This window comes from Calonectris borealis, chromosome 15, assembly GCF_964195595.1.
Source record: "Calonectris borealis chromosome 15, bCalBor7.hap1.2, whole genome shotgun sequence".
Taxonomy (NCBI): domain Eukaryota; kingdom Metazoa; phylum Chordata; class Aves; order Procellariiformes; family Procellariidae; genus Calonectris; species Calonectris borealis.
In genome coordinates, this window is record NC_134326.1 from 10,109,322 (window position 1) to 10,253,500 (window position 144,179).

Genomic DNA, 144,179 nt, shown 5'->3' on the forward strand with positions numbered 1-144,179 from the left:
TAATGTTTATTGCTTCTTTTTATGGTAGAGGAACTGAAATGGGTTATCAACATCTAACTTTAAAAAATCTTGTAATTATCAATATCCATTCTTTTCATAACAGTTGTGGAAGTCGTCTTGAAAACAACAGTGCACCACTACCATAATATGGTGCAATAGTGGAGGCTTTGTGTTTGTTCTTTTGCTTGCTAAGATTTTTCTTGTGAGGTTATCCAGCCAGGGCAGTAACCTGGAAGTCCATATTTCCTTTTTCAGAATACTGTATTTTTACTGAAATTTGTCTGCAGTATTTAAGCAGCATAAAAAATGTAGCTTTATTTTCCATCCCTGCCATTAGCAGAGAGAAAAAAAAGGCAAAACCAGATTTTCTTGTTAAAGTTAAGTAGTCCTGGAATTTAGCAGGGAATTTATAACAGCTAGTCAGAGGGACTAACTGCCTCCTATAGGCCATGGAAGGAGAGAGAGGTTCATCCTGCTTCTGAACGGTGTCCACTCTCGTGCCTAGCTAACCTTGTCTAAGTTAGGTGCTTGCCCTGGATCTTTTTCACAACTATACTGTAAATCCTTATGAATTTAGCTCCTTAGCCTCTAGTGTTTAAAGTGATTAATTTTCAAATGTTACAAGCTGCAGTTCAACTGTTACATTCAAAGAATATTTTTGCCTTTCCACTTGGGTCTGTTCCAAGCGGATCCCAGGAGGTCCGTTGCTCTCCTATCTGCGTATTGCAAAAAGTGAGAGAAAAGCTCTTTTAACTGGCTTTCTTCTGAAGTGCCTAAGCAGATCCTTAGAGGCCGAGGGAGAAGCAGGAAGGCTTGCAGCGCATTGAGGCGGACAGGTGAGGATGCTGAAGGTGGGGCCAGAGCCCAGACTCCAAAGGTCCTGAGGGGAACTCCTGGGATGTCAGCCTGATTCATCCCAGCGCTGTTTTCGCCCAATTCAGACAATGCACGCTGGATCTCTCAGTATGGCCCAGAGTGCTTTACTTGTCTTACCCAAAACAAATTTATAGAAGAAAGATGATAATATTTTTTTGTCTGAACTCGGCACTGCTTCATCTTCCGGTAAATACACTGGTTGGTTAACCACTACTGAGAAACGCCGTCCAGTGTGTATTATACGTAACAGAAAAGACTTATCAACTGTTCTGTGCTCAAAGACTCTCTCTCTCTTCAGCAGGATGCCATCTCTCCCAAGAAGATCCGATTCCCACTCTTCCGCATTCTTTGCCATTTTTAAAACGTTCTTTTAGATCTCCACCAACTCCAGAGAGTGCTTGTAATGGCAGCAGCGTGTTCTCCCGCTTCTCCTTTGAAGTCTTCATTTAGTTACAGTGTTTAAAGACGTCGTGTGCTTTCACTGCTCTGGAAGGCTCCTTCCTTTTTTCAGACCTGGCCGAGGGAGGGATGGGGCGTGCTGTGTGTCGGCGTCTCCGGTGGCTGAGCCGCGTCCCGGGGCGGCAGAGCTGCCCAAGTGGTTTCTGACTTGCTGCCGAGGGCGTTAGAAGCTGTGTTAAACATTCTGTGTTAAACATTCGGTCCTATTCTCCTTCACCTCCGGCTCCAGGCCTGCTCGCAGGAGGCTCAGCAGGGCCGTTGGCAGGAGCTGAGCTGTTTTAAACTCGGCCTGGTCAGCTGAGGGCCTGGCTTGGGGTTCCTGCGTGGAAGGGCAAGCGGCAGGGGAAAGCAAAGAGGGCAGCTTGCCGAGAGCAGCAAAACACCTTTTCAGCTACGTTGCCAGCTTTTGAAGGCCTAGGAAACCGCGCTGGCCGCTGCTGCTGGGGTGGGGGCAGGAGGTGAAGTGGCCTGTACTTCGGGGCAGGCAACCTCCCAGCTGCAGCTGGACTCTGCTCTCCCTCTCACCAGGACCGCTGCCTGCACGGCAGCACCAAGGTGGGAGGGACGTACCTTCATACTGCCTTCCTAAAAGACAGACTATGGAACCTACTCCATCTTAAATGTCTCAGGGTCCAGAACAGCAAATATGTCTTCTAACTGGAAACAGCTACATTTTTTCCCTCATACAGTTACCTGTGCGCCACACCTTTGCATCCACTGACTGTCCCATTTTACATTCGAAGATGACGACTCCTCAAAATGCAGTTCAGATGGGGCTGTCTGGATCATTTAACTAGTTGTTTAAGCTCTGAAGACATTTAATCCCAGCTCCCTTCCCCATTGCAATACCAAAAATTTTCTGAGCTTTTGCTGAAGATTTACAGCGGTGTGTTTGCAGAAACGAAGCTCAAAAAGAGCCCCTTCCATCACAGCTCTTCCTGCCTCCCTGCCCTCCCTGCCTAGTGCATGCTCCGAGCTGCCTTGCTCTTTGTAAAAAGCCTCAGGCGAGTGAAATCCCAGGAGATCGGGCTGCCCAGGTTGAGGTAATACTGACTGCCTAGTTTGCCAAATTAGTCTATAATAATTACATTCTTAAACTGGTCCGTTTTCATGGTTAATTTGGCTGGCAGAAAAAGAAGCAGCTATTTTTGCAGCATATATGCACCATATGAATATAATTACTTGGAAGCACTGCAGATTCCAGGATTGAATGCTTTTTAAAAAAACTTTCTAATGAGCACAGGCAGGCCGTGCTGTTTGCGGTTGCCTGGGTAACAGAGCAGACCTTTACCTGGCTCATTCTGTTACAAGTGGCGGAATATACACTAATTCTGATATTTGGGCTCTACCCTAAAGTATTTTATGGAGATAGAAAAGGTCAAAAAACATCTTTAAGCCTGCCCCTACTGTATGCATCAGAGAAAATGATCAAGCAATTGATCCCTTACGCAGGAGAGCTGTGTATGACTGGAATAGAAAGGAGCTAGTTCCCTTTGCTTCTGCATCTAATTGCAAACTCTGTCCTATGACGACAGGCATGAGTGTCCATGCTGACTGGACTGTCAGAAGCAGTTCTGAACCCCAAGCAAGGAGACTGCCAAGTTTTTCCATCCGCACAGTCAAGAGGTCTGCAGGACCCCGCTGCGGGAACCCAGGCTTTCGTGGCCCCCAACCCGCATTGCTGAACAGGGCTGACTCTGCAGAGCTCTCAGAAATTTCAGTTAATGCAGACAATGTCTATCTGCTTTCACAGTGTTGCTTCCTGCAGGGAACATATCATCTCTGTGCAATTCAATGAGCTGCTTGAAATTTCTAAATTACTTGTGTCCCAGTAACCTTGAAGACTACATTCCTCCTACTGTTACAACAAAATTGTTGGAACCAAAGTTTAGTGGCCTTTGGAGTATGCTGCAAGGCTGATTTATCTGGATATTTGAAACAGGGAGGAGAGCTGAAGGTGAAAATGTCATGGTACATAGGTACCTCCTAGGCGTGGTAAATAGGAAAGGCAATCCAATCCCTAATGTTGAGATGCATACGGCTTGTACAAATACAGAAGACAGGTACTGAGGAGGGACTATTGAAAAATCCCACTTTTACCAAAAAGATGGATAACCACTTTAAGAAATATTACGTTAAATTTTACTTTAGCTTGTCCTAACTTGGCAGTTTTGACTGAAATAAAGGCTAGAATATTATTAACTATAAACATGCTGTTTTTTCCTGTGGAATAGTCAAAGAAAATCATTATGCAATAATTATGCCAGGTTATGCTGCTGGAGCTCTAATGGCAAACGTGTTGACAAGTTCACTGACTTCCAAATAGACGCAGAGACCTTGAAGTTATTGTTGTCTCTTTCTGCTGCAGGATGTCTCACAGAGGGCTTTCATAGATGAGGACTGAGACTATGAAGTGGATTTTAAAATACTTAATTTTTTAAATGGTGGGAGGGGTGAACAGAGAGCCTGGGATTTTTCTTCTAATTCGATCCAAAGATTTCAATCAAACTTAAGAATAAAATCCCTTTTCTCTAAACAAATCAAGAGAACTGTAAATTTGACACATCTTATTTGCAGCCTCTCCAAACTGCTTGATCTGTCATTTAACCTGGCGTTTTTGTTAAGTGCCATTTTCCAGCTCTATCTGTAAAACTGTGATTGTGTTTTTCAAGCTATTTCAGTCAGAGAGCTTGAGGACAGTCATACTGGACATGAAAAAGAGATTTTTTTTTTTTTTTTCCCAGGAGGATGAACAGAGTGTCCATATATGACATGAATCCACTGAGACACAAATCTTCATGTCAGAAAACCAAACGGGTGTCACTGCTCTCATCTTCCTTTTCACCCAGGCATGTGCAATGGAGTTTTTGCTTGAAAGGGCCATTATTGAGCCTTGTGTTAACACATTTCAAAGCAAAAATAGTTCTGTGCAGCAGAGTAGCACAGATGAATACACTGACAGAGGCCCAGGAAAATGAAGTGGCAGCAGCTCAGAAGGTTAGCCTGCATGCACGTTCACTTTCTTTGCTCAGAAGCACTTTCTTCCTCTGGTCCTCTGCATCTGGAGAGCTTGAGAACTAAAAGGACTATTAGGGAGCACAGATTTCATAGAGAAAACAGGAAAAGCTCAGGAAAGCTGTTGCCATTCTGTATCTTAGTTTCTCATATCTATTCAGTTTTCTGCACTCTGGAGAAAACAGAAAGGAGTGTATCCTGAATAATCCCTAACAGGTCATCAGTTTTCTGCAACGTGTTTCCTAGAAACATTGCTGAAAACGCAACCTCTTTCCTTTAACTTTCTTCTAACCGTATTTGGAAGGCTGTCAGGTGAATGATGGTGAGTGATTAAGGTATGACAGATTTCTTCAGAAAATCTTTCTTCCTTGGGAAGGTAGCAGATTGTCAGGAACTTAAGCTTGAGACTCCATTCTGAGCTCTGTTGCAAATCTGCCTAGCAAGAGCCACACAAGAATGCTTGAAAATATGGCTTCAGTTACAGCTTCCTGATCTCCTGAAATGCCTGTTGGTAAGCTCTACTGAAACCTGGTTCACCACAACCTGTACAGCAGCTAGAGACAACCCTACAGATGCTCTGTGAGCTTCCCATGCAGCTCTGAGACTGACCTGCAACATCTGGAGCTCATCCCCAGCACAGATTGCCAACCATGCCAAATGCTGCTGCCGTTTTATGACAAACTCCTATTCTCTGGGTACTTAAACAAGAGCTCCTGTCCAGTCATGTTCCCTGGGTGACCTAAGCAGGATTTGACCTCTAGGGCTCTAGATGGCAAGTGCTAATGTAGTGCTTTGTCCAGGAGTTTTCTCTTGCAGTGCCACTAGCAATCTTTTGTTCAAATGTGTTGCTTGGCTACAAGTCCTTCTCTCCATCTGAAAGCCCACATAAAAATCTAAACTGTTTAAACTGACTTCTCTGGCAGTGTTGGCTGCTGAAAGAATATTTTGCTTTGCAATCAGGAGCCTGAAAATGAAAATATCCTATAATGCGTTGCTTCCTTGCCACTTAGCCTGTTCAAACATTTGTGCCATCTTTTAAATAAAATCTAATAATAAACCGCAGCTGGAATAATTGATGTAGAAAATCACACAGCATAGCATTCTGTATTTATTGTTTGTCTTTTAGTGGCACGGACACTATTAGTTTTAGTGGACTTGACAGCAGTTCTTCCAAGTAAACGATATAACTGCATGACAACTTCTTGCTCTCCTTAACCTAACTCTGCTATAACAGACTTTAAATGTGTGCTCTCTTAAAAAATTGGTTCATTTCCATCAGTGATATGGTGGGCAGTGAGGAGGCAAAGTATAGAATACACTGAGATTGTCGCGTCTGGTTTCTGCTTGACTAGCTAGGGTTGTTCAAGGAGCAGGGGAAAAGATTTCTGCCAGGAAATGACGAGAGTTGTACTGCTGTAGTTTGAATAATTTATCCAACATGCCTGAGTGTAGCTGTGGTTCTTGTTTGCTGACAATCAAATAACAGCTTAAAAACCTTCAAACTATTTATTTGGCACTTATTGGGGTGTGTGGGGTTAGCTTCACTTTTAATCCTTACCCTTACTACCAATCATGTAGGAACAGCTCATCCTCCATAATGAAGCTTAGAAACCTTATGCTCTAAGCTCCCTTTGGAGCTTTGGCATGTCTATTGCCACACGTGCCCTGCTCTTTGCCAAAGGTGGACAGATTTGATCTGGCTGCACCTCTCGCAATCTTCTCTCATCAGGCCTAGGGTCACCAATCCTTACTACAGCACCACAGAAATGTGTTAAAACAGAAGACGATTCAACCTCAAAGTTTTCATGCAGAGCTTTCACATATCTGCTATGGTTTTAATGAAAAATTCAGTCTTGATTTTGCTGACCATTTTTTGTCAGACCTGAAGTCTACTCCAAGATGATTCAGATCATATCCTGATCTCAGTATACAGTTTCAGATTGGTTGTGTCCATTAACTGAGCTTTCAATTAAACTCATAATTAAAAATTTAGCAGTCTGCTTCAAAAAGGCTGGTTTTAGTTAAACATAATGAAAATGTTGTCAAAGGAGTTGCATTAAAGACATTGTTGCAGCTAATTTCTGAATGAAAACAAGTATCATACTTTCCTGAATGTTAAATTTTGATTAAGTAAATCCTTGAATCCAACAAAACTGCGCTGAATCATTCTACTATAGCTTAACTACTTTGTGTTGGAAATAATGTAGGTGTCTGACTTCTGATGTGGTAGCTAATTAAAGACATTCCATCAAGGTTAACAGCCCTAAAACATGTATTGCACTGATAATTAAAAATAAGGGCACTCTACCCATAATAAACTAGAGTCATATTGCAATCTGCCTGCAGAAAAGTTTGCCCTTTAATCTGTACTTCTTTGGAGCATGAATGAATTCTACGATGCAGAGAGGAGAGTACCAGATTTCTTCTCCTATCCTTTTTCTACTGCCTTGCCCAATTTCAAGTGGCTCTAGTAAAAGAGTTACTTAAGTTACTTGAGTAAAAGACTGTAGCTTTCAGGTCATGCCCACTTCTTCCAAATCACCTGTATCTGGCAGTTTATATTGTGTGTGACTGGCTTGGTTGTTTGAAGCAAGGAGAGCAATACAAAATATGTTCATCCGTGTCATCTCTGGACAACCATAGTGCTACAGTAATAGTGGATGGTGCTGTTTTTCCTAGGTCTTCCTGATATTTAGGAAATTGTTATTTTTCGTTTGCTGGATATTTACACCTCCTAAATGTAGACACTTAATTTAAAGCATTGACCTGTTAGGCTTATTTCCCTAGATGGTTTATATAATTAGAAGAGACAAGCTCCTTGTATTATCTCAGATAGATCCCCTCAAATCAGCCTTTGCAGGATCTGACCTTTCCTTTTAGCTAAAGGCAGATTAGAATCTGAGTATAGGTATTTTGGCTATGAGTGTTTCCCTAGAGCTATTACAATCACAGACAAGAATTGCTATCCTTGTCAGACCTCTGGTCTGCACGTCTCTGAATTTCTTAAAAAAGTATCTGTGGTGCTTCTGTCTTTGGAGATATGCAGAACTTGAATGGACGAGGCCCTGACCAACCTGACCTAACTCTGAAGTTGGCCCTGCTCTTGTGTGTGGGGTTGGATCTTTAGGGCTCCTGTCTAATCTAAATTATTCTGTGATTCTAAACTCAACAGCTCAGGGCATAACCTCGCAAGAGTTTCCTTTTAATCTCTCAATTCAGAACAGGTTCATCCCCTGAAGCAGGAAAATGGAGAATCCAGAAATCTTATGTTTGTAAATGATACAACTATTATTCTAATCTTGATAGCAAGAAATGTGCTCCCAGTGTATCGTACATTTTCCCTTACGAATCTCTGGTTTTTACTACTACTCTTCGAGCTCTAACCATTCCTTGAAAGATAAGGTGCTGAGAAACCAGCAGAAATCATTTACGCTCTGCCTAGTAAGTCAGGAGGGAAAAGCATTCAGGAGCTGGGGAGGGTTTTACTTGCTCTACTGTCTACTGTGTTGCTCTCTTCAAAACGGTGCTTGAACAGACTGGATGAAAAGAGCATCATAGACTACAGCACTAACTAGGTGAAGTGATCTGGATGGACTCTGAGGGCTTCTTTCCAACCCGTGTTGCTAACACGGGTAATATGCTTGTCTCCTCAAATGAATAGCACAGTGTGGAGAAGGAAAACAGAATGAGAGCGTGTGCCCAGAGGATTGTAGATGGCCTGTTAAGTGCAGAGAACACAGCTTCGAGTGTGTCTTGTTGAAAAGGCCCGATTCAGTTGGCACTTGTTTCCAGCTTCAGCAGCATGTCTGGAAACAGAAAGCTACCGTGAGCCAAAGCACAGATACAGGCAGATAGGAACAGAGAGGGGAAAGTACCCGTCTGCTGGAGCTGTCAGAAATGTGTGAGGTTCCCCAGGGGCTATATAAATAAAGGAGCTGTCTGGGCGGGAGGTTTGAAAGAAAGCCAGATGGCTGCAGTTGCTTGCAAGAAGGTTGATGTACCAAATAACTTTTTGCATCTCTAACGTGTGAAAAAGGTTTTGCCCTTGACTTCAAAGTAACAGAGAGTTTGTCATGCTGCCTGTTCTGGCTCTTTTTCTGGCTTTTTTCTTCTTAGACAGCAGGGTTTGCTATAACCATCCTGTAAACAGCTCATGAGGTACCTAGTGCTTAGTCTGTGATCTGCCTGACAATCCTGCCGCTGCAAATTGTGGGGATGCGGTGTTACTTAGATTGGCAGCAAATGCAGAGTTTAGAGTTGTGTGTATCTGGCTGAATTCCAAATGGATAATTACATTCTGCCTACCTAAAATTCCCCTTATGGGTTTCCAAAATCCCTTGCTCAAAGCTGTTATTATAATGTCGCTATCTGCTCTTAATTGGTAACTACCTTCCACTCTACAGGCGACTACATTTCAGTGACAAGTGAGGTGACCTGGTATGTGTTGTGGTGTCCCCATCATAAATTGCAAATCCATGTAAAAAAATGTCGTGTTTCATGCACCCCTCATCCCAGCTGCTCTCTCCCCAATGATATATTTCTGCAAAGAGTACTTGTAAAGTACTTGCCTCTGGTTTGCCTAGAAATTTTTCGAACTTCTTCACTATATGCACTATATCACTGGCCTGTGTCCCCTGTGGTTAAAGTGACCTGAGACTCACTGATGAGAAGAGATAATTCCAGAGCTGGAGGCCCCCTGCAGAAGCTTCCTCGCTTCCAGAATCTGGCCGTAGTGTTGAGTCATAACATCAAATCAGACGTAATGAAATTGTACAGAAGGAGGTAGATCAGTATCAGCACCTTCAGTATTGGGGAGGATTTTGTCAACCCAGTGGTTGGGCAATCCACATTATGTGTGAATCCCATTTCTGGGGCCATTTGAAGGCTGATGCTCAGAGTGCTTATCACACAAAGCTCTGAAGTGGGTAGTGCCAGGTGCGGGTATTGAAGGCTGAAATTATACATGTTCTCCTATATTTAACTGTAATTAAGCAGACACTTGAGTATCCATTCTTCTGTTTTGTGCTTTTTTAGGCTTGCCACCATTCAGTAAACAAACCATTTTAGCTTTATTCCTCACATAAGGTATATGCATGGAAGCGATTAAAAATGTTAAGCTGTGCAAGGTAGACTTCATGTTGTTCTTGCAGAAAATGTGTTTTGATGCCGTTTCCATCCTGTCTCCCGCAGCCTCCTCTAAAAAAGAAAGAAAAAAAAAAAAAGTGTCTCAGTTTAGGAGGATATGTTGCTAACTGGCAAAGAAAAAAAAGTGGAACAAAGCCTGTGGAGCACATTGGAGAGTTGCAAACTTGTTCTCAGCTTTTGAAAACAACACCATAATGAGCCTCCCACTTAAAGATCTGTAGTAAAAAATGAATCTGTAATGTTCCTGCTAATAACACCACATTTCAGTAACCTGGATAATACCCTCATAGTGTTTATGCTCTGCAGACTTTGTAAAAACAAACAAGGAGTTACTTGTGCAGTGCAACTTCCAAAGCCTGGTTTGGGGGAGCAGTAAGTCTCCTGGCTGTATCAGCCACTGCAGAATATCACGACTGCACTTGCACCGCAGCCCTTCGTTCGGGGGAGGCTCCCTCGGGTGTCTCCGTAGTCTGGCTGCTTGTTTTCACTACAGTTGTGGGGTGTTAATGTCTTCGAATTTGAACTTAGTTGATTCAAAATTTCTTGCTGGGGAAGGAAAAGGGGAAAGATGGGCGGTCTGATATCATAACTGCACGTGCTTCCTTTTGCATTCAGGCTAAAAAGAAACATGTTGCCTACAGCATAATCTTGCAAAGCTGAGCAGTAATGCTGGTTTTGTTCACTCCTATACTTGTTATGAGGAGTCCCTCTGCCCCTGGCCCCTTTACAACACAGCCTGGTTCAAAGGCAATTAGTGGAAGTCCAGGAAGACGCACTGTCAGAAGAGATGTGAAATCACCACTGCACCTACACTTATTTTTGAAAAGCCACTCTGTTATATTTAATATAACCTGAAATATTTTATGGGCGCTTAAGTCATGCACTTGGCTCATGAATTGGTTCAGCTTCGGTTTGCATGTAGTATATTCTTCTTTTTTCTTTAGACAAACTGCAAAAGACAGTGGCAGTGCCCTCCCTGGCTCCTGACACAGCAGTTTGTGCCAGTCATTTCATATCTGCATAACACACATACTAATAACCCCACACAGTCTCCCATAGGCCTGAGGTCTAGTTCTTTCAGCTCTGCAGTTAGGGCTGTGGTACAGCTGCTAAGGGATTTATTAATTTTTAAATGTGGAGGGTTCAGCTAATTTCCCCTTGTGATGAAACAGCTGCACTGAAGCCAGTTCAGCTACAAGCGAATAACCACCAGTTTGATCTTCCTGTGGTTCTTGTAATACTTAGAGCATCTGGTTGTTTTTATGTTGCTAGCCTCAAAGCAGATTTACGGGATGGTAAATATTGTCACCATGCTACAAATAGGGAAAATTATCCATCAAAAAGGGAACAGTATACGTTACACTACCCATTAAGTCAGTATGTATTATTGAGACCTGCATTCTGGTCCAGTGCTATAACATTGCTGTCATTATTGTCACTCTGGTTTAGGTTTCATTCAGGTTTCAGGTTATGTTCAGATTTCTTTTTTTTTCCCCACTTGTTTATCCTACTGCTCTCCTCAGGGCCATTGGAGTTGTACTTGAGCATGGAGAGAAGTGTTGGTGCTCAACCTCCCACGTTACTTATTTGTTCTCCGAGAGCGTATTTCTGCCAGCAGACAGTCCTGTGAACCAGATTACATGATTTAATATTTCGCAGGACCTGTAATAACAAGGCTAGTAGAATTGGCCAGAATGGTGTATCTTCCATTTTGACCAGTAGGTGAAGCTAAGAAGATTTATGGGATAGAAATACTGCCTTCCTGCCATTAATAAAACTAAAGGCGCATGGTTATTTCTCCATGTGAATTTATGAGGGCATTCAGGGAGAGTCGTTTTTCTTCACCTGGTTCCCTTTTCCTCGGAGTGAATGATGGTTGTGCTGTTGCTGACTGCAAGGCGAGCAGAGAGCAAACAGTTCATAAACGTAACTGCCTCCAGGAGAGCTCTTCATGTGTACAGCAAAGTGCTATAATAGAGGAAGCAGGCAGGCAGGGTGGGCAGGTTGTAAAATAAATACATTGCTACTTAAAGAGTCGTCTTCACCCTGTTTATACCTCACTGGCTGCCTGATACAGACTGAGTGGAGATACTTTCAGTAGAAGTATCTGTGAGCTTTTTCTTAGGCAGTTCTTCTGCTCATCTTCAGTGTGCAGTGCCGGTCATCTACTGCCTTTGCGCCTGTTCTTCTGTTAACCTCTGCAGAGCTGCGTGATGAAAAAAAATTAAATCTAGGCTATGAGCAACTAGTAAACTTATAAAAGACATGTATCTAATTCTACTTCTACTCTTACACACTGTATGAAAGGAGAGATTCTTACTATTTTTTGTTTGTTTCTTGACACAATATAGCTCAGAGAGGAAATTTGTTTTGTTTCTATAGTTCAGGAAGGGCCCCTTCTAGGTCCATTAAGAAAAAAGGAAAGATTTTAATAAATTTACATTCAAAACCTAAGTCAGTAGGGAAGTGTCTTTTTTCTATTAAAATCTGTAGGATTTTTCCCTAGAGGCAACAAGACAAATGGAAATATCTGTTTCCACTAAAACATTCGTTTCTAACAAATGGCACCAACCTACTTTAATGCTGTTACGTGCATAATTGGGGCAAAATAATCTGTTAATCTTTCTTCAAAAATGGGAGTGCAAAGCTAAAACATGTAAACATAGAAAAAAATATATATGAAAGGTAGCCCTGAATCCACATTCTCTGCCTGCTATTTGCCTTTAAAGTATTGTGCCTGTTAAAAACAGCCATGAATTTGCCAGGCTCTGTGACTTGTAAGTTAACCAGCTGATGTGGGTTAACCCAACATACTCAGCACATTTCTACATTTGTACAGGCAATTGCTTTATCCCTCTCTATATAGTGAAATCTGTTGGGATGGCGTGTAAGACTGAGATACTTGTTCCTGAATTTTTGTCCTTGCTGTGACACTAAGCCATTTTCCTATTTGCAAAATGGGTGGTTCATTTACATCAGCGAAACTTTACAATGGCTACCTAGTTAATGATTGCAAAACAGACAGAGGGCTTTAAAATAAGTGGTAAACTATTTCTATCCTGTTATGTTGATCAGAGCCAGAATCCATTGGATAGGACATCATTTAATATTGGAACACTCTGCCTGTTTATTGGAGCTGTCACTAGTTACCAGTGCAATTGTGGACCTTTAGCTCTAATCCAGTGACGGGGTCTCAGGGGTTTCATTTGGACAGAGATAGCCAAAAGCGCTTCCCAGCTACGAGGTTTGAGGGCAAAGCAGACTTCACGGTATATTGTGGTTTCTGTTAGAAGGAAATCTAGTCGAGGGAGCATGGATGGCACCAAGATGTATTTAGCTATGTCCAGGGTCTGGGCAACCAAGGAACCATGTCTGCAAAACCCTCTCCCAGGTGTGACAAGGGTAGGTCCTTGGTGATTAGCTAGGGTTGTGCAAACCCCTTGTCATGCCTTTCCACTGAAAAATCACTAAAACACATTTCTTTTTGTAATCTTAGCATCTGTGCTGCTATTCTTTGGTAACCATCTATATATAGCATAGCATGTGACAGATCTCTTGAGGAGAACTACCATCACCACCAGCTGGCAATGCTCTTCATTTGTTGTCAGCAAAAGGTGGAACTTCCTATACAATAGTCTTGAAATTGTTTTTGTTCCTTTCAAATTACTGTAGGAAATCATCCTGAATGTGTCTATATATGCTATATACCTATATTTTATGAAATTAAGGAAAATATGTTTTAGGGGAGACCTCTACTTTATTTCTTGGTGTTATCGAATCAAGAATTACAGCAAGCACAGACTTATACTCAATACAGGAACACCTTGATGAAAGTATTGGCCAGTGTTGATAGGAAATCAGGCTATGCAATCTCATGCCCCAGACAGCTACAGAACTAGGAACCCTGAGACTTCAGTTTTAAAAACAGCTCACTTTTCTCTTACCAATGGAAATACAGTTCCTTGGTAAAGACTGTGCCATTAGCTCTTGTGAACAAGGTTCCTAGGGTGTATCTATTGTCTTTCATACTAGTGTTCCCTGAAAAAGGTGCTCAGATATTACAGATTTGTTAGACTATTGTGCAGTGGCAAGATTGACCAACGTGACCTATGGTTTTTGTCCAAGGGGAACTTACTCCTGAAAATAATTTCTTTTATGGAATTAACATGATACCGTAACAAACCATGTCTTGAGGCGCTGCAGTGCACTGATGAATGAAAAGATGGTATAGTAGCTACAGAAATAGATGGTTTTGCTAAAAGAGTTTGTCTTGTAACTGCTAAGGAAAACAGTAAAATTGCTGTGCGGTAGCTTCTGGTTTAGACCAGTGTAATAGTAACTACAGATTGCAGTGGTTATGTTATAGTCTTCACCCACTCAAGCAATGGTGTCAGTTAAAGTTATTACAAGCAGCCTATGAATGTCACATCTTTATTCCAGGGAATGTAACTCCCAGCACCCTATGAGATTTATAACTTCACTATATGCTGATGTAATGAGAAGGGACAGCAGGATCAACACCCAGGACACTCAAGCTACAGAAAATATTTAAGAAATAGAAAAGGAGAAGGAACACAATTTAAGGGTTTGAATTTGTCTCTCTGAGGTTAGAGGAAAAGAAATTCCATTGTTTTCATCAGGTCAGCTGGGCTTACATGAGATAACTAATAAATGAGCAAAATTCCAGGAAGTTAGACTGACTGCTTCATAGGCTCATAGTATTGCTTGTTCAAAACAAAGCTGTTAAACAATTACAGTTTCCATCATCCACTTCAGGGTTATAGCTAAACCTAGCTCAGTTGATAACTGGAGAAGATGACTGAGTCAAGTACCACATGTAACAGCGGGTTGCAATCAACTTCAGTGTGAAGATATAAATGACAATCAGGTGCTTTTAAAAGCAAAAAAGTCAGCTTGAAATCACTGTAGTAACACACAAGTAGACTGCTCTGACAAAAACACAATCTTTGAATGCAGTGGTAGGGAAGCTCTTTCACACACTCTGTGGGACCAATTGTAACACTTCAGATTTTTTTAGGAGGAGTTGGCTGCAAGTCTCTGTTGTGCCAACAGTACGAGCAAGAAGAGGATGATAGGAACTTTTTGTCCTTTGACTCAGAAACAGATTCATGATCTAATGCAATTTCAGTGGAAACTATTGTATGTAAAAGGCAGCCTAGAAATGAAGTCATTTATACATCAGACTCAAACAACATTTATGCTTACTAACACTTTCTGTTGTGTTTGACTTTGAATGTCATCTGCTTTGGGTTATAATGAAATGAATGGAGTACTTTGAATAACCAGTCTTTCAATTTGCATCAGAATCAGCCACCATCATATTTCAAAGGCAAGGAAAAAAAATATTTGCCGTTTTTGTTGAAACAAGCCTTGGCTACAAATCATCAGAGTGACTGTATACTTCATGTTCTGCTTTTTAATTACATAGTTTAATCAACCTGATTTTATGCCAGTGCTTATGATAGTATAAAGTTCTCATGTACCACAACCAAACAAATAGCCCTCAGGATGGGTGAACAAAACAGCTTTTCATGTGTTAGAATTTAGGTTCTAAAACAGTTTCTTGGATATTTTAGAAATTAAAACAACAATAGTAGAAAAATTTTTTTTTGCCATTTAAGGCATTTCTTCAGAATGTTTTCACGGTCTGATACTTATCATTCTGCTTTAAAGGTATGTTTCAGACTTAAGCAATCTTCAGCAGAATTAAAATTTCCTCATTTCTATTCATTAGGTGGTAATTAACCACACAGGTTATGATAATATGGTCTCAGATGTTGCAACCAGTAGCAAGTGAAGCTCAGGTTTGGAATTAGATTTCTTAAACTCCTTTTGGTTTCACTTGCTGTTCTGATATCACTTGTATCCCATTCTGCCTCTCATTTTTTGGAATCAGTCAGCTGATTGCTCATTATCATGATGGTTTTGCATTTATGTAAATGACTGCACAAGATGCAAAGCAACAAAAAAGCAAGCCCAGGGAATCTCCAGGATGATGATGCGTTTGCTTTTTACCTTAAGGTTTCATATGAGGTTTCAGACCAGAAATAACAATTTGCCAAAGCTTACTGTTCATTCCCTTCTAACAGATTTTGTGTTAAACCTTGCTAGAAATGTAGAGCTTGAACATAGATTGGGAAAGGAAGTTTGAACTCTGTGTCTGTGCTCCTGAGAGATTCTGGCAAGGAAGTACCTGTACCCCAGCATGAGGAGATGCTTAGTTAGGGTAGCTGTCTCTGTTAGGCCCAAAATAGTCACGGCATGGAACATTACAGCTTTATGCTTCCCATCAGCCCATTTTTCTTGGCAGGTCTTTGCCTTGCCTAATTTTATAAAAGAACTGCACTGCTGAATAACAAAGAGGTGCTTCATCAGGTCTGTCCCACTTCTGCTGAATAGTGCTGATATCTAAATATAATCACTATTTTCTCTACATGCAGCCTGAGTAAATAGAGTAAAATTCATTTTTCTGAAATTTTTCTAGAGCTCACTTTTTTAATGTACTTTTGAGTCTCTGCTTGTGCTACTTCACTGCAGTACATCTGATATTCTGTAAATACATAGTTTCTGAAGTAACTGGGTTCATTTCTCTTGCTTTGGGTATGTATTCTTCTGCAGGAGTAAGATGTGAAGTTTCCCAAGATTTCTTAATAATCACTGTTCCCTTGCAAAAGGTCTGGCTTGAGCCACCTTGCAGTACAAATATAATCTCCCTTTCTCTCTGTGGATCATTGCCTGTAGGGCACTGCTCCTTGATTTCTTGCTTTAGAAAGAGCCAGAATAGTTTAACTAGTTTTAGGCACCTGCGATAATTTGCAGTGTGAGTGCAGCAGCATTTGCCCCTGCCCCTGTCCTCTCCCACCTTCCCCCGTCACTGCTGCCCCAGCTGCCTGCCTGTCAAGTGACTCATTTTCTTTGGGACAAGGTGGCATTTCCTGAGGTTAATGTTTTATCACTGTGACCTGACAGGAGGAGGAAAGAGAAAGATCGCAGAGGAAATGAGATATAGATAGAATAAGGTGATTAGATACCTTTCTAGGAAAACTAGCCTTGACTTGGCATATTGTAAATTTTGGTCCTTTAGATTTTATTAACACAAGGTTGGGGAGAAATACCTTGTCAATAAGTGAACTTTTGTACTACACTTTTTTCTGGTCTTATAAAATGGTTTCTGTGGTGTTATCCTGTTTTATCTATCTAGTTTAATTAAATGCAAAAATGTGCATCCCAGTTACCTTGCCTGGGGGAGGATGAAAAAGTATAAGAGGAAAAAAGAGATAGGATTGAAGGGAATCTTACTACTGTTTTTAAAAAAGAATTAATGCTTCCAAGGAGCATTTCAGAAGTATGGTGTTACTATGCATTTTGTGCTCAGATTCTTATATGGAAATTTGTGGTCATCTTCGAGGCCAAACCTGTGGCTGAGCGGGAAGGGGAGATCAGTTTCTTGCATCTGAACTTAGCTCCATCCTCCACTAGCTGACATGGTCCTCTCAATTCTCCTGATGCTCTCAATGTGGAGCACTACTGCCAGGAGTACCTTTCTGGACTGAAGGCATTTTCATGTCATTCTTTCAAAATGGCCTGAAAAGCATTGCTCCTGACCAAACCAGAACAACTTTATCCTGTGTACACGCCTGGTTCACCAGTCCAGGTGCTACTGGACATTCCTTCAACAATACTGTGTGATTAGACCCCGATTAAGCTTTCCCTTGATCTTTGATTTACATGGAGCTGTGCCCTACTGAATTGGCAGTTGTTTTAGCCTCTCTGTTTTTTCTTTCCGTTTCATATAAATAAGTAACTATTCTCTTTGAGGCACTTTAGTTTAATATTCAGATTTGGAGAACTGAAATTAGAGTCAGCACATTCTGACAAAAACATAGTTGCATAAAAGGTTTTTACATATAAAGGATCTTCTGGTCAGTTTCCAATTTATTTTCAATTTTTCTGCTTCCTTTTGGACTTTTTCAGCATTGCTGAGTTCCCACATGAACATCTGCAACACAATTTTGATCATAAGTGCTTTATAATCATACACGCTATAAATATTAGATTGTCTTTTAAAGGCCACTTCACTTTGATTTTGAATATTAAGTGGAACAAACAAAAAAAATTATTATTCAGACAATTGCTCTAATTTTGGTGTCCTCATTTCTGGGCTAAAATGCAACTAAATTCTGCCATTGCTGGAGTTTGAAATACATAGTCTTCTAATTAAGTAGTGTGCAGGACCACTCAAAGAGCTAGAGATAGAGGCATACATTGGATTGAAAGAGATATTAGTCTCGTTTGCAAGAGCAAACTCAAAAGATTTCTCAACTGCCAGATGAGAGCACGAGGGAAAATTTCCCCAACCTGCGGCAATGAGAATCCTTCTCATGTGATATATTCAGAAAAACAAGAGACAGCTGTGCAAAAAGTCCCCCCCAGACTAGGAAACTGGGCTGGATGTGTATATTTGCAGTTTACAAGTAAACCTTTTCTGATCAAATGAGCTTCCAGTACAGTGGGTCTACAATTGGCCTCGCTTTGCCTTACCCTAACCTTGACTTGCCTCCCTGACTTGGCATACTTCTCTCTCTGTGCTTTCTTTTTCTCCAGGATCTGGGTGGAGATGGCTTAGCAAATGGCTATGCTGATTGCCACCTGGGTTGTGTGTGCCGTGGAAGTTACTTGGCTCAAGCAGAGTTTCTGTAGTCATGCTTATTTTATGTTTTGGAGGGCTTATTGCAGTCCGTTACTCCACTACTGTTTTTAACGGTTTGGGCCCAACAAGAAAATGAATAACTAGGCCCAAAATTCTTCAATACTTTTTAAATCCTTAAAGATGGACTTTTCCCCGCCATGGAAAGATGTCAGAATTGTAGAACCCTGGTGATACAGGTTGCTGCTGCTCTTTCTGATTACTGGTGTCTTAAGTGTTTTTATAGATAAACAAGACGGAGTCCTCAGATGCAGAACTTGCTGTCTACTAAGAAGTAGAGGTGAGCTGGAGATGTATGGCATGTCAAATGAATGAGTGAGAGGCAGTATAGCATATGCATCTTTTCATTTCCTTATCTGGGTTTTCTTTTCTGATAACCAGCTTATGGATAGAATGGAGATGTAGTTTTCTAGAGCTCAGGAAGGAGGTAGCTCTGGAACATTTTTAATTTTACTTGTTTTTCATGAACTTTATGAATTACCCTTTCTTCTATAAACAAAGAAAGAATTTAATGTTTGCCTGTATGTAAGAACTTGCATGGAGGTTGTTTCCAAAGACCAGTGGTATAGGCACATGCTTTGTTTGTATTGTATATAGTTTTGTTTAGGCCAATGTATGTTCATGTGGCATAGAAATTTTTTTTAATGTTATTTAAAGTGAAGTGTAAGTGTGAATAAGAGTTCCTATATTATGGCTCTTATATTTTCCTGGATAAGAGGAATGAAGGCCTGATTTCAGAAAACATCTGTATTTAGGACAGTACCTTCATGTACATCCTCAAAACTACATACAAGCCAAGATTTGTAGTTCTAACTATTTCTTATAATGACCACTCTCACTTCTATACTGGCCTGAAACCTGCAGTCTAGTGTCTGGAACGATGTTTACTTGTTCGAAAAGATATATGCACATAAAACATTTTTAGGATATATAGTGGAATTCACTGCCCATGTCTGGACACTAACTTGTAAGAGAAATGTCAAGAACATCTCACTCAAAGTCATGAAAACCACAGACCTGGCTGTGCTTTCAATCTGATGTCTCCAAGTAACACCTTGCCATTTTGGACTTTGTAAAAGCTCTGTGCAAGTGTATCTTCCCAATGTCTCCTCAGCTGAAGGTGTGAGCGGAGCAAATGTAATTACTGTGTTGGAAGGTGGTAAAGATGCAGAAGCTACCTCTGCCTACACTCGTGAAAAGTGCAGTGGGCCCAAATGTAGTAAGAATAGATCACTGTAGTATTTGGGCACGCTGGCAGCAGTGATACTCATTGCAGCTAGCCAGATAATTTTAGTCTAACTCTTCATCTAAATGAGCATGTAATATGGGAGACCAGAGCAAACTCCTTGTTCACAAAATGAAGCTAAACACAGCATCCAGCACTACCGTTTGCAAGTTGGCAACTTCCTTCGTGAATAATATCTGATAATCATCCTTGTCTGTATGACCTGTATGTCAGCATATGCTGAGAGCACATCTATTTTGAAACCAGCCTTAATAACACAGCTGCAGCTCTGCAGAAGATTGTGCTGCCTGAACATGCCTCCGCACTGCTCAAGCTGAAGGAAAGTTCTGCATCAGGCACTGAAATCTAGTCTGTCCTCGAGAAAGAGTCTTATAATTAACCTATTATTGCAAGAGTTTTGGATTTATTCCCCAAGGAAAGAGAATCTAGTCGAGACATGAAAAACGTGTCAATCTAATATAATAATAGAATAGTGAAGCCCTGTGGTTTAATGACGCATTAGATTTATGGAAAGCTCTTTTCTGTTTACCCCACACAAACACAAACTTGCACTCAAAAAGATTATGTAATTGTTAACCCATAATACATTTCTCTTGTCAGTGGAATGACAACAGTCTGCAATGACCAGCCTTTTCTCAATGAAGCAGTTCTTTGGATCTCTTTTTTCATTTTTAGCAACTTTCTTTCATACTGCAAGTATTCTTTCTCTAATATAAAATATTACAGCATAATTTTAGGCTGTGGTCTGTGTCCTGCTAATCAATGTAATTGCCTTCCTCCTTCTTCCCAACCTCTTTTCCCTTTTCCATTAATCTTAACCACAAAATGTTTTCTCTGAGCTGATGTGACTGAGGAGGAATTTCTATACAGTATCACCAAAAAATGAAAGAGTTTCCTAGCAGATAATTGCAAAGCAGATAAAGAAGTTTGTGGTTGAAATTTTTATAATACTCAGCTCACTTGGTAATGTTTATTTCTCCAACCTTCTCCGGAATGGCTCTTTTGAATGGATACCACATCATCCATACAGGCCATCAAGAAGAAAAATTGCTACTTCTTTTAATTAGGAAATACAAGCTTTGGAATTATGGAATTAAGTATTAGAGGGGACTTGTGTTATTTAATGCCTTCTTGCCTTAGAGGCAATGTAGAAATGAAAATATCAGGTGAAAACTTGAAAGGATGTTATCTCAGTTGTAGTTCTTGATAATGCACACATCTGCATTTAAGTGCTACCGCTGCATTTTCTCACAGTACTGATTTTCAAAAATAAGCTCCACCCTGTCTGAAATTTTGCCCTGAAGTCAGATTTTCAGAAATAACCAACCAACTTTTGAAAACGAGTTATAGACCTTGTCTGTCTTTGATAGCTCTGAAAGTTGTTGCTTTGTATTGCAAGCTTCTGAAGTTGCTTTTACATATGCCTATGAGAAGGATTATTTTTCTTTTAATGTGGATATATCATCTCCTTTAATAAACAGCACATGAGGCATGATTGTTTAAAAGTTTTTGTGCATATGCAGGAGAGGCAGGATTCCTCTCTCCAGCCTCTGAAGTCCGGGACGCAGAGATCTGCAGCTGAGCCTGTCATTTGGCAGGAATGAGGCAACCTCAAAAGAGAAAAAGTTGTTTTCTTATTGCTGACTTTCTGATGAGCTTTCTCTTACGGTCAACAATACCTTTTTGAAAACAAGAGTCTTCAAAAAAGAGATACTTAAAAATACTTGTAAAGTATGTGTCACTTCCTAGTTAAGAGCATTGGAACGGCTCTCTAATGCAGTCTGTTCCTACCATGTAAAGGGAAAGTTTTCTTTAGTGTTGGATGAGATTAAGCAATCACAGGGAGGGTGCTAGTCATATGGGCTATCTATGAAAAATCAAGAAGGGCTCTTCCCATTGTCAACACAAGGTTGCAAGAGGAAAACACCAGTGGGCTGTTGTAGCATCCCTTTTCCAATAAAGGGAAATATTTCCCAAATACTTTTGCTGGTTTACAATTGCAGTACTCACAAATAGAAGATTGGCTCGAAACATTTGGGGATAAAAATGCCAAATTTTACCAACTGCGTGCTGGATTTTATAATGCTATCTTCCCTCTGGTTTGTTTCTTGGTTAAGATATGTCTCTTAACAAGAAAGTTTACTTCTTGTATAAGAATGCCTACATATTCCTACTATAGAATGATGTATATAAAATAATAAAAAAATAAGCATAGGCCTGCCTGAGAGGGCTTGATACAGATAAGTATACAGTAGTTCACCTCTGATATGCTGAACCATCTGAACAGGTTGAAATCTGCACTTGGAAAGGACTCGGCATCATTCTTTCTGTCTCTGCCAACCCAATATGCCTTTCAGCTCTTCTCCCAACAAAAGGAATAAATAATTACCCTTTTTCTCTCTAGTTTCAAAATGTGTTCACGTCCCCTGGATACCTTATGTTATGGATACAGGCAAGGGCTATGTGTGAAAGCTTACCAAAATGTAGGCTAAATCATGAGCACACTTTGACTTCGCAGAAGATGTTTAGGGCAGAAATGTAGCACTAATTTTAACAATGGTGACAGTTTCATTCACTGATGAAATGCAGCAATAAGAAAATAAATGAGGCTTTCAAAACATGAATGGTGGCCTTAGGTTTTATGAGATATAATTAATGGCTGCATATTGCAATAAATACATTCCTGTTGTATTTATCGCATATGCAAAATCCTCTTTCTGAGACAGCGTAGTCAAAGCTTTTCACAGACAGTATCTTTTTCAGAGTACCATTATAAAACTGTTAGGCAAAATGTGTATCTTTTCCAAGAATAGCATGATGCACTCTTTTTAGTTAATAGAAGTTGGATATTTTAATTCATATGCAAATGGAAAAGAAAAATTGTTTAATGACATTGTCCCTCTGAACCCTCTGAATTGCCTGATGATACAAGTTATCAAATTGCACCCCAGACTTTACAGAAAGAGTATGTCTGTCGTTCTTTCATTGCAAAGGAATTCTGATTTTTCAAGAGCTTCCTGATGACAGCGTGTATGATACCATTTTAATTTACAGCATATTGTTCACTTCGCTCTTTCATCAAACATCAGAAATCTTGAAGACTTTCTTGGACATACCTTCTTCCATCATTTTATGGGAGAGGTGCAAAGGTTTTCATGCTTTGTTTATTGCTTCACATTTCAGAAATTTTGACACAGGCTTGTGAAATAATGTGACTACCTCATCTAACCTCCTGTGCTAACACCAGCTTACACATTTCTCATCTCACATCTTAGTGTAACTGGGTGTCATTCTGTATGGCTAAGTTACCTGTGCTATAAATAGATAATAGTTTAATCACTTATATGTTGTTTGCCGTGTTTTTTCCCAAATGCAGAAGTTCAGGAACTGAGATACCTAGGCATGTTTTAGCTTTTTGTCTTCTTTGAAACCATAGTAACTCCACTGGAGGGTCAGAAAAGAGTGACGAAAGTTTGGACTGTGTGAAGGAGTGCCTTTCCTAAAAGGAAGAATAAGATAGGTAATGATTCATTATAATTTCATATAATGAATATATGTCTGTGGTTGTGGGAACCTTGAGGGGCATCTACACAAGGAGGACCTGTCCTAGGCTAGATTGCCCGATGTTTTCTCCCTGGAAAACCGTGTGGGAGTTACAGATGGGGAAGATGTGTCTGCCCTGTTGAGAGCTGCCCACAGTACATCCATCAATAATGGAACAGAAAGAAAGAGGGAAAATAGTTTCTTGAAACTGACTGTTTTACTTTAGACTGTTGAGTAGGAATTCATGGGAATGATGGTAATAACATTAATTGACTGCAATTTCACAAAAGACTGGACGATGAGACACTAAAAGTTTATGCTGCCATGATTATATAACAATAGAGGGAAATTGTCATGGATATTCCTCTGTATGACTTACCTGACTAATTTCTCCAGGCTCCCTCCCACTTATTAGGTTTTGAGGTTTTAAGGACATAGAGGGGTTCTTTTTGCCCCCTAGTTTCCACGTCTGACAAGTGCTGAGCTGAAGCACAGCCACATGTTTTCCTTGTATTTCTCATCATGTTGCACCTCGAGCAGTTACAGGGTAACTGGGCATAATGCAACTTTCTGCAGCCATGGCTGGTGCTTCTCTGGCATTTCTGACCTCGTCCTGTGGAAAGTCTCAAAATCCCAGTCAGAAGTAAAGCAGACCACTGGAACACGCTGATTCCTTTTAAAGGCAAGCATTTCTGAAGTGGCTGACAAAGGGGAGCTGAGGCAAAACAGCAATAGTTCTAATGTGCTAGCACTGGAATTAGCACTCGTCATAACCTCTGTGCTGAAGTGGAATAGATGGCAAATCCCAAACATAATGGTGTTGGAAGTGTCTGCATCACCTTGATCTTTCCCTTTCAGGATATGTATTGATGTACTGAAGCCTCACTAGCTAGATGGAAGAAAACCAGTCACTTCAGTAAATGTATGTTGAAAAAATCCACACTTCAGAAATTCCTTCAATGATATCTCTGTAAAAACATAAATCAAATGGGTGCGCACACGTAAAATATTCTAGAATTGCAGAAAAGGGATTTTATGAAGCTATTCTAGAAAGAGTTGGGACACGTTAGATACATTGCCAGAGGAATGCAATATTTTTCATGGATTTCCTACCATATAGAAAGTAACTGGCATAACACATCAAAGTGCCAGTAATTTGGAAGATTCTTGTAAGCAGTTGGCTGAATTACAGAAAATTGTCATTTTACAGAAGGACACATCTTAGAGTTCTTTATTCTTTCCTACTAGGTCATCTCCTAACATTGATGGCAAGTTTAGGCTCCTTTTTATTCTTACTGATTCTTACTGAAATAATAAATATTATGTTTGCTTCTGGTATCTTTTCATTGCCAGTACTGAAATTCATATGTCAAGAAAGCCATTAGATTGCTGCTTTGATTATGCATCCAGCTACATAATTTACCCCCCATATAACAGTTGCTTAGTTTTGCATGGTTTGTGTTATGAAGTCTCTACATTTCCTGTGACACATTTAATTACATGGTGGCACCAACTGGCCTCTCTCTTCATGGATATGGCATTGTTTATGACCACTGCCTTTCAAAGAAAGCCATGAGGAGAGGGTTGATTTCCAAACTGAATAAAACTAAGTCATTCTTTCATTGATTTATACACTAAGTAAATAGTTAAAGATGGGGTGGGGAGAGACCCTATCTTGAATGTCAAGCAGACTTGCCTAATTGTGATTTGTGAAGCTGTAGAAAAAGTTTCCCGGGGGAAGTTGTGGAAGACATGCTGCTATTTATGTGTAAAGCTGCCTTAATTAATCTTGTCTGCTTTTATTTTTAGTAATATGCCTGAAACTATTGCTTTTTTTCATTTGTAATTTCTAAGGAATTTCAACCTACCTTGATGTATCTCAGATACAAAAAGAATGTGGTGCTGTGGTAGGTTGTGTGTAACTCATATATGTTGCTCTGTTACATGCAACATACATATATATATATAAAATGTGGTTAAAGACATATGTAGTAAAGTGTGTATCTGAGCCACTAAAGACTGCCACTCTTCCATCCACTGTTCAGATCTTAATTTATGATGTAGCTGAAATCAACTGGAGAGCTTACTGCTCAGAACAAGGTGGCAAAAGTGTCCAGCCTTTAACTAGCAAACAAGAGCTGCATCATTTCAATATAGCATTTTCACTGAGTGATCACTGTGCCTTTTTTGGTAACTACCAACAATTGAATTGTTGCCTTTTCATTATAAAATCTTTCAGCATCACAGATTAAAAATTATAATTTAAGGAAGTGCTGGCTTTAAGATAGTTTATGTTGAATATCATTTTTATTTCAGTCAAAGTATTCGTTCATTTGGGCATTGGCAGAGTAGTTAACATGAATTACAGGAGGTCCTGTCTATGGATTAAGCTACAAGTTTATTCAGTTCTACATGAAGCCATTCAGAGCTTTAGGTTGTGTGTGTTAATGTAACACCTTCAAATGATTGATTTTCCTCAGTAAACAAGCACCAAGTGTGCTAAAATCCAGACACAAGAAAGCCTGTCATGTCTGCTGTGGTTCCAGTCCTCTCTCATGTTAGAGTTTAAATCTGGTACCTTATGGACAAAAGGTTCTTGAGATCCAAGTCTTCTGAAAACGTTGGCTGTTATAGCTTGGAAGCTATAGAAGGCTTTCCTTCAGTTCTCCAAGCCAGTACTCCATACTTCTTATTGTGTCTAGGTGTTTTTTTTCCCTAGCTCTTCACACACAGTAAAATAGAATAAACTAAATGCCGCTACATCGTGCTGAGACAGCTGCTTGTGGGTGTCTTGTCCCAAGGTTCTCACTAGTCCTAAATGAAGCCTTAATTTTCCTCTCCTGCTTATTGACACAATGCTCCCACGGGTGCTCAAGGACCACCCAGGAACACAGCACAAAAGCAGAGTGAAGGAGAGTCTGATGCTCAGGTTTAAGTTCAGCACACCTTCATCAAATCACTGTCCCTCTCCCATGCACACAGTCTCTGACTTGCTACATGTTGCCTACAGTTCATCTGTGGCATGGGATCCCGCAGACATGCTGCTTTTATCGACACTCAGCAAACTCCGGAGATCAGTCTGGTTAGTCACCTTGCTGCTGACTGTCCTTGTGGTCCTACATGAACGTGACCTTCAGGGATCAAACATACTTGACTATTTTTTTAAGCACATATGAACCCATTATCACAATGGCAGCTGTTTTACCTTGCAGTGGATCATCTTTCAACAAGTGAATAATGTTATTGCAAACACAGTGAAGGCATCTAGAATCAAGGGATAAATCCTGGAATTCCAGTCTGTGGAGCACAGCACAAGTAATGGCAAGTTCTGTTAAAAACTTCTTTCACTTGCTTGTTGTGATATTTGCCTTCCCTTGCATCTTCCCCGCAATTCATAGTTTCAACATTCCCTATCAGGGTAACATGACATCAAGTCTAGATGCATTAGGTATTGGGACTTAAGTTTGTATCAACTGTGCCAGTATTTCCAAGTTTCTGATAGGCATAAATTAGCCATTCTCAACATTGTAGAGGATCCCCAGGCACTGCTGAGCAACCTGAACTCTGAATTAAAATTTTTTGAGCAGCTAGTGAGTAATAGTGCATAAACAATACTTGTTTGCTGATGAAACAATATGCTTCAAATATGTCAGTATATTTTTCCCCTTCCAAGATGCAAACATGTACATATTTTTAAATATGATTAAGTTTTTTTCCAAAGGAAGTCACATATTGCAAACAGTAAAAGGTAGGCTTTTTGGAGGAGGAAGCTGAAAAGCAGAGAGAAACAAAGGACTCACTGGTAATTAAGGCATAAATAATTTCAAAGGTTTAATATATTTGAAATGTGTTTATTTAGACTTGTACAAACATGTACAGATATTCTCAATCTACTTCAAAAGCAGCTGCTATTAAATAAAGTTTAAACCAATTCTTCAGTGAATTAATCTAAATGACCATTGTCCAAGTTTAAATAATTTTTTTTCTCTGTATTTCCCACAGTCTAGGTGAGGTGGGCTCAGTTCACATGTTTTGTTTAGGGCAACCTTGAAGTTGCACAAGACCAGTGCCTTTTTTTTGTTTGCTTTTTCACATTTAGTGCCTCATTGATGTAAGGCAGCTTTCAGTCCTCAAACTCCTGCTGTTGGATTGAGATTTTACTGTGTTTAGATTGAGCATAATAGTATATACACCTGCACTGCTGGAGCCTGAGCATCCTGCACGCTGGATCGCAATTGCAGTTGCGGATGTGTGAACAACATGACAAGTGTTCAATGATAATAGAATTGGTATTGTGAGATTTAACTCCTTTATCTCTCCAACCAATAAAACATCCATTGTTTTAGTGCTGGCTGGCATTTTCCATTCTAATCAGATTTCTATGGAGACTCTGGAAAACTGTTACATGAGTGTAAATGAGAGTAAGTTGATGGTGCAGTTCTTTATTATCTGAGCTATTAAGATTCAACACCTGAACCAGTCCCTTTGTAAGTAAGTGTGAATAGAAAAAGTATTGTAAGAAAGTCAGACATTTGAAGAAAAATGCCTGAATAGATTTGGTGGCAGTTTATGACTGAGGAAAATGATACAGAATTTGTGACGGAAAAGCCATTATTCACCTCTGTTAAATTGACTTTATCTGTGTTAGTTTGCTGTTATAAGACACAGAAAATAGATTTGGGATTTTTTTTTTCCCCAGAGGTAGAAATAGATTTTTCCATATTGAAGATTTTGTTGTATCTTTTATTCTGGACATTCTCTGCAGAAAGTGCCGAGCTCGAAGACTGAACATGTAATGCACTGAACAGGAGTATTGTTTACTGCTTTAAACCTCTGCTAGCAAGACATGAAGTGAATTTTCTACCAGAATGGAATTGATTTTCAGTCCTTGTCATGCATTTGTCTTTCAGCCTGACATCCCTGCTGTGAATGGCTTTGTCTGTGGACTCTGCTTTGTACCGTTGGCAGCGACTAGGAGCTGAAAGTCCCTCCCAGTCTCTATCAGAATCGACACCACTGCTGTTTTCTGTCAGAGACAAACCAAAATTCAACTTAAATAAATGGAGGATTGTGTTTCCCAACAATGGGAGACAGTGGAAAGACTGGAAACAAGCTTCTACGTTTTATTCTGGAAACAGGATACAGACCACAAAATACACGTGGTTCACTTTTTTGCCCCAAAATCTTTTTGAGCAGTTTCACAGGTAAAAAAATTCATTCAATGATACATGAGATTTAAGAACTCTCTCTGAAACAGTGATATTTAAGGGTGATGGAGGAGGGCTGCTTTTGTAGTTGCCACATAACTAAAATTTAGGTGATGATTATTTGTAACCAATTATCACTCAATTCACACCGAAATGGAGGTTTAAAGCAAGTGAACGCTAGGTGTGCTTAACCAATGCTGCGGCCAGCTTTCTTATTTGAATGCTGGAACGGTTTTCTATGTAGAAAAATTTTTTATTTAAAAATCCCTCTGTTTCTGTCTTGAATAAACCTCTAATTTTCAAGAACATGAAAAGACATTCATTGGATGTGTTGAGACACCTATGAAATTCTGTAGATTTCTGTAGAGGCTCATAGATTAATTTTGGTACGTTTTTAATGTCATGCAAGTGACTTTGTCTACCGAGTTATAAACAGTATACGTATATATGCAACTGCTAGGTCAGGTTTCTTTCCAGGTCAGGTTTCTTTCCAAGTGCTGGTTTGAAATTATGTACCCCCCCAGCATAATGAATCATGTCAATAAGATGCCCAGGGAAATATCATTATGATAAAGATAAATGAAAGTTGTATATCCATCTCTAGCTTTGAAATTTTCATTCTGTATATTAGATTTACACATTCATAATTTGACCTTCACCTGTGGAATCCTTCATGGATTCCTGATGGGGACATTTCCATAATTCTGAGCATGTGTTTTTTTACACTCATTCTGTTATATTGGTTTGGTTTTTTAAGGTTTTTTGGGATTTTGTTTGATTTTGTGCTTATTTTCAAGACTGAGGCAGTGGGGGATCATTAAAGAAGTTTAAGCTCCTAGAGATAAAAAGTGTTTGTAATATGTGAAAAATTGAGATAGCTATAATATTATGAAAATATATCTCACAGGCTTTTCTAAAGAAAAAATTAGCATCTCGGTTAAGCAACTGATTAATTCATTCTGGGAAAGGAAGAGGAGGGTAGAGGAGTGAAATGATTAATGTTCCTTTGACACAAAAAGGGAGATGTTCATTAAGAAAAGGACACATTCTAATTTCTGACTACTTTTAATTTATTTTGTACCTTTTCAGGCTGGGTAATCTTTATTTCTTCTTTCTGGTGGTTCTGAACTGGTTCCCACAAGTGGAAGTCTTCCACAGGGAGATTACTATGCTCCCTCTGATTGTGGTGCTGCTTGCCAGTATGATTAAGGACGCTATTGAAGACTATAGAAAATACCGATTTGATAAGATGATAAACTCCTCTAAAACCAGGGTATATGACAAGTAAGTAAACTAAACCAATTATTTTTCCTTGCGTTTGATGCGGTGGAAACTGCTCATCTGATTTTGCAGTAATTCCCTCACTGACCCTTTGGAGTACAGTCAGTTTGGAAAAGCTGTTATAAAAGAGTTTTGTTCTGCCTTTAAAAATGCCTCATTTATCTCACTTAAGTCATCCTGATGTCATTGGAGTTTTGTTTCATATCACAGTAGTGAGTGCTGATATACAAGTTTTCATTCCAAGTCTCCAAACAGCTTGCCGACACACACAACATCCTCTCCGGGTAGCAGAAGGATCTGGAGGAAAAATAATGCGTATCCAAGTCTGGAAAGGATTACTGGGGCTGTTTAACAAATTGGAATTATGCCTTTCAGACGTTTCACTGTAAAACCATTAATACAAAAATTAATAATCAATTACTATCAAGGTGAAGCATAACCAGGAACTGAAAAAAATTTATAGGACTTCCAGTAAACACAGGTGATCAATACAGCACGGTTTCGCTTTGGAGATGGTACAACACCTGTAGTAAGCTGCGATGTTTGCTCAGTACTGACTCAGAAGGAAGAAGTATTTTCATGTGCAATTCTTATTGCAACATTTTGATTTCATCAGAGTTTCTTGTCCAAGTACTAACTTGACTTGAGACTACTTAGCTTGTCACTACATAATGCAATAGATAGAAGTTTCTGTTTAAAAGAAGTATAAATGTTTGGGTCTCTTCCTTTTTTTACCTCTCCTTGAGGCCAGGCCATAAAGAAGAAATTACTATGGTTTGAACACATCTCATTAGCTCTCTTGGAAACTAACCCTCATCTATGCTACATACTTATGTGTCAGAGGCACAAGGAGCAATGGGGAAGAAGAAATGAGAGGCTGGAAGGGGTTACTGCGTGAGAGAGGGATGTTGTGGGTGTCCAGAAGCAGGGGGTCTATCAGTGGAGAAGGATCAGGCTGAGGGGCAATCTGGGTAAACTGCCCTTCAGTTGCTTATGTCTATGTACAATTCTCGCAACTACCAAATCATAGGTTTGCTTGGTTTGGGGAGTTTAATAATCCATGTTATGGGCATGAAAACAAATAGTAGATAGAAGGAAAAAAAAGAGAGAAAGACTGTCTACTGGGGCTTGTAGCAATCTTCTGTGGATTTCTGGGATGCAGAGCTCTGCCCATTACCTTTGAACTTCCTGGCAACTCCCAGGCTTATAAAGTGATTCAGAAACTCAGGGGTGAGCCGTGAAAATTCTGCCTATGTTCTTAGCTTTGTCGCTGCTCTGTGTTAAAAGAGAGACACTTCATGTGAGCAGAGAGTCGATGCCAGGGAAATGCTCTGAACAGGGCCTCCAGGCGTATGCTAACAGGAATAACAAAACATTCAGGATGCTTTTGTCATATGTGAGGTGCAGCCTCCCCGGCAGGCTCTAGGACTCGGTGCAGCTGAGTCAGGATGATACCTGTCCCTAGGCAGGTGGAGGTTGGAGTCAAAGGAGAGGCAGCCCTGGGTTCGGACATCTTGACTCTTCTCTCCACCGCTTGGGAGTTTATTTGGATTATTGAACTCTTCTAACTTTGTTGGTTTTCAACTTGAGGCTACTTTTTGAGAGGAAAACAAGATGTCAGGCAAAAGTGTTCCAGGCTGCTTCTCTAGAATGATATGGAAAAAACATTTCTTCAAGGAAACCTGCTGCCGGTGTGGTGCTCCAGAGACTGAAATCCAAAATGAAGACCTGGAGAAGAGAGGAAAAGTAAAGAAAAGAAAGAAGAAAAATGAAAATAAACGAGTGATCATCTCCAATTTGCCCTTTGGAAGTAAGAAGTGGAAGGAAAATCCAAACAGATACTATGACTCCAATAAAATTAAAACCACAAAATATACCATCGTGACTTTCCTCCCTAAAAATATCTATGAGCAGTTTCACCGCTTTGCCAATATTTATTTTGTGGTCATTGCACTGCTGAATTTTGTGCCAGTGGTGAATGCTTTCCAACCAGAAGTTTCTGTGATCCCAATTTGTGTTATAATGGCCATTACAGCCATTAAAGATGCTTGGGAGGACTTTCGGCGGTATAAATTAGACAAAGAAATCAATCATATGGGATGCTACATTTACAGCAGGTGAGTTTTGTACAGCTGTTGTTACAAAAAAGTTGGCTTGAGATCTTTTATCAATGGTGAGGCTTTTTGTTTAAAAAAATTAGTAAATAACTGCTGGAAAATCACAGTGATTAAGTAAAACAGAAAAGTCATAGTGACTTCATAACACCTGGTATTTCTTCTGATACAGGGAAAGAAATTTCTTTGTTTGTTTAAACCTCATTTTTAGGCTGGGAAGGTAACTTTGAGTTTCATGGTATTGAGGTGGCTATCGGCCTCTTAAACGTGGAGTGCAGTCAAAACAGGTGCTTAAATAGCTACTGAGCACCTGGATTTCTAAGGAATTTTCAAGAGGGCTTAATTCTATCAATATAAGGTAGCACAGAACAAGATCTGTCATGGGACCTACGTACCTATTCTTAGATGCCAAGAAAACCTCTTAAAAATGTAGTCCTTTGAACTACATTTAATTTTATACTCTATGCTGTCGACTAGCTTTCAGTTGTATTTCTTTTACTACCTTGTATGTAAAATAAAACTGTAAAAATGCAGTTTAAAAATGGGAGATAGTAATATATGCCTCTGTTCAGTCATCTCTAAATGAATTAACTACATGTGTCTGTGCTCACTTCTTTAAAATGTTTCATGACCTTTTGCTTTTAGGACTTTCGGAAATTTGAAAATTATGTTTTATTGTATGAAAACTGTTCTCTCAGCAAAGTACAAAATGACTTCTCCCTGTTAAAATATCACATCTGGAGTCAGAAAAGCAAAACTTTCCATCTCCGTGAATGTTGCTTGTCATCCCTCAAATTAATCAACAGCGCATATATAATGTACGCTTTCACACGCAAGATCTTGCAGAACTCCAGCTTTTATCACATAGTGCTGTCATTTCTGTTTGTTTCTCTTGCATGTGTTTGTCAGATTTTTATTTTTATATCCTGCTGGTTAAACAGAAAAACAATGGATTTGCTTGTTTGGGGGCTAAACTTATTCCCACATATAGATAATGACTTGTCAGAAACAAAATCGCACTGCTCTCCTTGCCAACTTGTCCAAAAAAAGCAGACATTTTACAAGTTTCTAAATATTGTTCATTTAAGATTTCTTCTCTTTTCCACCATGAAGAATGCCAATAATTGTAGCTCTTTTGGTAGGGTGGCAAAATTGCCTCTTCTACCTACGTTTGAGATTGCAATCTAGTTGGATTTTTTAATGTTGCATTAATCCATGAGGCAATGGATTATTTGTTAGCACTTGTTAAAACCAGTGTGAAAGAGAAAAGGTGGTGCAGTAGGTACCAATGAATGGATCCACATAGGAATCTTATTTATTTCCTCTTTACATAAAGCAACCATGTTAATTTATATCTGAAAGCCTTTTACCATGGGAACATGAGAAGTGGGGAATACAATAAAACTTGTTTTGTATAAGAGAAAGATGTTCATCATGGAATTACAATGTACGTACAGATCCAGATTCAAGTTATAGCCATGAGTACTTTCTTATGCAGAAACTTGACACAGGCCTGTCTTAAAATTGGTTATCCCATCCCATAAAAAAGACTTTGATCTATGAATAAATCTTGTCTAGAATCTTGTCTTTCACCAAAGTTTTATGGCCCAAAAAGGTGATGTAAGGGAAAGGAAAATGAGGAGGGCTTCAGACTATAGCATTCATCCTGTCTGGAAAAATCGTGGGTAATTACAATTGCCATCAGATCAGTAGCTACAGCTTATTATGTCATGAATAATTTTAATCAGGCTTCTATAGTGCTTTGGGAAGCTGATATTTCTTGTTCTTCTTGCTAGCTGCAAAGTCATGGAAGAGCATGATGTCTTCTAATTTTCTTCCTTATGAATCATCTCCTGTAGGTAATTTTTTAACATAGGTGAAAGTCTTTTTCAAGACACTGCAGATTTTGTTAATCTTGCAGCAGCAAAGAATTCTTTTTAATAGAGCAACTGATCTTCCATCCTAAGATGAAAAATTACTTAGATTTTAAGAGTTAACCTTGGATAGTATATTGTCTTTATTTCAGATTTCAATAACAAGAACTCTAGTTCCTGTTCCAAAAGAAATACAAAGGCAGAACAATCTTTTCTAAATGCTGAATGTTCTTCAAAACTTTTTTGAAGAGTGGAAGAAATGCAGTAACTTGCCTCGTTTCAGCACAGAGCAAGGGAAATTGAATTTAAATAGGCTGCCCTGTAAACACATTCCTTCTAATTTTCTTTTCACAGAGATCAGCTGGAATGGGTAATCTAGTCTGCTAGTCAAATGAAGCAAAAGACACTTCAAGTAGCATATTTAAAGAATGTTTAATTGAGAAAATGGGAGACAATTAATAGGCGTTAAAGTGTCTTGGGGAGATGCAATAACTTAGATATGGTGTTTGATTGTGGAGATTTTAATTTCTGAACCAAAACTTTTAGAATCATAATAACTGTATACAAACTGCTGTGCTGTCAGAGTAAATCACACAACACCAAAAGAAAAGAACAAAAAATTCAATTGTAGATGGTACAGACCTATGTTTAGTTGCCTCCTTTCTCCTAGTATTTTTTAAAATATACTTTGTCTGCTTTTAAATTTTCCAAGAAATGGGCCTTCTTTTACTACTAAATGTGATTGTCAAAGCATTTTCTATGATATTATGCTTTATTATTCCTCTTTAATTGCATTCAAATTCCTCAAGTCACCTGGTTTCATGCAGCCTAATTAGTTATTCTTCATCCATAACATTTAATTATAATCTTCAAATATGTGGGATTTTTATCATGTTCATTTTGCTATGCCCAGACATCTTTTAGTCAAGATCTGTAAACAGATCACCCTTTTCATCTTTCTTGTCAGTCAGTCCCTCCAAACCTACTTTGGTTAATTTTCTCTGAACTCTTTCCAGTTTGTCATTAACTTACTAATAAGAGGGGCCGGCAGTGAATGTCGCGTACAAATCTGTAAGTGAACGTCAACCCAAAAGCTGCTAAAAGCTATTATTTAATTTACTTGAAGTTCTATAATGTTTAAGGAACTACTTGATATGTAACTAATGTATGGCCTGGATCTGATATACCCCTAAGCTATAACGGTCTGTAAATACTCCATAGCGTCCAGCCAGGTTTTTACATCAATTTCACACTTCTGGAAGATTTAACCTAATTTTTCTCAGTGTCTCAATAGACACTCAGATACAAATGCAAGGACTGTGCACAGTTCAAGCTGGCACAGCAACACACTTGACTCGATGCACATACATCAGGTAGCAGCAGCCATAAAAACATTATTTGAGCTATTCACATTGCTTAATTTAAGCACCTAAACTTGGATATCTGAGACATTGACTCAGAGAAGCCTAGTTTATATGCTTTGAATCATCCTGTGGAGCTGTTGGATAACTAGGGAAGTCAACAGGCATCCTAAATGAGATAGCCTGGTTACTCTTTCAATAGAAAGTTCCTCTGTGATGCTTTCAGGCCCTGTGGTTTTCAGGTAGTTTCTACAAGCATCAATCTCCTCTTCTTCTGTTGGTCCACCGATGTCTGTGATACAAAAAAGTCAGGCTGGCCTTTGTTGTGACTCTTTATCTCTTAAGTGTAAAGTTTTAGAACATTTAAAGATTTCTGCATTGGCACTAACTCTGGGTTAGTCCTAGAGCAGTGATGTGGAAATAAGGAAAAAACAAAGAACTCATCTCTGTGTTGCACCAAGTCAGAACTGCCAACAGTTGAAAAGCTGGAAATGGCTTAAGTTAGACTCACTGGTTTGAAAGAGAAATAAAGTATTTCAGTTGATTGAATTTTTGTAATTCAGTGTTGTAATTTGTGAGGCAAATGTTGGATTCATTGTTTAGGAAATCTCTATGACAGGAATGGAGATCTGCTTGTCTACAGGTTACCTTATATAGTATACTTCAATACTTTATATTTTCTTAAAATTGGGGTAGCCGGATAGTGAAGATGAAGGCTGCCTTTCTGTTTCAACCTTCTTCATATGCTGTGATCAGCTGAACTTTCTGAAGGGAGGAGAGATTACACCTCCCCTGGATGCTCCCCATGTCTGGGAGAACAACTGGGGTTGACCAGGGACTCACCGACCAACAGAGGTCTGTGGCAACTGGAAGATAGCAGAGAAGGGTAGGGAGCATGCTTGAAAACAGGAATTGAGCTACTGTCAAATCTCAGAGGTGAAAGAAAAAAGACAACTTTTCTCTGGATCCAGGAAACATCATATGTAGCTCATTCAACCCAGGGTGAACCTGAAAGTTTGTAGAGTAGAAAGCAGAACAAGAGGAAAATACCATCCTGCCAAGGACACAGTAAGCAAAAAGAGATTTGTTGCCAATGCTTTCATTTAAAGTCTTGTTCAGCAGCACTTTTTTACTTGTTAAAGAGCCTTTTCTTTCTGCTTTATTAGTTTTGTTTTCTAACAAAGCATAACTTTTAAGACTAGGAGCCTGCTGGAGGCTTTAGTGGGTTCATTTTATACACCAAAAAAAAGAGAGAGTCTAAAGCCTATGGTCTGCTTGAAGGCCAACCATATTCCCTCAGAAAACATTGCAATCAATTCTCTTGGGTGTAGCAATATCAAGGCTTCTACACCTCAGTGGTGCCTTCTCTGAATGGTGCATGAACTTCATCAGCTGGAGGCTGAAGATCTCCTGAAGATCTCTAGCTCTTGCATGGCTGAAGGTGCATTCCTATGACAGCCACAAAGCATGGATTTTGATCAATTGAAACATGAATTATTTCTTATAAAGGTAGCAATATGAATAAGTTACTGCAGGATTATTACGTGTTATGGTATTATTGCTATGGTATTACTGCAACTCACTATCAATCAGGAAAGGTCCAATGCCTCTCCCTTGCTTAATTAATAGTCAAACATGACTATATGGTTCCCTGTGTGGGAGTATCCCTGGCAGTGGGCATCCTCCGCTCTGTCTGCTCTGTCGCCCGTGTAACTTTTTTATGTAGTTCAGGTACTATGGAATTTTTGTACCTAGTTTAACTATGGATGCCTGAATTAACAGTGGGTTACTGAAGGCACAAACAGTTCCTTCTATTTGTGCAAGCTGAGGCATTCTTCAAGCTTCCAGTGAGCTGAGAAAATGGCCTAAACCAACAGTACACTCAGGTTTGTTATGTCACCATGCAACCGCTTGAAACCAGTGGTACCAAAATTGTGAAGAAATAATTAAAACGTGAACTGATCTTATGGTGAGCATGCTGATTGTGTGGTGAAGAAATATGTGACATGTTGAACTGCCTAAATGCAAAAGAAAAATGTCAAGTTCTCAACACTCAGCTGGTCCAGGCAGCAGCACTTGAAAGTCAAAGAGCAGCAGTTCTCGTCAGTCAGTGTGTATTGCTACAGTGAGGATCCTTGGTCTCTGTGGAAGAAAATCCATAAATACATTACTAATGCTACCACCAGTTTGTGTGTTGCTTTATCAGAGCTTTCTGCAAGATCTATTCCCTGCCATGGCATTTAAAGCTGCTTTACAGAAAAGGTGCAATGGTTTAGCAGACAGCAGCAGAAGCTAACGACTAAAGACAAAGGGCAAATAAATAAGAACCTATGGTTTTGGCTCAGAGACATGCAGAATCATGACCTCATGGCATTAGGTTCCATCCTAACTGTCTGAATTTTTAAAACACCATTAAAACCTGGAGAGACGCAGGTTTCTACCATTTGACCTCAAGAGCTGCATGGTCATGGATGGAGATGACTGAGGCAAAAAAGCTGATGTAGGCTGTGGATTCCAGAAACTTGGTAAGTTAATGGGAGTCCTTAGAAACTAATGCCAATGATTAGCAGTCATTAAGTTACTGATCTTGGAGTTACCTGTTTGTTCTAGCTGGTGCCAGGCAGAATCATAGCAATAACATTTTGTTCAAAGTAGTATTAAAAAAAAAATTAGATTTTCCTAAATACAATAATCCATAACTTACAAAGTGAACCCAGTAAAGTCTAAGCAAATGTGTTCTCAAAATACTTTTTACTTATATTTCATTCTATTTCTTCATTTGGTACAGGTCATTATAAAATCGAGACAGAGATTAAAAAAGGGAGTTAAAAGAAATCTGAAACCTTGTGTATGGACATATAATACATTTATGAAGTTCTGATACTTACTTAAAGTCTACATAAACTTGAAATGATTACAGAAGCTGAATATAGGTGTCTTTTATCATTGAGAGAATAACTTCCTTGTTAGGATGCTATAGGCAGTTTTAGCACATAAAAAGATAGGATCTGTTGCTAGCATTAAGGAATTTGGAATGCCAAAATGGTATAATCAAAAATGTATTTTATTAGACTTTAGAAAAATTTAACTCCCGTTATCTTTAAAAGATGCTCATTGCAATCTTAAAGTAGTATTCAAATGCTGAGAGAGAGTTTGGGGCTATGGGGAAAGGCTACGGCTGCTTGCTAATGAGGGCTTGTTACAGGACCGACCGCTGCTAAATGACATCATTCATTGAAGCTGCTAGGCTGATGTCCACGTCACAAAAACAACCTTCCCAGCTACTGTAATAGTGACGTGGCAGAAGCCAGTGATGAATTGGCACGGACAATCACAGTTCCTTCTCATGCTCAGATAACATCTCTAGCTCAGGAATACTATCATCAGGCAAGTTGTGCTGTGCTCTGACCTACGGACAGGTTTCAGAATCAGTTCCTTTCCAGTCTAGTGCCTTCCTCAAGTCCTAAATCTGCTCCTTTGTTGTCAGTTTTTCAAGGTTTTATGGCAGTATCTCCTAACTGTTAGGTCATGGTCAGAAAGTGGTCTTTGAAAACATTTTGTGAAGCTTTTCCATATAAAAGCAGGTGTAATCTTTGATAGCATAAAAATGTGCAGGATTTCTATTTGCAAAAATAGACTGTAAAGGGTAAGTAGCTGTGTGATTCTACCTGCTGTCTGTGTAGAACTGTGAATCTCAGAACATGAGCATTTTTTATAAAATAGGTGATGCTTGAGAGGGGCCACTTTCAAATATAACATTCTAGCGAATTTGCATACAATAAAGTACAAACATTTGGGTTTGGCTATTCGTGACACTGATATTATGTTTTTTCTAAGTGTTACAACCTAGTGGCAATTTAGGGGATAAAGGTAGAGCAAACAATGTCTTTACTTCAAACTGCAAAGGATTCTGAGATAGAGCTTGCAGTAATTCAAGGAAATAAGACTCGCTGAACTAATTTGTTGATAAGATACTTCTGGGTGATACAGATTTCTAAGACAATCTGGAACTCATAGACATGCTGTGGACTGCACATGAAAAATGACTTTTATTTAATGACCTCTAGGGAGTAGAACAATAATTTTTATTTGCTTCCATTCACCATCCATTTTGACCCAGTTTTTGCTTGAAATTTATCTTTATTGAACCCAAGAACGTGAAATGAAATTGTCAATGCAAAGTCAATAATTTTTTCATGTTCCCCCACAGTCTCTAGCCATAGCAGGATTTTTTTATGATCCTTTCTTCCCAGAAATGACTTCATAAAGTCTATTTAGTTCAGGTCTTCTGGTCAGATATGATGAGCCCAATAACAAATTCTGGCAGACTTCACTTCGACTGCTCAAGGCTGACAGCCTCTTTTTGTCTGCTCTGTCCTCTGATGGGCCTGACCACGCTGCCCATTATCCCAGGACAGCAAGGGAACACTTTTTAAGTGTCCTGTTGATAAATTGACTGGTAAAGGAGAGAAGGTACTGAGACACTTTTATCTTAGGTCATGTCTTTGACATGTTACAGCCCTGATGCCATGTGCTATAAGAATCAGATTTCCAGCTTTCCACCTATTGAAAATCACCACATTGTGTTTATTTTGTTGGATAAATGTGTTTGCCCTTTTTATATGTTTCTCCTCAGACCGTTTTAGATTTATGAAGCTCCTCTGTTTATTTAGCAACCGGAGCTTGTGCTATGAACTTTAATCACTGAACAGAAAATGGGCAGTGTTCCCAGTTACAGGAATTGTTAAAAGGAAACTGCTTCCACTTGAAAAATCTTGTAAGCAACTGGGCCAGTGCTGCTGTGGGGTGCACCAGGTTCCTTGTGAGTACTTTTCTTCCCTTCATCCCTTGCTAATTCTCTACATAGAAAACCTTTGTACTGTAGGAAATAGTTAATCTTACAGCTCCAGCTGAATAGTTCTTTCAGGAAAAGAAAATGTGTTTCTTTAACAAATTCAGTGCTTGTTGGGAGAGAGGGACAGTTTGTTCACCTGAACGCAGGTTTGGGATTCTAGCAACTCCTGAACTCCAGTCCCTGTGCTAAGTAAGACTTTTCCTCTGATCTGAAAGAGGACATTTGGCTTTTCTGACTCACCATCTCCTCTGTAATCAGTGAATGGGCTGAACTTGAAGCTTTATGTGTAATATATGTTCCATAGGGAATAATTGAAAAAATATTACAAATCTGCGATTTCTGTGGATTATTTTTGCTAACCTGGTTTCTTTAGGCTGATGTGGAAGACAGCCAGCTGGGCAAGGCCCTTCTGTAGCATTTTGTGAGCAGAAAAAATACAAAGTGTCGTCTGTAACCTTCAGAATTGTGCAAGAGTTAACATACAGAGAGGTAGGATTGCCCTGCAGAAGTCATAGCAAACATTATATGCAAACTATACATGGTATCCAAATGTCTAGAATAGCAAGACAAGCATCTGCTTGCTCTAAACTGCTTCTTGCACTCTCATGTTTATGTTTTAAACAAACAAATTAAGAAGTTCTACGCGGAAAGTTTTTGACGTGGGAAGGATTCATAGTTACTTGGTTGATTTGCTATATTAACATTAGTATCTACTTTGTAGAGCAATAAATACTCAGCATGCACCTGCTTAAATACTTTTCAAATAGAAGTTGATCTGGAATTTTTTTTTAAATGCGCAGCAACAAGAAATTAACTTACAACAAACCTTTGTTCTTCAGTGGGGTCTTTTATGTCTGTTGTTGAGCAAAAGAAAAAAGGACATGCAGATAAGTAGAATCACACAAAAGAAGAAAGAAGAATGAAAAATTCAGGAATGAAAAATTAATGTAAGAAGGAAAAATTATTGCTACAATACCATTATTTAGTAAGTGCCTCACATCTAGCATTAAAGAGATTTAAATAGTACGCTTGTGGGGGGGGTTGGGTTTTTTTTTTTAAATAAAAAATGGATATCACTGTGAAATGCACAGAATTTAACTATGTGCATAACCTTTGCAGGAAGCTGTTATTCCTGTTGTTTTACAGATAAGGACGTCAGCCAAGTGCAGGGGTTCGCCTGACAGCAGCATGGCTGGCTCTCCTTTACAGAAGGCCAGGAAAGTGGGTTAGCAGGGAGCAGCCTTTGGCCTGACTCTGAAGCAGTGCTTGGATGTGTGCTTTGGACTGTAGCAAAACACTTTATCTGGTATCACTGCTCCCCCTCTCATGATACAAACACTTAATTGAAGGACAGTATTCTTCAGGCAATAGATGAGGATGATTAAACACTTAAGCATAAATGAGACTCTGAGTCATTACAAAAAGCCTTTTGTTGTCTGTGTGGTAAAGTATCATGAGCATTTTCCCTCTTATAGAGCAAGACATAAGATGATTCAATTATTCATATTGAAAAAAGAGTTTCCCCTCAAAGAGTTAGAGGAATTGGGCCATTGTTGCCCATGCAGTTTTCCCATTAACTAATTTTAAAGCTTATTGTGCAGTTTTCAGTTTGCTTAGATGATTAAGAGCAGTTGAAGGATCAACTATAGAAAAGGTAATGTCAAAAAAAGTTTGCTATTTCCTGAACAATTGGGCACCAGTTTGTTGATGAAATAGTAATTTCTTTTCCTTGAACCCCAAGGCTCTTTTTCCTTTCTTTTTTTTTTTTTTCTTCATTTTAAATTAGAAGCTCTTTGTTTCATATCTTAACTCTTCCATTAAACTTGGGCTCTAGATGCATTTTTTTGCTTAATATTAAGGGGTCATTTGTCTGCTGTTCTACCTCTTGAAGTTGTTTCTGTGGGCTAAGCTCAAGATTTGTAATTACCTTTTGAGAGTTACGAACTGGAGAGACCTGAAACAAGTGCAGCTGAGATAGCAGTTTGTTTCTTTCAGGATCTATATGTTGTTGTTGGAAAGTATCTGAGAAATAGTCACATAGTCAAAAACAATTAATATTTTTTGGTGAAATCTCTAAATTTCTTGAATAAGATACTTTAAAACACCTCTCTCAGAACAACTTTCTATCTTTTGCTGCGCAGATTATAGGGCTAATGCTAGAATGAAAAAGAACTTTTGTTGTAGTCTCTTTTTATTCCATGTAAAGATTTTATTTGAACGTCATGTATGGTAAAGTGATACTATGAAAGTGTCTAAATCATTAATTTCTAGTTGTTGTGTTGTGTCTTTTAAAAAAATACAGCAATGTGCCACCACCCCCAATTTATTTTTTTGAAGCCCCACTAACCGGGAGGCCTGCCTTCCGAATGTCACTACTCACCCATGACCTGTTTGTAACGTAACAGGGAAGAACGTGCTTATGTTGAGAAATGCTGGAAGGATGTCCGAGTGGGGGATTTTGTGCAGCTGCAGTGTAACGAGACCATCCCAGCCGATACCCTGCTGCTCTACTCCTCTGATCAGAACGGGATCTGTCACCTGGAAACTGCCAACCTCGACGGGGAGACCAACCTTAAACAACGGCAAGTCGTGATGGGGTTCTCCAGCCAGGTGAGTCTGCTGCAAATGCAGCCCGTGCAACGCAGGTTAGTCTGGGTCCGTTTGTACACCAGCTCCAGCCACGAAGTGCACCAGTTCTGATGGGCTGGTTGTGCTGACACGGCTCTGAAAGCGTTTGCTGGTGGAGGTAACACCCTGTACAGAAAGCAGCAGTTTGTCCCAAAAGGTTTTTGTTATTCCGGAACAGGGATGGCTGTATAAAAAGGAAGATTATCTCGGACAGTAGGTGTGTGCAGCAAACTGCATCAGCAGACGCTTAAGCAACAACCACCGCTCAGGACTGCAGCAGGTCTTCCCTATGTATGAGCCATCCGTACCCCACAGGTTGTCACGGCACAAGCACATCCCAAAGCAAAGCCACTACTACTGAGTGAATTATTTCTGCATGGAAATTGGAAGACAGCTCATGGCCCTCCTTCCAAATTGGCCACGGGCTTCCTTATGGATTTTGCTTCCCTGTTGCGGCTGATGTACCATTGCTCGTTTGCTAGGCAGGTACACGTAAGGCAGTTCAACTGGGAAGTGTTCTAAGGCACACTAAGTTGTAATGAAATAATGGACTCTCTTCTAGGAGTATAATAAACAATTGAATAGGAACTCAAGGTAAATCAAAATGCAGAAAGTTAAGTAAAGCTGATATGTTTGACATCAGCTTGATTGTTAGCAGAGATTCAGTTTGAATGCTTAAAATCACCATTTTTTTTCATAGGCCGTATCATTTCCTGTTTATAAACACTTTACTGATATATTCTCTTGACTCGTATTTGATAAACCTGAAGCAAACAAGAAAATATGACTTAGGGAGAGTTGTACTTGTTACATTTTTAAACATCTTTTCAAACATAGCAAGGCAGTTTTTCAAATAACACAGAACAAGTTTAAGGAGTTGTAGCATGTGAAGAGGAACATTTTGTTCCATTGGAATCACTCAGCAGACAAATCCCAAAACCTGGCAGGTAAATCTAGGAATTACACCCATTTAGTTAGCCATTAGCAGCAGTGTCATTAAGAAGAACTTTTGGGGTTATTGGTGGGTGGGTCACAGCTGCCAGTGAGCAACCAGATTTATTAAATAACAGTACACCATTTCCATGGCCAGTTGTGGTCAGGTACTGTATTCCAGTGTTACTTGTGCTTTGTTCAAATGGAAATCACTGTGCAAGCACAATTAAGGGCTTTCTCAGGTTGTGGATGCCATAGTACAAAGCATACCTTTTCCAGTGCTTTCCAGTGACGATTAGGGAGAGGTTTTTTTCCTGAGAAACACTGAAAATTTTTAATATGTACAGACTTAACAAAAAACCAATAAACTGGCTACTTAAATAGAAAAAATAAAAATGTTGCATTTGTGTCACGTAGTCATAGTTTACACATTAGGTTTTGTATTTTTGCTTTTAGAGGAAAACTGTCATACAAAATGCAAACTTTTGCCTCAGTCGTTTAAAACACGAGGAAGTCTTTCTTTAAACCAGAAGATCCCTGCATGCTGAATTATGCTTCAGACTGACTATTCATGGTTATTTCTTTTAGTCCTTGAGTTGTTGTTTAGATAAACTGTATGACCAGAAGTGTTTGTACTTACGAAGTCTTGTTACACTGGCAGAGTGGAATTCAGTTCTGACTGTGGTGATAGCCAGTGCTCAGGAAGGTCAGAGCTTAGTCAACTCTATTACCCTGTTATTTTAACGTATTACCGTAAACAGTACGTTGGCTAAAAAAAACAGTGCGCTAAATATCATATGTACAGGTTTTAGTGTGCCAACTTCTTCCTTGTTCTTTGAGCTTTGTTTAGTCCTGTGGTTTATGTGCTGCATAAAAGTTACTCAGATTTAATTGTGTCTATAAAGTATGACTCTCTAAGGAAGGAGGAAATATGTGTGAGCTGGGGTTAATTCTTTGTTTTAGGGTATGCTTAGGAATATTGAATTCACCTACCTGTAAAAGACTGAGAGGAAGGGTTTTTTTTTCCTTTTATGCCATTTTCCAACTTGAATTTTCAAATGTAAAATTCTTGTCATCACAATGAAAAATTTTTGAGAGAAGAATCATCCTTCTCTACCCCTTTCTAGCTAGAAGCCTATTAGGTTTCTTCTAGTAATGAGCCCTCCAGGTGCCTTTTGCATCTTCCTGTTCTCCTGTTGTACAAATATTTCTAGCACAACCAAATATGTGCTGATTTTCCTGTTGAGTTTACTGAGTTGAACAAGATTCAGCAGAGGTGAATGATGTCTCTTAAAAGAGATTCTAAAAATATTCAGCCACATGGGTCAGAAAGTATACAAAATGCCCTTACATTCGTCAAGCTTTTATATTTCTTCCAACTTTTTTTTTTTAAGATCAGATTCTCTACTTGCTTGTATTTAGATATTATATATATTTAAAAAAAAAAAATATTGCTCAGAAAAAAAAAAGGAGAGAGAAAATAATGGAAGAATTAAAGCACAGTGAAGAAAAAATTGAGACTTGAGGAACTGGCACTGTAAGGAATTCCTCTTACAGTCTGGTGAGGTTTTTGTGAATTCCAATGAAGGATTCCCAGGATTTGCAGTTTCTGAAGGAGTCTAATCTCTGAGAGTCTCTCTAGCTGCAGAAAAAGGTAGGGAGGCCCAGCAGCAGACTTGATTTCCAGCTTTCTTAATGGGAGGAGTTTGGATTAAAGTTCTTTTAAAGATTTTATGACACAGCAATAATGATTCTCTTTCATGTTTCTCACATCCCATTTTTATTACATTTTCTTAATGTAAAATCAAAGTCTTGTGTATTTTTTCAGTTAAGAAAAAAACACCACGTGTGGCAGTCGAGTACGTCTCACGCTGTCTGCTTTCCAGACTGCTTCATGCCGTCCAAAACTCAAGCCTGTTTCCTTGAACACAGGGAAAATCAGGCAAAATTGTGTCTTAGTTCAGCTCCAAGCTCTTTTTGAGTGAGTGCTTAGCCTGAAAAGCTCTGTCTTGTTTTGTATCTCCCAGCAGTTTGGACTTATTTTACTGCCTTCCATCTTTTGGTTTTGTTTGTTTGTTCATTTGGGGTTTTAGGGTGGGGTTTTTTGCTACTTAGTCTTGCTTTTAGTCTTACTTGAATGTGATACGTTCATTCAAATGTGTGGGCTCTTATTTTGTGATTATACCATCCTGGCCAGTAATGTAACTCTTCTAACATATTTCAAAATCCTGATAAATCCTGAAATTATTTTCATTTGAGCTTGCTTTTGGTTGAAGGCTGGTTTTGTTTCATAAATAATTTGAACTATTTGTTACATTCACTTTAAATGAAGACAGATGTTTTCTCTAATTGGCATCTGTGATGTCTTGTCCAATACACAACATTTTCTTCATTTAATTTAACCAGTTGTTAACCCAAGAGAGGAAAATCTCAGATCTTTACGCAGCCCCTCCAGCTTGCTTCAGGCTGAAGGAGCTAAACTCCCCCTGCCTCTCCTCAAAGGGCAAGTGCTCCAGCCCCCAACTATCCTGGTGGCCTATATTTAGCTGCTCTTAGTGTTTAGCATTTCAAGTGCTCATTGGATTTGACACTCATTCTCAGTGTGTTTCCTCTTGCAGAATACTTTGTTTGAACCTGAATTTTTCCAAAACACCATCATCTGTGAAACACCTAACAATGATCTCAATAAATTCAAAGGGTACATGTAAGTATTTGTTATCCATAAATGCATTTTGTATCTGAACCTTAATATTTCTCTTGGAGGAACTAGATGGAAGGAACGTATTTTGCAGAAATTGATGGATGTCACTATTATATTTTATACTGTAAGTGCATTTTTTTTTCAGTGTAAACCTATGTATGTGAGGAAAAAGCCACATCCTCTGTTCCTTATGTTCTTTCTTCATTAAATAATTCTGACACAGACATAACAGGGAAATCTATACTAGCAAATTCAGCAGATTTAAGCCCATTCCCTGGCTATAAGGCCAATTTGTAATGCATGGCTCATGCCCTAAAATTCTCTTCCCCTCCATTACAGGGCAGCTGTTTCCCAAGGCCCTCTTCAGAGTGGTCCGGTCGTTAGTTCATGCTGATTCCCACACCACTCCAGAGAATTGTCCGAAATACCTGCTGCCCCAGACCAAATGCATGCCTCACGTTATGCAAATAATTTAGCTGTATGAATGTGCCAGCATCCCTATCCATGCCCCAGCTCTGTTAAGTTTACTAGTAGCTAAACTAGGAGTTAACATCTCTGCAAGAATGCAGAGAGAGTGTGGCACCTGGAGTAGCTGCAAATGGCCAGATCCTCTGACATGAGTAAACCAGAGGGTTCTTGCCCATTAGCACTGACCGTGCTTAATCTGGTCTTGAGAATTTATGCCCTGTAAGAATGATGCCTCTAATAGCGGTGCCATTTCCCCTCTGCTGTGATATCTTAAAAGGGAAAAAGAGGTCAAGTTTGTATTGATCGCTGGCTGTGGTTGCTGGCTTTGAGGACCGCTGGGTGTAATCTAAATTGAAGCAATCCTTCCAATTAGCCTGCTGTAATATGGCACAAGAGCACTGAGATTATAGAAATGCAAGTGATATGTCACAAGAAAACACACACAAATACTCACCCAGGACCCAGGACTGGCTCCAAAATCTTCAAATCTCTATTGAAAGTCTGTAACAGAAATCTCCTTTGGAAATGCCTATTATCTCACCTGCTTGGTGGAATAGGAATTAGCTGCCTTTCTCTCCCTGCTTCAGGGCTAGATGAAAGAATTTGCCAGTGAAAATTATTTACTAACAGTTAGTGGAGTTTTCGTCTTTGGTCTTTGAGCTATTTTGTAAACACAAATTACTTGGAGCAGGGTACATTTTTCTCCAAGAACCCTTAATAAATTACTGAGGGTCTATTGTTTTGCTATGAAACGGTAGCAGTACTCTCTCTGCTAAAAATTATAATAAAGAACTTAGTGACATCCATCTGACATGCCTGACCACAGCAAATTCTGCTCAAGGGGATGCAAGGCGGCTTCTATTAAATGAGTTCACCAAGGCTGAATCTAGATTCCCAGAAAAACCAGTTTCTGGCATTATTTTTTACAATTCTACCAGCTGTAGGTTGTTGGCACCTAAACCTTTTCACTTGTCTAGTCTGATGTCATGTAATCTTGTGCAGCTGCACACAGACATAGGACTGTACTTAGCCCTGAGATAACCTAACCTTGCCCTCCATTTAAGTGATGTTGCAGTTTACTGGTAAATGCAATGCCAAATATAAAATAGAAAGTACCAAAAGATACATATTCTAGAAAAAAAAAATTTTTTTTGCTGATATTTGCATAACAAACCCAGATGGAGTGACTGAAGTGAAAAATCTCAGCTTTCGTAAAGTTCTCAGGAGGAGCCTACCAGAGTGTACAAAAAAAACTGTGAGCAAAAGTAGGTTTATGCTTTCATTTTCAGAGGCAAGTAACAAGTTGCCTGCCTGATGGAGCACTGACCTTATAATTTCCATTAAGTTTTCATCGGTCTGTTCTGCTAGCAGAAGTATCTGGTGTGTGACAGGACACCTTCAGCCAGGATGAAAAGTCTTCCATCCAGTGTGAGAGTGAGGAGGAGAGCCTCAGCCTAGAGACTGTTCAAGCGAACTGAGGTTCACAAAGATGAGAAGCCCTTTGGTGGCTGACAGAGAGACAGAGGCTCTTGCAGGGTGCAGATGTATTCATCTGAACCTCGACCAGCAGGCAAACCCTGCTCAGCTTTCTGAAAGAATTTCATCTGATTGAAGTCGCGTAATGTATCTTAGCTTCATTTATGAGATACTGAATCTGCCAGATAAGGTACTGAGTGAAAGCCAGACTTGCTTCACATTGACGTCACGATACACACACCGTGCAAGCAGTCTTTAAAAGGGATACTTGGACTTCTCTGTAACTCCTTACTGGAGTCTTTATTGAAGCTGAGTGAAATACAAGCAAAATAGGGCCTTCACGGTTCCTTGATTTCACCTTGAAACAGACGTGCACACAAAAATTTTGTTTATTACTGTAGTAGAACAGAAAACGGCATTGCTTTGTTTTATTTTCTTTCTTCTAGGGAGCAGCCAAATCATGAACGGATTGGTTTTAACATTGAAAGCCTCTTGCTTCGTGGATGTACAATCAGAAATACTGAGGCTGCAATAGGAATTGTTATATATGCAGGTAAGATCTAGGTAAACATAGAATTTCCCTGTAAATATCCTTAAGTAAATATGTGTAGTCTAATATTGCACCACGATTTGACATTTTGTTTTAAGAACTGGTAGTGCATGGGAAAATTACATAACTTTTTGAAGTAAAGGTATTACTCATCCATCTCCAAAGCCAGCAAGTCCTGCGTTGGGTCTCTGGCAAGTGACACTGTCCTTGTGTATGTCAAATATCTTGCTATCTTTGCAATATTTTTCAAAAATGTCCAGACAAGTAAAAAATTGCTAAGGTGAGTTTAACTCTCAGCTCTGCAGCTCTGATATAATAGTAATTCCATCTGGCATAAAATGTACACAGCTGCCCTAAGGGAGGTCTCACTGGCTCCTCAGGGTAGAAACTGATGCAGCTGAAGGTCTACCCAACAAAAAAAAGAAAATCATCACAAAGCCAAGCTGTGCCAGTGCCAGCACACAGGAGGCAGTGAGAACAGCAGCTGGAGGTGACAGAAGGGGCGGCAGCAGCCCAGGTTGGTGCTGACATAGACATAGTGTGTCCATGCAACCATGAATTTCATGCAGTAGAGACATGAACCAAGCAAGTCAGTGTCAGTGCCCAGATCAAATGCAGCGGTGCCAGGTTCAGCAGTGGATCAGCTCATCTTTTTCTCAGCATCTTTTACCTTCAAAGTGTTACCACTGCTCTTACTCAGTGAGCATGATTTATCATTGGCTTTGCCAGCTGTGCCCTCTTCTGCTTCAGATAGAGTGTATCAGCTACCCTCTTTATTTGTACATTAAATAAAAGTCAATTTAAACACAACAGTTAATCCCATTATTGGTTATTTTTATCTTTCCAGTAGAGTCATGTCACCTGTTTTATGTCTAATCAGCAGCAAGGGATTCAAGGCTGAGCCACCTAAGAGAAAATAGAAGTCACCACCTTTGCAAGAATCATTTAGTTTAGATGAATCTCCACAATCCAGATTATTTTACCTGACAACTGACCATCTTATTTCACTACTGCAGAAGCGGACTCTAAATGACTATAGCTCCCATATGTTTCCAAAGTAGCCTTCACTTTGTGGGTCTTTCATTGCCTGTTTCTCTGAACACCACATGTAAGGATAGTGCCTACGAGACAGAGGAGGAGAGCCAGAGCCAAACTCACCACTCATTTTTTTGGAAGTAACTACTATATAAAAATCTCTGTAGGGATCATTCCCTATAGAATTGGAGTAACTTGTCTTCCCTTCACCTGTTAGGATTCGTATTCTTCTTCTCTTTAGTCAAGATTTCCCGGTATGTTCCTTTGACCACCAGCACAGATCCTAATGTGGATCTCTCTAATGTTGCTTAAGCTGCTAGTAGCAAAGGTTGGAGTTTTAAAGTCATTCTCAAGATACGGTGTCCTTGATCTGAGTAAGTCTTCAATTCAATTTCCAGCTTACATCTTGTTAATGTCAGTATAAAAGTTTATTCTTTTTCTTCTAAAATTAGACTCACTTGAGCCAGTACCAGCTTAATTTCTAGGGTTCTTTGACATTGATTATACTCTGGCTTTTAATCATGGTCTGTGACCTTTTCTGAACAATCAAGAGCAGTCGTATAATAAGATGGCACGTTCTCCATTTTTATAACTCTATTACTCCTCAAACTTACTTTCTAATGGAAGCCTTTGTGAAGACAAATCACTTAAGGTGATTGTTTAGCCTGTGCAGTTCTCATCTGACCCAAATATGGTTACACTTTTCATGGCTACCCAAATGGTTCTACACAAGGCAATAGCGCTAATGCACAAAAACCTCATTACAGAGCGACAGCCAACCTAGTTTTCTCATTTTGATAGGGACAACAGCAAGAATTATATGCTTATCAAATAATAAAGTACCAGAATGAAGTTTTAGATAAGCCCACCAGCATCCACAAATAGAGAGACAAGATACTAGTGGGGTGGTAGGGGAGGTGCTGTGTTGCACAGCGAATGAAACTGTGAGGATTAGAGGAGAACAAAGTAGTTTATTCCTCTTATTTCTGATATTCTATTTCTTGCAAGGTGATATCTGTATTACAGATGTGTCCTTTTCCTATTGGTCAGCTGAAGTGGAAGGGAATGATAGAGCTGATCTTTGGAAAGAAATCTCTTCCCATTTTCTTCCTGAAATAAATCCATCAACATTTCCTTGAGAATGTTCTGGAAGGGATTAAAGGTTTTTGTCTTGTTTTGTTTTCAACACAAAACATTCCATTAAGCCTGACATAAAAGAAAAGTGAGGAACAGGACTCACACAGCTGCTGGAGGAACAGAGGCGCAGGCAGCAGTACCCTCCTCCTCTCTGTAGCTCAGTGGTTAGGACATTTGTTCACCGAGGGAAGACTTGGGGTTTGTTCTCAGTTCTGCCTGTATAGGAGTGAACATACATCTCCTGCTTCACAAGTTGTACCCTGCATACCTGACTGTATGGAACAAGAGGGGATGTACACAGACACGAGTTGGAAAGGAAGGAGCATTGGTAGTGTAAGCTGGTCCCACCGACATAGCTCCAGGTTGTGTAAATAATTACATATTCGTTGGAACAGGAAGCCAAGAGTCCCAGCTCTTGGGTGAATGTCCTGAACATAAGGCTGGAGAGTAATTTTCTCTCTTGCTCTCTGCCTCAATTAATAACCTTTGATGTAAACCTGGAATGAATCCAGCAGGCGTGATTGAATCGCACCTAACTTCCAGCTTTCGGTTCAACTCACTTCCCCAGAGAAAGCCAAAAGGAACTTGGAAAACAGTCCCTTTCACATACATAATGCACATACAAATGAAAACTAAATACAAATCTGCAGGGTCTGTATTTTCAGAGAAAAGGACTGTAGAAATAAACATAAAAGATACCATTTAATATAGCAACAGATGGCATCCAGATATCCCAATTGTGCAGCCACAGTTTAGATAATATTAATAGAATAGAAAAACCAATTTCTGCTTCTTGGCTTCTTACAGCACTCCTCTTTTTCCATTACAAATATACCAGCTCAATTCTAATTCAGTAAGTTTTAAGGATTGGGTTTTTTTAATTTCTTGTCCTACTGTTTTGTTAGCACTTTACAACCACATAGTGAAAAACTAAATAACATTAGTGTCTTTCACTGCTGGATCTGACATGTTGGGTTTTATTTAAGTTAATACATGAAATGTGTCTAGTGGCTTTTAAATAGCTGCTGAAAAATATTCAAATGTAGTTTTCAGGAATCTGTATAGCACCTAATCAAGTTGTTTGTAAAATCCAAAACATAATATTATTGTTCTTGTTTCTTTTATTCTCAAGGAGATTTGGCTTTTGAATATTTATATAAACCTTGTGATCCTACTGAATCTGCTGTCTTTGGGAAAGCAAAATGTATATGACAGCTGAAATCTGCAATGTAAGGAAGGTCTTTTGTAAACCTCTAGATTTAGTCTCTGGTATACCTCTAGATTTAGTCTCTGATATATTCTGCTGTTCAGTCAAATGAGATGATGGGCAATAAAATTACTGAATGAAACTGGAGTCAAATTAACATTAGTCATGAGCATCCTGTGCTCATTTTGTGAGAGAAATACTTTAAAAGAAACCAAAAAACCTACAAAATATTACATAAACAAGATGATGTCCATTTGTGTTTTGAAGGTCATGAAACTAAGGCCATGCTAAATAACAATGGTCCTCGCTACAAGCGCAGCAAGATAGAGCGACGGATGAATATGGATATTTTTGTATGTGTGGGACTGCTATTCGTGATGTGTCTTGTTGGAGCTGTAGGTATGAAACACTGACAAAAATCTTCTGTTTCATTGCTTTTTTCCTAAATGGTGGCTAAAATTGATCTTACAGACATGAGTGAGATCAGATCTAGAGCTGAGTGCTCTTAGGGTCTTTAGGCTCTTTGGTCTTTCCAATAAACAAGTTAAAATGGCAAATCTGAGCAATTCACATGGAAGAAAACTCAGCCATGGCTATAAATATTTCAGATAAGACCAATCTCCACTGTGGTAAAATATGTGTAAAGCAAGCAAGTGAAAGCTATTGGGTTAATTCATTGTAGGAATCAGTACTTGCCAATTGAGATGTGCTTCCTGAGTGGATGTTTGTTCCTTGCATATAACAACAAAAGTGAAATGATGTAGCTTTACCTTCATTTCAGTAACACCTTCCTCTGTCCGGGGGTGATGTCAGCCGGAGCTACCCAATTTATAACCCATGAGCTGCACATGACTAATTCATCCAGTTTACAGTCTCCACAGCTACCTTCCTTCTGAAAAGCCCCTTTACAGCAGGCTGTGAGATGGGGAATTGTTTAGGCAGGAATAGTCTGCATTTTTCTGGGCGCCTTGCGGTGCCTCCCTTCACGTGAGCACAGTTGAATGTGGTAACTGGGGTTAGCTGGCTAGAGTCTACTAGATTGCTAATCTCAAAAACATGGCCTTCACTGCATGTAAGCACCTGCTTGCCGTCCAGGTCTGATTGCGACCTGTCCCAGGCAGGTCAGGATTAATACGATCTCCTAACCCCAAGGAAAGGGCCAAATTTTAAGCCCGCTGACTTTTGAATGGGTCACTGCTTTGAAGAGATAGCAGAGGCTCCCATGAGCGCTTTGTGTTCAAAGCCCCTTTCCTTTTTAATCGATTCCATCTCAGTGATAACTTGCTTAGTGCTACTGCTCTGAATTAGTTTTGTAGTGACAAAGTCAAATCATGTGGCCCTGTCAAGTTTTCCTGAACCTGTCCTGGAGGCATGCGATGTGACGCACCAGCCAGTCATCAGTGTGATACTATTAGGAGTAAGGACCATCCAAAAAGATGAACAATTGAACTGACTTAATTGCTTTTTTAATTTTGCTGCTTCATGCTGCAGTGGGCTTTTTTGGCACAGAAATGGGATTTCAGTTTGACAACTAAGCTCTGTGTGAGAGAGAGAGAGAGACTTTATTTTCATTGTTCCCTGGCTGCTGTCATGTAGATTTAGAGACTTGTCTTTGTCTGGTGTGTAGGGGCCCTTGTGTAATAAAGTCCTTTAATTTAAGGTTTAAAGTGGCCTCAGATGAAAAAAACAGCATTTAAAAAACAACTTATCTGCTCAGGTTAAAAAAAAAAAAAAGTCTAAGTGAAACATGTAAAATGGTAACAAGTCCATTAGCTTTCATCCGTTCAAAATGTCCTGCAGCTCTACCATGAGTTGTTGCTTTGCAACCTTGCCTGAATGCAGGGTTCTAGGAGGAAATATCACTGGTGGATTGGTTGTCAGTATTTTTCTTGTATACAGTGAAAAATTAGGGTAAGAAGTGGCTTGTAGAGCATAGTTGTCCTTGCTCAGATGTGACTGTGGTCTCTAGCAGCCAGAAAGTATTGCTGAAATAATTTGAATTCCTTTGGCAGCATTTTAGTAGGCAGATGCTGCAAAACAACTGCTTGCTTAATTGGTGTTAATAGAAGTTTTATCAGAGCTGGATATGAGAAGTGGGCTAACAGAGGTTTTTGGCGGGTAAAAGACATCTGGAGCAATGATGCAATGAGGGAAACCGAGTTGTTTGTCCTAGCTCTGTGTGAAGTTTCTGATGCTGTAAATTTATTAACATCCTTGAGCAAAGTTTATTTCACTAAGGGCAGTATGAAAGGTGGTAAAGTAATTGTGATGGGATGTTGGTAAGTCCTGAACCGGAGGCTTTGTTGTAGTAGTGCAATGATATCTGCTGATATTTAAGACACGGGAAGAAGCAATTTTGGGGTATGACTTAATTGAAGGGAACATAAAAATGAGCTGCCCAGGCTGAATTACAGGGGGTTTGTCTACTCTAACAAAGACAGATGGAAATCAAGAATGGTCAGGAAGGATAAGAAAGATTTCAGTTTGTCTATATAAAGCTTATAAGGTTTCTTTCTGTTAGAAAGAGGAATGGGAGTCTTCAGCACTGAGGATTTTTGAAGATAGGTGGTAGAGGTGGAGTCCTTCAGCAGCAAGACATAGAGTGAGGAGAGCTCTGAGCAGAGCTAAGAGCCCTGGGGGACACCCGCTGAAGGAGAGGTGAATAAAAGTATCCATGCCTGCTCATTTCTTACTAGCATATCAATTATATGCATGTGCTACAGAGCTCTGCATATACTTTGCATTCTCCAATAGATTTACAGCATTGCTGGGGGACTGTTGCTTTGGAAATGTCTTTCTTTTTAATTATCATAGCAGTCCATATCTGCAAATTTCAGAAGCTTTGTCAATCACCTTCCTGCTCAGTGTATTTCAATATTGTACATCATTCCTACAGGGCATGGCATTTGGACTGGAAACTTCTCAGAGCATCCGCCTTATGATGTCCCAGATGAGAAAGGCAATTTTCTGTCTCCAGTTCTTGCTGGTTTCTACATGTTCTTGACAATGATAATCCTGTTGCAGGTAAAAGACAAAAACCTCTCTGTTACCTCCAAGGAAGAAGCTATTCAAAATTGCATATAATCACTAATGAACAATTAATATCAACTAATAGCTGTGCAGTACCTTCTTAATCCTATTTGAAAATTTTGCTAGGAGTGTTTCAAATCATCCAAGTGTGAAATAATGTATCTTCTTTTTTTTTTTTTATTTTCTAACTGCAGATTTTTCTTTCTTGCTGTTGAAACCCCACAAGGATATAGATAGGAAGGACATGTATTATATCTTTAAATAACTCCAGAATCTCTAGCATATGCAATAAAGAGGATGTTTACATCCAAATGTTAGCTTTTTTTTTTTTTTTCTGCTTATGTCCAGAATTCCAAAATAAGAATGACACTTAATATCTCAGGAAAACAGTGAAACAAAAGTTATCATTTTTGCCAGTGGGGAATAATAACTAGTATGGTTCAGCTGGTTTAGGAAAGAAGCTGAATTAGAAGTAGGATACTCATATATCTGAGTCTGATTAAGACTAATTGGGAGAGAACATTTTATGGGATGCGGAAAAGAATCCCATTTACTTTTCAGATTTCTTGATGTAACTGCTGAGATTTAAGTGGACAGAATTTCTTTAACATGAATGACATGTGAAGATAACTTTCAGAGCTGCTCAGAGATTCCTTAGGGGGATTATTTTCATTACTGAAACAGAATATTTGTGCATTTTAAGAATTCGTTGTTATTTCAGGGCAGGGAAGCTAGTGGGTGGGAAGTGTTGCATGCAATCAACTGCTTGTGAAACTTTTTTACATTAAGAGTTAGTCTGTGCTAGTGCATCCTTTCAGAGTTTCAGGAGGGTAAGAGCAAGCATGCTCCTCAGTCCAGAAAATGTCCTTTGTAAGAGCATCCTCTGAAAGACCCAGGAATCTTGACTTAAATTTGCCACTTGTCCCAGTTTATCCATTGCTTTTGTGTGCAGGATTTTTCTTCCCACTGAACTATCATTGTTCAGTCCTACAATATGTCTCTAGGAAGAACTGTTTCGCTGAACATTGTTGGTATACCTGTACCAGGACATTGCTGACAGAAAGCGATAAGACTTGTCTCACCCCTCACTGAGAACTTCATCTCTCTTTCAGGTTTTAATCCCCATTTCTCTTTATGTGTCCATTGAGTTAGTCAAGTTGGGTCAAGTCTTCTTAATTCACAATGACATTGACCTGTATGATGAAGAAGCAGATTTGCCCATACAGTGCCGTGCCCTAAATATTACTGAAGATCTTGGACAAATCCAGTATATCTTCTCAGACAAAACAGGGACGCTAACAGAAAACAAAATGGTATTCCGACGCTGTACCGTCGATGGAATTGAGTTTTCACATCAGGAAAATGGTGAGAGACAGTTTTTTTATACTTGCTTTTCTCTCTGAGCAACTAAATATTATTAATTTAAATATTAATATTTAAACCTACTGAGCCCTCTGACTGAATGTAGAGCTTTGTGGATTTGTCTCCATTTTGTGAGAGACTCCTGTTACGAAGATTCACAAAAGTGAAGGTGTTTTAAATTATTCAGAAGTCAGATGGGAAAGGTTTTCTGGTTCCCTTTGCAGGCGTCTCAGGCTTTGCATTCAATACCCACTCGAGAGTGCAAAAAGAACATTTTCCCTTTCATTTCTAAATGAATGCCAGCCAACCTTTTATAAGCTCACAAACTGAGATTAGGTAGTAATTAAACTCAGTGGGTCCAAAAGTCTTCTGTGTGATATGAAAGGTACGGCCATGCATTTTCTTGAGTTGACCCTAGCTGCAGTCCGTATCTGAAGTGTCTTGGCATTCGGTGCTCGGAATCTGGGGGTTTCACTCAGGGCCGTTCTTGGTCACTACTTTCTCTCTCTACATAGTACAAAGGATTTTATTAAGCTGGCAAGCAGCTGCCAAAAAGATGTTTGTGCTCTGTGACTGAAAACATTAGCAAATTTGTGAATTACCATATTTCAGTCTTCTGTTCCAGTCAACTACAAAGCGCAGCTAAAGAGACCAAGCATTAGCAGAAGTCCACAAAAGTGACTGCTCGCTTTGAAAATGCATTTTTGTTTTCTTGCAATAATAAACATTGGAGAGTGGGAGTTGCCAGAAACTGAAGTGGATAGCGAAGGTTTTCTGGTCCTGGCTTTTGAGATGTTTCGGCTTTGGTTTAGTTTGTTTCAGTATTTTTAACCAACCAAGGAATTCCTCCTGAGCAATGCAACAAACAGAATAAGAGGTAAGGTTTCATTTTCTCTTTTTACAGCCAGGCGCCTGGAAACCCACAAAGAGTTGGATTTAGATGATGAGGACTTTGCAAAACTTCAACACTTCACTCTTCCTCCCATGAATATTGAGAGACCAGCCACTTACAAGCAGAGGACCATGAGACCTTTAAGGAGGTGCCAGAGTGCTAGAGCTCATTTTCAGGGGCATACAAGGAACAGGTCACTCGGTCGTCGTGACAGCAACCAGTCTCAAGTGGCATTCAGCAGTACCATTGTGAGTACGAGCAGACTGAGCTAACACATTTTAAGGAGTTCTCCTTTCTATTGCATTTTGTGATGGGAAGCCAACAGATGAACAGGAGAAATCCAAGCCCTGGTGGAGCTAAGAGGGGGAAAGGGGAGACAAAGCATTGGGGTCCATGCTTAGAGTGTGCAGGCTGCAGTCAGGGGGGAGGGTTGGGAATCTTGGCCCTTGTATCAAAGACTGCAGCAGAACAGGTGAGTGTGTTGTGATGGTTGCTTGATAGGAGGAGAAGACATGAATTTGGGGTTCAAGGATTGAGGCTGTGGTTCGTAACAGCAAGAGGTACTTTGCACAAAGGGAATGAGCTCTTTGTACTGTTCTGGTACACTAAATTGCCAGGGAAAGTGAGGTGAGGATTCTGGGCTGGGATTGTGCAAGGGGACCTGGGGACATGAGTCTGGGGCCCGGCTTTGCAGAAACAGGAGGTACAGGCCCTCCTAGAAGATGATGGTCAGGAAGAGGGTGTGGGTTTGAAGTCTGAGTTTGAACATAGCTCAAAAAGCCACAAACTACTTCTACTAGCACGGCAATGTCTCATCTCTGTTCAACAAAGTTCAGCCACTGCCCTGCGCTGTGCACGCCAAGCGGCACTCTCCGGAGCAGTTCTGGGAGTTTGTTAGTGTGTCAAAAGATAAATGATGCATTTTTCAAGGCAAAAAAAAAGCAGCAAAGCAGCACTTCTCGCAAAGATAATATAAATTAGGCCAAAAGGGCTCATCAGAATAAGGTCTTAAACCGTGCAAGATGTTGAACTCTGCAAGATGCTGAAGAGCCTTGTCCCCCTTCAGTAGCTAGGTGGCCTCTGCCTCACCTCGAGTACTGACTTGGAAGTACATGTCTTCATTGCAATTCTAGGAAAATCTTAGACTCAGCTGAATTTTAGATCTGAAACTTCCCGAAATCTAACACAACCGAATTACAGTCAGGCTATTCTTTTCTTCTTGAAAGTTTTTTAACAGACATTTCAGAAAAGGCTTTTATGGACTCTAGGAAAAGGTCGAACACGTTCAAAATTAGAGTTCCAATTGCAATTAAATGCCTGGAAAACCCTCCCAAATCCTGTTTTTTTAAAAAAAAAATCTAATAAATACAGAATTCTCAGAACTTTATTTTCTGCAGTTATTCTTCTTGGCAAAGTAGTTTAAGTGCATTATAAGATCTTACTTGCCTCATTCAGTTCCTCTGTCATGTAGTACATATCAGACAGTACTTCTCCTCCTCTTGGAATATGGGGGGGTTGTCAGTTGTTATCCTAGCATTTTCCAGCCCAGTCCTCATGCGATGTTGAGAACCTTTCCATGGGTTTTTGAGAACCCATGGGTCATGGCTTTTGAAGTGTGATAAAGGAATTTCTTGCCAGTATATTTCCCCAGTTATGTTTTTTACTGCCAGGTCTCTTGACTTTCTTCTGTAAATAAACTGCCATGTTATTTTTTTTTCCACTGTAAACGTAACATCTGAGGAACTAGTACCAAACATCTCCTTTGTAGAGGAAGATTAAGCTGTCATGGAAACAACCAGCCTTAGCTGCTAATGGGTGTCACTCCATCTGGATAAATCATTTAACCTCTATGACAAATATGAAGATGTAGAAAAACGGAGACACTTAGGTGTTGCCCAGAGGCTGTCCTGTATGTTGATATCCTTCAAATGATGCATAGTAGTATCTTTCTTTACCAGCCAAGCCAATTCCCTATTAATAAGTTCCCTATTAATAAATAGTAAAATTTTCTGTCTCTCTGGTTTCTGCCCTTTGAACTTATATTCACCTTGTCCGATGCATTTGTACTTTGTTACAAATCTGGATTGTTACAAATTTGGAGCATCTTGAGTACTCCAGTTATACAGATATTATCGTGGGTGTGTATCTCAGTAGTCAAAGTTTCTTAAGAAAAATCCGTCTTTGAACAATGTGTGATTGAAGACACAAAGATTCCTATTTGACTTGATTAATTTAAGGCTTGCAGAACCCTTCTGGATAAATGGCTCTGTTAAAATAAAAGTATTGAAGTATTCAGTGGCAAACACAGTCCTCACTATGAAATTGTGAGACTCAGCTTCTTCAGATCAACAAAATGCAAGAGGAAAAAAAAACTGCTTTACATAATAAACAATGTAAAGTCCAAAGGCCAGGAGTTGGCATTGTACAATTTGTTGCTGTTGGCTTTTTTCTTAATAAATGTCAAGTTTCCAAGGGTTGATGTGCCAGCTGCATGAAAATATTCGTGAAAACTGGTAGCCTCAGGTAATAGTAAAATTGAAGAACTTTGCACTGCTGAGAAGACACAGTGGGTTTTGGGGAAGGGTTAGCACAGCATCTGCTATGAGCACCTGCATGTCAGAACTGTTGCCAAGAAAAGCATTTTAAAGCAAGAGGGCCGTTAACGTAATAGTTTCCTACAAAATGTAAAGAGTTTAATTGGAAAGTAACTGTGCCAAACAAAAGATAATCATTTACAAATGTCAAATTTATATGTGAACAGTTTTTAAAGGAATATTATCTATGCAGCGATCACAAAATTTACTTACTCTCAATCAGCCTTACATGAATCCGTGATAAGCAGGTTGCATATGGTATTTTAAGTGCATTTGTACAGTGGTAATTGATTGTGCCTGCGAATCAGCATGTTTGAACTTTGTCTCAGCATTCTGAGCAGTTCTGCAATTAAGAAGGTTTGCAGCTACAGAACGTATTTCAGCCTGCCTGTTTATGAGAGTGTTCTCTGCTTGACGAGTTTTGATGTTTTGCTGAAATCTGAGACGCTCTTATCAATTAACATGGTCATCTCAGTGCGTCTCCGAGTTAGAGATGAGGATGATGGGTTTTTCATGGCATTTGATAAAGTTAATTACACTGGAGCCTGCAGATCCTAGAAGAATAACTAAATAGCATTGCTTGTCTTTTCTGGAGTAAAAGTAACATAGGTATGATGCAGAGCCTAACTCCCAGGGCTTACCCTCTGTTTTTGCCCCTTCCAATATTTTTGTCCATAGTCTTCATGATCCACGGCAGCTTGTGGAGCCTCCTTACATACAATTTATGCGGTTCGTCAGAAATGATGAATCCTATCTCCAGTTACAGCTTCCAAAAATTCAATGGCAAAGTCGATTCAGTGGGAAGGAGCTTGACGAGATCTTTGACAATGGAAAAGCAAATTCCAAGCTTATTGTCAGCAATCATATCTCTTGCTACTCTCACTAAACATAAATACAAAGAGATAGTGACCTACCGATTAACAGTTAAACTTGGAAAATTAGAGACTGAGCTGAACAGATCTGTTTGAACAAAAATTCAAGTTACTCTGAAAACTTATAGTTGAGATTTGCTGCCAAGTCTATAGTGTTTATATTGGTACCATAAAAATGTGCAATGTCTGTGTATGTCTTAGGTTTTATGTGGAATGGAAAGGAAAGAAGAACGGTGTAGTCTTTACTTCAGAAATCTCCCAGGATAAATATAGTGACTGCTTTATTCACTTCACAAACATTTATGAGAAATCTGGAGGGAGACAAACATCACAGAATCACAGAATGGTTGAGGTGGGAAGGGACCCCCAGAGGTCATCTGGTCCAACTCCCCTGCTCACCTACAGCCAGTTACCCAGGACCACGTCCAGATGGCTTTTTAATATCTCCAAGGATGGTGGCTCCACAACCTCTCTGGGCAACCTGTGCCAGTGCTCTGTCACCCTCACAGTAAAAAGTGTTTCCTGAGGTTCAGATGGAACCTCCTGTGTTTCAGTTTGTGCCCATTGTCTCTTGTCCTGTCACTGGACACCACTGAAACAGCCTGGCTCTGTCCTTTTTGCACCTCTGTTCAGGTATTTATATACATTAATAAGATCCTCCCCCAGCCTTCTCTTCTCTGAGCTAAACAATTGTGGATCTCTCAACCTTTCTTCATATAAGAGATGCTTCAGTTCTTTAATTATACTCATGGCCCTTCATTGGACTCTATCCGGTACATCCATATCTCTGTTGTACTGGGGAGCCCAGAACCGGACACAGTACTCCAGGTGTGGTCTCACCAGTGCTGAGCAGAGGGGTAGGATCACCTCCATTGACCTGTTCACAATATTTTGTCTAATGCAGCCCAGGACACCATTAGCCGCCTCTGCTGCAAGGGCACACTACTGTGTTCAACTCTGTGTCCACCAGGACCTCCAGGTCCTTTTCTACCAAGCTGCTTTCAAGCTGAGTGGCCCCCAGCATATATTGGTGCCTGGGGTTGTTCCTCCCTAGGTGCAGGACTTTGTACTTGTCCTTGCTGAACTTCATAAGGTTCCTGTCAGCTCATTTCTCCAGCCTGTTGAAGTCCCTCTGGATGAGAGCACAACCCTCTGGTGTATCAGCCACTCCTCCCATGTTAAACAGGACTGGACCCAGTATTGATCCCTGGGGTACACCGCTAGTCACTGGCCTCCAACTAGACTTTGCACTGCTGATCACCACTCTCTGGGTCCGGCCATTCAGCCAGTTTTCAGTCCACCTCACTGCCTGCTTATCCAGCCCATACATCAACAGCTTGTCTATGAGGATCTTACAGGGGACAGTGTCAAAGGCCTTACTGAAGTCCAGGTAGAAAATATCCACTGCTCATGGACATGTCCATATCTTATCTAATGCAATTGGAAAAATAACAGACTTACCTGTTCTTTCACACCTCCTGTGAAAACAGAAACTGATTTTCATCCTGCCTGTCTAGCCCTCTGGAGAGACAGCCTTCAGCCCAACTAGAGGACACCATCTCATTTTAGAACCTAGAAGGCGGCATTGGCCAATTTACTGGTTTCTTTGGGTACCTCAAAAGGAGGCAATGCCAGTATAGTTTATCAGTTTGGTTCCTTGTAGCTGCTGCAACTTCCCAGAGAGAAAAATAAAATAATGTATTATAAAACGATAGAGCTATGGTTGACAGAAGGACTTAAGGGAACTTTAAAAGAGTAGGAAAAATATAAAATGATAAGTAAATTTGGAACAAGATAGAGCATTAACATTTACTCTGTCTACCTTTAGGTGTTCTTATGAATTAAGATCGTGACAGCACATTTCCTTCTAGATTTAATAATTCCAATAAATAGTGGCTTGCTATTAGAAGCATTTCATGAAGATTTCAATTGTCCTATTGTCATCAGGTTTTAGTGCCATCGAGTAGAAGAAATGCTATCAAATTCATGAGGAAATCTTAAAAACTGAAAGGCACTAGCCATTTTATATCATCAACATTTTCACTAACAAAATTGCTAATGTTGAAAAGGTGGTACATTTAACTGATCATCATCATTAGTGCTGGTTTATTTCATTTTCTTTTTTTTGTTTTTTTTTTGTTTTTATGTATGTTCAGGCTGGTCAATGAACAGACTTGTTTGTCTGAATTTTTATCTCTTGAAGTTCCATAAGGCTGGAAATTCAGGTCAGCCCTGTTTGCACTGAATGTGAAAAAGAAAATGAGAAAAACTTTTCTGATAAATATTGATTTTTGTATTATTTTGTTTTTAAAACCTGTCGCTGAGGCCATAATTGACCTGACAATATTCTATTTTTCCAGAGGAAAATTGTGAGTTCAGAAAGTTTCTGCTGAAGTGGAATACCTACTAGTGCATTGTCATTTTTGGCAGATATTGAGGATATAGATGCAAAAGAAATTGGGTAGGATGATGATGGATAGGAGAGGCTGAGATCCATGTGTAATAATGTGGTTCATGAGGTTCATTCTAATTGTGGCAATGCATGACGAAACTATATGAAAAGCTGGGCAAATAGTCAATGAGTTTCTAATCATTTTTGTTTTGAACTTAATATAACTCCCAGCATAACTGTTTTGAGAGTTGTGTCTGCACGTGTGTTCTTCATTGGAATTGTCCAGTTAAGCTATCTGGGATTGCTATACGTAGCAAGCACAGTATAGACCACAGACAGAGAGTTACCCACAGTAACTGTCTGCTGTAGTACAATATTGTGAAAGGGTTTCTAAAGAATGACGGGTTTAACTTTTCAGCCTCTGATACCTTTTAAAAATCAAACTAAAAAATCAGACTTGTCCTCAGCATGTATCAGTTTGCTAGAGAAAGGACTGCATCTATATTTAAAACATTTCCCCACACGTGAAACAAAAAAGCATGGAAACACTGAGCCAGAGAAACCAGAGCCTCCTGCAGCAGAGAAAGCACAAAACCTTGTTCCATCTTTGGATTTCAAGTGAGCTCTGTGCTGCAAAATGAGCAGTAGATTTATCTGCAATTATTAGGATGATTTAAGAACCGCTATTCACTTTAGCAAGCAGGAGTTACAATGCAACATATTCAGCTCAGCACAACACAGCCGTGAAGGTGGTTGGTTGACTTCTGCTGCATATTTAGGGAACTTAGAAAAACTGTGCCAGATTGAAGGAGGAGAGGGTAATAGCTGAGATGAACTAGAAAGCAGCTAAATCACTTTGGCAGTTCCTTAAAGAAGGCATCCATAAGTGTTGGCTCACAGGAAGGTGTCTTTTAAATTTGGAAGCTCTTGTTAAATATGGCCCTGAATTAAATCCGAACCAGACTCTTCTAACATGAAATTTCCATTAAAAGTAATACTCCCATAGCCCTACATCAGATTAAACTGTAGGTAAGTGACATTGTTAAGTAGTTTGGCTTGCAAATTTACGTTTGATTAGAAAGAATGTGGTAGTAAAATTACAGTAACGTTTCAGGAACAAGTGAAGTATGTATTTATTTATTGTAAAAACTGAGGAAGAACAGTTTGAGACAGCTTCCTTCTCTGGGTGCAAAGCAAAATGACTCTGGAAACAAAAAGTGATATTGCTGTAACCAAGCCATAAGCACAACGTATTCTCTGTTGAAACAACAATCAGCTTCCACACTGAAATGGGAGATCCCAAATCCACTTCCATCTGGAACGCACTTTAATTCAGTAGTCAGCAGTTTCAACATTTGGGGATACAGGATAGATTATTCTTGATTTCTAGTAGGTCTCAAAAGAAATAGAATTCTGAAATCATCTTCTATTTTAAGATTCATTTCCTTCTAATTATCTAGTTATGCAGCTTTTAGAAATGTTTCCTTTTTTCCCCTAGATGTTAAGTACAAAAGGCATTTTACCTTACATAATTCTAGGTGTAAATTCAATAAGAGGCAAGAGGAAACTATCAAGTTGATTGTTCTTCCTTGGGGACAAGGGTAAATGGGAATAATGCTCATTAAGTAACTTCTCTTCCAGGAAAAGGATGTGACTCCTGATAGCAGGCTGCTGAGGCGAGTGAGAGAAGCTGCACTCCAGACTGAAAATCTTTCTCCTTTTATACATATGAAGACTTCCACATCTCTTATTGACTTTTTTCTTGCCCTTGCCATCTGTAATACAGTGCTGGTCTCCACAGCTACCGAGCCAAGACAAAGGGTAATCCAACTTTAATTATATAAGGAAAATTGATTATGCTTCCATTTAACAACATAGAGCAGAGGTCAGTGAAACCTGAAATGGTGAAAAATAGTTTGCTTGGGAGTTCTCCTCCAGTTCTTTTACCTTTTGTGTAATATCTACTGTTTCACTGCCTGTGTATACCCCTTCCTAACATGGCTTTTTATGTTTGATGAATAGTTATGGCTACCACAGTATCTGCACTTTTTCTTTTAGATTTTATCTTATATATACTGTAAGAAGTATGTTGAATATACTGGGTTTTCTTTAATCTCCCAGGCCATTGACAGAACTACAAGGGGGGGCTTGATTCCATCTCTGCTTCAGAGGTAGAGATACAAATCATCATCAAATTTGGATGCCAACTCACTTATGACTTCTTTACTGAACTCCCCCACCACAGTTAAATAGGAAAAAAAAAAAAAGTTGCTTTTCTAATTATCACCGTTTAGATACAGAAAAATATATTGAGATTTTGAAAAGTATCTTGTAGTTCACATTTATTTATTTTTAACCGTAGGTTTTCTCATATTTCTAGGTCACAGTCCCACCACCAATAAAACCTTCAGGAATCACCCTGGAGAAGATTCATCAGATATTTCAACGGCTAAAATTAGCGAGCCTTAGTCAGTCTTTTTCATCATCTCAGTCGAGTTCAGACCTGGGCGCTAGCTTCAGTGCAAAGAACACCAAGGAGCATCTTGCTGCGCTGGATTGCTGTGACAATGACGACGACTGCTGTGCCAGCGGTAGAGGTGACAAGCTGCAGGGCAAGGGCAGCACAGATATTGGTAGTGCTTCCTTGGATGAGGTTTTTAAATCCGTGACTAACAGTTCTCTGCCAACAGACTTTTGTTATGAGGCTGAGAGCCCAGATGAGGCAGCGCTTGTCTATGCTGCCCAGGCATATAGCTTTACTTTAGTGTCCCGAACTCCTGAACAGGTGACTGTACGGTTGCCACAAGGCACACTCCTGACTTTCGATATTCTCTACACTTTGGGATTTGACTCGGTAAGGAAAAGGATGTCTGTAGTGGTGAGACACCCTCTAACCAAGGAGATTGTTGTCTACACAAAAGGAGCTGACTCTGTTATAATGGACTTGCTGGAGGACTCTGCCAAAGGTAATTAACCAATGAGCTATTTCTGTTGTGTCTCTATAAAGAAGCACAAGAAGTTTGCAGTGCTCTTTTCTGCATGAAATATTATATCTGGGCATTAGAAGTACAAAAAAAGAATAAGCTTTCTCTAGTGTCATCCCTGCAGATCAGAACTGAGGTATTTATTTAACCCGAGTAGTGCTTAGAATATGGAATGGACTAATTAAAATTCACTGACGGCGCTAACCCATGTGGATTGTGTACTCTGCAATAACACTGTCATAAGGGCCTGACCATTGTATTTCAGCTTGTCAGCACGAGTGCTATAACATTAACAAACAAACAAACAAAAAAAACCAAGTAATGTTATCTTAAAGGAAACCAGGACATTTAGCAAGCTTTCAGCTTATGCACAGCCAACACTTTTGAGCTTTTAAAAGAATTGCTATTATACTGGAATCCAGTTTTCTCTAATGCCCACTCTTTTTTAATCTTAGACCATTAGGTCTGAAATGATCTGTGCTTAAAATACGGAGTCTTTTCCTTGTATTTCATAGCTGACATTAGTGCAGAGAAGAGAATGAAAAGAATAAAAGAAAAAACACAAAAGCATCTGGACTACTATGCCCGTGATGGCCTACGAACTCTGTGCATAGCTAAGAAGGTAGGAGGGCATTAGCCTAATATTGTTTACAGCTTTGCTCTGTACATGTCAATAGATTTATGTAATGGTTATCATTCTTTCTGCTTCAGAGAACAAGCCAGATACAGTCCATCTTTTTGTCCCTCTATTTGATTGCTCTGCAGTCTTTTTTTCCTCTTCTTCCTCAGTGTGAGCAGATAATGGATTTTTGATCAGCCTCAAAACATCCATGTCCGTTTTTCTTATGGTAACTCTAGCTGACCTTCTCTACAGTGATTCCAAGCAAGAAATAAAAAGTCCACAGGAAAGCCAACCTTTTTCTGTTTTGCTTGGCATTCGGCTTTCAAAAATCTTGCCCTCAGCCTGGGATGGTACATCTTAGCCTGATACTTTAATACAGAAGTTGTCTATGTGCAACAGATAGGTCATATTCAAGCTCTGGAGAAATGTAGAGCAACCTTCAGAAACTGTGTGTTCCAGTTCAGAGTCCCAACTAAGGGCTGTGTGATCAAGGGTTTCTCTAGGTCATGTTTTTAAGTCTCAGCTATAGGCCATTTATACAAACAGGAAAACAGGCCTATTTTTCTAATTACTACTAGTTCTTGTAGTCTTCTCTTGGAAAAGTTTGTGTTATTTTGAAGTTGACACAGTACTTTACCAGCCTGAACACGAGTTAAGTCTCTGTGATCCAGAATGTTGGCATTCTTTTCTTATTTAAATTTAAAATGAGTTCTGTTTAAATTGTGTTATGCAGGTCTTGAATGAAGATGACTTTCAAAAATGGGCCAATTTTCGTCGGGAGGCAGAAGCTGCTATTGACAACAGAGATGAGTTGTTAATGGAGACAGCGCAGCATCTGGAGACCAAACTCACCTTGCTGGGTAGCTAAAAATAAGAATCGTCATTGCGTGAAGCATCACTTGCTCTCCTGTGATATTCTTGGCAATCAGACAGACAACAGCTTATACTAATTTATATCAAAAAGTCTTCCTCTGAGGTTTGGAAATCTCAGGACTAGGGTATACAGACCAATGACAGTGTCTAAACAAGTTCTCGTGCATTTTGAGCTGCAGTAACTTTGAAAAAGTGTACTGAAACTATCACGTGCCAGGAGCAAAGAAGATGTACATCAGCGGTTACTGCGGCTCAGCTAACACAGTAGATAATGAAGTTCCCATAACTCAATCATGTGTCTGTGTCCTTAGATAAACCTATAAAATAGCATAAATTAAGTTCAGTTTTGAGCACAAATTCCAAGGGAATTTTGGTAATTAAACTGTATTATAAAACCAGTAACTTAAACTGCTGTCCACACATAGGCATTTTTGACAGTGAATTCCTGCTGTTGTTGCATTGTCATGTTTGCTTTCTGCACTTTGTAAAAGGACATTTCATGTTAAAACTTAAATTCATTGGCACTTGTGCATCATCCATCACTGTCGTATCTAACACCACCATTCTGTTAAATTACAGAGCACTTCAGTGCTTTCTTTTCTATTTTGTTTCCAAACATTTTGTTCTTTAAGACTTTGATTTTCAGAGTCGTCTCAGTCTCATCTTTCTGTGAATACAATCTGTGCCCATACTTCGTTATCCTGAATTTCTGTGATTGCAAGCTATTAGCATTATGGCTTCTCATAATCTCTGCAGTGATTTAAAAAATTAGAGTAATAACAGTAAATGCCATAAGCAGAACCGCATAAGAGGCAATGTAGAACTTGTCAGAATCTGCTACCTTTGCCAACTCTTAAGGCTCTGTGTGCTTTCATACTTTATTTCACAAAAAGTGTTCTTTCAGCTTAAATCAATATCTATCTTTAATGTATCACAGTTACAGCATCGTCAAACTGACCTCTAGTGGAAGAGATAAGAGGAGGAGTATTGTAACATTCAGATGGTGATTTACCATCAGGTTGAGTGTTGGCATTGCTTCTAAGTTTGCGTATTTTCAAAAAGAAACCTCACTGTACTGTTTCTTCTCCCTTTGATGGGTGAAGCATCTAACTTGACAATAGGGATAGCACTCATTTAAATACTCAAAGTTCATCTTTTCTGGTTGCTTTGATGGGACTTAATGCGGTACTTTAAAAATGCATATGGTGTGATTCCTCTGCCAGTACATTGTCATTTTGCATTATTAAGAAGAAATGAAGTGCATTGTTCTAGCAATGAGCAAAATGAAGAACCAGAACTTGATTGCTGACACATTCAGATCTTAATCCAAATGCAGATCTTGTGCCCGTGTGTTTATTTGCTGAACACTTCCTTGGCTCAGCTCTTGATAAATTCAGGATCACGATTGGAAGTCAAAGACCTTTTCTTAAAAAAGAAGGTAGCAACATGATTTCCAAATGAAAGAAAACTAGTTCATTTCTTCTTTTCCTGTTTGCCCAGGAGCAACAGGGATTGAAGATCGGCTGCAAGATAGAGTGCCTGACACTATTGCGGCTCTTCGAGAAGCTGGGATACAAATCTGGGTCTTGACAGGAGACAAACAGGAAACAGCAGTAAACATTGCATATTCCTGCAAACTCCTGAACCAAAGAGACACTGTCTTCACCATTAACACTGAAAATAAGGTGAGTACAGAGAGATGCACAGAATTTGCTATCTTTCCCTTTCTTTGTGTCTTGCAGCTTAGCACTGTTTTGCTTTAGGCTGCATTCAACACAAGAAAACAGCCGACCAAAAACCCACGTAGCAGCATTAGGCCAGAAACTCTTCAGACCACATGTAACAGGATGAATTGGAACACAAGACAGTTATGTAGAGTTTTATTCAATTAAAATACAATTATTTTTCCAAATGAAAATATTCTTTAAAAAAAATTACCTGAATAGTGAGCTTTAGAAAGAAGGAAATATGCAGTTTAAGTGCACAATTCCTTAACAATATTGTTATCTGGCTTTTCACCTTGCAATGGAAATTTCACTTACAATGTTATTTTAACTCCAGGTGATATCTGTAGGAAGACATTTGGAAAGTACTGTACGAATCAGTCTGGAAAAAGTATGCAGGTGTAGATTTAATTAAATTCAGAACTTTCTAGTTGCATGTTCCTTAATAGGATTAGGCTTAATCAGAAATTCATTAGTGAACAATTTAATCCAGTATCTTTTTGTGTAAGCAGCATTTCACCATCTTGGAAACCTAAATATAGTTCTTGTGGGCCGGTTAAAAACACAGTCACTTTCTTGACATTCCATGGTGGCGCACGTACTGGTGTGCACAGATATTCCCTGAATTTCCATGGGCAATAAGAAGGTCAGGGAGTAGGCACAGCAAACATATTCCAAAATGAGGATAATCACTTCAAGGGCGCATCTGTCAGCTCCTGTGACTCACTAAAATACAGTCAACAATCTGTGGTGCAATCCGTGGCTATTCCTGAAACCGTCTGAATGGAAGAGCAAAAATAGAGTCCGAACTTTCAAAGAGGTAAATGCCATTAAGGATGGTGAAAGCAAAAGGCTTTAGAAAAGCAACCTTGGCTTTTGCAGACTGTGAAGCCACGTAAGTAGGGTACCAGGAAAACCTTGCCTCGCTTTCGGAACGCAGGATGGCCACTGCTATGCACGGCCTGGCGTCTCATCCCCATCCTGGCGGGACAGGTGGCTTTGTGAGACGGATTTAGGGGAGAGCAAGTTCAGGCATTACAGCTAAACCAGACCCCTTTGCTGAGGAGAAGTCAGCCCTGACCATTCCTAAAGCCCAAAAACAGGGTCCAAAATGCCAGCTGTGCTGCCCTCTTCCTTGTTTTCCTCCTAGTGACCTCTCACTTCCCGCACAGCCCCCCGTGCCGCCCCGGTGCCCCAGGCAGCAGCCGCTGCCCTTTTCCCCGTGTGCTGCGCTGTCCCTGCTGCGCAGGTCCGCTCCTGGCCCACACTCGGCAGGAGCAGGCGTTACCGTGAGACGAGCCTTGCCGCGGGTAGAGAGGAGGAGGAGGAGGGAAGGCAAGGCTTCTTTCTGCGACCAGGCAAGTCACGGGTCTCAGTTTTTCTCCCCACGGAAGAGGGGTTACAGATACAAGCTTGCCTTTCTCTGTAAAGCTATTGTGAGGATTAATTAAATACAGTTAAAATACTGACTGTTTTTCTTGCGATAGGCGATTGTATAGAGCAGTTAGGTGGCCTACTTTCTAACTGCTTTTGTCTGCAGTTAGTAGCTCTCATAACAAGAATGAAATCCTATGCAAATGTCTCTGTCTTTTAATGTCATGGAAATAGGGAAACACGCAAAGATGATACGGAATTTGGCACGGAATACATTCCTTGCTTCAATGTGTAATTTCATTTGATACGCATATCTGCTTTAACGGAAGGCAGAATGAATATATTTAGGATGGAAATTAGAAGATGGTTTCTGTCAGAGAAGTGATGCTGCAGGCGGGACCACCCTGGCTCCAGGAAACCCAGGCGCGTGCGCTTACCCGTAGCACCCGATGTGGCCCTCGATGCAGGCTCAGATGCAGGCTGCACACGTATGGGTGCTTGTGTGAGTACGTGTGGTTCAGCAGGCACCGAAGTTGCTCCACAATAAGAATTAGCTCCCTCCCTTTCAAAATGAAGCCGAGGACACTGCTTCTGAAAGGGTCTCCCAATGGCAGCAGCGGGGGAAAGCAAATAATGCATAGAGAGTGTTTAACCCATTAATTTTGCCAATGTTGGCCCTTGAACTGCCTTCCGTGGGAAGGGACTCTCTTTCCCCCTGAGCCCAGCAGCTTATTCAAACACTGAAAATTAAATATCTTCCAAGAAGAAGCAACACCAGTAGGTAGTTTGAGGGATTCATTTCAAAAGGCAAGCCAAGACAAACCAGGAATTTCCACTACAATTTTGGGTTTGTTCACAGAAAGATGACGCTTCTTCAATATTTTTTAGAAGTTTTCAGTGTGCAGGCTACATGCTGCTTTTTATTAGATGTCAGAGGTACATTTGATTCCAGAGCCTCCCACTTAAGTGTAATTTAAATCTTGCAAACATCCTACACATGTACCTTATGCAACATAAAGTGAAAATAACATTTTAGAACTGAATCATCACTCAATAAAGTTGACAGAAAAGGTAGAAAAGGGAGTGAACAGCTCCTCAGATATTCAGTGCCATGCCACAGAAGGAGGACTTTTAGTACTAACAGGCAGCAAAATAACTTCTAGATCATTCTAGGTCTTCTCTGACAGCGGTGTGCCAATTTAAGAGATCTGTATGGGAGAGATAAAAGTGCTCCCCTTAAATCTGTTTGTATTTGATACTAAGTCAATTCCAGTTGTTTGCATCTGAAAAGGGACTTTGGTCCAAATTGAGGCAAATTTGCTAAGAGGGAAAGACTTAGTTTGTGTTTGAGACACAGTGCTGAGAAATATGAAGCTTTATTTCTGTCCTTAACTGTGACATACACCTGATTTGTGACCTAGAAAAGGCCAAACTGTCAAAGTTACTGCATAATTTTGAAAATCTGGACCTCTTGTTTCTCTATTTCTGAGGGAAGCAAATGCTGCAATATCTCACATCATTTGTATCAGAACTAGATGTTTAAAATCTCCTCTAGAAAAAAAGGATTTTTTTTTATATTTCTGTACTCTCAGCACTGCAAAGACAAATATATCCTCCTGATGTGAAGATTATTTTCTTTTCTTTTAAAATAATTCCTTACTACAGTTAACTAGCTGTAAGATGCACAGTGTCTCCATCTCCCTTTACTATTTCTAGAACCACTTCTGTTTTCTCACAGGAAACATGTGAATCTGTCTTGAATTTAACCTTGGAAGAGGTGAGGAAGAATTATGAGGTTGAAAAACCACAGAGGAAGTTTTTTGGCATTATCCCAACATCTTTCTCAGCCTCTGAGGCCCCCAGTCCCGAGTTCGGACTGGTGATTGATGGACGGACGCTGAACGTCATCTTCCAGGGGGGCCTGGAGGAGAAGTTCCTGGCGCTGACAAAGCACTGCCGCTCGGTGCTGTGCTGCCGTTCCACCCCTCTTCAGAAGAGCATGGTGGTCAAGCTCGTCCGGAGACAGCTTAAAGTGATGACCCTGTCGATAGGTACCTCCATTCTGAGTCTCACAAGAGAAAGGGGGAAGCAGGTTCTTTCTTTATGAGTTATGGCAATGTATGGAATATATTGTATGAGCTATTTCTTGTGCCTCAGATAGATACAGTGGGAAAATAGCATTGAATAGTCTTTCGTGATCAAAAACCAGATAAAAGTCCTTCTTCAGCTTTCAATGAGCAAATCTGGCCCCCATTTAAACAAGATGAAGGCACTCCAAATTCAGAATCTCCCAGCAGACCCTTTCATGCACACCAGTACAAACATATGTACGCATTCCCTCCAGAATTTCCATGCTTTGGCCGTGGAAAGCAGTCAATAGCAGTCACTGGTTTGTCTTTTCATAAAGCCCTTTTCCTGTCAGATTTTCCCAACTGGTGAAAACAGAACTATCCCCAGAGTGGCGTTAAGCACTGACTTATTCGCTTTTTACCTCCAAATAATGTGAAATGCTTTGAGTTTCCTGCCTCACTTTTGGTAAGTGATCCCACTAAAATCCTTGCAGAATTGATTTTTATGACTTAAAACTAAAAAATACACCTCTGTGGACCAAACAGAAAAGGAAGAGTCTGATGTATTTTAAAATTTCTTGCTTTGCCTTAGAGTTCAAAATATAAGCTTTCAGCCTTCCGCTTCATTTATTTTGCTTTACCAGCTAACCTAAATCGCAATCTCCACATTGCAGGCAACAACCATGGCTGTTCTTTCCATTGAAATTTGGTTATGTATTTAACACGTTGCTGCAAGCTGAAATGCGCAGAATAACTCCTGAAATTGGCTTGTTACATTGTCAACTGCAATCAAAGTTAATAATTTGGAGAATTATTTGGAGAATTCAGTGAAGTAGGGTGCTGCAAAGCATGCTGCTGAGCATATGGAGTTCACCAAGCAGAAACATACAAAACAATGCAGATGTAGATGGTGTCGGGGTGTCCATGCCACCACCCAGCTAATCCCAATGTCGGGCTTAGCCCTGGTGGAGCCAGGTCTCCTGAGAAGGAGGATGTTCCAACCAAGATCAGAGCCTAGAGGTCATGATTGCTTGATGCTGAGTATCAGTTACCCTAATTAAGATGCATGGTAGTACAGAATAGCCTTTGTTATTGCTCCCTCCTGTCTTCCCATTCTAGGTGATGGTGCAAATGATGTAAGTATGATTCAAGCAGCTGATGTTGGAATTGGAATATCTGGCCAAGAAGGCATGCAGGTATCCCTTCAATTTATTTCCTTTCCTCTTTTGTCACATGGTCTCTTGCTGCTTAATAAGTTTCATAGCAGCTCTATACTCTTGAGTGCCATCTTAAAAATGCAAGTTGGCATCAGTACTGTCATAAATTAATATGCAGTTCGTAATTATGGGTCCAGCCAAAAAAGTGTTTCGAGCCAACAATTAGCATGCATGGACAAATGTGTGTTTGCTCACAAGCCTGGAAAATTAGCAGATGCCTGTCCAGTGTTAGGTTAGCATCTGGTTTCTGAATCATCTGTGCTATATAATTTCCAGGTTTTGTTGATTCTCTTTCAGTGTTTTCTGCCCCAAATTCTTTCCCGTACATCCCCCTTCCTCATTCTCCTAAGATGGAGAGTTCTGCAGAGATAGAAAGTTCCAAGTATTTTCTCAAGGGTTTTTTTTTTTTTCTTACAATATTCAATAGTAGGAAATCATTTCAATGTCCATGTTCAAATTTCATCATATTGGGTGGGAAAAAGATCTATTGTAAATTAACTTCTATTCTTTTTACCAAAGGCTGTGATGGCTAGTGACTTTGCAATATCCCGATTTAAGCATCTCAAAAAACTGCTTCTTGTCCATGGACATTGGTGTTATGCTCGCCTAGCAAAGATGGTGATTTACTTTTTCTACAAAAATGTGGTAAGATTATTAAAATTCTGGAAGTTTTCATCCTAGCAAGAGTTAAGTCCAGGGCTGGGGGGGGGGTGGGGGTGTTTTGTTCTTCTTTTTTGCAGGTTATACTCTCTTACTTTTCATGAAGCTACAGTTCCTGTTTCTTTACTTTGCAAGTTTGTAGTATGCTACCTCCCTCTTAGTAATGTGCTGCATAAAGCATTGAGGAAAATATGGGTTCTAAATATATTTTGAAATAGCTTTATTCCAGAGGGAAAAAGGACTCAAGGCTTACTAACTTTTATATGCTAGTTCAAGAAACTTTATTAATAATACCCATGAGCCTCAAAATAAAATTTGCATAAGGAAGAGCAGATTATTAGTGCTAGAATATAGAAGATGACTCTGCACTAAGAATTGTTTGCCTGTGAAACCTCTGAATTTTTGTATTTAATTTGATAGGAACCACTTGCAAGTAATGATGAAGTCATATCTGGCATTTTTATTAAAAATTTAATGTATATGCAAATGAGCTGTGTATTGAAGAATAATGTAAAGTGGAAAACCTGATAGTAATACAGTTTTTACAAGACTGTGCAAACAAGTCCATTTGACATGAAATACACTCTAAGCATGAAAGACTGTTTACTTAGAATTCAAAATATCTTTTTTTTTTAAATAATTTTGAATAAGGATTACTTCTTATCAGTGTTAAAATTTGTAGTGGAAATGGAAAGGATTGGGCATCCTTTTCGAGTTCAAAGGATATTTATTTCGATGAGAAGTAGCTCTCCAGACTGGGATGCTGCTGATCTATTACCTCCCCAGTACCATTAGGGAGCAGAAGGCCCTTGATTCCGCATGGACAACCAGTTTGTACAAGGATTTTAAAGTCTGGTGCTCGGAGATGTGAACAGTTTACTTCATTATTCTCTGATATTTTCTTAAAGAAACCTAATGGCTTTTAAAAAGCTGTATCACAGTGGATCAGACTGAAGTAGACCCTTAAGATATACTGCTTTATGGAATAAAGTCCAGAGCTGTCTACTGATGGTACCTTTAACCAAACTAATGTGTTCTTGGGATACTCTGTTAATAACCAATGTACTACATAAACCTCCTAGGTGGAACTATGAGAAACAGTCCACCTACGCATTGCAAACTAAGGGGTCCAGATCAGCTGTAATAGTAGGGAACAGTGTGGGGAAAGGAAGAGGACGTAAAGGAGAGGCCACATGAAAGGTGCACCTTCACGACTAACGCAACCCAAAGAGTAATGAAATCCCACCAGCGTGAAGGATGTGCTTCTGCGCATGTGGGGAGCCACAGTTCAGCTTGTAACAGGGTGTTGTGTTTGCATTTGCTTCTCCACAGAGCTACGTCAACCTGCTCTTCTGGTACCAGTTTTTCTGTGGGTTCTCGGGCAGCACAATGATAGATTACTGGCACATGATTTTTTTCAATCTCTTCTTCACCTCGATGCCCCCTCTTCTCTTTGGAGTCCTGGATAGAGATGTTTCTGCAGAAACACTTCTAGGTTTGCCTGAGTTGTACAAGAATGGACAAAATTCAGAGGTATGTCTTGGTTGCCGAAATAACTGCTTGATAAGCCAAAGGACCACAGGTTTTTTGGTTTTGTGAGGAGGGAATGAAGTGAAGAGTTTAGACTTAATTGGAACCAAATGATCCCTTTATGGTTTCTAGTTTACTGATGTCCACTAAAAGAAGGCATAATTGTAGCTGTCAGAAGAACTGGTAAGGAACATATGGTTGAAGTTGCTTCCTGGAAGTGAGGCTGGGTGCTTGGTCATAGTTGGAAGATGTAAAATGGGAAGGTTTATTCTGCCATTAAATATATGGAGCAATCCAGTTTGGTACCAGCATGCTGCATTATAATAAGTAAAGTGATGGGCTAGTGAATCAGCCCTGTGTTTGGTGTTTCTGATCTGAAGAAGAGATGATGGAGCAAATATGTGTGTGTGTGTGTGTATATATGTACACACCATATATATAGAAAATTTCTTAGTGAAGGCATAGGGAGAAATAAATAAAACAGGATGAGAAATGTAATGAGTGAGGGTAAAATAGTTTAGCTGGTCCCTGATTAAACTCTGCTCAGATTTGGTGCTTCAAACAGTCTCAATCTACTGAAGAAGAAAAGCTTGTTAAAAAGATTACAGCAAAAAGTGATAAGAAAACGCAAACCCTTAAATCAATAAACAACCCAACGTTTTTTTTTCTGCTCTCAGGTTCAGAAATATGCCTGTTAATACATAAAGGATTTTGTCACAGTTTGGTATCTAGACTGTTCCAGGCATGAACTGTTTCATTTATTTACTTCTCTTACTTTGAAGAGTCAGTAATGGTAACACTTAGAAAATATGCATGAAATATGTTATGTTTTTACCTCAGTTTGCCTGTCAGATTTAGAGAACCAATCTGATCTCTGTATGTTTGCGAGGAGCACACATATACAGACATGCATACCTGGTTTTGCATATACATACAGTACAGTAGCACTTATTCCCAAATTGCCTTAACATTTTTAACAGGAAATTATGAAAATGTTAATGAGCAAAATTTGAAGTGGCCTTAGTTTTAAATCACAAAATTGCAGGGTACTTAAGAATTCTTCTCTCTCCTCCTTTTTCTCCTAATACTTACTTTGATTCTTCTGTGATTTTTAGCACTGATGAGCTCTGTTGGTTCACATCATGTTTAATGATGTTTTGAAAAACCTAGGCAAGGGAGTTCAGAATTTGAGGATTCTCTGTAGGACTTTCCATCCCTTTTCTTAGGAGCTCTTGGACCTCACACATACGCGAAAGATATATATTCTTTACCATTTTGAAGAGGTCACTGTTGTTGCTTTGGCATTTTGTCTGCATTGAAACAACAGGAGCCCAGCCTTCTGTCACTCCAATAATGCATCCCACTCCACGGGAGCTGTGGCCCCACAGGTCACTAGATAAGTTTAAATATGGCAAGTAGTCACATTAAAATGGCACAAAATAGGTATTTCAGTGGAAAGAACCTTAACAGAAAGGATTTTTGACCAATTCTATAGCTTTCAGAAGAGCTTTGATTGAAAAAGAAATTGAGGAATGAGGTCCTTTGGGGAGGGATGGGGCATTCATGACATTCAGCTTTTGAGACCCTTAGCTGACTGGCTAATCTTCCTAAGGTCTGTCTTTAGTTAACACAGAGAAAATGCCAGTTCAGAGATAAACCTTTGGTCTAAATCAGCTGCTCAGGAGGCATTTCCTCATGAAGGGAGACCAGATAGCTATAATCAGTAGTCTGAAAGGAAGAAAAACAGACAGCAATTCTGTCTGCAGGACAGACTAGAGATGTGTGTCCCATCATAATGACTGTTATCTATAAACTCCTGCAGATATACAAGCTGTCAACTTTTATTATTACAATGTTGGATGCCTTCTATCAGAGCCTCATTTGCTTCTTTGTCCCCTATTTGGTAAGTACCGGGGTCATTAATATTCTTATTCTCCTATCCTCCTTAAAAAATAGAAAAATTCACTTCTGAATAGTCAGGGTTCATCACAGTCTATCTGCCTGTTTTCTAGACGTACAAGGACTCTGACATAGATGTGTTTTCCTTTGGAAACCCCATCAATACCATCTCCCTCCTGACCATTCTCTTGCACCAGGCCCTAGAAATGAAAACGTGGGTATGTGTTTGACCTGTCCTGTTCACGTGACTGTTTTTCCTTTCTGAACATAGCATACTGTGTAGACATGGCATTGTCTTTCAGAGTCATTTACCTGAATTCTGGGTCGCAGAAAGTAAGTAACAGATGCACTGAGACTTCACAATGTGCCAGAATTGATTATTAGCCGCAGGATGATACCGTCATGAATTTGCTTCTACTGTGCCTTTGGACAGGACAGTACATGATTTTTACATACTCCAATATATGAGGATGTCTTTCTTAAAGAACTGTATTCACTGTCACTGTTGTTCTGTAAGTTGATTTCCAGATATTTCTCCTACTGCACTTTTCAGTAGCATGGACTATGGGATACGTTCTTTCCAATCTGTCTGTGTATCCTCCTGTCTTACACCCACAGTCAGGGTCTCACAAGCATCACTGTCATTTTGTGCCATTCTGCTTACAGACCCTGTTCCACTTGGTAACCATGATCGGCAGCGTGGTGTTCTACCTCGTCTTCTCTCTGATCTACAATGCCGCCTGCGTGGTCTGCAACCCTCCCACCAACCCCTACTGGATTATGGAGAAACAGCTTTCAGACCCCACCTTCTATTTGCTGTGTCTTATTACCCCCGTCATCGCACTCTTGCCAAGGTTTGAATGATGCACTCTTTTCCTCTCAATTTTCGTTTTGTGGATTTGCAGGCATTTGAGCGAAACAACAATAACGATGTGTATAGATATGTGATACGTCGGGCACATGTGTGGCACAGGGATAAATGATCAGTGTGGAAGTCAGATGCCTGGGTTCAACTTTCCAGTTCATGAACTATTAATTTATTGAGTTATATAACTCTGGATAAGTCACTGTATATCTACTGCTTTTGTTTTCCCATCAGGAAAACCTTTCTTTCTGGGGTGCTTCAAAGTTTACCAGTAAAAATCTGCTACATAATTGTTCACTATCATAAACACAATGTTGTTGAGCTGATCAAGACTAGAAAGCAAGTCTTTGAAATATTCCTATATGCTTTGAGAGTTACAAAATGTATTCTGTTTCTTAAGTACATTACAGTGCATTACTAAGGCAAAATTAAGAATATGCTTCTATATGAAATAATTTTCTGCATCCATAATTTCAGTTTTACCCTGTGTGACAAATCAGGTATGCTAAAGATAGCTTTAACTGAGGCTGAATAAGATTTGGAGAGCGATAATTATTTTGATAGGTTGCTGGAAAAAAACTGGTTTGAAAAACATAGTGATTCTGTTCCCATATATGTATATGGTAACCTTACCACTTTTGGTCCTTAATGCCTTAATCATTCTTTAAGCAGATATGCTTTGTCTGAGTTGCACCACTTATTTAAAATCTTTATTTGTGCTTGGACAATGAAAGAAATGGTTTGTCTGACTATCTTGCTAGTCTCCTTCTCATCCTAATTGTCATGAAGTAGTGCAACACACTGGTATTGCAAGAATCAGGAAAATATTTTTAGTATCTGATTTTGTAAGTGCTTTAAGGCATTAGAATCTGTGCCTTAACTTTGTCTAAAAAGGAACTTTTCAAGACTAGATAATAGTTTTCTTCAAATTATTATTATTATTTCCCGATTTGAGTTGAGATGCTCTTGTGGTTTCACGTTACGTTATATAACTTCAGGTCAGTAGTTCAGTAAGGTCTCGTGTCTTCTAGGCAGGGCATCCTTTTCCAGTCTGTTTTGCTCCTGTGTAATTTTTGTTTTCCTATCAGCCCTCATTCACTGTGTCATTTTTGACCCTGAGCTTTCTACTGAGAGCTCCATCGAACGTGGTTAGAGAACTCGTATCTCCATCTTGGGAATTCAGCAGGGTTAAGATCGTTGCTGCTTCAGCAGGATACTGAGCTTAAAGATTTGTATCTTGGTATCTTCAAAGCTGGAGAACTGCTGTTCCTCCTCGTAGGTACCCCAGATTATTTTCTGCAGAGTCCTCAGTTCACAGAATATCCAGCCCCCAGTTTCTGCTACAACTTAGCTGTGTCAGCATATCGCAGCAGTGGTGAATCCACCCTTTGTTAAAATGCACTTAATTTTAAGTTTCAGTTGGTTCATCTCACCACGCTGCCTGCTCCCTGTCTGCTTCAGAAACCAGCTGGGGTCTTGAGATTCTGATTTCTTTCCAAGAGGTTTTGTTAAAATCCTTGCTCTCCTCGGTTCTTCCCTTTGCCCCTGCCTTCTGCGCCAGCGGACGTTTCCGAGGCAGGGCAGGCACTCGGGGCTGGCCCGCGCCCTGCCTGCCGCCGGCCTTTCCCGGAGCGCTGCCTGGCCGCGCTTTGCGGTGCCCCTCTGGGCATCTCAGAACGGCCTCCGAACTTTGCTTTGGGGCGGGAACCGCACAGCATTAGGTACCACAGCCCTCCAGCCTGAGAAGAAAGGGATCTGAATTTCACGTTCGTTCTTCGGCAAGGGAAGGCTCTGCGTCTCCTGGAGCATTTCAACACACGGACCAGGTGCACTTCTCCGGCTGTGGAAGGCAGGCTGCACCTGCAGAGACCCAACGGGGAGCTGAGCCTGGCACCCTGCGGGGCGGCGGGAAGGGCAGGAGCAAGTGAAAGCCGCTCATGGGGTGGAAGACACAGTTCTCCTTCCCTTCTCTATCCTCCTGCCTGGTCCACCTGCAACTTGCACAGGGGATACAGAGGACAAGGCGAGGGGAAAGACAGAGGTCAATATGATCCACACCAGATCTACACAGAGGGACCTGGGCTCTGCAGTTGTGCTCTTAGCTGCCCAGCCAGCAACCGCACAGTTCCTGCCGCAGACCTGAGTGCTGTGGGATTGACCAGCCTGAGCACAGGCACAGCAAATATGCGTTTATCCACTCCTACTTGTGCAGATAGGCCTGAGAAATCCATTGCCTTAAAAGCCCTTTCTGTACTTAGTCTAGCTTGTTAGGCTTTTTAATCTTGTTATACTTATTTATGCATACATTTAGCAGCAGGATGTGAAGACGGCAGCTTGCTTAATGCAATTTCAAAGAGTCCCCATGTTTGTTTTAAAATGCGTATTGAGGCCATCTGTGTAAAGGTCACATCCTGTTAGGAAGATGCTTTGAAAGAGACTTTGGTTTTCAGACAAAACTGACATGACACAGAGAGAGGATGGGCGCTCTCTCACTGCACACAATATATAGTTATATACGTTCTCTCTCCTGCAAAGGGCAGGTAGGACACTTTTTTTTTTACTGCTTCCCGAGAAATCCACAAGCTGAGGTTTTTAAATTTCTGGTTTTATGTTATCTACCAAATTAAGATCCCTTCTTTAGCCTGTATAAATATAATCTCCTCAAATACTGCATCTCTTGGTGAGCTTCTGTGTCTCTTTCTTGCACTGTTTAGCAATCAGGTGGTTCTATTATCATTTATTTAGTATTTATATGCATGTAGTTGACTCTATACAGGCCAAGATAAGTGTATAATTACATGTTGTGTTAAGATCCAGGAGTCAACTTTCATCTACCAGGTATAAGGTGTCTACCAGATGCCTGTAGAGCAATGGAAAATTAGCAACTGGATTTGTGTGATGTGATGCAGATTATGGAAGGAATGCACTGGTAAGACAATCCATTCTCTTCCTCTTTCATCAGGTTCTTTATTTTTGCTCTACGAGGAACCTTTGGAGCAACTCTGATTCTGAAAGTACAGCAACTAGATAAACTTCCTAAAGGGCAACAGGATCTTGAAATCCAGAAATTGAGATCAAGAAAACAAACTACTTCTGGTGCGCCTGTAGCATCACTTGCATCTAATGATGACCTTGACCAAAACATCAGCCACTTATGTGTGTCACCATTTTTACATCCAGCGGCAGCAGCTGTGTCTCACGGGGACACAGAAAGGCAGGGACTTTCCGCCTCTGAAGTGAATCCTCTCAGGAAACAGACACCTGAAGAAGGCTACTATTTCTTTAATAGGTGGGCAGAGGAAGAATCTACTGCTACAGACCCTTCAGCAGGACCTTCCTCTGGCCATTATCCCCTTGTACCCAGCAGGGTAACAACTCCTGGACAGGATGGTGGCAAATTGACTAAAGATAACACTAACAATTTTAACCATGGAAGCCATCGGCGATCTGTGAGTGCAGTGACACTCTGAAGAAACATTCGGAAACGGGATCCACAGCCCATGTGGAGAAGGATACCATAGGGAAAATAAAAAGTCTATTTGTACTTAACCATGATGCTCACTACAAAAGGAGAGAGAGGTGTATGGAGTAGTGCAATAACATCTCTAATATGCAACTTTTCCTAAGTGCATATATAGTTTGGGTTTGTCATTACATGACTTCTTGATCTTCCTGGTTTTGTCTCATTAGAGGAATGTTACATCAGTATCACACTGTTGCTGAGAAATGTACAATTACTTTTTTTCATCAAGGAACATTTTTCTTTCACAGTAATAGGGAATAATTGTACTACTGATGTTTCAATGTTATTATGCTATTGAGGTAATAGAAAGAGAATCCATTCTATACTAAGCCAAGTCTTAGAGTAACACATCGCACTCTAGGTTTTACTATCAAAGTCTTAAAAAGACCTTACTAACTTAAAAATTACAGTTCTGCATGAAAAAGTGTTACTTTCTGGTACTAAAGGTATTTGCAGAATAACAGCATCAGAAAGAGACTAAAGAATGTTCCGGGTTTTAATATATGGACTTTATACATATAACAATATCAGATCTATAATCTGTTTTCCCTGAACAGTAAGCTCAGTACTTTTATGCAGGCAGTGGTTTGACGTGATACTGTTAAGAAAAGGATAAATGAGTTTATGAAGCAGAAGAATGCAAATACCGAACTACAAGAACTGACAGGATAACTCATGGATAAGTGGAGTCTACTTCTTCATACCTACAAAAGTAGACAGATATAACACGTCAAATTCAAGGATTTATGTTCTAGAATTCTAAAGTTGCCCCTGCTTTTTCACCTAGAAATTCAGTTTCTTCCTTCCATTCTCTAAATTATTATTTAGTGTTGCTGCATTCAATCAAGTATAAATCATGCTCCTCCCCCCAGTTGGTTACAATTAGTAGTTGATGGAGATCTCAATAAATGAGATTTTGACAAGCAATATATGAAGGTAACTAATCACATTGCAGTAAGTACATGGTGTAGAATGACCAAAATATGCATAATATGTTCATTCTTTTCAGTATCTCGGCAACAAGACGCAGGAAAAAAAAACCATTAATGTCACCATCATCACTGCCTATTGCAATGCAATGAAAGGTGACTTTGGTATTTCTTATAGAAATGTTGGCTAGTAAGACCATTTCCCAAGTTTTTCTTCACAATGTGGGGTGAAATCTTAACTATGTTTTAAATTCAAGCCATCTGTACTTTTGTGAATCTACCACTGGTTCTTATTTAAGTAGGTTTTTAGCCTTTTTTATACATGCTATATTAATTTAGCTATTTACTATCTATCACAATGTGTGATATGTTTAATAACCTATTTAGCAAATACTAATTTAACTTCTCTGTGTTATAATAATTATTGTAACTAGAGTCTTCAAGATGTTACTTTAAAGCAACTCAGGCAAAATTGAGTAGCGTATCTGCCACTGGGATTTCTGGTAGCCAGAGCAAGAGCACACATAGAACTGTAATTGTCAGCTGTAAAACAATTCAGAAAGAGATTTTTTGCATGATGTACAAAATGAAGGGAATTAGGCAGGGCTGAGATTATTGTGAATGGAGTGTAAGATTGCTCAAATATTTGCTCACTAGCTGGGAATGCACCTTGGGTGACAAGACTTAAGATCAAGTCTTTACGATTCACAGCCATGCTTTTACATTAAATGGTCCATTTCCTTTGAACTTAAAGAAGATGCCAATTTCTTATATATTTTATTGCAAAATGTGAAGTGTTTTTATAGCAATAAATGTAATATGGTCATGACTTGGTGTGCTGTTGAGAGGACAAAAACAGAGGCAGAGGAGTGGTTTTCCTATTGTCATCCATGAGTGGCAAACTCGTTTTCAGAGGCCATTCCTCTGTCTAGTAGGCCACACTATAGGAATGCTTATCATAAAAGCCAGATAACACATTTATCTGAATGTGCAAGGGGACTGAGCATATATAGAAAAGGGCCAGACAGGCTATGTTTAGGCAAATCTGGAAGACCTGTAGACATTCCAGAATTCAAAGCCAAGAATTAATTTCATGTTTTCTCATCACAGACGCAAAACTTCTACCATGCATTTTGCCCTCACAGCTGGGCTTAGGTTCAGAAATGGCATATATTAAGGGAGGGTCCTTTTAAGAAGGTGAATGAAGGAAGGATTGCTTATGATCTCCAGCAAAACAGCCCCTGAAAGCTCTATAGTGATGGAGTCCCTGCTATGTCAGGGGATGAAAGTAGTGGAAGACAGTCCCTCTCTAAGTAGCTTCTAGGCTGTAACCAAAAATAGTTACTTCAGTAAGAAAGAAAGAATCCAAATTTGCATGGCTGCCTTAAATAATTTTACAGCTAGACCTACAATCTGTTAATTCTGTTGTGTGGTAGATGATAACAAAATGGTCCAACAGAGTCATTTACCTGGAGAGTTTGCAACATAGAGGGGAAGCATCCCTGAACCTTGAGGAGAGAAAGCTGAAACAACCAGAAACAAAAGGCAGCATCAGGCAAGACCTGGCCTCCGCTTCCCAGCTGCTTCTGCAGCTTTATAAAACTCTCCCCTGATACCCTCCTCCTGGGCGACAATGCCTCCTCCAAAGCAGATGCTGCCGTAGTTCCGGACCGATATTCACTGCTAAACAGGGTGATCTTTGCGATGCTCCTGCACAAGCAGTGATCGTGAACTATCTCATGTTAAAAAGATGGTGAACAGGCACTTCCCTTTGATCATGAGGTAACTTAGCTGAGACTATCAATCCCTTTGGGAAGTAGGATCTAGAGTTAAAAAACATTATTTTTTCCAATGAAAGCAAGCGTACAGTAAGAAAGCAAGCCCTCCAATGAATTTATTTGCAAGAGGGGAAATGTATTTACTAAATGGGTTATTTAGACCTAACTGGATTTCCAAGATAGTTTTTCTTTATTTCAAGACATATTTAATAGTAATGTTAAGATACATGTTCCATTAGTTCTAATGTGAATGCTTCACAACAGAACAGGTGTCTCACTTTCTAATGTATCCTCTGGCGGTATTCAACATTTCATACACTTGGACTATAAAACACTAAAATTAATATTTTTTGCGAAATTACTGCATACTTTTTATTTTGGTCTATGATATTGTTGTAGCAGTGATACTGCATGTGCAACAGTCTTTGAGCTATACAGAGCTATACCTACATGACAAACTGCAGGTGGCATCTCATGTAGAGGTGAACAGGAGCTGACTCACCAGGTCTGTTGGCTGATTAACAGGTGCAAGCGCGGGCTGCGTGCAGCGGCCAGTGAAGAGCCATCCATCATGTTCTCAACAGAGGCAAGTTGTTCGGGTTTTTTTTCAATACAAGGTGTGGGAAATGCATACACATCTACACTTTGTCCGTGTCTGTCTTAGCACAGCAAGCTGCAGATCTGGTCTTTGACAGTTATAGCTGATTATCTGCTTGATATCAGCAATAACTGTTTAGTCCAAAATCCAGAATCATTCAGGTGGGATAGAGGGAGGAATCCAGCTTGCTCTCTTTTCTTATATATCTCAGAAGTACAAAACTAGGTTTTAAACTATGCGGAGACAGGTGTGCATTATGCTCCAGCACAGAAACCACTTTTCCCAAGGATGACTTGCGTATATTTTGCCACTTTGTTGGCTGATGCTGCAATGTTTAATTCATTTGTTTGATTGCAGTTTGAGGTGGTGTGCGAGTACAGAGCTGTTTGCTTTGGGGGTAAGGTGACTGCAGGCAGGATGTGGCATGATTAGGTACTTGTGAGCAGCACTGATGAGTAAAAATATAAACGCGGAGACAAGAGACTCTTGAAGATAATGATCACAGAGGGTGGGATTTAGAGAGCTGACCAAATAACACTGAAGATCTATAAAGTACTTTTGACATTGCCAGTGATTGGAACTTGCTGCAATTATCAGTACATGAGACAACTGTGAACAGAACTTGCTGCCCGGCTCTTTAATGTAACACCTGATTATTCTCAGCTACGTAAACAAGACTGAGATTGAATAGAGTCTGAATCGTTATTTTTCCAAACATACCAGAGGGGTAGCCATCTATTGTCTGAAGGCATTGAAGGCGACAGTTATTTATCCACCATCCCCAGTGCGGCTACTGAAGTATGCTCCCACCTCCAGGCATACTTTGCAGGTTTCTTTCCACGTTAGTGCCCAGAGAACTTGTGTGGCTATTGTGTTCTTCAACAGGAGAGCAGAGCTCTATAAATGATCATCACTATAACTAAAAGGTCAAGTTTTGGCTCCACGGAAACTGAATTTTGACCTTAACGTCACAGAAGCCAAGTCATTAGCTGCTGCTTTGTTGTTGCCATCCGTTCAACCCCACAAAGCTGAGTCAAGATCTTTATGGGACTGGAGAGGGGGAGCAGTTTAACGCATCATTGCTGCCAGCCCTGGGGACTATTCCTCTGCCACAGTTTATTGCCCTCATCAGGAGGGTGGCACAACAGTCACAGATAATCTCTTCAACTGCTCAGATCGTGTTCTCCATTTTGCCCTCAGTCCCTGTAAGAGTTTGAAGCCAGCCAGAAAGCAAAGCTGGGCTCTGAAGTTGAATGCATCGGTTTAATAGCTGCTATGCTTATAGTACCATGGGCTGTTCCACCGGGTCAGCAGATACTTTAGTCTTCCTGGGCATCGTACTTTGCATGAGATGGTGGGCATTCCATTTCCATCTCAAATGGAAAGAATGTATTAGTCTCAAGCACTGAAAAATATTTAAAATACATTGGAAGGTAAGTCCAAACACAGCTGGGGCCTTCCTTTTGTATGCTGGTATTCCCCCTTGTTTTACTGACATTGTTCTATTTAACCTCAAACAGATCACTTAGGGAACTCCTGTACATTTTTTTGTTTTATTCAAAAGAGGACAAATGTAAATCAGTAGGATGCAGGCAGGTCAACAGAGCTCGTTTAAAATCAGCTGGATTCAACTGAAATTTTATCAGAGCCTATCTTGTTTTGTTAATACTTTAATTCTACAGACTTTTGCCAGGAAGAACAAACATCTATATATGCTCGATCTGAGTGGATCCTCTCTCACAATGTTTAGGCAGCTTGTGGCCAGTGATGTCACGGTCTAAATCAAGATTTGAAGAGGAGAGCAGATTCTTCATTCTGTTACTGTGTACATGGGATACAGTGGGAGATGGACTAATAAGTACCAAGACCGGGAGTGCACCATAGTGATAAAGGAAGAACAAGAAACATGTCCAAGGCCTCCTGGAGATTTCCAAACAAAATTCTTAAACTACTTTCAAGCATTGTTCAGAGGTCACTCAGGGCTTGAAGTGTCTATCATCTGACATGTTTTATGAGTAAAACGAGCAAAGTATGCATCCATGTATGTTCTCAGTTAAGTGCGGAAGACTGTGAAGAATGGCCCCACACTTGTAGTAGGCTAAAATGATTTTGCTTTTAATCTTGTTTTGAGAGGAGGTAATGCTGTAAAGATTCAAATACAATTTCTCAAAAATTTTGAACATATATAAATTATGGGAATCTGTTCTTAAGATGCTTTGCTCCTTTTCATAATCTTCAGTTTCACTGAAGTAAGGAGGGAATATAGTCTGGAGACATCAAAGAGCCAGAATTATGCTTGCAGCTATTAGTTCTCAGATAAAAAAAAATCCCAAAGCTAGTATTTACAGCCCAAAGGAATCTAACTCTCCAGCACTTTTCAATAAAGGAGTCCAAGCACACAGCAAATAAATATTTTAAATCCTAATACTGATTTGGAAGGCAGCTTATTTAAAAGGAATATTCTGGCACCACATGTGCATTTGACTTACATTCATTTAAAATTTAGACTGATTTGCAGTTTCTTGAGATTACTCCACATAACTGGTTATTTGTGATATATCATAGTTTCACAGAAATGTAAGACAGTAGAGCATCTCAAGAGAGAATCTCTTTGCAGAAAGGAGTTACAGACAATTCACATCAGCTATTTGTCTACCCAAGTCTTTATTAACAAAACAAAACAAAACAAAAAAAACCAAAACAACCCCACCTGCGAGAAATGAGATTAGCACTAGAGTGGGACTTGCTTGAAGAGAACCTCCTTACTGGACTTTTGAAGATTCATCCACTATCCATCATTGAAATAAAGCTTTTCTTTACTTCTACTGTATAGAAATATATCACAATAATGGTAGGGATCCAGAGAAAGCTCATATGCTGTGATAAATGACAAGGCTTCCATGGTGTTCAAAGCATTATCAGAATCCATTTCATACCTCATCTGTTATTATAAGCATAAAATGTGCAAATGTTCTCCACTGCTGTAAATGTCAGCATGCTGGGGGCAAATGCTTTGATTTTCTATCAGCAAATAATGTTAAATTATATAGTGTTTAATCACGCTTAGTGAAAGTGATGAACTTTAAAGAATGAGATTCTTTCAAATCACTCCATCTTCAGTTCTCCTGGAAATGGACAACATCATTTATAAAATCCCGAAGATAACTTCCCCAGCCTGGAGGCTTCATGATGGTTCAAGGCTGATGGTAGAGCACTAAAATACAAAACCATTTAGACATCAAAATTATTTTGATTGAGGCAATCAGGTATTTGAGCATAGAATTTGAAAGTTAACTTTGAAAATCAGAACACTCATATAAAATAATTCTGGCATCTTTTAGGACAGTGAAGTTATCTGCATTTATAGAAGAGTCTACGTTACCTGGTATGACACAACCTCGAAACTGTTAATTTCTAAATAAAGCAGTTGCATTTACCAGGCCAGATTGTAAGTGGTTGGAAGGTAGGAGTGCTCCGCTGGAGTAACTGGAGGTCGGTGGTGTTATATGTGTGGAGAATCTCACCTACACTCTCCACCTGCTCTTTCTGAAAGGAAAGGTGCAGGTAAAGGTATGGATGCAATACATGGAGGAGACTTTTACAGGGGGTAAGAGAATATAAATCTTCAAATCCCAAAGACATAGTGAAAGGTAATACTGCTAGTATCTTAGCAACTGGAGAAACTAAAAACCAAGCTGTACAGGGAAATCAGCTATAGCCCATCTTTAAGAGCTCTCTCTGGTTTACATTTATTATGTGTTTCTGAAATTGGATTTTTAATCAGAGCATTTGAAAATACAGAATCTTTTGTTTGAGAGCTTCATCATTTTTGGTTTCTGCTGAGGGGAGCTACATTTTTATATTTGGATCAGTAATCACTAATTTATTAGAGCAATTTCATTAGCACATACTAGGCTTGAAGGGCAGGTTGGAAGCGACAGTAGAATTCTCTTGTGAAAGGAGGGGTGGGTGCTGTGCTGGAGGGAGCACCCCACCACCCTCTGGGGTCAATGGCAAAGCCTCTGCTGCATTCGACAGCACAGAGATAGGTCCTGCATATGCTAAGCAGCGGGAAAGTCTCTGAAATTTTCACTTTTTTTCTAATTACATTGGCTTCATCACTTTCACTACAATCTAGTTCTGGATTTCTGTATCACCCCCAGTATATAGAAATTGATTTTTTTTTTCCAGATCAACAGAAATAGAAACATATATTTCATAGCAGTCATGTGGCTTATGGCAAAAGTTTATCATGATGCAGAATTAATACGAAATCAGTCCATTTTCAAAACATCAGCTTTCCATACAATGCTTTTGGTATAAAAATGAAGAAATCTTGAAGCAAAATGGAATTTGCGGAGTTAGTCAAATACTAGGATAATAGATGCATATAAATGTCAGTACATTAAAGCTTCATATCCACTTTGTTGCTCTTTTATTGTAAGAGTTTCAGCACCTATTGCTTGCTATTATTCCTGTCATCATTAACCTTCATGATAATGACCACAAACATCAAAAGTTTGAAAACTATTTTGTTGAAAGTATGTCCTTAGATATGCTCTATATGTTACATATAATAATGTTTTATTCTCATACTAGAAAGCTACAATCACCTCAAAAAAAGCAGGAAATAAGTTAAAGTGCAAATTAGTTGTGTTTGATAAAAAGCAAATAGTCAAAGTCAACGGTTTATGATCTAACCTCTGTTTTGCAATTTATTTAGGTATGCTGTTCAGTGATAAATGAAAATCCTGTTAAAGATTGATAGGAATTTAGGAAATTATAGGAATAATAGGAAATTATTCAGAATCCCCTAAATGCTCACATTCAAGAAATATTTTTTCTGCTTAATACTGTTTATCTAGCTCTAATCAATTGTCTGTCAGCATGGAAAAGATTGTTTCAGCTCACAAAAGGCAAAACAAAGAATTTATTGTAAAAATACTGTTATTAGCTTGTGTATAGTTCTTTCTTTGTTAAGCCACAACAAGTGGCTTTGTTAGTTCAACTCTGCTAAATAATCAGATATTTGGGAAAAGGAAAGTGAACAATTTGCATGTACTTCTGAAAAAGAAACTGTACATAAGTGGTTTTAAACCACTTTCAGTAAGACTTAAGCTCTATGTATTGAAACTATCTGCCTGTCACGCACAGCAAGGTCTTACAGGTCTTGTTATTTACTGAACATCCATCCCTCTCCAGGCCTTTCGGGGCCTTTTGTTTTGTTACCTGACTTGGAGCTGACTCAAGGGCATTTTTTAATTAGTATCCTGAGGTTAAGAAGTCACTTGCTGGCTACCCCGGCTTTCCTGAGCCAGCCCCTAGGGATGCTCTTCCCTCAGCGCAGAGGTCCCAGGGTCAGAAAGGTGCAGGTGCCAGTAGCAAAATGGATAATGTGCTGCTGAAACAGAGGGAAACAAGGCTTTGGGAAGCGTGTATTTTTCTAGATCTAACTGTGCGACAGATGGTTTAATAGCCTCTCCCTCTGCAACAGCATTCTTAAACAAAACCAAAATACATAAATACCCTAAAACAACCACGGTGAGGCTGCCTTGCCAGCTGATGTCTCCCAAGGGGGTCTGGCCCTGGGCACCGCTCGTGTAGGGAAATAAACGTGGTGCTTCAGGGTTCACCAGCTGCAGGTGCCGCTCAGTGATGCCGACAGAGCTAAATACCTCCCAGGAGGTGGGGAGCAGTCTCTCTGTGGTTGCCCTCCCAGTCTGAAAGTGGAAATAATAATCCTTTGCCCTACCTGGCACAAGTGACGTGAGAATAAGCCTGCTTGAAGTCGTCAGTGGCTGGGATGCTGGCAGAAGTGGGGGAGTCGGAAGAGGGCAGGAAATGTTGGTGCCAAATGTAGAGAGAACCCAGATCAGATCCATCAGGAAAAATCCCTGCTATTATACGGTGATTCCTTGCAACTTTATGAGAACTAACAGCAATTATTTCAAAGGGAAATCTGAACAGATTCATGAAGTGCAAGTTTTAAACATTAATAATTTCAATAGTTAACACCTCGGAAAATAAACTGGAATTAGTCTCTTGTGCCAATACAAATATTTATCATCACTGCTTCATGTCCTGCCAGTCTAGCAGCTGACATCCATGGCATTCAAATTCCTTTAAGTCTTGCCAGTCAATATTAACGAGACACTAAATGCTCAGATTGCACCTGTCCATTAGAGTAAATTGACTAGTTTATTGTCTTCACAGTCTTTTGAAGAGTGATAAGCACCAGCTTTGAACAAGTTCTTGGAGAATATTTCTTGATTGTAGCCTTTGAATGGCTGACAGCTGTCCTTTCTGGTTTGGAAACAATCAAATTAGACTGACTGCTAACGGATGATGCTACTCGGAGAAAAAGTTTACACGATGCGATAGCAGATGATGCCTCGATCCCTTTATTCGAACTGTAAGGAAAAGATTGGCAGGAGAAATTAGTAGGAGAGAGAAATGCTGTGTTAGTACCTGGAGACCTGTTAATAGCAGAGAGTGAGCTGCTCAGTATTACCTGAGATGTTCTTAATATAGAAGACAAATGTTTTCATTTCAAATAATTCTCCGGAGTTTCCACTCGGGGCAACAGGCAAGTAAGCAAGGGCTGTAATTCAAACTAGCGTGCTGATTCGGCACTCCTGCAGATGCTCCTCTCTCTTCCAAGGAAACTGTGAAGGGTCCTGTTTTTCAGGTATCAAGTAGCGAGCATTTGGGGTGAGAATCTCAGCCCTGTCATGCAAGGTCCTAAAGGTCTTTTTCTTCTGGGATCAGCTATGAAAGGACTTGCCCATTAATTGAGGGTTTGAATTGTAAAATAATGAGAAATATTCCCCATCCTTTTTAGTACTACCCAGGTGCCATTATATATATATGTTTTTTTCAGCAAGAATGACTTTCTGCAGGCTTCTGCTGCACCTGCAAACACAGATTTTTACCTGCTTACCTACACTGGGAACAATCCCAAGCTTTCCAGAAAAGGAATTCTCATCAGGCAGCCGGATGGGCAGCAGCGGTGTTACAAAGGGTTTCATCTTGGCCAGAAGCTAAGCGCTTTTATTTATAAATATAGAAAACATATATATATTTTTATATGATGAATGGATAGGAAAAAAAAGGCTGCATAAGGAGGTTTGGTATCCCCAAATAAATGTGAGGTAAGCCATGCTGAGCCCACAGCACGGTTCCTCTGGACTCAGACTCAGCCACAACCTTCTCCGTGAGTGCTGAGAGCGCCCTGCTGCTTCCCGAGCCAGGACCTGCCGGAGGGGAGGGAAAACGAGGGAGAAACTTCAAAGATGAGCTCGCAGTGGCCATAAACAAGGGATCCTTGTTTGTGAATGTAGGTGCCTCTCAGAGGGAAAGAGGCTACCAAGTTTTGGACCTTGCTCTAAATTTGTCCAGATTTCTCTTTCTGGGTCACTCTTCCTTGCACAGATGCAGCCCGGCTTTATATAAGCTTTGTGAAATGAGGTCTCTCCTCATTAATTTTTCAGTTGCAATCCCCATCCATTTCTTTTCCTTTGCCTTCTGATTCTTCTGCTTGGATGTTTTCCTTCTGCTTCTTATTTCTGAAGGAGGTATCTAGACATGAAAAGCAAGAACAGAGCAGAGCCGAGCTAATTAGCAGCTGCTTTAAGCTATTGTTTACCCCGCACAGGAGTGCATCCGGAATCAATGCCAATTTGGATCACAAAAATGTTGCTAGAGAGAGCCAGGCCAAAGCCTTGAAAACCCATCGACAGCCCCTTTTCAAACTCACAGTTTTGCTGCAGACGAGCCCCACTGAGCAACATTTCCCAGCTCCATAGGCTCCTGCCTGCAGGGAAATAGGTAGAAACACATTTCTCACAATTCCATGTAAGTGGAAACACCTTGTGAACCCTCTGAGTCAATGTAGCATCGTTACTATTTCAAAACAGGGAGGAAAGAAATCAGGAAATGTTTGTTTTAAGAGGGGGGAAAAAAAAAAAAAGAAAAGAAGGAAAATTATGTGAAAAAATAAAAGGGTGTTTGCTCTTTTCATCCTTTTCCTTGCATAAAGCTCTAATATTAGCTATTATGGTTCCAGCTACCGGGAAGGAGCTGGAAAAAAATATGTTTGTTCTGATTAAGGATCCATATTGTCAGAATTGACTCCTCTGTCCTGGGTTCACAAGCACATATGTACACACATATGTTTCTGTTTTGTATGCAGGACCTGGGCTCCACTGTACCTGTGGTTTTTTAACCAGTCTTCCTGAATGTAAGGAGTGTTACAAGGACGATGCACTCTTCAGATCAGCTGTACTCCATTTCAGGCAGGAAAACAAGGAATTGGCTACATCTTCGATAAACGCAATTCAGGTTAGAAGTTGTGAAAATGCTTTTTTCTGGATCAATCTATGAATATTGTTGCTCATGCAAATATATGAATTTGCTCTGATTTCCGTGAAAACAACATGGAAAGATTTGCATTGACTTTATGAACTAGTTTGGTTATGAACTAAATCAAAACTGGTGAAAAGTATAATTTGAGCTTGCTTGCAGTCCATAACAAAAATGATTTGCCAAAAAAAAAAAGCCTCTATCAAAATGAAAGCAGGATGTTTGGTTGAAGTCACTGCATCAACATTATGAGCTCTCATTTGTTCATCAGACTGAGGTATGACAGTGTCACCTAGCAACTTTTGAAGGGCATTGAGACTTGACGGTGCTGAACTCTATAGAAAAGCCTATTAATAAATTAATTTACAAATCAACACTTTTTATGAGTGTCAAAAGCATCACATTTGTCATTAAAAAATTAACACTGTACAGGAGGAAAGGAACCAAAAAATAATTTTCATCCTGGCAGTTATGTAGTGGGAGGATTTAAACTGCGTAATCATTAAATACTTTAACCCTGGGAAGCAAAGGTGTGCATTTCCAATATCCCTGCTTTGAAATATATACATGCATACCCATAAGATTTATCTACATATATGTATGCATGTATCTATGTATATTATCTTAGATAAGTTCCATGTTTTTCCAGGTACTTATGTTAACAAAGAAGAAAGATTAATCTGTTAAGTTTTGCCCATACTATTTCATATCTCCTAGTATGTACAATTCCTTATTCTTCAGTAAGTTCATAACTCCCCTGCTCTGCCAGCCCACCTGAAGATCGAGGCATGGAGCGCCGTGGTGGTCCATAATGTCGAAATCCAGTAACTTCCCATTGAATGACTGCTGCCAGAGCTGCCTGGATGGAGCAGATAATTCTCTGTATATGGCAGAGCTTAGCCAAAATTAACAGGCGTGATGGTCAGCAAAACTTAGGCTGATTTTGGTTGGTGGATTGGCTGCGGTGAGGATCATGTCAATCAGCCAGTCTCTTTGGTCTATGAATTAAAATTAGGAAAAAGCAGAATTAATAAAAGCTAAATTAGGCCTAATAATTTGTAAGGGGGAGTCTTGAGTAGTCCAGCATCAGAGAGGCAGGGTCTAGGCTCTCCGCTGCACGGCTGAGAAGACAAAGCGTCCCTTGCGGCGATTTTCTAGGTTGGATTTGAATTATTAAAAGCTTTCACAGAAGAAAAAGAATTTAGACAGGGAACTTTCCTCAGAATTAGCAGACATGTAATGTGCCAGTGCATTTGCTAAAAGTAAGGGAAATTAGAAGTGGCAAATATTCTAGAAAAAGAGACGGGTGGGTACATATTGCATTGCATTGTCTGGCTATTTGTGATATTTTCTCTTTACCTACACGGCCTCTGTGGGTGAATTAGTTGGTCCCTGCATGTGTGTTCACCACTGCAGTCGCTGGTTGTCTCTGAGTTTACACTTCCAGCCGTTCATCACCCTCCAGGTCACGCGAAGGGACTTCACCAAGGTGGGGGAAAGAGTAGGTGCTAATGGGATCTGCCTGCAAGCTTGTCGGAACGCGCTAATCCAAAATAGACCTAAGAAGCCTAACAGCGCTTTAAATCAAATCTGAGCCTGGAAAAGAGGAATCAGTTTGAGTGTTTAAAAAAAAAAAAAAAGATTTTAATAGCAGCGAGAGTGGAAAAAATATTTTACAGGGATTCATTAATGGCTCTACTCCAAAGCCTTTCCTTTCTGCTTTCCTCCTGTCTCCTGTGACCCTTGGGCTTCACCTGTGTTACAACTGGGAATCGGCAGGTCGGATACCTGCCTGCTGGAAAGCAGCACAGCTCCGCTGGGCTCCGCGGCACCCGTCATTTCACCCTCGATACTCTTGCTGCCTTTTTTTTTTTCCACAAGCATATCCCTGGTTCGACAGAGGGGCAAACAACTCCCGCGTGCTCCCTTCCCTGGCGCGGTGCTGGTGAGTCCACGGGCAGAGGGAAGGTTGGCCAGGCAGGGCAGCCCGATGCCTACCTACACACCTAAAGCCAGACAAGCGTCAGAGCTTTATTTCTGTTAGATTTAATGTCTTGATCCTCGTGGATATCTTATTTGTACATCTAAGGGCCAGGGCAGATGTCACTGACTGTTTTGGTACCAACCAGCTTCTTTTCTATACATGGACAAACACAGGTCCCAGTCACACACGTTTTTCCCTTCCCGCCTGAGTGCAGGAGGAAAAGGCTCCCGATTTCCAGGACAAAGCTGCCAGCGGTGGCAGCCAGAAAGTCTGGCCGTGAAGGACAAAACTGTAGAAAAATAACGTGGTGAGGCTTTCTTCTGCTTCTGGGAGGACTCTGGCTTCTTCGGCCTCCAAGAAAACCAATGGCAGCTGGATGACCTAAAAGCCTGGCTGGCAGTCAGGTCCAGGCTGCTCAGCCAGGGAGCAGATGGGCAGGAACGGGTGGGTGACTTTGGTGCCTACTGACCCGGGACAAACACTGGTTTTGTTAAACACCATTGGCACAGCTACTCCTCTTTCAGCAGCCTGAAATAAATTTCAGATTTGGTGATTTCTGCTCCAGCATTCAGATGCTCATGGCGCTGGGCTCATCCTGCTCACGCAGGGATGAGAGCATCTCACCCATGCCCCACTCTGCATGGCCCCAGGGAGCCCCAGGACCAGAAGAAAAAGGAGCAAGAAAAAGAAAGGAAAGACTGAGGAGCTCATTCCTCAGCAGGAGAACAACATGCCGTGTTTTGCAGCGTAGTCCATGGGACATGGTACTCTGACGCGCCCCAGAAGGTAAGCACGGGCTGTGTTGAATGCAGCTGGGAGAGCGAGCCCAAGCTCACGGCGGGACTTTTTCAGAGCAAGCTGCCTCCGGCAGCAGCTTGAGGAATCACAAAAAAAGCCACTGACTCCTCGTGCCCAGGTCCACTGTGCGGGGACAACCTGGCTTTGTGCACGTTTGTAAACCCAGCAGGCTGCCCCGCGGTTCCCCCCTAACGCAGGAAGGGCCGGCAGGACCAGACTTGTAGGGCAGCAGATTTTACTCCCAGATTGACTCCACAAACATAATTGAGGACACTGGTTATTCCTTGAGTGTTATACCATTTTCATGTCTATCTTCGTCAGTCTTTCTTACGGCAGCTGAGCGATGGGCAGAGCTGAGGTACCACATCCAGCAGAGAGCTGCAGGTTTGCAGGGCACGCCGGCGTGCGGACCCTCCTGCGTGCCAGGCCTGCGAGGTGGGGTCAGGGCGGCAGTGTCCAGGGGGTGTCTAGTACAAGATAAAAGCGCTATTACTACCACAGTGGTTAAATATGATTTTTTTTTTTCCTCTTAAGAACATATATTCTATGCCACAAGGTCTGACATCAATATATACATATCTATTTATGCTGCAAAGTTCCCATAGCTTCATGAACCAAAAATTTTATTGAGCAATTTTTCTCTTACACTGGCTATATAACAAACATGTATAACGACTGATGGTAATTAAAAACTACCTAATTCTGGCACTGCTGCAGCCAGTCAGAACATTTCCTACTCCACAGGCTAGGATGAAACCAAATCAGATCAGAAAGGCAATTCATGCTCATCACGACGCTTTCTCTCTCCCCGTTCTGTCCTCAGCTCCCTTCCAGACACGGGATATTTTTCATGAGAGAGAACGAGCAACTCGTTTTGTCCTAAAGTCACCGAGCAATGCAGATTACAGTGCAAAGAACTGAACAGCAAAAGCCTTGCTGCCTCAAAACAGAGCGCAATAAAAGGTAAAGTGATAATCCCCCCCAAACGATAACTCCCCCATAGGCATCGAGGTTTTTCTGTTATCCTTTTGTGCTCTCTGTAGGCGGGAGCAGCCTGGGGCTGAGCAGAGGGCACCAGAAGAAAGTGGTTTGCTCCCCTTGGGTTCGCCAAGAGCATAACGTGGGATCTGTCAAAAGAAACAGTGAAAAACAGTTTATTTGATTTTTTTCTGACAAACTAATTAATCACTGAGGGAATCTATCTGTACAGTATTTGATCTGGCTTTCTAGCATTTTTGGTTCCACCTTCCATCTGTAATAGAAACTCTCTCTGCTTTTTTTTTTTTAAAGTAAGCTTTACCTTTCTCACTTCACCCCTCCTTTCACTGACACAATAAAACACCATTTTCTACTTTTTTTATCATTACATTTCTCCACAGCTACTGGAGAAAAGCAGTGTTGAAGCGAAGCTGTAACCCCAATGGAAGTTTGGATTTCTTCATCAGAGGGGGGTTCCCATTTAGGAGACAAATGTCTTCATTTCAGAGGAAAAGAGTTTGATTTGTTGTACAAATACTTTGCAACCCATAGGCTGATGAGGTGACAAGCTTCAGTTTAATATTTCCTCTTGTGGTTATGTCATAGCACCAAGTACTTGTATTTCATCTCGTTGATAGAAGAAAAGTGGCAAGTGTGCAGAGAAAATACAGCATTGATAAAATGATTGCTGGCGAGTGGGAACAAGCGTGAACACCCTGAAACGTGCCCGGCTGGCGGCACAGCGAGTACCCCTGTGAGCTGATGTGCCCCAGCCGCGCGCTGGAACGGAGGTGTCTGGAAGGCAAAGAACGCCCGACGTACCTTCGTCTCCTGGCGGAAAATCAGTTTCCGTTCTAAACGGCTAAAAACTCTTTGTATTAATCAAATCAATGCAAATTATGTGATTTAGATGACTGGCAGCTTTAATAGGTTGTACGAAGATACTTTGCCAGCCTAAGTAGAATTGGGAACAGAATCAACTCTCAGAGCTGAAGAAACAGCTCACAGCTGAGGTTAAAAGCACAGAGACGAGACAAACCCCCTTTGAGTACCCCTGGACTAACAGTGGGGGTTTAATGCGTCTTTCCAAAAGAGACGTGCTATTGAGGCGTCCCCGCTTCTGCTCGCTAAAAGCAGGGCCGTACCTGTAGGCTTCTGGTGGCTCAGATCCGTTCACGATCCCTGATCCCACTCGGCTGCAGTGGTGGAAAGGCCGCTCCCTTCTACCCCAGCTAAACCCATCACCTGAGATTAAGCACACGTGGCCTGAAGGGTCCTGCCTGCAAGGTTATTCGCAGTCTGTCTGCTAACGTGCTGACATTGCGTTTCCCCCGGAGTGACGATGCCGGGCTGGAGTTGCCGTCAGGTAACGCAGCGGCAGAGGGGAGTTGCCAGTGAAATTCCCCAGAGGAGGAGTTTCTCCTCGCAGCTATTCCTGCTCTTACGCACGCTCCTGTTTGATCCGCCTCTGGGAAAGGCACACAGGCTGATTTAAGCTGCCAATGACGACAGCCAAGGTCATCCTTTGACTTTGACTTGAAATGGGTTCTGTACTCCTTGGGCCATGCATAACCCCACAGAGGGATTCCTCTGCCTCATCACACCGCGGTGGGGCCGGCTCCTCCCAGACACCAGAGGACGGAGCAGCTACTCTGGCTCCTGTCTGTCTCCACCTTCCTGGCCACGCACCTTGAGGCACGGGACTAAAGGTCTTCTGGCAGCACTGCACCTCCCAGGAGGGTGCAGCCACCACCGGGTTTAACATCAGGACAGATGGAAGTGGAGGGGCCTGCTTAAGGCAGTGGCTGAGGTGGGAGACGAGGGGAGAGGGAGAGCGGGACTGAATGCAACACCAGCTCAAAAGAAGGAGGAATACGGCTGTACGCTGTGAGCAATACTTCTTGTCTTTGCAGAGGGGACTCCCACTCTGTTCTGCGTTAGGTAACTTCTGGGGAAATAATATTTTATGCCAAAGAGGAACTGCTTCTTTAGCCACTGTCCTCGCCATGTACCGTAAGGTGCAGAGATGAAGTCTGTTCCCTGTGCCGCTCAGGGCAGTGGCTGTGATCCCCTGAAGTCTTGTTTCACTCAAATCTTGTTGATTCAAGGACCATCCCCGGGACACTTCTCCAATTCTAACATCCCAATACTGAGTTCAACTGAAGTGTCAGCTTGTATTTTACAGACCTCACGTACGGTGAAAGGACACCCTCCCCAGCTCACCCCACAGCACAGTTTCCCTGGGGTTCTGTAATGGAATAAGAAAAACACTTCAAAGACAAGAAATTATATTGAGTTCTCTTACTCCAAATTAGATTAGCATTTTAATGTTGTTTAATTAGTTAGTTGCAGGTTTTTTGTACACTTGTTTATAATATTGGGAAAGTGTATTTTACAACATTGCAGATACAAATAATAAATTGTGCAACACAGATGTTGCCACTGATTGTAATATTTTAAGTGAAGAGGAAAACAGTCTGCTTAGCTTTTAATTAGATTTATTCCAAGCAGACACAAAAATAAAAATTTACTTGTCTTTTAAGTAAATACCATCTGCAATATATTTCTATACCACAACCTAGTGCAAAGCATATCTGCAGCCTGCTATGCTCCTGCTTTATTTTCTTTACAGTGGAAAGCCTCCTGGTACAGTGAAGGTAAATCAGCGGCAACGCAGCATGGCTCTGACACAAAGCTGCCCCCAGCCTGTTTCAGTCACCTCTCAGAGGTGTTTTGGGCTAGAGGTGCTCTTGGCCTGATAGCAGAAGCGCACAACAAATGTCTGCCTGTAACCCCTGTCTGCGTGGCGCTCAGCACTGTGCGACAAGCAGTGAGACTGGCACGCCCCGGGCCAGAGAGGGAACTATATAATGACTCGCTGAACCACGCACACGCAAGTTTTGTCATTATTTGAGTGGCATGACAGCAGTAAATGCTGTAGGACGCAAGCCGAAAGCACCCATTGCCTCTTTACGGCTAGTGTCTCTCAACATGCTGCACAACCAGGGAGTTTCTTCCTTTTGTAAAAAAGATAAGTCCAAGTGTAATAACCCCCAATACTGGCTAATTTATTTTCCCATTCCCATTTTGTGTTTCCAAAGCACAAAAGATACCAATGTAAATGCCTAATGCCCAAGGAATCAGGCCACATTTGTCACTGTTTACTGATGTACAATTTGCATATACGAGTTTACTTCCAGCAGCAGAGTTACAGCACATGTAAAGTAAGAGGCTTAGTTCCACGTCAGACCACTGCAAGGGTTATTTATGCCCTGGGACGAGCGGCTGGCAGACGGGCATCACTGTTGGGAGGAGGGTGAGCCAGCTCCCAGGCACTCCTGGCATCAGGTCTTCTCATTACCAGAAGCCTTTAAGCTCAGCCCAAGGGCAGAAAAGCAGGACGCGCTGTGTGCAGGGCAGCTGAAGGACCCCTCAGTTGAAGAGCGTGGGACCTTCCCCATTTCACTGTGGCAGTTTAAGCCTCTCAGAAACATCTAGTCCAAAAGATGTTGCTGCAGTACCACCTGTGGCAGCTTTGCAGACGAGTTTCTGCACTAAGGCAATTCCCCCTCGCCCTCACCGGGTAGTCAGACAGGCACCGACACCTCTTCTTTGGGTTAACGCGAGTTGTACTTATCAAAAGTAAAACTGCTGCAAAGGAGCCTCCTCAACTCCCCCCCGCTTTGCAATGCAACAGGAAACCAAAAAATAATAAAATTACCTACCACTGCTTTTTTTAATGGGGAATTTTACATCTAAACCTCATAGGCACTATTCCTTCCAGACTGATTTTAAAATGTACCCAAAGCCAAAAAGGCTAAAGCCATGCCTGAAGCTGGTGACGGACGGATGGGCTCCGTGTTCCTGCATGTGAACGTCAGACACTGTGGGGAAGGGAGATGCGTGGCTGTCATCGTGTCCTCTTACTGCAGTTGTAGTATGGGTTCATCTCTAAATCAAGCAGAATCGACATCTGGAAATATAGAAAAAAAATGTTTATTTCATCTTTTGTTTTCTTTTCTCCTTAGTTCTTGTTCTTAGGGAAGAAGAGGGGGAAATGGGAGGAAATTATTAACTAAAGGGCTTGTTGTGCTCTCACACAGAGTGAATAATTTTAATCTGTTTTAGTTAGCTGCCTCTGAAATCTTGGGGCGGTTGCAATGCTTGGGAGCATTGAGCTTGCACTCAGCATGGCCAAGGCGCACGTGGAGGTCTCTCCTCCCCTGGTCCCCCCACCTCCAAGACACGGGCGGCCGCGTGCCAACCCCAACCAGCCCCGGCGCTGGTGCGAGGTGCCGCGCGTGGAGCCGCTCGCTCTGCTGGCGAGCTCCAGCCTGGGGACCCGGGGACCCAGTGCCACTCACCCAGCAACAGCTTCTCCTGGAGGTCAGCCCTCCTGAATTGCCTCACAGCAACCTGCACACAAAATAATTAGCTTACAGACACTTTGTGTTTCTTTTTAAGAAATCTGGTAGTATTCCAGGTAGCCCTACTTTTCTCGTCTTATTAATTTTGCTCCAGTTAAATGAAAGCTGATAAAATAGAAACTGCTGTAAGACCCAGAGAAAATTAGGTTATGTAACCTCTTTTTTATTTATTTAGCATGATATCAAAGTTGTTTCTTATCATTCTTCAGGTACATTGTGCTCAGGAATAAATTAAACTGTCTATTCAACAAAGAGGAGATGCTTTTTCTACTGCTAATTTTCTCTCTCTTTCTCAATTCTCACTCTATTATTAGGGAAAAAAATAACAAGCTTAGCTGAAGCCAGAGGAGCCCTTCCAGCTTTGCGCATTCACACCACGCGATCACCTCGCGTAATCCAAGTGGTCCATCTATCGGTCCCTGGCCGATACGACAAGCATCAAAGTCAAAAGTACAATGATGCTTTCTTTACATAATTACTTGCTGATGTTGACAAATGGAGTGACAGCTGTGCCCTTTTTAGGGCAAGATTTGTGCAGAAATTACAGTCACGTAAATAATTTCCCTGGGTGTTTTTCCCCCTCTCCTGTTCCTCCCTGCTGTGCGCCCACAGCCCCGGCCGCGTGCTGAGCTCCCGGGGAGCAGCCGCGCTGGCTGGAGCCGCAGATCGGCCCCGCTCCCCCAGGTGCCAAATCCTGCTCCTGACGGTTTCTGCCATGCCTTGAATTGCTTCCACTGTGAAGTGGATTTGTTTTTTTATAAATTGTGATGGGAAGAGCCAGCAGAGACCTCTACACCCCCGCAACTGAGCAGGGGCAAGGAAGGAGAAGGGGGAGGGTAGCTGGAGACAGAGCCCCATCTTGGGAAATACAGCGGGGCTGTAGGGTTGGGTAGGTTACGGCCCCTTCCAGATTTACCTCCTGCAGCACCGAGCCCGGCCAGCACGGCAGGGTGAGCAGCACCAGCCACCTCTGGCTGTCACCTACAGCAACGCTCAGTGCTCCCGCGGGGCTGGGTCTCTGCTGGAAGCATCCAGCAAGGTGAAACAGGTACCGGCGAGGAGCGGGGCTCGGGGTATGGCCGAGAGGTCACCTCCCCGCCCTTCCCTGGGGCCACAGGCTGAGCGGTCTGCGCTCCCTGCCCCGCTTCCCCTGGTCCCAGAGCCACAAGAACGCTGTCGGTCCCCTACCACACACGAAAAGCACAAAAGTAAAAAAAAAAACCCTAAGGAAATCCCCCTCTGCTCCTTAAAGAGTTCACAGGCAGCAGGGCAGGTCTTCCAGAAATCACGCTGTGTTTCTGGGGATGGCAGAGGCACGGGTGAAGGTGACTTGCTCGAGGTCACCAACCCAGCAGTTACCGGTGGTTGCAACCCCTACAAATTTAATGTAAAGTCTACCTCTTCTGGAGTCATTTTATTGCTCCATTTACCCAGAGGGCAGCGAGGGCAGCAGCATCTCGAGTCACCCACGCAGGCAAGAGGAGCCAGGGGCTCCTTAGGGGGAGGATGCGAGGTCAGACTCTTTCCTGACCACACAAGGATGTGTGATGCCCACAGTTTTGGCTAACGCCAAAGAGTATGGCAAAGCATGTAAATCGCAGAGAGAGAGGGCGGCAGGGTGTCTGCGCACGTGTGTCTGCATGTACACATGGGGGGGTTCCCCTCCCTGTGCACGCTGTGAAGGGCAGGACAGCATAAGTAGGTCTATCCCATGACGTTCCACTGCAAATACGTAAGTGTTAAAATAACTAATCAGAACCTGACCCAGCAAATAGATGAGCAATTCCTGAAAGGCACCAAGGTTCAGCTCCTGTGTTAATACTTTAACTGTCTATGTTAATCTCAATTAGGGAGAAAAGTCTATACTTATTAAAATTGTCAGCTTTCTATTTTATGTGTGTAAGGGCAAGAAAGAAGTCAAGTAAATGTGTGGGTGACACTGCTGAGGGAAAGCACAAAGTACACAGGGACAAAAGCCTTTTTGTCTCTTTTTTTTTAAAAAAAAAGGCTAGTATGACATCAGGGCTTCTGAGTCTGACAAGAACCTGTTTGCCATTGCGTGCCGTGGTGCTGTTCCAGAAGCACCAGAGACAGCAGAAGGTGCTGTGAAGGTCTCACCAACCTGCCACCTCCAGGGCATCGTTCCAATGTTAAGCTGGAGGAGAGGTGGTGTCTAATGGTGAGAGCAGGGGAATGAAGAGAAACTGAGGCAGGGAGCAGGGCCTGGGGCAGGTGGCAAAATAAAACCAAATTGCTAAGGAAGGAAAGGAGGAATGGGAGAAGCCAGTTGTTTCTCAGTCCAAGATAAATGATACCGGGAAATTTTACCCAGTGTATAGCAATGCAACGTTATAAGACAGAAACATTATCTGGGTGTATCTGTGGGTGTTACATGTGCTTTGGTGCATCAATGCAGCTGGAAATGACACTTACAGGTAGTGATTTTTTTCATCTTATTTTCAGTATGACTTTCTTGTCCTCCTTCTTCTGCTTCACATCTGCTGGCCTGAAAATGGTAGTTCACCAGTTCAGATTTCACCATCAGCTTTGGCAGTTATCACGTTTGTGCTTATACAGAGGCTATGAAAGACTTCAGTTCTTATGTTTAAATCAAAAATAAAATCAATCCTTCCTTTTCTTTCTTTTTTTTTTTTTTACAAATGACAACAAAACTGTGAACACAGGTAGGAAAATAACTGATGCATTCTAAGAAACTGTCAGGTGTGAAAAATGTTGAAGGCTCAACAACCCTATTAATGCTATGAGAAGGTGTTAGCAGATTTATGTAGCAGCACCAACACAGCGTAAGATATATATGACAGAAATTAAGACAACAAAATTCTGTGCAACTACTCCACATTTTTTTCTTCTAGAAGCAGCACTGCAACAAGTGATCCGAAACCCAGCAGCTGACAGAGGGATATGGGGCAGGTGCACCTAGACAGAGACCCTCATCAGCAATAAGTACCCCCTGGGCATTCCCTGGGAGCATAGCTGCAGGTGGCAATAAAAGGGCAGAGCTGTCTTTTTTGCCCTTCCTCCATGTTTCTGTTGCTAGCTCATTTGCCCAGGAAGCAGATGACATACAGGTTTAATTTCCCCACTGAAGGAGCTTCCCCTCTCCTGCCTTAGGCACTCTGTCCTGCCCCTGAGCTAGTCTAGGTGCCCACAACACCAAAGGGACAGTCAATGCCCTTCTCCCCTGTTACCAGCCATGCATATGGTTGGCCAGGTCCATGCCCTCCCTTTGCATCATCCCAAGGATGGGTGGGTCCCTATAGCCATGCTCCTTTGTGAATCTGAACATGAATACCCCCAAAAAAGTCTGGTTCTATTTGCTTTCCAGTATTTGTAACCAGGCTTAAAGAGCTGAGGGCACTTTTCAAAGACTATCTATGCTGACTTTGGTGCCCTGGGAGGAGTTTGTTTCCCTCTCTCCATCCCTCAACACTGCGTCCTTTATCTTAAACTGCACGGTATCCTGCCCTGATCAGGTTCAGGAAAAAGACCCCCTTTTTCCATCCAGCTGTGTATCAAGCCCACTGAAGAGTATCTGCCGTGTTCCTCTATAGATAAAGCACCATGACAGAAAAACAAACTTTTCTATAATAGCCTAAGTTTTTTTCTTTAACTCAAAAACAAAACAAAACCCCTGAATGCATCAATTTCCCATTAGAACTGGAAATGTTCTGACATCCTACGATATTGCATTTGCCAGCCTTGTTCTGCTGGCATTTCAGAAGTTTAAAATGAAAAATTAGCTTCAAAAAGTAGGATCTTCTTGATTAGAAAAACTTGTTGAAACTGTAACGGAAAGATCAGAATGACTTCATTAGTCTTCATTAAATAAAATAGATGTTATTTCTATTCCCTTCACATACAATCATATATTACAACTATTAATATTGCAGAGATGTTTCTTTTCTTTTGTCCCAGAATTTAATGTATAAAGCTGCAAACCTCCTTGCATGAAAAACAACTTACGATCACTAGAATGACGTGCAGTTCATCTTTTTTACGCTCATTAATTTTCTGTAAATAGAGCACAGTCACTTTGCATTGTTTGCACTAATGGAGAGCTCAGAGCAGTTTACCCTGTTACTACTTATCATTTATTTGGGTGATAATTTTAAAAAGCTTTTAAATTAAAATGATAAAGGTGGTTAGGGGGAAAGATACAGCCTTTCAGAATGTTTCAAGTATGATAGATTATCCCAGCAAAAAAAAGATGGTTCTCATTTAAGAGACGTGCCAGGGCTGGCTACACACCTCAAGCAATTTTCCAAGCCCCCCACCTCGTGTTAGGCATCTTGCCCAAAGCCATTTGGAGCATAATCGCCCCAGCCACCGGCTGGTCCCCCCGCCGGGGGCTCAGCCTCATCCAGCCGGTCCCTGGGGCACCTGCCAACATGCAGGGGTGGCTTTACCCTGCTGCCTGGGCTGTGACGAGCGACCCGCCACGGCTCTGCGCCACGGCACGGGGTGTCAGGCAGCCGCTGCCAGCGAGGGGCTGGTGATGCCTCTGACTGCCGCAGCGGAACCCACCACAGCCTTCGGCCACGCCTGGCCCCTGGCCACCGCTCAGAGCAGGAGTCAGGGCAGCAGGAGATGGCACAAGGTATAGCTCCTGGCATACTTGGTCCATATTTGCACCCTCTGGGCACGCTGTCCGATACGCACGCTCTCATCAGGAAAAATACCCATGTTTGTGATGGGGACATTGTAACCAAAGTACTTGAGGAAAGGAGGGACCCCTGGTCCCTTGGCTGCCACCCTCTGCAGTGCTCAACCAAACAGCCACCTTCCAACCCTAGATTTAATACTTTTTCCCCCTAGATTTAATAATTATGAAACAACAAATAATATTTTTGAAATTCAAGCTCTAGTCGCATTCCCGTGGCTCCTCGGAGCCCTCCAGCCCCTGACCCAACGCGGCAGTGCAGGCCAGGCTGGGCCCTGCACTGCCCCAAGCAGGGGACGGGACACTGCCGGTGGGGGCTGTAGCGATGGGTGACACCCAGAAACCTTGGGTTTCGCTCCAAGCTGTTAAAAGGAGACAAATAGCTTCACCGCAAGCAGCGCCCTTGAGTAAAGTCAGCCTGGAGACAGTAGGTGACTGTCTCTGGCAGCTGAATAAGGCAGGAGGTGGGCTCAGCCCCACTGCCCCCGGCAGCATTCCGGGGGCTCTCTCTTGCTGCTGCGGGGCTAACACGGAGCTGAAGGATCTCACCTCTTAAACTAAAAATACATTGATTCCCACTGTCAGCCTTATGAACTTTGCTTACCAAGTCCCCCCGGGTCTGTGCACTGTTTGCATCAGGTGTCCCGATGCCCGTGGGAGCATTCGGCCGTGCAGTGCTGTGGGCGTAAGAGCAGCTGTGACACCGGCTGTGTGACTGCTCCGCCGGGGAACTGCTCCTCTGCTGAAGGTTATAGAAATTAAAAAAAAAAAAAAGAGACTTCTATATTTCTGGCATTAATGGTTAATTTGTGTCCCTATCGACGTGCCCACCATATCAGCCCGGGTACTTTTTCAAGAGGAAAGCTTGCTTAAAATAGTGAAAGCAGAGACGACACGAGTCTTTTCAGCACACAGCAAGGAAGGTGAGTGTGTTTTGCCATGGGCAGGAGCAAAGCCGTTGATCTAACAGGTTGATCTAACCTAGATTAGAAATACTTTTTTGTTTGTTTGGAGCTGTGTGTGACAGACGGTACCGGGTTTGACGTGTTAACGCCCCAACTAGCTTCTCCCTCTGTTCCTACAAAGGCTTCAGTTGCCTGCCAGAGGGATTTGGGGTAGGTAGGTGTCGTGGTTTAACCTGGCAGCAGCCAAATACCACGCAGCCGCTCGCTCACCCCCCCCGCCGGGTGGGATGGGGGAGAGAATCAGAAGGGTAAAAGTGAGAAAAACTCGTGGGTTGAGATAAAGACAGTTTAATAGGGGAAGCAAAAGCCGCGCATGCAAGCAAAGCAAAACAAGGAATTCATTCACCACTTCCCATCGGCAGGCAGGTGTTCAGCCATCGCCAGGAAAGCAGGGCTCCATCACGCGTAACGGTTACTTGGGAAGACACACGCCATCACTCCGAACGCCCCCCTCCTTCTTCTTCACCCAGCCTTATATGCTGAGCATGACGTCATATGGTATGGAATAGCCCATTGGCCAGCTGGGCCAGCCGCCCTGGCCACACTCCCTCCCAGCCCCCTGCACATCTGGCAGGGCATGGGAAGATGAAAAGTCCTTGACTAGCGTAAACAATACCTAGCAACAACCAAAACATCAGCGTGTCATCAACATTATTCTCACACTACATCCAAAACACAGCACTATACCAGTTAATAGGAAGAAAATCAACTCCATCCCAGCCAAAACCAGGACAGTATCCACCCCTTATTCCATACCATTTACATCATGCTCAGGTCCCACACTATCCAATACATTCTCATTACCCACCATCCCCCTTCCCATCTTTTGATATAATACACAGATATCATTCCCTTAGTCTATGGACCACCCCTGTAAAATGTCCATAAAATATCCATAAATGTCCACAAAATGTCCACTGCGTTCATTTAGTCCATGACTTCGGGCTCCATCTGTTATGGTGGTCACTCAGGTCAGCAGAGGTGGTGCGTTGCGTGGAGTTACTGGGCACCAAAGCCAGCTCAGGTAGGGTCACTGCTGCACCTGCGCTGCTTCTTGTAAAGTTTGTCCTCCGTTGGTTCAGGTGGTTCCTGCTATAGTAATTCCTATAACATGCAACTCAAATCATGGGTTACAACAATTTAAAGGTATATCCATTACAATCTCCACCCCTGGTCCCTTTGGGCCAGATCATAGGGTTTAACATTGCAATGAACTCCTCCCCTTGCCCCTGCTCCGGCTTGGATTTATCCACAGACTGCAGTCCCTTAGGGTGTACCTGCTCCAAGTGGAGCCTTACCTATGAGCCACAGTCTCTCCAGAGGTATACCTGCTGCGGCACAGACTTGTCCACAGCCACAGTTGCTTCGAGGTGCACCAGTTCCAGTGTGGCCTTCTCCATGGGCCACAGTCCCTTCAGAAGTAAACCTGCTCTAACATGGCCTTACCCATGGCTGCAATCTCTCCAGGGGTGTACCTCCCCTGTCATGGGCTTATCCACGGCCACACGCTTTGAGGTGCTCCAGCATGGCCTCATGCACAGCCACTGACACTTCAAGGTGTACCTGCTGCAGCATGGACTTATCCACAGCCACAGATGCTTCGAGGTGTACCTTCTCCAGCGTGGACTTATCCTTAGGCCACAATCCCTTCAGAGGTATACCTGCTGCGGCACAGACATAATCACTGCCACAGACGCTTCAAGATGTACCTGCTTGGGCATGGGCTTATCCACAGTCACAGACGCCTCGGGGTGTCCTGTCCCGCATGGACTCAGCCACAGGTCACAGTCCCTTCAATTCGAGTTCACACTGCAGTTCCAGCCTGTCCAGCACAGCAGCACAGAAGCAGCAGCGATGCCCTGGCCACCTGCCAGCCCAGGCGCATCCCCATTGCTCTTATCAGAACGTTCCCAGGCACAGCACAGTAAGGCGATCAGCAGTGCAGCAGTACAGCAAGCAGCGAGAGCAAAAAAGCAGCCACTAACGAGCACAAGACTCTAATACACATTAAGGCAAGCAAGCCCCATGGCAAGCACAAGAGCCTGCGAATTAATAGCTAAACAGCAGTAACAGCTATAAATTCGATCTAGCACATTCCAATCAAACCTGTTGTTATCTCGAACCCTTCGAGCCCCACGTTGGGCGCCAAAAAGGACTGTCGTGGTTTAACCTGGCAGCAGCCAAATACCACGCAGCCGCTCGCTCACCCCCCCCGCCGGGTGGGATGGGGGAGAGAATCAGAAGGGTAAAAGTGAGAAAAACTCGTGGGTTGAGATAAAGACAGTTTAATAGGGGAAGCAAAAGCCGCGCATGCAAGCAAAGCAAAACAAGGAATTCATTCACCACTTCCCATCGGCAGGCAGGTGTTCAGCCATCGCCAGGAAAGCAGGGCTCCATCACGCGTAACGGTTACTTGGGAAGACACACGCCATCACTCCGAACGCCCCCCTCCTTCTTCTTCACCCAGCCTTATATGCTGAGCATGACGTCATATGGTATGGAATAGCCCATTGGCCAGCTGGGCCAGCCGCCCTGGCCACACTCCCTCCCAGCCCCCTGCACATCTGGCAGGGCATGGGAAGATGAAAAGTCCTTGACTAGCGTAAACAATACCTAGCAACAACCAAAACATCAGCGTGTCATCAACATTATTCTCACACTACATCCAAAACACAGCACTATACCAGTTAATAGGAAGAAAATCAACTCCATCCCAGCCAAAACCAGGACAGTAGGAAAACCTGGCCAGCTCTGGGGAATGATTTAATTTCCTCTCGCTAATCTGGTTAGGGGCTCTGAGACAAGGAGGGTGAGGAAAGGCAGGAGCAACTAGAATAGTTGCCCTAGAGGCAGCTTATCTGTTTCTGCTGACTATGGAGGGATCCTAAAAGCCTGGCTGTCTAACTTAGACATAGAATTTGTGGGTCTAAAAAAAAATAAAATAAAAAGCAGCCAATACTCCCATTCTCCCCACTGACCAGTCCCTCCAGGTCCTCCTCATGTATATGCATCAGAAAACAAACTGCATGTATTAGCCCATCTTTGCAACTAAAATCAAATCAGGTGCCTCCAGTCAAGATGCAGAAGTGAACACCTTAAGCCTGCCAGTCCTCTTCAAACTTGCAGCCTCCTCACCTGAGGCTGACGGCACAGGACTGCGGCGTGTTGATGGCCACCATGGTCCAAAACATTATTGCATTTAACTTGGCTCTTATGCCTCACTCAATATACTTTACATATTCATTTTTCCAAGCCTTCCCTGCCCATTAACTAGGACACCTTGTTCTTATAAGGCCAGCCGGATCACTCATCTAAATTTACGTCAGCTATCCATCAGCATTCATTATCTTATTACCATGCTTATACTATTATTGCAGCTTAGCCTGGCAATTACTAACCAAAAAAACAATTCCAGCAGACAACCCAAACAAGTCTCATTTAACAAAATATGTTTTGTTTTTCTTTTTTCCCCACTAATACATACAAGACTGCTGTAATTTCCTCTGGGTAATAGGTTTGCTTTGACTAAGCTTCTCAGGCCTGTATTTTCCTGCTTGCATTTTTGCAAAATTTAATAACAAACATTTAAAAAAAAATTAATACAGTCAGTAGCGTGTTCCCTTGTCATCTCTAGATGCTGGGAGAAGAGGTAGGCTCTCGCTAATCTGAAACAACTAACACCAAACAGCATGCAGTCAGCTGAGGAAAATCCTTTATACTTACGATAGCTTCCAGAATCATGGGCCATTCCAACATCTGGACGCTGAGAATGCTTCCATGCATTATGTAGCCAGTGAGGCACTGCTATAAACTATAAACCTAACATAAATTTAATATGCAGTCATTATGCAAACCAGTATTCTGCAAGCTGGGCAGTGACAGAATGGGTCGCCATTCCTCATTTTTTCAGAAAACACCAGGACTGCCTTTAGACTAAGAGCAGGTCAGAGTTTAGTATCCAACATTTCTAAATCCAACCCCTTTCACTCCTCGTTTCAGCAGATTTAATGATGTACTTCCATAGAAGATACTTCCCAGCAGTAAGACAGTAAGAAGGAACTGAATATAATCTGGTATCGGTTGTAAATTGAGTTCATCATAAAGCACTTAGGAGTGGGTTTTGCTCGCAGTATTAGATCTGGGGAATGGCATATGGCATATCAAGTGATTAAGGCTCTAAACTGTACATTTAAGGCCTGCTCATAATGAAGTTCTTGAGAATTTTGCAATTAATGGGAAAATTGGGCCTTTCATAATCTATTTAAGTAGAAGTTATCATGCACCATGATAAGCTCCACAGCAAACAAGCTCTCCAGGCATTTGCATCCCCTTGGAGCCCAGAAGCCCCCTCAAACACGAAGGGCCCCTTCTCCTGCCTGTGCAGGCAGAGCGGGGGGACGATGGGGCACAGGCAGGCAGGCGTCTGCACAGATGGCCGAACGCTCTGAGTTAAGCAGCGTGATCTCCCCAGTGCCCACCTTCTGCAGCCTGACAGCCACCCGGCACGATTGTTTGCTTTATACAAAGAGTGTTTGTCATTCTGGTTTTGTGTGCTTTTTAAAATTTAGCGCAAGCAACTTCATCCCAGGAGCTCCGCTTTCGCACAGCCGTGTCCTGCTCTCTTTCTTTTCATGGGCAACTTATAAATTCCTGAAAATAAGGAAATTTAATGGGAGTGCTGATTCAGCCTGAACTTTGCTGTACCAGCACAGAGTGCACGGAAAGGATAAAATAAAAGGACTTTACAAACTCCAGCTCTGTGTGCCCGATGATTTTCTCTAGGGAACAACCTGGCAAGCTATCTGACAATACCCATCCACAGAAGCTCTCGGTTTGCCTGTGTGCGGTGCATGCCAATGAGGTCTGGAATAAACAATCCATGCAGCAAAGTGGTGTATTATTTATGCATCGTCACATCCATCTATATAGAAAATTGGCCCTAAATTAAAAAAGCAGGTATCAATATTGCCTACGTGTTGGCTCCCAGGGAGAAGCTTGAGGGAAGAAGGCAAAATTTCAGTAATAAGGGCTCTTTTCCTCCTATCGATGTAAACAAACTGCCTGTGCCACTGGAGCGATGTTTCTGTTAGCAAATACCCTGAGGTGTTTCACAGAAATCAATCTGTGGAGAAAAATTGCCTAAGATAATAAAAATTCAGCAACTCCCCAACTGAAGCCCAGGCCTTGCTGCACGTTTGGGGCTGGGGGTGAAGGGTGAGGAGAGCAAGGGGTCAACTCTTTTAATTTTTCAGAGCTCAGCTCATGAAACCATATTCTCCAAGCCCTGAATACCACGCCGGTTACAGCTTGGTTTGATCAAATTCAAGGACAGGAGAAATTGCAGGAGGGAAAGCAAGTGGAATTGGCTGCAAGCTGCAGGAATACGTGTTTAGAGAAAACTTCTGCAGCAGAGTGAACTGGGAGGGGACTACTCGTATGGAAACCAAATGACTTGGCAGGTAATTTTCCATCCTTCTCCTGTGGTTTCTTATTCTCGTTGCAGCACAGCCAGGCCAGGGCATGGCAACCTGGGAAGAAATGTCATCCCCGGCTCTGCCACCTCGAGGAGCCTCATGCCCTGCAGTGGCTGTGATATAGAGGACAGAATTATGGATTCACCGTAAAACCAAGCAGGGTAAAACCTTGCTTCACTGTAAGACCAGGCAGTGAATAAAGCAAGGTGTTTTCTGTGATGATGGTAATTTGTGTGGCTTTCTGCATCTCAGCCAGCAGGTCTAGTAAAATCAAGCAAAGGAGTCAGCTAGCCATAATTTTAACATGCAGAAAAATCCAAGCTTTCCTCTAATTTTCACCTAAAGCTCCCAGTGTTCCCGCAGCACTGACATACTGTTCTTACTCACGTCATCTCCTTTTCTGTCCTCTCCCTTCTGAGCACGCAGGGCTACAGGCATGCCGGCTCCTGGGGTACGGGACTGGGCTCCGATCACCCTGTAGCTCAGTCAAACGCAAATCTCTCTATTTTCCTTTAGCTGCTCTTTAACTTTCCTCTCTGCTTCAAAAATCACAGCAAAGTCAAACCTCCACTGTGCAGAAAGGTTGGGCAATTCATTAATGGTTGTGAATGACCCTGAGATCACTCTGCCCTGGAGCTGCTGTAGGGTGCCGATGTTTCATGATGCTTGCGGTGCCAGAAAGAGCCGTGAAAATCCTAAGACTCCATCCCCCAAGTCCAAACATCCCTGAAATCCCACAGACCCTTTAAGCATTGGTCTTACCACTAGTGGTGTCCACAAAAGTTCCTGAGCAGATGGTCTGTATATGGTACAAAGCTCAGGTTAGGTATTCCCTGGGGTTTGACATAACGAGGACTTGTGCCGCTCTGTACAACTGGAAAGAGTTGGAAGAGAACAGCGTGGTCAGAAACAGAGCTGAGAGACTAAGTCTCCTCTGGAGAGCCAGCTCAGGTGACTGCACCAGCTTTTGCTTGGTCATTCAACACTTCCAGCTCTGTAAATCTCAGAAGGTTTCTGATCACACACATCCTTATGAGGTTTTTGGTTATGACATGACAAAAGGCAAGGCTGGTGCTGTTTCCAGAGGTGTCAGAAACCCCATGAGAACTCACGTCCACCAGGACCCTCTTATTATCAAACCTGTTCAGAAAACATATATTTGGGGGGGGGTGAGGAGGGGAAAGCTGCTGCGTTAAGGAGAAATGATCAAAACTTTCTTTTCAAACCTCAGACTTGTTTTTTGTACCAATTATAAATTAAGATTGAAGTTGGCTTTTGTTCTATTGATTGAAAAAGGGAATGATGGGTGAAACTCATAGTGGAAAGGACGTGAGATTTTTTACAGAGGTGCTCAGATATGATTGATTTATATCACTGAGACTTAGAAGGCTAAAGAAAATCCATACAAGGGGTAGGGAGGGTTTTTCAGATCTCAGACACCATCAAGGCCACAACTGCACTACAGCTTTTTGAACGTGAAAACCCCACACATTGTAAGGAGCCTTTGGACTCCAGCATTTTTAGCTGAACTACTCTTACTGCAGATTTTAGATTTCCCCTCACAGTATCTGTCCCTCATTTCATCATCCTTTCACTATAAGAAAAGCAAGAAGCGGGAGACTCACAACTTACAGTCCTACCACTCACTGCTCTTTGTGAGTATACTACATCTTCTGAGTATATTTACTTAGAAAGAAAGAAAAAGAGACTTTTGATAGTCAGGAAAATGTAGAAAATACAGTCCCTGCAGTTACACAGTCCTGGTCCTTAGACCAGGTTTGTGCCAAGGTCTGACCAGTTCCTGGCAGTCTGTCAGCAATCGGATACAAATCCCAACCAGATCCAGATCCTAACCAGATCCAATTTTAAATTCAAATGTCCCACAGGCTCACAACTTTACTTTTTACTTTTACTTTTCTTATGTGAGTGCCTTTTGCTTTTGACCTAGTGTATGTTTCAAGAAACCAGAGTTTTCTTTGGGTAGTCATTTCCCCAGCACCCTGTTAGACTCTCGTACCCACGTACACCAGGACCTGGCCCAGCAAAACCCGCACTGCAGCACTGCAACTGAGTGCAGGCACAAGCAGACGTTAGCCCCCACTGTCTGTGGATCAGCCACGGCAGGGCTGCACAAAGGCTGCCTTTTCTTTTGGTAAATTTTTGCAATATCAGCCAAGTTTTAGGCCCAATTTGATTTTCTGCAAGTCTGCTCTTTGGCCAGTCTTCCTGCCCTTCCCTGTGCCCTCTGAAGGTATGTGCTAAAACCAGTCAACACCGGGGAGCAAAAATGTTTCATAATAAGTTTCTTTAGGACTGGATTCACAAATTAGTTACACAGGCAGTTCAAAAGCTATTTGTCCCTAAAGGGCAGTAATTAAACCCAGTTTACAGTATGGTGCAATTCTTGGACAGGTGAGATTAGCTGCCCTAGCTATTAGGCTGCAATCTGAAAACTATGCTCTAGGTGAGCTGAGTGATGTGTCCACAGGAGTAACTTCTAGTGGTGACCCTTGAGTTTACCTTGTCTGATCATCCTGATTTCTCACACAATTCAGTGCTCCACCATTGAGGATCCCAAAGCACTTCACTGGTTTTGCCAAGGGGATGATAACGGCAGAACTCGTCGGCCAACAGCAACGCCACAGGCATTTGCTCGCTACTTTTGACCCTCTCTGCAAACCGGCTCCCCTCAGATGATTTCTAACTTTCCTGCTGCTCACTCTCTTTAAATGACATGCCTCAACATCAATAAAAAAGTGTTGACAAATGAGTGTGATGAAGCTAACTAGTCCAGCGAATGCCCGAGAATATGTTGATTTCCTCAGTCTCTAATAATAAAATTAAAACCTACAAGGGTTTCATCCTTTCCAGCACATTTAGACTGTATGTCTTTTCCCATTACCTTGGCTAAGATACAAGGTGGATGATATTTAATTTGGATAATAAGGAATCAAAAGAGGGTTGATTTTCTGCTGCTGGCAGTCTGGTGACCACTGCAGCCCCGTGGGGAGAGCTTTCTCCTTTTCCCGCCTCTCTGGAGATGTGCCCATGCCACGGAGCCTCTGGCAGCCTCTGCTCTCCCGTTCCCAACCCCACAGTGCTGCAGGAGCCTTCAGGGGGGCACAGCCCCTTTGCAGGTAGGCAGCACACGCCTGAGAAGGGATCACAGCAACCCCCAAATCTTCTGGAGGATCTGGGGAGGGGCGGCAGCCACACAGGTCCCGGGGGGGCTGCTCCCTCCCTGGGCCCCAGGGACGCCCATCTGCCTGCCCACACGATTGCAGCAGTGGTCAGCGTCCCCCAGCAGCTCAGGATCTTTCACTCCAATACTTACTTGCAATATCTACCAGCTCTGGCTATTTAAAGCGATCAGAGATTTCATCAGGAGACTTTAAATATAGAAGTAATTTTGTGTACACTCTTGCCTTTATTGCAGCTCAGAAAGGAGAAGGGAGGGAAAAGCCTTTCTTTTTTTAGACTTGGCAGGAAACAAGCAGTTAAATAAGTGAATACTATAAAATGAAAATCTTAAAGTGATTACAAATATGAAAGGAGTGAATACCAAATTGAAACAGCCGGTTAATCAAGATAAAGTACAGAAATCCAGCAGTTGGCCTCTTTCCATGATCCTGTAGAGCTGCGCAAAGGAGGCGGCTTACTGTAGCATTACCAACCTCAGTTGCTCGCTGCTGACTGCCAATACCCCAAAGTCTTCCACCCTTTGCAGCTTCTCACATGCAAAATGCCTTCCTCTGTGGATCACCCTTGATGTAAAGTGGCTTTAATTATTCAAGAACCAAAATAAAGATGAAAAAGTAATTGCATTTTAATTGCTCTAATAATGGCAGAAGCTGCACTGTGACTTAAATACTGAAAGGTGAAGATTAAGACTGTTTGTTAAGATGCCTCTCCCTCGAACACAGCTTCTTTGTATTTTGTGCCAGTCATCCCTCCTTCCCTCACCCCATAACAAGTCACACCAGTGTATGCCAGATTTATTCTTAAACTCCTGAGATGGTTTGGTCTGTTAGACAGTGATATCTACAAATTGGAGCTTTTTACCATAAGCAATTTTAAGGTTGAGGGATTTTCTTGCAATGTACCAATACCAGACTTCTCAGCTTGAGATATGTGCTTACCCCAAGCACCTGCAGACTGTGCAATAACGGCCCTTCGGAGATGGGTGACGGCAGCGATGAAGTTATATGGTGGGGAAAGTACGTTGTCTGACAGACAGTATGGCTCTGGTGGCCCCTGCCAGGGGGAAGCTTGAGTCGGTTTTCCTTGTTATGTGCAATCAGCACACAAAACCCCCAAGATTTTGGAATGGGAGGGGAGGGCATTAAAGAGGATTTGTATTCTCCTCGCTGTACTTTATGTGTCCGTTATGCTAAAGCGTAGGTGGGAACAAAACCTGTCAGCCTGCCGCAGCGGTGGGAAGCAACCTCACCAGGCAGCCTTTGGCAAGGAGGCTTCAAGACCTGACCTAAGCTGAGATTAACAGCACTTTGGAAATTAGTGTGAAAGGCATTGCTCGATACCCATGTATCACCTCTGAATGTCTCAGTTACCACAAAGACAGTTTTTCCTTCTGCATGAGGAAGTTTTCTGCTTTTGCTGCCGCCTCTGTCACAACAGGAGCTTTAATTCCTCACACCAGCTTCCTACCCCAGACCAGAGTGCTCTCTCCTGCACACAGCTCCTCCTGTGACTACACCACCCGGCAGTATCAAGTCAGACAGAATAAGCTCAGGAAAGGAAAAGACGCAGGTGGAATATAGAGTGAGGCTATTGACTTGGTGTGCCAGACACAGGCTGGAGTCGACTCCAGATGTGAGCTGAACAATAACGAAAACCTTATACTTTCTCACTTTTTAGAGTACATGGGGAGATGTCCAAACAATTGCTTTCAGTGAATGATTTCAGGCAGTCATTAGCCTCATACAGAGAGAGTAACACACATAAATACACAGGCAAGTCTATTGTGAGCGGAAAAATGTTATCAAAACGATTTTTAAGAAACAATCTAATGTATGTGGGGAAGTGAACTTCATTCTCTTCCCCTCTCCCTCTCCCTCTTGCTATTCCTCTTCTTTCTTTCAATGCTTATGATGCTCAGTACGAGTTCAGTACTGATGGAGGTTATGCAGCATTTTCATAAGCAGTCCAAAGAGAAGCCTCGAGGTTATAAAGATGTTATTATTGGGGTAGTTTACTTTTGCTGGAAGAATCATTAATTCAAATTGCAAATCAAAATAGAAGCAAATTCCTCTATTTATTAATTAACTAATTGCTCATTTAAATCAAAGTGAAAATATGCCAGATATTGGTTATGCCTCAGCAGGCCCCTGCTCTGTGAGTATCAGACTGCTGCAGGTTGGACAGAGCCAGTTCCCACCAGGAAGGAAACACGAAGAGAATGGTAAGTCACAATACGTCCTTTCTGGTCCCCCCAGGTGTCCAGGAGATTTAGGGCCCGGGCGGTGCCATTACCCGGATGGGCTGAGCCGACCCCTCGGTGCAAAACTGAACGTGAGGAACAGCACAAAAGGCTGCTGGGGGATGAGATGAAGCTTATTGAGAAAAGATTTTGCTAAGTTAAAAGCAAGAGTAAAGTAAATATTACTGACATTCTTCAGCCCTGTGTAATGGGAATACCGCCATAGTTAAGGCTGAATTGCAATTTGCATTCAAAAGTAGGAAGAAATTACTCTAGTTCGCATTTCAATGAATGAAATTCATCTAATGAATTAGCATATGTTGCTGTGAGACAATTTCCAGTTTCAGAGGAAGCCAAATTTTGTGCACATGGCTTTAAAAATAAAATATTTTCTGGTTTTTGCAGAAATACTCTCAAATGTTCCTTCCTTAAAATGTTGCCTCTCTTCTCCACACGCCATGGGGGAGTCCTGCACAGGGGAACCCCCAAATTCCTGTTGCAATATGGAACTTTTGTGCAGCCTCTTAACTTTTTTCTGAGCAGGGAAAAGACCTATGAAGCCGTTGTGGGCATGTCAACAGGAACATGCCATTGCCCTGAGGAAAGGGGCTGGTGGGCCAGGCCAGAGGGGAAGGGGCAGTAGAGGGAGCTGAAGCCCACCATGAGCAGAGGGGCTGACCGCCACATCCAGAAATGCCACCATGCTTCTCCCCAGGAAGCCTGGTGCCCCTGCAAGGCAGTGATGCTTTATGCATAAAGCATTCTGTAATGCTATTTATCACTGGCTGTGCCTCCAAAGTCCTCCGTAAGGAGCCAACCAGCACAGCACCGGCAGCATGGGAGGATGCCGTGAGCTGCTCCACGCTGTGAGGGACCCACAGCTGGTCCCCTCCCTCCTACCCTGCTGCAGCTTCATGCTCTGCTCCTTGCAGGATAATTTTGGGACACTTGGTAGGGTTTCAATCTCACTATTAATTGGACACATCAGACCTGAATATAGACCAGAAGGAAATAGGGGAGATGGTGCCAACGGCCACATGATCTTGAAACTCCAACCCATGCCTGTGCTCCTATGTCAAAATAGTAACCCCACAAGAAACGTCTCTGCCACTGATTCAAAGATGCTTTGAGCACAGGCAAGATTTTCTCCCTCTGCATACAGCTTAGACCCTATGGCTGGCCAGACCCTCTCTGCTGGGCTGCGAGGATAAAGGTAAAATTCACCTGTGTGCCGCAAGAGCCCCTGAAGTATTTTTCATAACATCCTTAAATGACAAATCACCTGTAGTAATTGCAACATTTTCAGGGTCACCCCAAAAATGGGTGCTGGCATGATCCGGCACAGCTGCAAAACTGGACTTAGTCTCACAAAAACAAGCTTTCTCACAAGGTACTTGTGCTTCCTGCTCCTTCTTCAAATACAAATAAAATAAATACGTTATTGTTACCATTAAAAATTCAGCACCTATATTGTTTAAGACATCAAACCTATTACGAACAAAGCGCTAACATATTTTAAAGTAATGAACCAAGCACAGTATCTCAGAGCAAGGCCATTGCATTGTTCTTGGCAAGTGCGGTAGAAGGATGAAATTATATTTGTGACAAGGGACATCACTCCATTTGAATATCAGCTCTGTTAAACAGAAAATAGCAAATGCATCAGCTCTACAACACCTCTGATAGCATGCTGAGGAAAGTATTTGGTAGGGTCAGTAGGTAAAAACGGAGCAGAGTAATTCTCCTCATTGCTGCCTTCACAGGAACCTCCAAAAGTAATATGCATTTATGGGGAAATTTAACTGAGTCTATGGAGATTTATTCCATGAGAATTTTCCTTTCTTCCGTGGTAGTTGTTTGGGTTTTCTTTTCAGTTTCAGATTATGAAAATGATTATTCAGAGGGGAAAATAGCATCTTACAGATGCCACTGTGCAAACAGTAACTTTCGAAGGAGTAAAACGTTATCATCAGAGAACACGGCAATTTGATTTACAAGTGAGCAGACAGGAAAATGTGACAGCAAGAGAATAAAGACTAGCTCTCACTTGGTGAAGCCACCTGTAGCGCTGACGTGGGCTGATTGTGCAGCCACTGCAGAGCCTCCTGCTGTGCTCACCGGCTTGTGCGCCGCCTCTGCCATTTGCAGAGGATGCAGGGGTCTCTAGCAGGTTAACCACGGCAGATATGAAGTTAACCCCAATTTCCCCTTGGCTAAAGCTTCCTTGAGGGTATGCAAAGCCCACTCTGCTAAAGGATAGTTCAAAGGGCTGTATATTCCACCAATACTCCCTAAATTCAGCTCAATCATCTTAAGAGAAGTTTATGTCTCTTTCTAGAGCCCCTCAGGTTTCCACTGCTAAGGCAGAGACCCTTCAAAACCCCGTCCCAGCCTCAGCCTCTGCTGGCGACCCTACTCTACAGCTCACACACTGGCCTAAGGCCGTATTATAACCAGTCCACAGGCAATTTCAGTAAAGGCATAGGGGAGAACCCTTTCACAGAAAGCATCATCAAACTGTCAGTGGCCTCATTAAGCAGAGGGCACCTCAGTCCCACGTGCACAGGGAGCAGCGCGTGGGCTGTTAGCAAAGCCAGGGCTGCCCAGGACACAGCGCAGGCTGCTGCGGGGCTTGCAGCAGGATGAGCCTCACTGCCCTGGCAAAGGAAGAGGCAGAGAGCAGGGAGGTTAATTAGTTCATACTTCTAATTAATTTGCCGTTCCTAATAGATGCTATAGATACAGTCCTGAAGTCTTGCTTATCTGACAGGGTAAATATATTACATGTCAGATGGGCAGCATATGTTTTCCCAACAAGCTGTGCCCACGTGTGCACAGACAGAGCTCCCGTGAGCTGTGTCTAACCGGGAGAAGGTATTTCGGTCTCCAAGGCTCATCCTCTCCTTTTCAGACTGACCGTTAATCTGGTCTCAGACAGGCTCCTCTACACTGGACCGTCATGCGCTCTGTGTGTGTTTGTGTGCTTCTTCGCCTGTGTGTGCGCACGCTGCTGGGGTTTCTTGTAATTGCTGGAAACAGCCATGTTTGAGTCTACCACCTTTTCCTCCTTTCTGCTCCTTCTTTGGCAAAGCAGGGAAGGAGCTGTTCACCGCCTGCGGTGAGACCTGACCTCGGGCAGAGCTGCTGGGGGGGCAGGAGCGGATTCTGAGTTCCTCCCGGGTGCTGCCAGCATCCCTTCCCGCACCGGGCTGCCGACACCAGTGCTGCTCCTGCAACAGTCAGACCGCAGCTCCACTGTTTCTGCCCTGACTGCCATCCTCCCAAAGCACAGGCTCCTGCTTAGTTTAAAGCATGAGAGGCGTCTCACTGAACATAAAGAGATGCCCATGGATTTGAAGTTAATCCTTTGGACAAATGTCTGCAGGAGCAGGCTTCTGCTCCACAGTCAGCACAGCCTAAGGAGGCAGGCTCTGATACCCCCTAAGCTGTCACACCCCCCCACCGGAGCTGTACCACAAAAGAGCAGAGTTTAGCCCCAGAAATCAGCAGCTCACCACATTGAAATGTCTGCCACGCTTCCCAGCAGCTGAGGTACTGTGGTTGCTTACAGGTAAGCCAGTGGTGCCCTAGACCTGTATTTTAGCACTAGGCAGCTGCCCCCTTCACATCACTGAGGGGTTAGAAATCCAATGTCAAGCGAAGAACGGTATTTCTGTTTCTTCCTTGCTGCATGAGGGGAAAGTGGGGAGAAAGACGAGGTGAATCAGACCTGAATGTTTCCAACAATAATTAATAGCAAATCTGGGCGGCACACACAGTGGGCTCCGTGGCATCCATGCAGAGGAGCTTGTTTGAGTCAGAAAGCTGGCCTCCGAGACTGTTGAGTCAGCTGGGAATATTGATGTGATTAACAATGATTTGATTTGGAAATCAATGCGAAGGAGATTGTTTGCTTGCTTTGTCCAATTTAGTCCATGAAATACAGGCTTCAATACAGGGAGAGATTCAGCTGAAGCAGGAAGAGGATTTTGAGGAGGGGTGGAGTGGGGTGTGTTTGTTATTTTATCAGACATCCGTCTGGATTCTAGCTGGTGAAAACTTGAGCATTCAATCAAATGTTTTATGTGTGTCTATAATAATCCGAACAAAGGAACAGCTGACAGCTCATGATCATTTAAAGATAGAGCAATTTCTATTTAGCAATCTTGTGACTGCATTTTCTGTATCTACGTGCAAGGCTTCCTAATCGTTATGTGGGTTTTGTTGCAGTTTGGCTGCAAATGAAACACTATGAATTTACAGGAAACCCAACACAAACTCTCAGTCTTTAAGAGGAATATTAAGAAGCCATTCTCCTGGGTCACAGAGCAAAGAGGCTGCATATGCACAGCTATTAAAGGTTGCCAGGTATAAGTTGTTGGGCTTATATTGTAACCCTAGGAGGAGTGATAATTCATCACAGATAATTTGTATTAGAAAGGAGAGAAGCATTTTTTAAATTTTAGTCACATTAAATTGTCTCTTCCACTTTAGCTCCAGGGAGCTGCTTCTGCCAGTAACTCCTGGGAGTACTGCAAGAGCCCCTGGGTGAAATTTTTGTGGTGTGGTCTGGGAAGCAAACTAGTAAGTAATTGGTAAACGGTCTCTCCTAACATTAGTATGTTTTTTGAAATATGTGAAAAGCTCAGTGGTGAGGGTCTCATTCCGCACACCCCATCTGAGGGTCTCGTTCTGCCACATTAATTTTGCTGAGTAGCCACTTGCTCCACAGAAACCACTATAAAAAATCAACACAAGGAAAAGCAGTAAATGACACACCAGAGCTGAAAGCCTGTCATCTTAGTATTGCCCTTGGGAAATTTATCCTCCTTAAAATCAGCAGCTTTGTCAGTTATGATGTAATTATTTCACCACTCACTGTGGAAAATTGAGGTTTTGTGTGTCCTCCTGCCATCCAACAGGTTATACTCAGATTCCCATGAAATGCTTGGTCTCTCCATTTAGTTACTTTGGAGCTGCAAGATTCTCCCTGGCTTGACTCAAGATTAGATGTCCAACACTCAGTCAATTATGAGCAAGGAAAGTTGATGAAAAACAACAGCGAGACAGCCCTGCCTTTTGTGCAGGTCTTTCCCACAGCCTGCGACCGGCACCGGCTGAGAGGATTGCAGGACATGGGCAGTACCAGGCAGCTCTGCCTACAGCAGACAGAGCTGGCTGCCGATTCCCTTCCTCCCTCACAGCTTCCAAGGTAGTACTTCTCTTTAGGCACAAATGGAGGTGTTGGACGCCGTTTGCTCTGCTGCTGGAGGCTGTTTGAGTTCTGCTGGGTAGAGAGCTGAGAACTGAACAGCACAGAAAGGAGTAGGATTGCCTATATGGCTTATTGGAGACACTGATATATTGGATACCCTCTGCTGAGACTGCTCACAGACATCCCTAGTTAGACCTTATCCCCTTGCCCTTCCCATCCTTAGGACCAGCTTCTCCATAGTAGCTGTTCTCCTTAAAGACTAAAACTTCAACCTCCTCAGAAAGTCCTCACCTTTCTGATCCAGTCCTTGACCTGCTAAGAACAAAGTACCTCCTTTTGACACAGGAAATCACGTCTGCAATGTTACCACCACAATTTCGGCATGTCCGTGTAGGCCTGGACTCCTTTGACAGAAGAGTCCCACTGGCTGAAGATATCTCAGTGTCTTTAAGCAGTGGGACCACTGCAGCTCTGCTTTCTGTGCCAGGACACGTTTCCCCTTCAAACAGCTCAGGAAAGTTGAAATAGCTACAGACCAAAGGAGGTGCCAAAATATCAGCTTATAGAGGACGCTCTGCTGCTTAGGACAGATTAACACATTTTACATACAAAAGCACTGAATGGAAACACTGAGTTACTCTATATTTGGACATTGGGCAATACCAACATAATCCAAAGAAAAGTAGGAGAACAGTCTTGCAGTGGAAAATGCCATCAGCAGTGAGGCTGAGCCCAGACTGCAGCAGTTAGCAAGTTAAAATGATTACAGCAGTTTGGGCTGTGATCGCCTTAAACCTTAGAGGTTTTTCACTTACCTTTTTTCTGCAACTAAATTCTTCACACAGTAGACGATTTGAGTAGTGATTCAATTCACTGCAGTCTCCTCCGTGAGTCATTTCTGAAGCAACTCCTAAACAAAGGTTAAGCATTTTAAACAAATGGCTCTACCTTTCGAGATGGGATGCAAACCCCAGTTGGTCACAACTAGACATTCAGACAAAAGGGACTTCAGTTCTCACAGGTGAGATCCATCTACACCCACTGATGCATTTTTATTTCAGCAATTCAATGCTATCTTTCAGCCTCTTTGTGCAACTATTCAGTGAGGCTTTTTATCTCTCTGTCATATATTTGTAATATTTATTCACATAAAAAAGACCTAGATGATTTGGACAGCAGCCATAGCTTTTCAGATCCAAAAAATACCCCTACCATTAAAATTATTAACTAGTTGGAGTAGTTCTGCAGTACTGGCAGCAGAGGAGACTATTCTCTGTCCTGTGCATGGAGAAGGAGCATTTTTGGTGCTTCTGTGCATTGTGGAAAGGCGGCTCTACCCAGGGGAGGGCAGTGCTGGGTGAATTGTTTCTATTTCTGTAATATGCTCTCCTGGCAAAGCACCTGAAGAGCTGCCTCTTTCTCTTTTATTTTATCAGTGTCGATGGAGAGTGGCAGACACACAGTACCAGCCCTCGGAGCACTCCATACCTCCATGGCGACAGAGTCTTTCAGCCTCCGTGTCCAGTCTGAGCCAGCTAAAAGCTTTCTTTTGCTGTAATACGGCTCCCAAAGATCTGTACCCAAAAGGATGCTCCGCACTGGGTCTGGGTTCAGACTACAGCCCTGGAGGCAATCGGCTCTGCAGCTCAGTATTAAGCTCAGCAGCTATTTAGGCTTTTACACAGGCCCAGTTGTACTTAATTCCAACACCATTCAAAACTAATACCACCACTGCCTGTAATGCAATAGCTGAGCTATATCCAAACTTCATGTGCGTGTGAGATAAACACTACACAGGCTCTTGCCTTGCCTATTAAGGTGTTTGCCCTGTTGTTCTTACTCACATCAGCACTGCTCACAAAAAGCAAGCAATGCATTTTAATAAATCTGGAAAGCTGTGTTTGGCTTCCCAAGTAGCTCTGCAGGCAGCTTGACGAAAGGGAGCTACATGCTGCTGCAAACCGGGCTTCTTCGGGGAAGGGGGAAGGAGTTGAAGCAAATGTTTCTGAGGTTCAGATGCGCAATCTTCTGCGCAAACAGACAATCCCTGAAGCAAAGGCAACTGCAGAGCTGTTTTGATTAAACTAGCATGGGATCACTGAATTTCTTCTCCTGGAGAGCCCAGGAAAGGAATGGGACAAATTCCCAGTGCCAGTCAGTGGAAGCAATGGTTTTGAGAACACCTCCTTACTGACTTTACCCCTTGTTCCAATATCACCTGTAAATTCCTTGCTAAAACTAATATTCTTAAAGGAAAACAACTTCTCTTTCACAATATCTACCTATAGAATTAACTGGCAAGGGTTCATCGTCTGTTTTTCCCCCTAAAATGCTTGACAGACACTTAGCAACCTATTTCACCAGATGCCCACACTCCAGTTTGCACCCCTCTCCCTTCCCCTTCTGAAACGAAGAGCCTTATTTTTTTGAAAAATAGGAGTGCATTGACACGGATCCCAATCCAGACTACACGGGTTTGCTGTAGCGCCCGGGTTTGCCAGGCCGATGTGGGGCGGTGCAGTGCGGTGAGGCGCAGTGCGGTGCAGTGCAGCGAGGTGCGGTGCGGTGCAGTGCAGCGAGGTGCGGTGCAGTGCGGTGCAGCGAGGCACGGTGCGGTGCAGTGGGGTGCGGTGCAGTGGGGTGCGGTGCAGCGAGGCACGGTGCGGTACAGCGAGGCGCGGCAGGGTGCGGTGCAGTGAGGTGCGGTGCAGCGCGGCGCGGTGCAGCGGGGTGCGGTGCAGTGAGGTGTGGTGCAGGGCGGCGGGGCGCGGTGCGGTGCGGTGCGGTGCAGGCCGCTGCCGCCGCCCCCTGCCCGGCCGGGGCGGTCGGCGCCGCTTGGCGCTGCGGGCGCTCCCCCACGGCGCTCTGCACGGCCTTTGCTGTTACATTTCTGCCCTCTAATGGGTAAAAAGAGCTTCGCAGCGTGTCTTGCGATTCTGAGGAAGGAAGGAGGAAAAGCCCCGATATACTAAATACAGTTAATTCTTCCCAGTCTAGCTGCGGCGCTGCCCCGCTCCCCCCGCACGTGTGGGCGAGGGCCAAACACGCCGGGAAGGCTTCAGTGCCTCTGAAGCAGCAGAGCCAGATGGCAGGAGACAGAGCTTAGAAGCCTCCTATAAATATTTGTTCTGCTCAAATAAATATGCACGCTTTCAGTTTCTCAGCCAATTTTGAGGAGTTTGCATCAGAGAACTAGGCTTTATCACAAAATTTCTTGGACCTCAAAAGAGGCTTATATGAGATGGTTTTATTTAACCAGAAGTTCAGAGCACTTTTTTTTTTTCCTTTTTTCCTGAGAATGTGAGCTGCAAGATTAAGGGGAAGGAGAAAAATCCCTGAAGGAAAGTAAAACCAAACAGTAGAAATATGAGGCCAGAGCTTGCCATGTGTCCAGCCAGGATGGAGTAATGAAACTTTAAATGCTACCTAAGAAAATTACAGAAACTAATTTCAAAGTTACCAATCCACCAGATTTAGCTGGACAGCTCCTATGAAATGGTGGAGAGTAGTGGGTCTTAAAACTCTTAATCTATTAAATTAGAGAAGGACTAGATATGTTGGAAACATTGCATCGTATCTGAATAAAGGAAGCCGGATGGGTGACAGATTTTTAAAGGCTCCTATAAATATTTGTACATTTGTTTCAATGTAAGATATCCTGCAAGAGCTCATCCTGGCAGCTCCACCAGGCCATTGGTGCAACAGGTCAGAGCAATGCAAGCAGCCACAAGCTGCTCCGGCAGCAGCAGCACGGCCCGCTGGGTGCTGAGGACGTGCAGTGATTCAGTGGTTCCTTCAAACAGTTTTTGAAAACAGCTTTCATAAGTTGTAGCTCACATATTTACTTGGTTAATTCCTTCCAGTTGTGAGCTGTTGTTAGAATTTGTTTCCGTGTTTTGAGTAGCGGGGGAAAAAACTCCTCCTTTTTTTCAGTGCGAAACTACAGAACAAAACAAACATTCTTGGTTCCTTTCCAAATTGCATTTTTCATTCCATTATAGTTTTGCAGCTAGAAGCACTGAATTGCTGAAAAGAGCTAGATCTATCTACATCTTGTCGTCATAAAAAGTGACTGAGAATATTCCCATTAAAATGAAATCTAAGCAAAGGTGGATAGCCAGCTGCAAGTTAACTTATATAGTGCACAAATCCTACTGAAGCAAATTATCCCAGCATCATTCCCTGTCTTTGGCCTTCTAATTGTGTTCACTTTCTCCAACTGCTGAAAGAAGCCAATTTGACTTTTAAAACCAACAAACAAAACAGAAAAACATAACAAGGTATGTTACAGTTTATAACATGGCTTCTTGACTGCCTCTATGCAAACTGAAGGTAATATTTTTTTCTGAAGTCAGAAAGATTTGGCTCATGGTACGACTGCCTTAGTACAGTGTCCCGAAGTAGATGGTGTTAATGCTATTTTAATCCACAGTTTGGCATTGATCCTGCCGTATCTGCAGCATACGGATGGCAATGCAGTGAAGCCCTGTGTGTCTGCGTGCTGCACATGGCGCTTTCCAAAAAGGCAGAAGAGCTTTAATCCTCAGGGCTGACCAACTTATTCTCTGCATAAGATCCAGTGGAAGAGAGGACAGACATGACTGGATGATGTCTCTGCAGCCCTGTACCTCCAGCCTCTTTCATGCTGCGCTGGTTTACAAAAGACCTCGCTGGTACTCAGCAAAGGACGGGCAGACCTCAGGTCTCCTCATTCCTGCACGTTCACCTCCATGCCAAAGGCATGCAGGGCTGTGCAAATCCTTTGATATGTGGTTTTACTGTGATAGGGAAATTTTACAACATAAAACTGCTAAAGCCTAGATCCAGCCCTGAACCCAAGCCCTGCATCTCCTTGATGTCTGTTAATGCCTCTCATCACATGGCATGGTCTAGACTAGAGGATTCCTTAAGATCCCACCCAGCCTTATTTTCTTTGATCCTTCTAATTTCTTATCGAACCAGAAACTTCCCATTCCAATACAGATGTAATTCCAGCCCCTTTGGCAGCTTTTCCAATCTCCATTAGTGCTTCACAACTCTGAATAAAGTGTAGTTGGTTTAGCGCAGTCAATGGACTGCAAAGTTTCACCCTTTAATTTAATCTCTTTTGCAGTAGTGCAACTCCCCTTCTAGAGCCCTTCCTGTCTAATAGGCATATATTTCTGTGTCCTGGTCCTGACTCGTCTAATCACAGCAATAGACGTGGCATATGGATTAGACACTGGATCTCCGTTGTGCCAGGAGGAGGGTGGAGACAATGTCAGTCATCCGAAATGCAGAATGGGAAGGCTAGAGGGTGTTGAATATTTCACATCCCTTGCATGTTTTCTCTTAGATGTATTGTGAGAGATGTGATCAATTCAACTCTTTTTTCTACAGATTAGAATAAAGAACTACAAAAATCCTCTCTGAGTACATTGATAACATCTCCTCAGCTGACTCATTATAACCTATTGCGAGGCATTTCCAAAAATGAACATTTCACCATATAGGTAAGGATTAATCCCGTTGGTACGGACAAAACGTGCCAATGCTCAGTTATACAAACTTGTGCTAGCTGAGGAATGTGCCTGTCCACACCTCAGGCATCTTCCAGTGCAAACCAGTAGCTACAAACCTGACCAGGCAAAAAAAAACCCCAAGAGTGATGGGGCAGTCACGCACCTGGCTGGAGGCCAGGACCCCATCACTAGGAGCAAATTTCCCACCACAGTGCCGACAGCTTCCTACAAAAGCCCTTGCTGTTACAGCTGTAATTACATAAATCCCTTCAATGTGTTTGTGTCAAACCATTGATCAAGAAACAGTATTAATTAGACCTAATCCACACTTCGGAGGCACCAGAACATATCATCACGGCTCGAGGGGGTTTAGGGCAGCAGAGTATATGTCTCAGCAAGGCTTCCTTAATTTTATCCTCATGATTTTGAAGGTGTGAATGCACGGAGAAAAAGAAGAGGGAAGAAAACAAAAGAAAAATAGCAGCTTTGCAAATGTTACCCTTCCGAGGTGCAGCTAGCACACTTGAGTTGTCTGTGAGGTTAAAACCTACTGTGACTGTACCTAGACAAACTGAGTACACCCTGAAAGTTTGTGCCTTTGAGAAGAAACATTGAAATATCATGGAGCTACTAAATAGTCTAACTGCAAGCAGATCTATTTGTTTCTCTCGGAGAAGGCAGAAACCTAACAACTGCATGGGCAACGGGCTAAATAAACCACCTGGGTTATTTACTGCAGGAAGGCAAAGTCTGAGATCCCTGGCAATGCTCCAGCCCCACCAGCCTGATCCCAACACAACTGGTTGCTGTGTCCCTCCACCGTGCCAGTACAAAACCAGCCGTCCGCTAGAGAGGACGGGAGGTCAGGCACAGACAGGAGGAGTAGGCATTTGGAAAGCCCAGGTCTTAGGCTTAGGAGTTAAAGCAACCAGAGGAATCCTAAACAAAAACAAACAAAAAAAAAAACACACCACAAAAAAAGAGCTAAGCAGCAGTTCTCACAACAAAAATGCAATTCCAGAATTAATGAGATTTTGATAACCCCCCGTCAAAAATGGAATATTTCCATTTTAAAATATACAAAGACTAAAATCTTCATAAATATCCTATTAAGAAACTTCTGCTGCTGTTTTAGAGTTTCAATTGAAATACAGTGCATGAAGGTTGCCATAGCTACAAGCAAATTTTTAAATAACTGTTTTTCATCAGAGCAGCTGCAGTATCATGCAGAAACGAGGGTGAAGTGGGGAAGCTGGAAGGACTCTGACCAACTTCAAGCTCCTAACCAAGTGACTCCGAGGTTTTCACAAACACAGCTTAGAAATTTCTAATACGCTTTCTGCTTTTTAAAGAAAATATTGCCCTTTGTTATTTGGCAGCACCCCAGCAAACGCTGTCAGTGCTGCATGAGATCTCAGTCAAGAGAAGAGCTTTGTTTTCATGTGGAAAAGATGAAAATTTCCACTGCTAAGCCCCTACCATGGTGCAAGTGCCCAGGCACTGAAGGATGTGCTGTGGCCTCGGGTCCGCTCTGAAGGGCTTTCTGCATGAACCAGTTGACTGGCAGCAATGTGCCTAAAAATGCGAAGAGCCACAGATTTCTGTATCCAGGAAAAACTCCTCCTTGCCTGAGCTTGCACAGGAAAACACAGAAAGGAGGAAATGTGAAGAACAAGTGAAGCTGTAAAATGTTAGCAGGAGGCTTTTGAAGTGGGGCTGTGATTTACGTGTCCTGCCTCTGATGGTGTTCGGTGATTCGGGGGCATAGGGAGGCATTTTCCTCCCCTGTAAGATCTCTCCCTGGCAGGAATAGGCAGAGCAACTTTCTGAGCAACAGTACAAGCAGAAAATGGACATTTCTGCACTGTGGGCATCTGTTCAGAGGAGGGCTAGGCTACAGGCAACACTGACAGCCTCCTTTATACTCAATCCTTTCAACCAGTGATATTAACTATGGCAAAATTCCTAGAAAGCTTCAAATAGATTAATTTTGTGTCCTCAGCCAAGTATGTCCCTGTGTCCCAGTCTATAAAATGAGAATAAATAAAGAATAAAATTTCTCACAGGAATACCAAGAGATTTAACTCCATAACAATAGTAATTGAATTGCTATCTATAGAAAGTGGAAATGCTTGGCTGGTTCATTTTTTTTTCTAAACAACAAATTAATGATCATTATTTAATACACTATTATGAATCTGAAAGAATCATCGCAGTGATGATTATTTTTATACAAATTGGTTCATTTATCTATGACCTGCTTCTAAGAGGTACCTCCACAGCACAGTGGAAGTGCTGCCTGGTACTTCGGCGGCGATGCATGAAGGCTTGTGGTGCCATCACCTGCACAGCAGCGGAGTTTACAGGCAAGCAACAGATATTAATCCATACAGACAAATCTTCTGGGCAATGTATTTTTATTTCAAATCCGATTTAAAAATTTCCTCACATCTTGAAATGAAACAGCTTCCTTTCCCAATGACTGTATGTTTGCTTGTTCCACAATCGATAGTTTTTTCAACAGGTAGTAAACAACAAAATTTTTGCGGAGTAAAAGAGAGAGGAAAACAAAGGGGAGGAAAGTCAGAGAAAACTTTAAAAACATTTAGAAAAATGAAAGTTAAAACATCCTATCTTGGCAGATTCTTCTAACAACTGACATTCATTGGCTCATTCCAAGTATTCAAGGTAGTGTTCAAGGCCAGGTTGGATGGGGCTTTGAGCAACCTGCTCTAGTGGAAGGTGTCCCTGCCCATGGCAGGGGGTTGGAACTAGATGATCTTTAGGGTCCCTTCCAACCCAAACCATTCTATGATTCTATGATCCATAAGTGCTGAGGCAGTGTAAGTCCTATCTTTAGCACAGAAAAGAAAAAAAGTGGAAAAGTCCCTTGTTTTAGAAACTAGATACTTAATGGCAGCCAGAAACATCTCAGTGCCTCACTGAGATAACGGCACAGCCTGCTTCGGCTGGCTTTGCCCAACACTCCTCTACAAGTCAGCAGTGAGCGGTCAGAAAATGGAAAATAAGGATGACTACCTGTCGTGGTTTAACCTGGCAGGCAGCCAAACCCCACGCAGCCGCTCGCTCACTTCCCCCCCCCCCAGTGGGACGGGGAGAGAATCGGAAGGGTAGGAGTGAGAAAAACTCGTGGGTTGAGATAAAGACAGTTTAATAGAACAGAGAAGGGAAAATAATAATAATAATGATAGAATATACAAAATGAGTGATGCACAACGCAATTGCTCACCACCCGCGCTGACCAATAACCAAGTAGCGGTCGCTACTTCCTGGATCACGCCTACCGTTCATATACTGAGCATGATGTCACATGGTATGGAATACCTCGTTGGCCAGCTGGGCCAATTGTCCCGATTATGCTCCCTCCCATCCTCTGCTTGGTAGCATGAGAGCTGTCCTTGACAGGGTACTTAGCAACAACTGAAAACATCAGTGTGTTATCAACATTCTTCTCATACTAAATCCAAAACACAGCACTAGAAAGAAATTTAACCCTATCCCAGCCAAAACCAGGACACTACCAGAAAGACAACCTAGCAAATATCTTTCATAATAACTTTAACCTAATGTAAATTTTAAAAGTGTCTCTTTGCCAGTGCAAAGGCTAGTACAGCAAAATGAGGGAGGAATGCCAGTGAACAGAGATTTCTATACTTGAGTGCAGGTATCCCGTCAAAGGGACAGACCTTCCAGGATATCTTTAGGAATTAACTTTTCCGATGTAGAGTTTTTTAAAAGGAAAGAAACAGAAGATAAAAAAAGCACAACCTGCTGTATAGTTGGGCTGCCAGAAAAACAGATTGTGAGTCACTGAAAACTAGTGACCTTAGTCAGCATATTGCGACTCCATAGCTTTTAAGCCTTGCTGTTTCTTTTCCAAGGCAGATGAGAGGCTTGTGAAAGCTGTAGTTTCCGTATATACACATGCACACTCATGATCACGTTAAAGTTCTATTTCTCTCAACTGTGCAGACATCAGGATTACTGAACCTGACATCAACTGATCAGTTTCCTGGAAGCAAAAAGGGATGCTAGCCAAAAAGATGAGCCACAGTCACCAAAGGCTATCTTGTCTTGGGGTACCAAAGGGCAGCAAGCACAGAGCCATCTCTAGAGGAGTGTGCAATGCGCAGCCACTCATTTGAAAAGGCCTAAGATAATTTGCTGAGAATAAATGCCTGTCTATAGCCTGCACTAATGCCTCTCATCAGCATTCACTGGGCAAGGCACACACAGTATAAAGAAGAAATGCAGAGGCTTAAGGAGAAGATGATGGGTGGGAGGCAGCAAAAGGGAGCAGTGCTTAATGCCACAGGGCACTTTTCTCACCCTACCTGCAATGCAAAACATGCGAACACCTACAAACCTGTAACTGCTGCGGCAGCTCCCCTCTCTGTGTTGCTTCACCATTTGTTTCCATTCTGCTTTTGAAGTAATGCACAAGCCCCACCAGCACTCATAAGGTTTGCTTTTTTCCACCAGATTCAAGCACTATCTTGAAGCAGGGAGAAAAGAGTCCTGGGGGATGAGCTACAAAAAAAAAAAAGGAAAGCAAAAGAAAAAAAAAGAGACAATCCCACAATATACAGGGGAGAAAAGCCAAAAAAAACACAAGAGAGATGCCCCAAGAGAGGCAGGGAGGGATCAAGGACCAAGAAGTGGGGACAGAACATCAACCAAGGGAGGGGGAGGCAGCAAACCGCACAAAGTGGCAGTGGGTGACACTGGGGCATGCTCATACCAGAAGAAGAAGGGTGTAGGTGTTTGTCCTCATTTGTTTATTGTGAATAGTAAGCAGAATGCCACAAGTGAAGAGCAATAAGCATGCAACAGAATTCAGGGCTGCTTCTCCATTTTAAGTGTTTGGACTCTCAGTTTATTCACCTGCAAAATGTAGGTAGCCTTGCTGGTCTGCCAGAGCTGAGCCAGGGGGATTCAGGCCATTGATTTATTCAGAAAAAAATAAACAGAGTAAGATCTGTGAATAAGCACCAGAAGGTGGTATAGATCAGCTTGAAAAAGATATAGAGAGGGTATATCTTTTTAGCAAATGCTTTACTTGCCCCAAAATCAAGTTTCAAGTCTATAGCAGCACTTACAAATATAGCTGAATTCACCTGAATGATTCTGCCAAGGGGAAAAATGTACAATGAAAAATCAGAATTTCATTCCAAAATGAAACATTTAGAGGACCAGATTAAAGGGATCAATTTTTTAAGTCAGGGAACAGGAAAAGATGAGAAAATCCTTCAGAAGAGATGCAGTCATCAGAGTTATGATGCTTTCACTTCTGGTGCTTGTGCACAAAGCTGGTGAATCCAGTAAGGACTTGTATCAATTAATACACATAACACGTCGTACGTCTGACAGAGCGTCAGGAAATGAGTCACTGAGTCACTTTACCTTCGGCACTGTGACACTGCATTACTTCGGTGTGCTGAGAGGCACGTATCCCCGTGCAGGCTGGCTGGAATGTGAGCTGCAGGCTGGGGCATCCTGAGGACTGCCCTGGTTACACTGAAGTAGAATAAACCTGTGTACTGCGAGGCAGCATAATTAGACAGACAGAAGGTACATTGGTTTGAAACCGCATGCTAAAAATACTTTCTATTCTGCTGGAAAGACACAGCACTGTCAGTAGGACAGTCTGGGACTTGAAAACTTATCTAGTTTAAAGATCCCAAGAATATCCAAAAAGAAGATGCCTTGTCATCCAGGGCAAGCAAGGTTCGAAAGTAACTACATAGCCTGTGGCAAAGGAAGAACACACTGAATAGTCGGTCACTGCGGGGCTGAAAGGCAGGCTTGCTTCTGCTTTCAAAATAGCTCTGTGCCTAATCGTTTTAATCTGTTTTCTCTCACCCAGCAGCAACTGTAGAGCACAGAAAACACCTAGGCAGCTTTGAGAGAAAAAAGGCTTGAGAATAACAAACTCTGGGAACAGCTCTTTCCTTCACCATTTTTCACATGAACAGCTACGATCAGAACATATACTTGCTCAGGACACAAATACCAACTACTTTTTCATTACACATGGGCTGTGCGACTGGTTTCCTACATTCAAGGAAAGCCCAACAGTCATGGAAAGCTAGAGCTAAAGAGTTAGAAGTTTCATGACTTTCACCTAGACACAGAGAGTCTGTGGCACTTGGGGAGGTTCAGCACCATGCAGACGAAGCTACCAACTCTTTGGTAGTGATATCCCACTTGCAGTTCACCGAAGGGGTGGTAATCTGGTGAGTGAGGAACTACACTCTGGGGGTACAGACACAGGGCTCTGGCCCACCACGGGAAACTCCTCACCCTTCCTGCGAGTACGATCGCAGACGGGAGCCATTATCAGAGTAACAACAGCCATGTATCTGTCCCCTACTTACAAAATGGTGACTTGTTCACCCCTCCATGTTTTAACTACTTAAGCTTAATTGGAGATAACATCAGTAGTGCTGCTATTAGTTCACAACTTACTGTAGACTTTTGAGAAAAAAAAGCATTACTTACATCGCATTTTGAGGACTGCCCTCAAAGAGATGGGACCGCAAAGGCTCCTGGTCCAAAGACCATCTTGATTTCATCAGTGGACTTGTGTGGTCACCACCATACACACGTCATCCTCTCTGCTGCATCACTGCCTGGAGGCTGGGCTTCATAGTGAAGGAAGTGGATGAAATTTTGCACCTTCAGCCATCTAATATCCACCACGCTGCCTGCATTAGATATCCTGTAAAACTGTTCCATCGCTCTCTCTTCTTTTGCAGATTTTGCTAGCTCTGACCTCAAATTTTATTTCCTCTTTCTGACAGGGATGATAGAGGAAATGAAAAAAAAAAAAAGGAATTTCAGTATTGTCCTTTGCTTTGTGAATTTCTCCCTCTTCTTTAATGGATATTCTCACAGCAGGAGCTGGTGGAACTGGTGAGCTCTTCCAAGAACTATAATTTCTAGACTGGTGAGCACGATACATTTCAGACAGCCACAAAGAAACTCGTCAACTCCTAGAATAAAAATTTATATGAAAAGCACATCAGTATGAAGGTACATCTGTATCCACAGGCAACAGTGATTATATCTGATTATTTTTAGTGTAAATACATTTTCAGAATAAAAGGCTCATGACAGTTTTAAGCTACTTAGCTGAACACGCTGCTCCTGCGCCTGTGGGATTTTAATATTTCTATGCGTTTAAGAGCATTGCACCACAGGGATAAGATCAGTGCATGATCCACCTTACTGACTTGGAAAAATGTAATTTAGGAAGGTGTTATTATTGCAGGAAAGAGGTGGAAAGCTCATTGGTAATGATAACTCTTTACATGCTTAAGGACCACAAATATTATTTTCCTGATGCTTGAACAAAAAAATTGAACATAGATCCTCCAAGAAAAAAAACATCAGCCCGTGACTTGAATGAATCCCCCTATAAGGGGATGCTTCAAACATCCTTCAAACAGCACACACATTGCCATCGCTGATTACACAAGAAGCTCCCTAATCCAAACACTTTGGGAGCACATTACCGTCCTCAGGAAAGCAAATCTGTGCTTATATAAGGGTGCTGGTGGCTGGCGCAAATGCAGATTCTTTACAGTCACAACTGAGATTTTTTTTTTTGCTGAAAATGGGTATTTGGCATAAGACCAAGCAAAAGAAACAATAACTGTACAACAGTGGTACCGAACAGAGGAGCTTACAGCAGATTTTCAGTTGGCAAACTTGGCATTCAGACTGGGGAGGTCCAGGGTTTTGCTGGTCTAGTGCAGCTCACCATAGCTGCCGTTAGGAGCACTGCATCACTTTGCAATATTTGGGGACCATCATTCAATCAACCATATCTCGGGGATTTATATGTAACCTTGATAAAACTGAGAGGAAAGAACAGCAGTGAATTAAACAGTGAACAGCAACACAGAGCCTATCAGCTAAGAAAAGATTCTATCACTATATAGCTATTTAACATGAGAGAGCCTGGCCTTTGCAATGAAACCTCCCTGTTAAAATGATTCACATCCGTTATTCTTTCTCTCCTACTTGCTGCTATCACCATCCGGAAGAGTCAGCGAATGATCAAGTGCTTCTTTGATCTCCTGTGTATGTGAAGACAGAAATATCCAAGCTGAAGAACTGAGCCCCATGGGTCTGACAGCGGATTCGATTACAACCCATGGAATTCAGTTCTCAAAGCTGAGAATACACGACATTCATTTTAAGGCTGTCATGACGCACAGTAGTATCTCATACTCCTGCTTGCTCTCTCCAGTGCCCGGCCTTCTTCCAGGTGCTGTAAAACAGAAGAGTGAAACCTTCACTGCAGCCAAAGCAACTCTACCCAGGCTGTGGGTCAGATGCAGAATAATGGCTCGAGGACATATATATTGAAAAATAGACTATTTTATGTTTTCTTTTGGCACCAGAAGTGGCCACACACATAGACAGAATGTGCCCTAACACATACCAGAATTCTTAGTAATAAAAAATGAAATTTATAACCAAGGAGTATAACTATAACATTTTGCACATTTCTGGAAGCCTTTGAGAATTTCAAAGAGGTAAGTTATAAATTTCCTTCCCTTTTTTTTCAACATGACAACACAGACACTGAGGTAAAATCTTCCAGAGTCACACAGCAATCTTTGTTAACAAAATAATCCATTTAGAAGCTCAAAAGAAGGAAACCTGGCACTGGTGTGGCCCTTCAGAGTTGTCAGAGTCTGGGTGGCAAAAAGGCAAGCGGAAGCCTTCAGTAGTATACCTGCACGGTTGTGCCCTGACACAACTTTGTCTGTTGTGACAACCTCATCCCAGGGTGACAATCTCACCCAAAGGCAGGAGTTTGGGACTACAGATAAATACTGTTCAAATGCACTGAAGATCAAAGCTGATAGACAGGAAACACCTCGTCGCTTCTGACAAACCTAAGAGAAGTCACAAGTTTCATTAAACTTCATAGCCCAAACTTTGAATTTTTGCAGAAAAATAGATTGGATAAGATGTTGGATGATGCATTCATCTGTAAATTAGATGTTATGTCTGCATAGCACCATGTATAAAAAGTGTTGGTTTAGTTATAAAAAAAAAAATCAGATTTATTTGGAACACTTGAAACATATTTTTTTATGTTCCAGTGAGATGAAGCATCATGAAAAAATCCCTTTGGGCTCAATGAAAAGAAATATTTGGTCTGTAATAAAATATTTGGAGGTCAAGGGGATTTCAGAACAAATCTTTTAGCTTTAAAAACTAAATTTAAGTGAATTTACTTAACAGAATGGTTCAAAGAGAATTAATTATTTTGTTTTAGTATTGCTTTTCTTAAATTATAAATAATTATAAATTTTTTTGAAATAAAAATGTTGAATGAAAATTAAAAAGCATCAAGGAGTTTCTAGCTTCTCCCTGAGAAAGTAATTTGATTCAAAGCTGCAAAATATTTCCAATTTCTTGACTAGAAAAAGCCCAACTTATTCCAACCAAAAATTTGCCCAGCCCTGGCAGGAATTCAAAGCTCCCCCGGTAAAGCTCACTAGTCAAGCTGAAGACAGGGCTACCAGTGACTTTGCAGCCAGCACTGCGTGGATATGAAAACCTTATTCTTTGTACAGCCTGTACTAGAGCAATTACTGTCTGGTTTTCTAAATAATTTAATTTAACTGGGAACACACTCTTAAATTTATCTCTAAAACCTTAATCTCAAATGAACAACAAATGTCTGAGAAAATTGCAATGAACGATTTTGATAACACCCAGCATCACTTTTTCAGCTAAATTAGCGACACATGCAGCCAAATCAGCAGAGGCTCAGCGCAGAGCGCGTTGTTTGGCAGGATATCCAACAGCTCCGCTGCTGCGGTATCCAACAGTGTGCCCATGTCTTTACGGCTGTAATTGTTTTCTTAGGCTGTTGAACCAGTCAACCAAACAACAGAAATTAAAAATATGCTTCTTTAACTATTTCTCTTGCTGGGAGGGAAACCTCTGAACAAACATTTTTGCAAAGTAACTGTCTTGTGGTACCCACAGCTCAGTTCAGTCCCACCGATCTGTTGGTTGACTCTGTGAGACTTCTATTACAGAAAAGAAAAAACAAATTAACAAAAGTAATGTCTTGTTAAGGCCCTAAAATAAGACTCAACTTTATCTGCAACTTTGAAATAGGATACCATAGCAATAAATTTTGCTTGTCTGATTTTTCCGATTGGTCACTGGAGTACTGTTTGCTAAGAAGTTCGTTGTTGACATTAAGCAAGACATTCGCCAGCAGCCCGGCCCTTCTGTGGTAATCGCTCCTCCAAACTCAAGCAGGAAAAAAAATCAAACGATCATCAATGAAAACACGATATGGTAAAACAGAAAAAGGGTCAGGAAGAATAAAGGATGGGAGTGCCCAGCCCTTGGGACAGTCCCCCCGCTGTGTTAAGTGCACTGCATTTCTATAGAGTACCTGGGAGGAGCTGGCACTACCTGGGCACCAGCGTGGTCAGCGCGCACAGCTGGGGACACCTAACTTTGGCACTTGTTTGCATTGCACAATCAGGCACACGGATGACAAGGAAAAATATTAAATGCCCCTCCATGAAACACGGTAAATGGACCTGCGGTAGCTCTAAGCTAGCTAGCTCGGGCACTGCTGTGGCCCTACCACGGCAGCCCCCACCCAGGCCAGAAGGGCAGCTGAGCACTGGGGTGCAGCGTGGGGTGCTCCCCAGCCCTGTGCTCCCGGGAAGCTAAACCACCTCTCCCACTTCCTGGGCGAGCGCCTGCAGAGCTGCCACCTTCCAGGGAGATGAGCACAGAGAGCAGACATCTCCAAGACAGGGACGCAGATGAATATGCTTTAAGATTACTGTCTCAGACTTGGGAACCTGCAGCACCCGCCTCAGTGGGCAGCTCCGCTCCCTTCCAAAGCTCCGGGATGGACCTCCACCCCGGGGAGGACAGCCCAGCTGAGCTCCCTACCAGCACAGCCAGTGTTTTAGAGGGCAGGTATGGACTGGTGCATTCTCATAATTCCACAGTCATTTTCAAGGTAAGTTGGCTTTAGAAGATTTTTAACTAAGTAGGAGAAAAGGTCAAACTCTCTCTCTCTCAATTTGCCTGCTGAGTTTAATATTGTCGCAGTGCATTAGTTCTCTCTGATCTTAAAAAAACATGATGCCAGTTTCAACCACGTTCTGCTTTGACCCTTTATCAAATTCACATGTGCCATCCTCTGTCCTTTCAGTGTCATTCCTGGAGTGCTCCCCTCCCTCTGAGAACTCATTTACTCAAGGATTAAATTCATGAATTTGCAAACAAGAAGACAGCCCATAAAATTATATTGTCTGCCTTTGCAAGAGCAGTGAGGAGGTGAGTCCTCAGGCCATAAATCTACTTTTTGAAAAAACATTATTTTTTCCTATTCCAGCAAGGTCACTTAGTACCTCATAGCTTGGAGATCTTATTACACCAGAATTAACTATTCCTACAGGACAGATACTTAATAGGCGATCATCATATAAAGTTTTACTGCTACACCAAAAGGCAAACCTTTTTAGAGTGATTAAGTAACGTTAAGTGCCTGAAGACTATTCTTCCATAAGTTTCCTTTTGAATTAAATATGTTTTAACACGAAAAGAACATAAAGATCCTAAAGCCATCAAGTTAATGGAATGTGGAAATTCTCTGTGTTTTCCTTATCATCCCGTACTTTTATTCTCTGTGTTGCCATTACTATCTTTCTTTTTAATACAACATCTACATTTGTCTGAACATACAAGCAAAGAGTGAGATTTTAAAACTTCTTAACCAGTCAATGATCTACTGCAGATTCACATGAAATCCAGATACTATTCAAATGGGCTCATCATGGGTGGTAATTAATTAGCACCGATGGGGAACTTGAAATAAAATATGAATATGATCACATTTCATTAGGAGGATAATGTATCTTCTTCACCCTTATTTAGTTAACTACATTTTCCCCGCAGCTAGTGGAAAAATACATATCTCACAGCTACACTGACATCTGGTTAGTTGAAACAAGAGGGCAAAATGGAAGATTAAGTCATTCTAGAGATCTTGAGATTAAAAAAAGAGGAAAACTCACAGCCAGAAAGGACCACAGTGACACCAGAGGCAGCCATACACTCGAACTCAGCAGAAGCTCTCGGGTTAAAACTGGCCTGCTGTGTCGCAGGGCGTGCGAAGCTGAGGGTTTCAGAAGCGGGGCCGTGGGCTGCACGCTCTGCAGAGCAGCGGGGTATTTTGCTTGCTGGGCAGATCTCATTCATCCCCCGTGACAGCACTGCCAGGTGCAGCTGCAGACCGGCCTCACACCCGCCTGCGCGTCTGCTCGTCGGGCACTGGTCAGTGAGAAACTTCTGCTCAGCGTGACGAACCTAGACCTCAACATTTAAAACCCAGACCATCAACCTTTAAAGCCCTTACCTAGCCTTTCCGGTCTTCTCCATTTAAAAAATCCCCATTTCTTCGACTTTCCCTCCTTCCCATGTTTCTTGAACGTTCCCACAGAGGCAGTGTCCCCACGCCCCCCAGCCAGGCTGGCTACTCACCCTGGCCCCGGCTGGCCGCGCTCAGCCCGGAGCAGGCAGCCTCCCTTGCTCTCCACAGTAATTCAAATTTCCTCCCCGACTCACTGCTCCATAGGAGCTGCATGGTGTGCTGGGCCTTGTCCCCCCCTTGCTCAGGGTTACACCACACCACATCAAACACAGTCAAGCCCTTTCTACACTGACCAGGTCTTCTTCCATCACTCCCACCGACAGCGGAGCGGCTCTGCTCATGAATTAAGGATCAACAAGGAAGTCTTGACACCATTGCTTAGGTGCAAGGCAAACACTGCCTATATCTTAACACACCTTAAATATCGTTAATGCCTTTCAGTAAAGCTAATATGCATGTTTACAGGCAAAGAGTGCTCACATGCAGAGAAGCTATTAATCCTTCCGTGCTCTATAAAAATCATGCTCACCACTGAAAAATCCAAAACCAAAGATTCGGTGCAAGCTTAAAGAAAAAGCACACCCAAGCTTTGCTCTTGAGCTAGACTCTGCCAGTATCCAACATCAGACATAGATATGTTGGTGCTAAGCACACCCTGCTCCAAGATTACATCCCAGGCTCTCACCACATCAGTGATGACTATCAGCAATGTCAGATGAGGAACTGCCTGTAGGTAGTCCTTCTCCTGAACCCTTCAAGATGTCAAATGCATCAGGGTCCATAATGCCTTCAGCCTAGCAACTACACAGACACTTTCATTGTCCCCCCACCAAAAATTAAAAAAGAAAAAAAAAGTTTAAAAAAAATCTGGAATGGTTAATTTGTATTTAAAAAAAAAAAATCACATCTCATGATGAATCGGTATTAGCCCAAGCACGTATTTTGGGCTTGGCAGAAGCAAATGCATTTGTTCCCAATATGCTTTCTGAAACTCCCAGTTGTTTCCTGGATGCATTTTTAATTTCAAGCAGTAGTTATATTTCTACTGCCAATATCTATGTCACGAATAACAAACATTCAATTTCCTCTCCTGTAGAATTATTCCACTCTGCTTATCTGGAGTTCAATTCTGTTGTCTCCATTTTAATCACATTTTCCAACAATACAGTACTTTGTGCAACAGACCGTTTTCCTTCATGAAAGATAAAAATGATTGCATATTCCATTTCATTTTTTGACCTAAAACTTACTGATGCTTTTTGCATTTTTTCACTAATTAGCAGAAAAAATACACAGCAAAATACATACCAGGCATAAATCACTAGGAAAAATATATATTTACACTTAGTCAGCCATCTATATACATTGCAGCTGGTTAAAACAGTAATATAGAAAATTGCATAATGAAAGTGTTATTTTGTATTTTTTAGAAGTTCTGGCCATCAGCAATAATAATAAAGAGTTCTAATACTGAGTATTATTTTTAGTAATCTCTATAGCATATACTTACAGCATAGTTACAATATAGTATAGTTTCAGTTATACTCACAGTAAGTCATAATAGGTCACAGTCCTCGAGACAATTTCAGTTAGTCTTTCGTATTGAAAAATACAAAAAATTATGGGCTCCATAATTTTTTTTTTAATATATTCTCAGATGACAGGATGAAACACAGTGTAGAGAAATATGAACAGTCTAAAACACGTATTTTGCACGTTGACACAACTGCAGTAACAGCTGTATTAACAGTGCCCAGATGTAAGAAACAGGAGGGATAGCTGGAAAGCCAGTTTTCAGCATGCAAATAAGGGCAATGAGAACTGAGAAGTTAAAAGCACTTGCAACTCTGTGAAACTCTATCTCTATCTATTCTTTATAATTTCAGCAATAAATTTTTACTCGAAACAAACAAGAAGTTTCATACCAGCTGACTAATAATGAGGATGAAGGAAAAGGCCTACCTCTTTGAATATGGGGCTATCTCCAAGCCCAGCGATACTTCCTCCCTTGGCCAGGATATCTGATCACTGTACCCACGGCAGATGCTGGAGGTGACACACGTGCTGTCTCCCAGCCCGTGAAAAGGCAGGCAGGACGTTAAGATGAACTGTTCATCTGAATCAATTCCTGATAAATGTAGTGGAACAGAGTGAGCTTGAAATGACTGGTCAATCCATATGTTTCAGATGTGATCTAAACACACAAAAATACAGGAAGAGGGGAAAAAGTAAACAGGAGAGAGTAGATGGCCATTTCTTGTTCCCTTCC

General features: G+C 41.7%; 1 protein-coding gene and 2 long non-coding RNA genes across 6 annotated transcripts; 1 reads left to right on the top strand and 2 right to left on the bottom strand.

Moving 5' to 3' along the window:
* The first annotated feature begins 27,905 nt into the window (after window positions 1-27,905).
* ATP10B (ATPase phospholipid transporting 10B (putative)) lies at window positions 27,906-84,078 on the top strand. 3 transcript variants are annotated; one of them, XM_075164132.1, is made up of 22 exons: window positions 27,906-28,216; window positions 29,309-29,503; window positions 42,110-42,314; window positions 45,884-45,969; window positions 48,357-48,463; window positions 52,107-52,238; window positions 54,736-54,863; window positions 55,982-56,234; window positions 57,136-57,371; window positions 64,623-64,802; window positions 65,362-65,947; window positions 66,481-66,587; window positions 67,321-67,447; window positions 68,961-69,145; window positions 72,297-72,609; window positions 73,747-73,823; window positions 74,364-74,489; window positions 75,837-76,037; window positions 77,857-77,937; window positions 78,047-78,151; window positions 78,600-78,787; window positions 81,761-84,078. In XM_075164132.1, exons 1-22 carry the CDS (start codon window positions 27,942-27,944, stop codon window positions 82,266-82,268), a joined length of 4,401 nt encoding a protein of 1,466 aa, XP_075020233.1. In that variant the 5' UTR covers window positions 27,906-27,941; the 3' UTR covers window positions 82,269-84,078. The 3 variants fall into 3 exon arrangements, with proteins under 3 accessions (XP_075020233.1, XP_075020234.1, XP_075020232.1); XM_075164133.1 differs by having other exon boundaries at window positions 27,942-28,216; window positions 56,018-56,234; XM_075164131.1 differs by lacking the exons at window positions 27,906-28,216; window positions 29,309-29,503 and adding an exon at window positions 30,343-31,617.
* Window positions 82,983-85,545, bottom strand: LOC142088635 (uncharacterized). Its single transcript, XR_012675889.1, has 3 exons — window positions 85,479-85,545; window positions 84,720-84,773; window positions 82,983-83,025 (listed from the first exon to the last, which is right to left on the bottom strand). It is a non-coding gene; the product is annotated as an uncharacterized LOC142088635 (long non-coding RNA).
* A 6,867-nt stretch (window positions 85,546-92,412) lies between these two features.
* Window positions 92,413-94,967, bottom strand: LOC142088640 (uncharacterized). 2 transcript variants are annotated; one of them, XR_012675891.1, is made up of 3 exons: window positions 94,762-94,967; window positions 93,383-93,439; window positions 92,413-93,204 (listed from the first exon to the last, which is right to left on the bottom strand). It is a non-coding gene; the product is annotated as an uncharacterized LOC142088640 (long non-coding RNA). The 2 variants fall into 2 exon arrangements; XR_012675890.1 differs by having other exon boundaries at window positions 92,413-93,439.
* Between the last annotated feature and the right edge of the window lie 49,212 nt (window positions 94,968-144,179).

What these genes read in the sequence shown, in the direction of transcription:
- ATP10B (XM_075164131.1), top strand. Translation starts at nt 31,115, where the DNA reads ATGTCAGGCAAAAGTGTTCCAGGCTGCTTCTCTAGAATGATATGGAAA. An exon ending in AGGAATTGTTATATATGCAG is followed by an intron (nt 48,464 to 52,106) that starts GTAAGATCTAGG and finishes TGTGTTTTGAAG; the next exon opens with GTCATGAAACTAAGGCCATG. An exon ending in GCTTCTTTGTCCCCTATTTG is followed by an intron (nt 77,938 to 78,046) that starts GTAAGTACCGGG and finishes CCTGTTTTCTAG; the next exon opens with ACGTACAAGGACTCTGACAT.